Source organism: Oryza brachyantha, chromosome 1, assembly GCF_000231095.2.
Source record: "Oryza brachyantha chromosome 1, ObraRS2, whole genome shotgun sequence".
Classification (NCBI taxonomy): Eukaryota; Viridiplantae; Streptophyta; class Magnoliopsida; order Poales; family Poaceae; genus Oryza; species Oryza brachyantha.
In genome coordinates this window covers 29,501,219-29,623,114 of record NC_023163.2, presented here as the reverse complement: position 1 = coordinate 29,623,114, position 121,896 = coordinate 29,501,219, and the positions used below count along the sequence as shown (strand labels likewise).

The 121,896-nt window shown below is 41.8% G+C and overlaps 12 protein-coding genes and 1 non-coding gene across 17 annotated transcripts in view; 8 read left to right on the top strand and 5 right to left on the bottom strand.

Annotated features, from left to right (window-relative positions):
- The first annotated feature begins 4,183 nt into the window (after positions 1–4,183).
- On the top strand, positions 4,184–10,031 carry LOC102700478 (protein WVD2-like 7). 2 transcript variants are annotated; one of them, XM_006645075.3, is made up of 9 exons: positions 4,184–4,454; positions 6,030–6,153; positions 6,725–7,420; positions 7,696–8,181; positions 8,350–8,411; positions 8,503–8,598; positions 8,685–8,772; positions 9,200–9,280; positions 9,410–10,031. In XM_006645075.3, exons 2-9 carry the CDS (start codon positions 6,082–6,084, stop codon positions 9,530–9,532), a joined length of 1,704 nt encoding a protein of 567 aa, XP_006645138.1. In that variant the 5' UTR covers positions 4,184–4,454; positions 6,030–6,081; the 3' UTR covers positions 9,533–10,031. The 2 variants fall into 2 exon arrangements, with proteins under 2 accessions (XP_006645138.1, XP_006645139.1); XM_006645076.3 differs by lacking the exon at positions 4,184–4,454 and adding an exon at positions 5,402–5,614.
- Positions 10,032–13,655: 3,624 nt separating this feature from the next.
- On the top strand, positions 13,656–16,021 carry LOC102700194. The gene is made up of 2 exons (XM_015835880.2): positions 13,656–13,936; positions 14,454–16,021. The coding sequence occupies exon 2, from the start codon at positions 14,569–14,571 to the stop codon at positions 15,760–15,762; it is 1,194 nt and encodes a 397-aa protein (XP_015691366.1). The 5' UTR covers positions 13,656–13,936; positions 14,454–14,568; the 3' UTR covers positions 15,763–16,021.
- A 3,297-nt stretch (positions 16,022–19,318) lies between these two features.
- On the bottom strand, positions 19,319–22,290 carry LOC102699912 (cytochrome c-type cyt cy-like). Its single transcript, XM_006645073.3, has 4 exons — positions 21,803–22,290; positions 21,433–21,656; positions 20,672–20,805; positions 19,319–19,735 (listed from the first exon to the last, which is right to left on the bottom strand). Exons 1-4 carry the CDS (start codon positions 22,243–22,245, stop codon positions 19,646–19,648), a joined length of 891 nt encoding a protein of 296 aa, XP_006645136.2. The 5' UTR covers positions 22,246–22,290; the 3' UTR covers positions 19,319–19,645.
- A 2,937-nt stretch (positions 22,291–25,227) lies between these two features.
- Positions 25,228–28,514, top strand: LOC102711943 (TVP38/TMEM64 family membrane protein slr0305). Its single transcript, XM_006646479.2, has 7 exons — positions 25,228–25,846; positions 26,264–26,316; positions 26,657–26,749; positions 26,836–27,059; positions 27,343–27,409; positions 28,086–28,193; positions 28,367–28,514. Exons 1-7 carry the CDS (start codon positions 25,414–25,416, stop codon positions 28,391–28,393), a joined length of 1,005 nt encoding a protein of 334 aa, XP_006646542.2. The 5' UTR covers positions 25,228–25,413; the 3' UTR covers positions 28,394–28,514.
- A 52-nt stretch (positions 28,515–28,566) lies between these two features.
- On the bottom strand, positions 28,567–30,262 carry LOC102711670 (pentatricopeptide repeat-containing protein At2g03880, mitochondrial-like). The gene has a single exon (XM_040519947.1). It carries the CDS (start codon positions 30,174–30,176, stop codon positions 28,623–28,625), a length of 1,554 nt encoding a protein of 517 aa, XP_040375881.1. The 5' UTR covers positions 30,177–30,262; the 3' UTR covers positions 28,567–28,622.
- Positions 30,263–32,273: 2,011 nt separating this feature from the next.
- On the top strand, positions 32,274–34,703 carry LOC121055122. Its single transcript, XM_040526567.1, has 2 exons — positions 32,274–33,103; positions 34,266–34,703. The coding sequence occupies exons 1-2, from the start codon at positions 32,462–32,464 to the stop codon at positions 34,395–34,397; spliced, it is 774 nt and encodes a 257-aa protein (XP_040382501.1). The 5' UTR covers positions 32,274–32,461; the 3' UTR covers positions 34,398–34,703.
- Positions 34,704–35,144: 441 nt separating this feature from the next.
- TRNAS-AGA lies at positions 35,145–35,226 on the top strand. The gene has a single exon. It is a non-coding gene; the product is annotated as a tRNA-Ser (tRNA).
- Positions 35,227–39,011: 3,785 nt separating this feature from the next.
- On the top strand, positions 39,012–49,400 carry LOC102711125 (zinc finger CCCH domain-containing protein 44-like). 2 transcript variants are annotated; one of them, XM_015842564.2, is made up of 17 exons: positions 39,012–39,121; positions 39,488–39,567; positions 40,169–40,365; positions 40,660–41,500; positions 41,814–41,935; positions 42,384–42,443; positions 43,206–43,256; positions 43,812–43,882; positions 44,044–44,198; positions 46,547–46,603; positions 46,897–46,953; positions 47,130–47,186; positions 47,297–47,353; positions 47,458–47,514; positions 47,635–47,685; positions 48,317–48,388; positions 48,597–49,400. In XM_015842564.2, the coding sequence occupies exons 1-17, from the start codon at positions 39,027–39,029 to the stop codon at positions 49,136–49,138; spliced, it is 2,622 nt and encodes an 873-aa protein (XP_015698050.1). In that variant the 5' UTR covers positions 39,012–39,026; the 3' UTR covers positions 49,139–49,400. The 2 variants fall into 2 exon arrangements, with proteins under 2 accessions (XP_015698050.1, XP_015698055.1); XM_015842569.2 differs by lacking the exon at positions 47,458–47,514.
- A 79-nt stretch (positions 49,401–49,479) lies between these two features.
- On the bottom strand, positions 49,480–53,618 carry LOC102699354 (U-box domain-containing protein 4-like). Of its 3 annotated transcripts, none has more exons than XM_006645072.2 (5): positions 53,544–53,618; positions 52,554–52,830; positions 52,315–52,416; positions 50,272–52,227; positions 49,480–49,753 (listed from the first exon to the last, which is right to left on the bottom strand). In XM_006645072.2, the coding sequence occupies exons 2-5, from the start codon at positions 52,821–52,823 to the stop codon at positions 49,694–49,696; spliced, it is 2,388 nt and encodes a 795-aa protein (XP_006645135.1). In that variant the 5' UTR covers positions 52,824–52,830; positions 53,544–53,618; the 3' UTR covers positions 49,480–49,693. The 3 variants fall into 3 exon arrangements, 2 of the variants coding, with proteins under 2 accessions (XP_006645135.1, XP_040381024.1); XR_001551461.1 differs by having other exon boundaries at positions 49,685–49,753; positions 50,170–52,227; XM_040525090.1 differs by lacking the exon at positions 53,544–53,618 and having other exon boundaries at positions 52,513–52,612.
- Positions 53,619–61,469: 7,851 nt separating this feature from the next.
- LOC102699636 (NAC domain-containing protein 48) lies at positions 61,470–63,830 on the top strand. Its single transcript, XM_040525092.1, has 3 exons — positions 61,470–61,769; positions 61,878–62,152; positions 62,810–63,830. The coding sequence occupies exons 1-3, from the start codon at positions 61,604–61,606 to the stop codon at positions 63,275–63,277; spliced, it is 909 nt and encodes a 302-aa protein (XP_040381026.1). The 5' UTR covers positions 61,470–61,603; the 3' UTR covers positions 63,278–63,830.
- A 5,840-nt stretch (positions 63,831–69,670) lies between these two features.
- Positions 69,671–74,775, top strand: LOC102722908 (probable methyltransferase PMT26). Its single transcript, XM_006645071.3, has 9 exons — positions 69,671–69,916; positions 70,498–71,614; positions 71,717–71,866; positions 72,106–72,376; positions 72,467–72,577; positions 73,034–73,208; positions 73,297–73,569; positions 74,007–74,201; positions 74,382–74,775. Exons 2-9 carry the CDS (start codon positions 70,610–70,612, stop codon positions 74,596–74,598), a joined length of 2,397 nt encoding a protein of 798 aa, XP_006645134.1. The 5' UTR covers positions 69,671–69,916; positions 70,498–70,609; the 3' UTR covers positions 74,599–74,775.
- Positions 74,776–76,138: 1,363 nt separating this feature from the next.
- Positions 76,139–79,251, bottom strand: LOC102710842 (gibberellin 20 oxidase 2). Its single transcript, XM_040520491.1, has 3 exons — positions 78,654–79,251; positions 78,223–78,544; positions 76,139–76,741 (listed from the first exon to the last, which is right to left on the bottom strand). Exons 1-3 carry the CDS (start codon positions 79,229–79,231, stop codon positions 76,445–76,447), a joined length of 1,197 nt encoding a protein of 398 aa, XP_040376425.1. The 5' UTR covers positions 79,232–79,251; the 3' UTR covers positions 76,139–76,444.
- Positions 79,252–119,027: 39,776 nt separating this feature from the next.
- The window catches only part of LOC102710554 (ubinuclein-1-like), a 7,078-nt gene continuing 4,209 nt past the window's right edge, over positions 119,028–121,896 (bottom strand). Inside the window, exons 9-13 of the mRNA XM_015832720.2 lie at positions 121,309–121,431; positions 121,080–121,214; positions 120,798–120,845; positions 119,871–119,972; positions 119,028–119,667 (exon numbers count right to left, since the gene is read on the bottom strand). Coding sequence (XP_015688206.2) covers positions 119,260–119,667; positions 119,871–119,972; positions 120,798–120,845; positions 121,080–121,214; positions 121,309–121,431 — 816 coding nt within the window. The 3' untranslated portion in view covers positions 119,028–119,259. The remainder of the gene's footprint in view (positions 119,668–119,870; positions 119,973–120,797; positions 120,846–121,079; positions 121,215–121,308; positions 121,432–121,896) is intronic.

Sequence of the window (121,896 nt, the reverse complement as noted above, 5' to 3'; positions counted from 1 at the left end):
AAAAAATCAAAACATCCTATATAATATAAAACGAAGTATACACTCTTATGAGAGAAATCCTTCAGCAATTCTTCCTAGCAACATACCTTGATAACCTGATCAAAGCTAACCGGTGGGCGGTGGCAACAAGGAGAATCCTAGTTTGAGTGATTGGATTCCCAATCATGAACGGCCGGTGAGGAGGATGGTGCCTTGCCCTTGTCATGCTCTCATGTAGATGACCTCTGGACCAATGGAGAAAATGCATGCCATGGCAGGCAGATAGATGGTGAGAAGAGGGAAGGAAAGATGGGAGCAGTACACCAGTAGTACAGAGGACGGCCGGCATTGATGCCTTGGAGCCCTCAATGATCAGGCACTCGTGTGCCAAGGAAGGGAGTTGATGCAATGGCTCACACACGGTTCGTCCCATCCTGCTCCCTTTTTCCTTTCTCTCTCTCAGGGGTTGGGACATTGCATGATTTGATTCACATCTATTTCTATCACTTGGACCCAACTCATTGTACTGTCAAGATCATTACATTATTAAGCATTTGCTGATTAGTTAGGTGTTGAACAGTAGAAGTAGTACTGTTATTAATTAGCTTCCCCACTGATCAAGAACACAGCCTTGACTCTTGACCATGGTGAATTTCAGAAGCATCTTGTGCTCTGAAGCATGTTCAGGTTCCTTTGAGACATGCCTGGAACAATGATCAGATTAGTACTGACCCCCTCTGCTAAGGAAAGATTCCTACGCAATTAATTACATTACATAAGCCTCCCCTCTTGTGCCATTGCATGATATGTGAAGATGCATTTGCTTGCAGAGCCATGTGACCGTCATGTGGGGGATCCATTGATGTTTCTCTCAACTCACGTCGTCCTGCTTCCTGCAGGCTGCAGCTCATGCGTGCATTCCCCCTGCGCCTGTGGTGGTGTGGCTTCCAGGTGGGCCCCGGTCCGACATGGCGATCTGTGGTTGACCCCCAGTGAGAGGATCTGTCAGTCATGCTCCATCACACGTCAGGTCTGAAACCATCGATGGATCGATCCCAGCTGCCGATGCAGTTGCAGATCATCGTTCAGAATACGCACGTCACATGGCGACCAAAGCAACTACTTTTTTTTTTTGTCTATCTTTTTCCTAGGTTTATATTTATAAGCTAAAATTTAAAATTTTGATAGTAGATTTTAGAGTTATTTTGCCGTAGTTTATTTTTAGGCCTATTTTAGTTCCCAAATTTTTTCCCAAAAACATCACATCAAATTTTTGGACACCTAAATAAAGCATTAAACATAGATGAACCAAAAAACTAATTGCACAGTCATGAAAGAAATCTTGAGACGAATCTTTTGAGCCTAATTAGTCCATGATTAGCCATAAGTGCTACAGTAACCAACATGTGTTAATGACAGATTAATTAGACTCAAAAGATTCGTCTCGCGGTTTCTAGGCTAGCCGTGAAATTCATTTTTTCATTTGTGTCCGAAAACCTCTTCTGACATCTGGTCAAACGTTCGATGTGATGTTTTTGCCAAAAAAATTTATCAACTAAACACCACCTTAATCTTATTCTTATATAAAAATTTTATTTGCAATCTCCCTCTTTTTAAATCCTTTTCTTCTCTCTCGTTGGTACGATGATAGGAGGTTAGCTTTAGCTACGTACAGGACCAGTCGTTGTACCTGAATCATAAATAATAAAGATGCAGACGGAGATGCAAACGGCCTCGAAATAATTTTTACGGGCATGTCGGCAGAACATCCCCTGCAGTGCCAATCGGTTAAAAAGAAATACACCCGTGTCACCATTGTCGACGATGCAAGTCAGGGGACGTGAGCCGGCAAGGAGTAGTGGCCGGCACCGGCCTGCCCGGCGGGGCCGGGCCGGCTACCGCGGCGGCGGAGGCATGGGGACACGCGACGCCCTCGCCGTCGGCGGCCGCGCGCACAGTGCGTGCTGCGTCGGCGAACTGCAACCCTGTGCAGGATGATGATCGTCGATGGATTAAGGTAGAAGACGACGAGAGCGGATAACATGGGCGACACATGCGCCTCCATGCGTGCCGTCGCTACCGGCGCCTAGCTGGACAGATCCGCACATATCCAAGCGTCCATATGCCCACGTGGCAATGTCAACGTGCCAAATCTGAGATCCAAAAAAACCCATCTTTACACTAACCTATCCTTTTACCCAAAGTTTATATCTAACCAAATATATACATCTACTTTAAATCCAAAATTTAACCCGAACAATCTAATCTATAAAATTTACTCATACAGATATATTACTCAGATCACTGCAGCAACTAAACCGCATGCCGTTTCGCTAACCAACCTAACTAACCAGGAGCTTTCTTTGCTTTCTTTCTCGTCGCCGGCCGTCACGAGCGGTCGGCCAGCTCATCTCTCGTCGCGTGCATGCATGCTGCTCACGCGTGACCGATCTGGATCGCCATTGGCGTTGCACGAGAAAGCAGCTCAGCTCGCCGGCGATGTTTTTTTTTTTTTTTGCGTCACTTGCGTGTGCACGAGAAGTAGTAGGGGCTGCCCTTGCTTGTCACATGAAGCCACAACCGTATGTGTTTAATTGCCCTGGAGAATTAAGCTTGAAGCTAGCTGGACGCAAATGATTAAACACCTTAGTTAGCCTGACATTTCTGGTTAATTGCCCGAGAGAATTAAGCTTCAAGCTAGCTGAATGCAGATGATTAAACCCTTAATCGATCTGATGTTTGTGGCGAACGATGGGTTACCCGCAAGAAACGAAAGGACGGTCTCATCATGTCCGGTGTATTTTGAGGGGAATCAGTATGCAGCTCTACTTAAGACCAGGATTAGGGAGAAATATGGTGAAGGTTCCATCTCGGCAATGATTAATGAACGTTTCTTCAAGGGGAAATGATAAGGCAGGTGTTGTGCTGGGTTGGACAAGCAAGTGAAGTGCACTGGCCCCACGGGAAAGGATGGGGAATAGACAAGATAGAGGCAACATGGTGAGAGAAATTCTGGTTGATTAAGGCAACTATGTAGCCACTGGGGAGAGTAGGGTTGTTTAGATGACTAAACTTTTAACCCTAGGTATATCGGATGTTTAAACACTAATTTGAAGTATTAAATATAGACTAATAAAAAAACTAATTTTATAAATGAGAGCTAATCCGCGAGACGAATTTTTTGAGACTGATTAATTTATAATTAGTAAATATTTACCGTAGCATCACATGGCTAATTATGGATTAATTAGGGTCATTAGATTCGTCTCACGAATTAGTCTAAGATTATGGATGGGTTTTATTAATAGTCTACGTTTACTATTTATAATAAGTGTCCAAACATCCGATTTAACTAGGGACTAAATTTTAGTCTCTGCAAACAAACACCTCCTAAAGTTTTCTGTTTGGCATCATCTCCATTCCTGATATTCAATAACTGAAAGCTATTTGCAAATTTGCATATTTTGGCATATTGCTCCCCTGGCCTCCAGTCTTTATCATCTAGACTTCCAACAGAGCAATTTGACAGGAAAGGTTAAACCCACTACTTAGAATTGTCATGTACTAAGGCTCTTTTCATATAGTTATATGTTTTCAAATAAATATATCTTTTCATATAGTTATAAAATATGTGCATTAAAAACCATATCGTCATCCAAAGCAACCTTGTTTTGAGAATAGATGTAGTGTACTAATTTAACTACATCCTGTGAAAATCTAGACATTAGTATAAGTTATATAACATTGGTGGCTACATTGACTTGTTTGTTCAGCAACAGAATTGTCTAGATCCAATACCTTCTCCTTTACTCTATACTGTATTTTATGACATAATTATTTTTTAAATATGCTTAATCATTTATTTTATTAAAAAACTTACATAATTATTATTTATTTTGTTATGATTAAATTACTTGCTAAATGCATTGTAATTATAACTCACACTTTCGTAATTTTGTACAAATTTTTTAATAAAATAATGGTGAAACACGTGAAAAAAAAGTTTGCGACCTTTTCTATTAAAATAAGAAGTAAAAATGTAACTGTCAGGAGGCGGGCCCACAAGCAGTGACACACGCCAAGCATTAGTATATTAGCAGTATGCTTTACTCTCACTAATCACCCACCACCACCCCCACCCGCGTAGTTACGCAACGAATCAATCCGTCGCGGTGATTACTGCTGCAAGCACAAGAGCGCCGCCGTGGGAACCGGCATTAGAAGCGAGGAGGAGGAAGACGACTCATCAAGCCCAAAAATTTAAGAGCGCGCCCCCCCTTTGGCGCACTCACCCACCTACCTGCGCTCCTCCTGCGCACTGCTCCTCTGAGTTCTGCGAGTTCGTCCGTGCTGCACAGCGCGGTGGCAGTGGTGGTACCGGAGTTCAAGCGGGCGGTGCTCTGCTCTCGTGGGCTTGTCTGATCCGGCGGGATCCCATGCGGGGGCTGATGCTTCGCGGCGCATCGGGCCGTCAGGTAATGGAGAATTCGGCTCTGTTTATATTCGCTTGGTTCTCATGCGGTGGTGGTTCTTGGGCGAGTTCGCGTGGGGGGGGGGGGGGGGGGGGGGGGGTGATTTGTGATGAATTCCGCAATGCCGCCCGGGTTCTTGCTGGATTTGGTGATCTGGTGCTCCATGAGCATTTCTTGGTTCGTCTGGTGATTTCATTTTTTTTTTCGATTTTTTGTTTGATTGAGTTTTTTTTTCGCTTGGAGTCGTGAAATATGCGTGGAAAAGGGGTTTTGCAGCATATGTTCGATTATGCATTAGGCTTTTCTTCGACAGAAAAAAAACTTTTCGGCTCAGCGCATCATTGCTGCTCTTCAAAAGTGTTTCCTTTTTTTTTTTCCAGTTTCTGTCTTTCTGCGAATCTGCGATGTAACTGCTCGTCTGCCTCTCACTCTCTCCCGCTTTTTCTTGCTTTCCTGTGGCTATAAGTTCGGTTAGATTTTCCTTCGAATTTTCCTTTCGGATCGTCGGTTTTCTGACGCTTACTCGCCGGTTTACTACTGTTTTCGTCTTATTTCTATTTCTTGTTTTCTTGATTTTTTTTTCTCATGCCTTCATTTACTTTGCCTAGTGTTACTGATGCTGTGATGCTTGCTCGAGCACGTTCCGAATTCAGCGTCAGTAGACAATTCTCTGAAGACAACGCCAAGTGAAACTTTTTTTTTTTTTGAAAAAGATCTTTTCCTTGTCCGGAGAATCTCCCTCTTTCTTTCTATCTACCAAATGATACTTCTTGTAGATGCAATTATGGGAACTTTTGCTCTGTGAATTTAGGACTTCTTATTTTGGGGGGAACTTTTGTCAGGATTACAGTTCGGTTCTTGTTTTATTTGAGACTTTTAATCATGTTTTCTTCTTGGTTTTGATTTGGACTTGCATTTGGTGTTATTGTTTCTTTTTTTTTGTAACTAGTTCTATATCCTGCTACCATTTGGACTGCAACTGTTCTGGGTGGTTGGCATGTGAACGAATAATGCCACAATTTGGTTTGTTGAGACGAAGGCTGGCATTTCTGGCTGCATGTGGTTTGGGGTCGATGAATTCAACTGCAAATCGGGAGGTTGGAATTTCGTTTGCGTGGAATCTTGACCCAAAAGGAAAGGATAGGTGTTGAAAATGCTGTCAGGTCTGGTTGATTCAAGTAAATTTGACTAGACGAGTTTACAGTGAGGGTGTTCAAGTTTTTTCTTTAGAAAACTAGTAAAACTACTGTTGTAGAATATTTTGAGTAAACTACTTGTAACTCTGAGGTCTGGCTGATTAAGGAATTACCAGGTCACTTCCGGTCATTTGTAATTTAGTTTTGATGGCTTTCCGTTGCAGTTTATATTTGAACTTTTGTGTGTTTAGCGTGGTATAGTGAAATGTTTGGTCTGAATGAACTTATAATATGTTCTTCATCTTAAATTTCCAATATTTTCCTTGTGCTAAACAGCTAAACATCCACCAAACTGTATTAATATTATTTCAAACTTCCCTTTCGGTTGTTATCATGTCAGATCAAATTTCAAGTGTTGATTATAATGTATTTGACTTTGCAGTGTTTGCAAGAGGAATCTACTCAACTATGACAAATTAGTCACGGAACAAATAATGGCAGCCGAGGTCAATCAAACTTTTTTCGCGTGGTCACAAGGAGAACCAAATGAACGGGATGGTTCTCAAGTAAGTTTTCTAAGGCACTCTTCCTAGTAAATATATTTATCTATCTATTATATCATAAAGAAAACTTTGAAAGAAGCCACTACGTTCGCTTTGGAGGCTAGAAATTACTGTGTTAACTCGAGAAAAGATCTTAACTGTATCATAGTGGGTCCAAATTATAACGGTGTATATTCATCTTTGTAGTCGTATACAAAATACAACTGCATGTTAAAAGAAAATACTAGAAGCTAAGAGTTGTATACCAAATCCAAACCTATAAAAGTAGAATCTAAGAGGTTGGATATGAAATCTGAACCTTATAGAAGTAGAAGTTAAAGAGTTGTATATGAATCCAAATATACTCTTATATATGCAATGGTATTTATATAATAAAATTACAGAGTTGTATATCACACCAAACTCTATGGGAATTGTCTAGCTCCGCGCAAAACTGCGTGGGGCAATCCCCTAGTTTTGTTTCAAATGGAAGTGTCACTCTGAAGTTAAAAGCTATTGCAATTCTGTTCCTGTTAAGCATCACCAGCAGCTAATAGTCTCATTTCCTTTCTATTTCGTTGTTAACTATCCTCAGGGAGTATCTGTGTCCCAGAAAATTGATCATGGTTCCATATCCTTTGGAAGATTCGAATTGGAATCTCTATCATGGGAAAAGTGGTCAGTATTTACTGATGACAAGCGCCATGAAGAATTTGGAAAATTCAATGGTTTAGTTGCACAGAAGAAGGCATATTTTGAAGAATATTACAGGAAAATCAGAGAACTGAAGGCTGCACAGCAGCAAAACCAGCAAACTGAACTTATTTTGGAATACAGTGGTGATGGCAGTGATTCAAGTCAGACAGGAGAAGATATGCAGGCTGCAGAGCTTGAAACTCCTACTGGATCTGGAACTATTGTTGATGATTATGTGGAACAAGCTGAACATGAAACTACCTCTGACCAAGGATTGACATGCTATGATGACCATGAAGAAGAGAACTTCAATGCAGAATCTTCATCGTCCAATGTTTCTTCATCAGCTGTAGGTTTACAGCAAAGTAACCAGGATGCTAGAGAAGATGTGCACACTGATGATTCAACTGACAAAATAAATTCAGCTAAGCAGAATGCCATTTCTGGTCATGATCTTGGAACGACATTTGAAGATGTAAGGGTTCCTAAAAGAATTATCGAGAAAGACTCAAGGCTTAGATATGCTCCAAAGATAATACCAAAGTCTGTCAAAACCTCCGCAGATGGTCCTCTCAATCGCAAATCTGTTAGTAAGGTAATAGATAACATGATAAACATTGCTGCAGCTCTCTGATTGCTGCTGCTTTTGTCTTGTGAAAACTCTGTCCATAACTACTAGTACTACACCACTGTGACTAGCAATGATAGGTGCATTGGTGTTACTTTATCATAAATACTTTCTAGATATTTTGGAAGATTCTTTGCTATTCATTCAGTTATATTTAGCTAACTTAATTTCAAGATTTATACATTCAAGAGCATGAATCTTTCAGAAAAGTCTTGATGCCTTTTTTGCATTAACCATTGCAGAGGCCTGATTCTCTGAAGCCCGGCATGAGTATGAACCAGAAGGCTAAGCCTGACAATGATCGTTTATTGAGAAGGCCAAATGTAGCACCTCAAAAGATGTCTGATTCAGCAGAAAGGAACAGGATTACAGCAAAACGAACTCTTGGGGTTACAGGCGTCAGAAGACCTTCCTCAGCATCCTCACAACGAACCTCTGCTAGAGAGAGGCACCATATAGCCGGGGAGAGTGTAAAGAAGCCTGCTGATGTTTCCACCCCACGGCGGCCTTCCACTGCTGAAAGACACCCTGCCACCACAGAGCGTGGACGGAAACAAGCTGATGTAGCTACACCACGCCGACCTTCTACTTCTGAAAGACGTGCTGTCAACAGAGAGAGTGCGGAAAAGCATGCTGCTACCAGAGCGAGTGTTCTGAAAATGGATGTGAGAACACCTAGCAAGACTAGACCTACAGCGGCACAACCGAAGGGTGCAACAACCACAGTTGTATGTTCTAGCCATTCTCTTGTCTTGACAGTAACGGAAGCATTGGTCACTTTCTTTTCTAGTGAATAGAGTACTGTATTTATGCTGATTGATGCTTAAATTCCATGTTTTGTTTAAATCTGAAAACCATGATGCATCAGATTTCTTACAGATTTCATCTTCATGCAGGGTATCGTTAAAAAGGCAGGCACTCCAAATGCTTCTAAAAGAATCAATATGGGAACAAAAAGGTTACTCGAATGAACATATTGAATAGACTCCGGATGGTTCGGTTTGTTTACAAGATTTTAACTGCATTTTTATACCTGCTTCAATGAACAGCGATATCAGAGAACCAGAAGGACCTCCAAAAGTGGGCAGACACTCTGTTAGGTCAAAAAGTACGGACCTGCAAGTTGCTAGCAAACAGAAATCAAGGTGCTATTATTAATCAGTGTAGCTCTTTTACAAATTGGTAAATTAGGTTTTACCACATTTTCTTGACAAAACTTATCATTTTGTAGCTCTGTTAACCTTCCTCCAAGGAAATTGTTGAATTCCAGTATTGGAGAACCAGCACTCGAAACCTTTACAAGACCAAAAAAGAAAGATGTAAGTTGCTCAACATTTTTCAACCTTCATATAAATGGTGTAGAAATTTTTGCTTGCCTTGTTTACGCTTGTCGTTCTGGAAACCCATGTTTCCTGCTGATAATTGCCATTAATCCATAGTAAAACCACCTCCAGTCCCTCAGCAAAAACTTGCTCATATTGGTATGCTTCACTGACGGGTTTGTCAGCTGCACCTGCGGTTAGCTGAATTCTGAATTCTTCGTAGTCTACTGCTTTAGGACAACTTATAATATAATTCTAAGAATTTGTTATCAATATTGCGTTTTGTACTGCAATGTTGCACTGAAATCTTTAGAAATCATCGTACCGGAGAAAAGTAAAGCTGAAATAAGATAACGAAGGTACTGTCGTTAACAGTTAAAATTGAATTCTAATGATGACAACAAACCTTTGTGTGGGGATTCAGGTGGCACTGCAATCTCGAGCATCTACATCGAAGAGAGCACTGCCTTTGCACACTGGAAACGTAAAGGCGAGGAGTTCAAATGTAAAGACTTTCACAGCACAACATCATATTGGGGATTCCTCACCTGAATTCCTCTTTTCCACATTTGATGTAGCTTTTTATTTATACCATCAGATTTGATCTGACCTTTTGCCCACTCATTTTCTGCAGCCACCCCCACCACCACCTCCACCGCGTCGGCCCTCGCGGATGACGATGAACAGACCCAATGGCAATGGTAGCAACTCATCGATCGTTGGACAAAAGCCAAAATATGATACTTACTCATCATGAACACCGAAAAGGAATCTTATGATAACCTCACTGCACGTACTGAAACTCTGAATTGCACCCCCATCCAAATGTCCAATGCAGGGTTTCAGCACCAAAATGGCATTGATGCTGATGCAGAAGTGAGTCTTCATTCAATCTAGTTGCCTGCAGAATGAAAGTCTAGCTGAATCTTTCAAGACGTCGTGCTGCTGCACGAAGCACTCGCACTGCCGTCCACTTCACTTGAACTTGAATGATGTTTTTTTTTTTTTTGATGTTTCTGTATATCATCGGTTCCTCTGCTCTCTCGGTCTCTACTAGTGTATGTAGTTAACTGTACCATATCCACAAGTGCATTAGCTTTGTCGCCCAAGGAACTTAGAACAGTGCTGCTGTATATACCACCTCAAATAAAATGTTTCGTCAGTTAAAAGTACATGTGAAAAATTCTGGTGCTCTCTGAACATTGTACTGCAGTCTGCACATCATTAGCAGTAATGTAAATCGTTCATTCTTTTTACCTGCTCTTGTTAGTAATGGTTTCACTCTTTGGCAAACTCTGTTGCGTAATTGCGTTGCACGTTTTGTGCATCCGGAGAGAGTTGATGGTAGCTCCTGGATGCCGCGACCGCGATCTTCCTCGTCCCGCCGAAGTAAAGCGAAAGAAAGACATGGCAGCGGGCAGCGGCCTCGCCATGATTAAGATTAACCTCACCTTCCTTCGTCCACAAGGCTGTGCTGTAAAACAAAAGCGGATTCATATTACGGCATGCACGTCCTTTTTTTTTTGTCCGATTCATTAGGGATGACCGTGGACCGAAATACAGGTATTAGACTCCACTCTAGTTCAAGTAAATAAACTAAATTTTATTTTACAATAAAACTTAATTTATTTTATTAAATTAAAGCTGACCCTAAATTATTCCTGAGTCGCCCCATCTTCACGTTTCGTAAATTACTAAACGATATATTTTTATACATACACAGGAGTTTATAATGTTATATTTCTGAAGTATTAACTTTATAGTTGCTAATTTTATCATTTATATCATTAAATAACTATAAAAATCAAGATAATATTCATCCATGAAACAATACAACCGGGTCTTAGATCATGAGAATAGGAATTCTGCTGAAAATGTAAGCAGGAAACTGCATCCATTCCATTGCCTATATTACTAGGGTTGCGTTCGGTGCTGATTAACCGACACGAAAAACACGGTAATAGACTAGTACATGACTAATTATAAGAAATAGAAAAATATAATAAATTTGAATTTTTAAAGCAATTTTCCTATAGAAACTTTTTGTAACAAATACATCATTTATTAGTTAAGAAAGCGTACACGTGAAAAATAAGAGAATATTAGGATACTAACCAGGGAAACGAACAGGCCTTGATCGACATAGAAAAGCCATTGATGCGTTCATTCATCCTAGCAAAGCGAGTCGACGCTTTGTTCATTGGGTTCGTTGCTTGGCTCTTTCTTTAAAAAGAACAAAAATAAATAAATAAAATTTTATATACATGTTTTTAATAATCTAGAAGCTATGTATGAAAAATAAAATACGGAGTACATCTTTTATCTCTAGATTCAGCGAGATGCACGATACGTGAGCAACTCTACCTTGTCCCTTAGCATTTAGCAACTGGTCAATGCAAGAAAGCAAAACTACTACACTATCACGTCCCATTACCAGTTCCAAATCCATTGCTTATGAATTTTCCCACAAAACCTATCCCGTTTCGTCTCTTTCGTCTCAATTTTTTTCTTTTCTCACCTAATCTCGCACTTGGACGGAGCCGTGACGGCGATTCACGGCCTCCCGTCAGCGCCCGCGCTAGCCGTGGGAACGGGCGCCGCGCGCTTTCTCACCGGCCGAGCCCGACGCTACTCTCACTGTAAGGTGGGCCAGGGATGGCGCGCGGGGGGATGGGTCCCACGAGTCATTGGGGGTGTTTCGGTTTGGACCGGCTCGGGGGGAGGGTGAGGAGGAGAGCAGGCCCACCCGCCCCTGCGCCCGCACATGCCACGTCCGCGGAGGCGTGGGCCATGGGATGGTGGGCTCCGCGGCGTCAGTGAGAGCGGGGAGCGTTTTCGGTGGGCAGAAAAGCGTGGGAGAGGCGGTAAGCTTTGATGGGGCCCACGTTTCAGCCTCCAGCTGGATGGTGGGGCCAGCGAGAGCTGTCGGTATGTTTACAGCAGTTTTTTTCTTGTGGAAGCGCCGCGATGTGTTTCGCTAAGTGCACACCGTGTTTGTTACTCCAACATATTTACACAGAGAGAGGATATCCTTGACACGCTACTTACGAAGACTGATTAATTATCTTTTAACATCATGAAAATCACTATGCTCAAACATTATAAAATGAACTCTTAGACAGTTTTAATATCACGAGATCATTTTCTTTCAAAACCACTAGCTATGTCAACAGCACTAGATCATTTTCGTTCGAAACCATTTGCTATATCAACCTACAATCTAACATTAACATTAGGCCACATCTAAAAGTATTGTATTCTGACATCATGTGTCAATAAATATTTGAACCATTTTATAAATAGTATTTGACACAAAAACAACACTTGTTAGTATCTTTTTTAAAGATAGTTGAAGCTTAACACCCCTTCATACATACAAGTATAATTAACGAGTGTGTTGCTAAATCAACTTCCAGAGACTAGGATAAAATTGATAGTTGTGCTCGCTTTTACTTAAGAAGGGTCAAGTGAGCCCAAAACAATAGCCGGATGGATTAGGTAAAACATGCATTTCTTTTCTATCACTTGACTTACCTCCTAATTATACACCTTCTTTTCTAATTATACGCCTTCTTTTCGGTTAAGCTATTTGGTACATGCTATAAACATAAGTAATAAACACTTATCTACTTATCTTTTAGTTGAAAGTTTATGACTTCGAGTTGAAAGTTTTTGTGTCGGAGTTAAACATTTCAGCCCCACATATGTGGACCTACCTTTGATTGGATCCACGTGCCGCTCGCCCACTTGCTAGTCAACAACATGACCATCTCTCTTGCCATTCATGACCATCCCTTCCGTTGCTCTACCTATTTTTTTTCACAAACTCAGCAATATACAATTAATCTCAACCACATCTCAGTGTGACCTAACTACATCGTTAATATTTTTTTTTGTTGTCTATAAACTTCTAAACCTAGAAAACAAACGTCAGGGACGACATATGAAACAAAATATATTCGTCTGAATTTGTGCAGCGACGACTAAAAGCTATGCTATGGGGGCATGTGTCAAGTATTCGACAGAGAAGTGAAATGGTTGTCTGAGGCTAACATTTTACGTCGGTCAATTTGGCGTTGCCAAAATAACATAGTTTTTAACAATAAAATTTTGCCTAACATTATGCAGGTTATATACATGTGTTCCAATTAGTTTCACTCTTTGTGTATGGTGCTATCAGAGGCACAACATGATACTGTGTGCAATGAGCCACGGTGCAGTAGCTTCAGAATTACTATGATAGAGTTTATAAGTTTTTATAAACACTATTTAGGCCGCGTTCGCTGAAGTAGCTAAGTTAACTTAGTTCCCTTGTTTTTTGCGTGTACGTTTCTCAAACGGTTAAACGGTGTATTTTTTGCAAAAAAATTCTATATAAAAGTTGTTTTAAAAAATCATATTAATCTATTTTGTATTTTTAGTAATTAATAATTAATTAGTCATATACTAATCTATTGCTCCATTTTCCGCACTGGCTAAGTGAACTTACCTTCTCTCCTATCGAACGCGGCCTCAGTCTATTTTTTTACTAAAGGAGTTAGGTGTTTATCACGTCACCTCATTTATATTTTTAGTTCCGAGTCTTATTGCATCGCGACTAACGGGAATACGACGGAGATGTAATGCATTTTCACTAACTAAAAAAAAATGAGCAAGTGAGAGGAGCCATCATCGGCGAGCTGTGGCGTGGAATGGATAGTGGGGTGCACCCAGCGAATTACCCCCACACACCCCCCTCGTGCCACGTCGGCTCGGGAGTGGGGCCGGCCCAAGGCTGGAGGCTCGGGGCGCCCACCGAGCCGCAAGACAACTGGAGACAGCCTGTCTCCCACCCCTCTCCGGCTCTCCCCCTCTTCTTCGCTCTGTCTCTCTACTCTCTCTCTCTCTCCCTCTCTCTCCTCCCCCTCTCGCTCTCCCCTCCCTCTTCGTTCCCCACCCCGGCTTCGCCTCCGCCGCCAGCGCCTCCGCCCCCATTCCCGCATCGCCCCCGCCGCGGCCGGATCCCGCCGCGGCTCGCCGCGCGGCCCCACGCTCGAGCCCTGAACCGCCCGGATCCCGTCGCGGGTGGGCGTGTGTGTACCACCGCCGGCGGGTGCCCGTCGCCCGGGGGGAGCTCCCCACCAGGGCGCTCCCCGCGCTGTCTCCCCGTCCTTCCGCCGAGGTGAGCTTTCGGCCTTGCTCTAGATGCTTGGGGTGGGGAGGGGAGGGGAGGGAGCCGCTAGTGATCTTCTACTGCCTCGGTGGGTGCTTGCTTGATGGGTTTTGGTTTGAACAGTTGGGTTGGGCTGGGGGATGAGCAGATATGCTGCTTGTGGGCTATGGGAAGTGATGCGCTTGCTCGTTTCGAAGTGTTCGTGCTTAAAATTGCTGCTTTTGGGGTGCTGGAATGGTTAGCTCATGCAAGTAATGCGCGACCAACTGACACATCCTCGGTGGTGTGCATGCTAATTTAGCAGATTAAACTGGGTTTATGCGAACTATGAGTATAGCCAGTGGTACAATGGGAGCATCTTCTTTTGTGGGGATAAGGTTTATTGCGTAGCCGAATCGTACTAGCTTTGGAGGGTTCGGGCATGACGGGTAGTAAAGAGCAAATATTTCCTTAGTAACTTGTGGCCTTCTTTACCAAATTTGCGTTGGTGCTGCAACCACTCACGCGATTATTTTCATGATTGCAGCGCTGTAGAAGCTGGACACATTTGGAACTTAGACGGCAGCTGAGTCTATGGTATTTGAGGGCCATTGTGCTATCGATGCGAGTGGAGAGCATGCGTGGCAGCTGTGCTTCGGGTGATGCCCCTGACCAGAGAAGCTGCCGATGCATTCGGTGTGGCAACAATTACACTGTTTGCAATCTTCGCTCTTCTGGGCCTCTTCTGCATTTTCCAGTCAATCTATTTCCGGTTTCGGATTCGGAGAGGGGCCTTTATTCCACTTGGATACTTTAACGGCCCTTGGGTGACTCGCATTGTTTTGATTCTGGTCACCATTTGGTGGGGAGTAGGGGAGATTGTCAGATTGAGCTTCTTGAAGAGAAAGTTGTTCTCCAGCATACTATTGCAGAAGGGTGTATGTGACGCGTACATCCTTTCCAATCTAGGGTTTGCGGAGCCAAGCATCTTCTTTGCGTTTGCGTTCCTTCTTCATGGCTCATTACAGAAGAGGGAGTTGGGCACTTTGAACCAAAGATGGAATTGGAAGACCATAGGCTACATGTTGGTTTTCTGTGTTCCGGTATTCTTCGTGCAAGCTCTTCTCGTGTTTATTGGGCCTAAATTTGTTAAGGAGGAGAATGATACACATGGAAGGAGAAAGATCGCAAAATACTTCATTCGGACATCCATGCCGGTTGGGGATACAAATATTTGCACCTACCCATTGTTTGGCACCATTTTCCTGGGACTTATAGATGCCATCCTGATGAGCTATGTTTCCTATGTTGGATCTCGGGTTTTGTCCTTGGTCATCAACAAGGCACTGCGAAGGAGGGTTTCCTTGCTGATGTTATCGGTGCTTTTCTTCCTCCCTATCAGGGTGCTTCTGCTTGGGTTTTCTGTCCTGCCCCATCCAGGAGATGTAGCATTTGAAGTGATCATCTTCTTGTCATTCCTGATGATGATATCCTGCACAACCGTTGGGGTACTCTTGCTGGTGTACTATCCTGTGGCAGATTCATTGGCTCTCCGAGAGATAGGTCACAGGGAAATAGCAGAGATGGTTCCTTATGATGATTACTATTATGAAGGTGCATCGCTTGTAGCCAATCAGAGCTTCCGAGAAATTGAACGGAATTCAGATACTTCAACGAAACGTGGTTCTATATCCTTCCGCACTATGATCAGGGAAGACCAACTTCAACAGGATGGTGTTGATGAAATCGGACTCTCCTCTCGCAGTGGTGCTCATATTGGATCACCCTCACCTTCAGGTTCATCCCCAAGCGCTGCAATGCCCATGCTACCTCTCAAGGAAGTACCTAGATACTAAGAAATATTCACCTGTTCCTTTTGCCCTTCTACTATGTTTCCCCTTTTCTCTCTTCCTCTTTCTTCCTCTTACTACCTTAATGATAACAGTTTTGTGGCAATCAAAGGTTTTTGTAAAGTTTCCAAGTAGCTTGACTCATCATTAGTTTAGTACTCAAATCTCATTTATCAAAGTGGCATGTAGCTGGATGTTGCAAACGCTGAGGAGCTGTGCATCTGGCATTGGCTGGAAAGGCTGAGTTGGAATTCACTTTTGGTTGGTTTTGCTGCTCCACAATAATATCTTAGCTAATAAGTTCCACCATGGCATAGGCTGGAATGGGCCTCAGCCTTGTCCTCTATTCCTTAGCTGCTTCTCTCCATGACAGCTATGCAAGTATATATTATATTTGCTTCTTGGTGTTGAATTAAAGGTCTGCCAAGAAGCAGCTGTCAGTTATAAATAGCTTTGTGGGAAATACAGTGGTAGCATATGCTAAGCAAGGACCACCATCTACCAAGTCCTCTTGCCAGTCTGCCCTCCATCTCTATACACCCTTTTCTTCCAACTGAACAATGAAGATTAGGCAAATGTTTGACCAAACTAAGTCATACTAGGAATTCAGTTCAAATCAATTTTCCCCACTAGGATGTTTCACTTGAAATATACTCAAGTAGAGAGCTGGACGAGGCCTGAGACTTCATATATGGCTAAAAAATGGATCTTTACTTTATGTTTATCTCATTGGCTGCTCTTGTAGCCTGAGAAGTTTCATGGCTCACCTGCTCTACATGCTTTGACAAGGCATCGATGATAGATCTGGCCATCTGGGGATGTCTCCTTAAAAATGGGTCAGTGGGCAGTTGAGCTTGTTTACAATTTCCTCCCCCTGCATAGACTGCTTAGCATGATCCATCCAGATGCACACTGCCTGGTATCCAAAGCACCTGTTGCTGGACATGGTCAACTGGGACAAAATTGTCTCCTGTTTTTGTGATCGGCATTTGTCCTGTTTCTACAAGCTCTTTACCCTCTCTCTCCATTCTAAGGCAAAATTTCCCCTCTGCAGTTGATTTTCCTGTCATGTTTTTTTTGTGCTTGTTGTAGAAGTGTAGAACATAGGATTCCTTATGTTGGGGTAATATGGGTACTTGACCACTTGTGTTACTTGCCTGGTGCTACTAGTACCGCAATGCATGTGATCTGTGGCTTGGAGGGATCTGTCATTATGTAGTGGGCCTGCCGTCGTGTCACTTTTTTTTTTTCTCTTACAGCATGGTCTCTTGGGATCACATGTTCTCACCAACAGGAGCAAAGCAAAACTGAACGTCACTACTACTAGTAGCTAGCACTGGAAACAAATTAGGTCCTTCTAATGTCCTTTCCCTTATCCCAATTTGCTACTAATGAAATTCTTCAGGCACTTGCTGCAAGTCTGCCATTCACTCGACCTTGTGTTTCTTTCAAATTTGTTTTGTAAATTCAATCAGCGCTACCGGCTACGTTTATTTGAGCAAGTGTAGAACCTACCAATGCAACGGAACGGAAGATACATAGAGCAGCACATTGCTGTAATCTTCCTAGTTGCTTTCACACAAAATTGTTATAGCTTTGGCAGAATCTTCCTAGTTGGACGCACACACATGTGTAATCTCTGCATCGGAAACGTGCACAAGTGGAGATCATTCGTCTGTTAATGCAGGCTATAAACCAGCCATAAACATATTTTGCATATTTTATGAGATAAGAGAGGAGAGAAGCTAGCTGCTATAGATTTATAATCAGCTTTAGCACGGACTTTAACATATGATGTGTATGACTAGAACTGTATATAATATATATATATATATATGTTTTATAGTTAACTACTATATAAATTGGTTATTAAATTAAATTGACTATATATGATTTGGAGCTAGCAGTTGACTATAGGCTGCGTTCGATTTGGCAAGTTAGACTAAATTTCTTCTCGTTTTCCGTTAGCACGTTTTTCAAACTATTAAATGATATATTTCATTTAAAAATTTTCTATATAGAAATTGTTTAAAAAATCAAATAATTTTATTTTTTAATTTTTTAATAAGTAATACTTAATTAATCATATACTAATTATATTTATCGTTTCCCGTGCTGCTATTTAGCTTTTGCAGCCCTCCCGTTCGAACGCAGCCATAGTAATAAACTTGCTTTAAGCTTAGGCCAACTGGTCGACATACTCGAGCGATTTGCCTGCCTGGGTTGTGACAGCGGCATCGCCACTGTTCTTTTCGTGCCCCAGAGCAACGTCCCCCGCACGCTATGCGGGAAGGACTGCACATTCCCAAAGCTGTAGCGCACGTGACGTCCAACAGGAAGAACAGCTCGCATCGCGGCTCAGGCCAAGCGGATCGGAGAGCTGCACATCTCCTCGGAGTTGCTATTCTAACATCTTCGCAACGTGCATTCGCCCATATTTATATCCGCTAAAATATCATCTCAAACAATTCAACTTGTTAAATTAACATTTGCCCTTCTTGCTATAAATAAAAATAAAAATGTATACATACATATTTGCATCAATATTATGACCTAAATGCCTCTGGTTGAGCAGGGTTTACCGTCAAATTTGTTGGAATGGCGAATTAAATGGAACTAGCGTCGTCCCATACGTTGCGGGTAGCATTAAATATCTATAGTATATATTATATATTAAGTTTCTATATATTTTATAAGTATTAATATTTTTTGGGCAATTTTTAAAAATTTAGATATAACTTTTGGCAACATTTAATAACCAATATTTTTACATGATTTAAATTAAATAGTATATTAGCACGGGTTGACATTAAATATTCATTTTTAATAATAAAATTTCATGTTCTATTAATGACATATTCTATTGATATTGTAATCTCATACAGATTATATTAAAGTTGTAAGAACATAAATTGATAGTATTTCCTAAAATTAAGTTGGTAACATGATTAGTGAAGAACTAATTAATTAATATATTACTATTAGTGTACTAATTCCATCCATCTAATAGGAACCAAAAAAAGTAGCAACACCTTATATGTTTGTATTAACATGATCATAAACTTATTACCCCTGCGTTAAGCAGGTGACGATGTATTATCTTAGATTCTGACTTTTCTTTCCTGTGTCGGTCTATCCTATATACAGTAAAAATTATTCTATTCTACCGTCATTAGCAGAAATGCAAACGATTAATACATTCTATAGCTTAAAAGTGTATGTAGCTGAGGCTGGGGCGGCTCGGGGATGAGGCCGGGCGGCGGCGGGGACGAAACAGCGGCGGCGAGACCGAGCGGCGGAGGAGGCGGCCGGGACAAGCCCGCGTCGGCGTCAGCAGGGCCGAGCCCGCGGCGCCGTCGAGATCTGGTCGACGTGGCGGCGCGGGATCTGGCGATGGCACTATGGGGTGGCGAATGGAGGCGCCGGCGCCGGCGCTGATCTTGGGTGGAGAGCGCCAGCGTCCAAGCTGGGTGGAGACGACGGGAACTGGGAGTAGATGGAGTTGTGCTGTGACCTGTGAAGTAGGGAGAAGCAGTTTCGTCCGTATCCTATAGCTCCCCTAGTTTGAGAGTGGTATTTCAGCGAATACAAATTTTAAAATGTTATTTAAGCGAATACACGTATCGAGGATGGCATAATAACAATTTTCTCTCCTCCACAAGGCCACTGCTTATTATTGCAACAATTTACAACACAGTTTTGCAAAGTACTCCCTATGTTCCAAAAAAGAAAACTTCTAGGGATTTATCTCAATAACATACAGTTATCTAGATTTATTCCTAGAATTTTTTTTTTTACGGAGGGAATACACAAGTGGCTTTGATGTCTATTTGATTTTCTGCCAAACAAAAGGCTCTCTTCGTCTTGGGAAGATGGCAGCAAAGCACTCTCAAACTGTGGCTTTCTTCAGGTATGCAATGAGGTCAGCTCGATCCTGTGGCTGCTTCAGTCCATTGAACCCCATTTTGGCAGGAGTGTACTGCATAAGCAAACAAGAGCAATATCTTGAGATCATATAGAATGAGTGAATCTCACTATAATAGATGACAAATATGCCTAAAATATACAGCATTTGATATGCCCTGGGCATATGTGGTGCTACTGGGAAAAGATAATTGCATGGCATGCATTAGAGGTACTTAGCAAGACAAGGTGAAGTACATGTTATTTTTTTGAATACGAGAAAACCTAACTCTTGCTTTTCTTTAGAGATCAATTCTTTTGCTAGTAATGCCTATAATCTCTTCTGTGCAGCATCAGCTCTTGTGATGCAATGACCCTTCATGCGAATCCTGCTACTCTATAGGTTATGACTGGATAACAGAACCAAGAGTATCTGCAAAGACATGTATAGAACAAAGCAGCACAATGAGCTACTAGTAGTTATTGCCCAACATATACTAGCACTGTGTCCATGCGTTGCAATGGATCCCAACTCTCACTGAGTAACAAATGATTATCCCTCTAGAGAGAATAGATGCATATAACTGAATTGCTGTAAACAGAGTTGTTCAAATGCCACTTGAGTAGAAGCAAAAGCAACTAATTTACAATATGTAGAGACAGGAAAATGCACACAAGAACGAACATAGTCAGTATAAACATGAGAAACTAACACTTAACAGTTCCAGAGGGTCAATTATATTGGATTTAGGTCCACAGCGTGGTAGCTCAAAAGCACGCTGAAGTATATCATTAGCAACAGCAACAAAGTTCACAACCACTATCAATTCAACAGACAACAAAGCTTGCGAATTACTTTGGTCTCCAGACTTAATTATGAACTCTTCGACCGGCAAACTACAACATCGGCACAGGATAACATGGCTAATGGCATATCTGGTCAGAAATAAACAAATATCACGAAGATACAACAAAAAAAAAGGAAGTGATGGAAAATTAACACTGACCGCACCTTCTTAGGATTAAGCAGGTAATCGTACAGATTGTTCTCTTCCCAAACCACAGCCACTATCTTGTCACCAGATGGGTAAGAGAAACCAGGAGCTGTTCCAGCCTGCCTCCCAAACAAACCATTCAAATTTGGCCCTGCAAAGGATGGCATAGTTGACATTAGTAATTGCACATCAGCATCTGTTAGAAAAAAGGAGAATGACATCTACTTTGCTGAAAAAAGAGAGAATGTCATTTACTTTGCTCATAACTCCACATGAACAAATGAATTGAACTTCGAAAGATATTCAGCCACTGCACAGAACAGTACCTGATGATTGTCACTTAAGCTTTCACAAAGTGATAACCACCAAAGAAGACGCAACGAAGGATTCAGACAAACGCGATGCTTAAATCATTAGGATTAGCATTAAAACTAGCATATGCCCCACCAGGCCCTGAGCATACCACCATGAAACTGGTTCCAAAGAAGGGCTCAAACAGCCTAAGTGCATCGCACCAGCAAAACCAATAGTCCGATCAATGCATTTTCCCCATGAATTCATGGTGATTTCAAAATCCGTAACCATGAAACAAACATCAAAACAGAAACATGTAGTTGTAAGATGTAGCATATAATGTTAACTTGGGAAACCCTGCCATACTGCACATATCACCTCATCAGATCAGAGCAGCAAAACGACGCAGAAACCTCCAATCTCGCATTTCAACCGAAGCGCAGTGAGCTATAGCAGTTTAGTGCTAGGTGGATCGGTGGCTCACCATGCTTGTGGCCGGCGCCCTTGTCGACGCTGTGGCAGTACGCGCACTTGGTCCTGAAGATCTTCTCGCCGGCCGCCGCGTCCCCGGCGGGCGCCTCGGAGAACGTCGCCATTGCCGCCGCACAAAACGGGGGTTTGCTCCGTGGGGTTGACTTGCCTGAGCCTGAGGGCGAGACCGCGACCGCGAGAGAGTTATTTGCTATTATGCTCCTCGGTAGAATGGGCCTAGCCAAATAGTATCCCCGCTATAGGCTTCGTTAAAATAGTCCTTCTAAAAAAGGGGCTTCATCAAAATGATATTTTGACCGATTTTATCCCATTAGCTGTTGTTTTATCACAAACTAGGCGTGCGAAAGGACAAATATACTCACTCCTCGGCACGAGCGCCGCCTCGCCACGACGCGGTCCTCGCCAGCGAGCGCGGCGAGCCCCGTGGCGCCCCCTCCGCCGCCGCAGACGGCGAGCACCCGCGGCCTCCACAGCCCCGCAATCGACGCCAGCTGCACCACCGCCGTCCACACCCCAGCCGTCCAGGGGAGGGGGCCGGAGGCGGAGCGGCGCCGGAGAGGTGGGGGACAGGGCCGACGCCGAGAGAGACGCCGGAGAGAGGGGCGGAGGCGGAGTGGCGCCGGAGAGGTTGGGCCCCGAGGCGGCGCCGGGAGAGCCGCGTCGGAAAGGGCCAGAGCGGGGAGGCGGAGGCGGAGCGGTGCCGGAGAGGGGCAGAGGCGGAGGGGACGGGGCCGGCGCCGGAGAGAGGAGGGGGACGGCGTCGGCGTCGGCGTCGGCTTCTCAGACATCCGCACAGCTCATCCATGTTGAGCTCCAGCAGATATCTATGTCATTTATTTTTTATGTCATCCATTAGAAAAATGTTCTTTTTTTCAATTCTCTAGATATAGATGATCAAAAAAACTGTTGGGATCCTCTTAGTCTCGGTCGCTCTCACGGACGTGTTCAGCCTCGGTCTCCTCGAGTAAATAGAAAAGGGCAATTCGATCTGATTCTGATAAAGTGGGGGAGAAATCGTTTTAAAAATGCTAAAATATCTATCTATCTATCTATCATAATATAAATAAAGACAAACTTAAAAGGAGACTCACGTTTGCTCTGGAGGCTATAAATTTCCACGTTGTAGAAAAAGAAAAAAATATGTACCGTTAGAACATGATTATCTCATATTTTAATGGTCAAGATTAAAAAACATATATAGATAGAAAATTTTATGTTAAGAGTTCTAGAAGTAATCAAATAAACCAATATTTCCAATTAATATTGTTTTATGTTTTTTTGACTCTACGAATCGGAAGGCAGCGGATAAAAATAAGTGCCATCCATACGGGCCCACGCCATAGCAATGACACAATAAACATCACTTTGTAAATAGGAGTCAATCGGACAAAAAGAAGAATAGGATTAGAAATACAATTATAGAAAAAAATAAAGAAAAAATAAAAAGAATCTAAATTTTAGATTAAAACTTTTCAAAAAAGTATATTGAGGGAAGAATCCATCCATAAATATAGTTTCAAAATTATAAATAAAGAAAGATAATAAAAAAGATTCCACGTGTAAATACAATTTAGAACAATCTAAATATTGAATTAAAAATTTTAAAATAATTGATATTGAGAAGAGTCCACTATAAATTCCAGTTAAAAATAAGTAAAATTAAGAGAAAGAATTAACATATAAATACAATTTAGAAGTATCTAAAATTTGAATTACAAATTAAATATTATGCAGAAAAGAGTTTATGTATTAGAACACAGATAAATGAGATTCTATGTAAAAATATAATTTAGAAAAAATAAATTCTAATTAATAATTTAAAATAATTATTATCAAGATAATATACGTATATAATTATAATTTATAACTATGCTAGCCGTGATCTGTGCAATTCCATGGATAAAAAAGAAAGAACCAGCCATACATGCCATCTCGGACTCCACCAAGCGTAAGGCAATGGATAAAGAAAAAATTACCAGCCATAGCGGACTCTAAGATGAAACCTTTTAACTATTCAAAATCTGGCATGTTGCATGGCCATCGGTGCACTGCATACGGCAGAATTACTATTAGAAATCAAATAAAAACTGGAAACCTCATGCTGAACCGCTAGCATATTCCATGTTTACCACCGTGATCTTTTTTGAAAAGTAAACTAGCTCCAAATTATAAAATATTAGAAATCGTATTTGGCCATGTCATGGCAGCCAAAATATTTCCTAATATGAATTTATCTCGGTTTCATATTGTGAGTCACATTTAATATTTGTGAAGAAATACCGAGCACCAAAGAAGCAATCAGCTTATCGCTACAACAGAACTGCGGATAAATGAAGCAATCAACATCTAGCAACAATGAAATCAGTAAATAAGAAAAACAAGCACGGTTTGCACGTTGGAACTGGCAAAGCAACATGGCAATTCATTCTTTCCTTTCTTCTTTTTCGTTAATTGCTATGTCATCTTTTCTTTATACATGCATATGTTTAGACGAAGATTAGATTTCTTATTTAACAAACAACTTTCTCATTATTGCTCGATTCACTGGGAAATCCGACAAAATTTCTAAAATTTATTATAAATATATAATCTTGAAAGAAAACATAGTATTCGCTCTATTAGCATAGAAACTTATGTATTAATCGGAGAAAAGGAGAAATATTTTGAAAGTGAAATCATCTAGATTATAACGGTGTAAGATTATACCGGTGTATATTGATACAAGAATTATATAATAAAAATGTAATTTTCTTCCTACAAATCTATAAATAAAGGTCATGTGAAAAACATAGAAAAAATTGAATAAAAATATGAATATAATAGTCTTTAAAAATTGAAGAGTTTAAGGTAACCATTTAAAAGAAATAAAAATAATTTTACTTCATATTATAAATTTAGGTCGTAACCGCGCAATTGCACGGGCCATACCGCTAGTTACTTTAACGAAGCCCCACTTTTAGGAGTACTATTTTGACGAAGCCCTATAGTGAGGATACTATTTTGGCGAGGCCAACGTACTATAATACTCTCTCAATTTAGTCATATAAAAGAAAACTAAAAATCACAAATTGATCATCATATAAGAGAAAAGAGTCTATTATGCATTGATTATAGTGTGAAAATCACTTTGGTTAACACGCACATTAAATGCTTGCATGCATCTATCCAATCAGCTTTGATGTACATGCAGCTTGGGATTTATAACTCTAGTCTTCCAATGCTAATTAAATAGATTCTCGGTCTTTGTACTGGACCTTATATAATAATCAATTTGGGATGGAGGGAGTAGCAAATAACTCGCCGTGAGAGGCATGAAGGACATGCTTAATTCCAGCGAGGCTCAAGTCGGAGGCCCACGTGATAGCCAGGCACTCGAGCCCACAGAGAAGCCTCGTCGACCCGAAACCGGCAATTCGCCTCCTCCTCATACGTGGTCACCCGCCTCGGCCATGACAACCTCCGTGCAAGTCGTCGCCGGCGGTTGCGGTGGTGATAGACTTGATTAGATCTCACGTCTCCACATGCCGATAGTGTCGCCATTGTGGAGGTGGAAAGATGCAAAGCGTTTAAATTTAATTCATTTTATTGAAAAGGTAGTAAATTTTGGTGAATTTTGAAACCACATGCTAGGAATCGCGCCAGGTGCTCCGCTGCTACCCTAGAAGATACCAGGCGGCCGGGCCCACCTGTCAGCCTCGGTGCGCCACCATTGCCCCACGCGCTGCCACGTGCCCCGGTTCGTCTCCTCCCCCTCCTCTCCAGCGCTTTGCTTCCCCTTCCTCCTCCGTCCCGCTGCTCCCTCCCCGCCTTATCGCTTCCGAGCTCTCATGGCCGCACGCCCCGCCGCGTGCTAGAGCAAGCCCCCGCCGACGCCGACGCCGACGCCGCCGCCGCCGCCCCCCCCCCACCCCACCGCGCGCTGACAGGGTGAGACAGCCCGCGTCGCGCCGCGCCGTGCACGCGACGGCCCCTGATGAGGCAGCCGCACCTCCTCTCGCCGCAGCAGCTCTCCCCTTCCCCGGTCCTCTCCTCCCACTTCTCTCCGCCGGCGCCCGGGGGCTCGCCGGCGTGGCGGCGGAGCCACCGGAGGACGTTCCACCCGCCGCTCTCGTCGCTGCGGGACCCCGACAAGGCCACGCTCCGCAAGGCTTCGCCCAACGTCCCCTTCCGGCTCGGCGGCGGCGGTGGCGGCGGAAGCAGCAAGGACCGGCGCCCCGCCGCTGACCAGGAGGAGGAGGAGGAGGAGGATGCGGAGGGTGAGGAAGGCGATGGAGGTGCGGCTATCACCGGGACGCTCCTCGCCGGGGCTCTGCTGGTTGGGTTCGTAGGGGGGTTCGGGGCAGCGGGATACGTGTACAAGGACCAGATCAACACCTTCCTCACGCAGTTCTCCGGTTTCATTGATGGTAATGGCTAATCCAGCTGTGTTATCCAGTTCTGACTGTCTTGTGCCTATCTGGACTCTGGACTGAGCTGTGAAATAGTACTGGAGAAGTGGCTATTTGCTGATTCTGTGCTAAAGTAAACCGGAAACTGGATACTGATGCTTTAGAGGAAAACCAACGAACTAGTGGGGCATTAGTATGGTTTGCACAGTTTAAGTGTTGTGTTTCTCAAGAAGTATATATGTATTGATTGGATCAACATGCTATATTGGCTAGCTTACTTCAACATGCTAAGTGTGCTATGTGGCAAAATAAAGAGCACACAACTGGCCATTAACATATATGCACAATACCTATCTGAACAACATAGATTTTTTTTCAGCCAAATGTCCTTAGTTGAACTTCTGCCTGAAATGTGATCTTACTTTACATGGACAGGTTATGGCCCTGCTGGATATGCCTTATTTGTACTGGTGTATGCAGGATTGGAGGTATGTCCTTTAGTTTAACTTTAAAGTGATGTTGTAGTATCTTGGTTTCTATAAATTTCACCTAAAGTAGTTAGTCAATTACAGTGATAATGTAAGGCTGATATTTTTGCCTTTTCAGTTACACGCAAATTTTGTAGATTGTTGTGCCATAATGTTTGAATGTGACAATATGAGTGAGTAGGCATTCGGTACTTTACATCCATTTCTTTGTTCGCTTTGATATTAGATGTAAACATGGAGCATTTAATCCTGTCATGTGTACAGTCTTTTGTCATATATTCCTGGCACCTGGATTGGAACTTCAGCCTCATAATAATACTATGAATTTCATTGAATTCAGGTTCTTGCAATTCCAGCGATACCATTAACAATGTCAGCAGGTCTATTGTTTGGTAGTATTACTGGTACAATTATTGTCTCAATCAGCGGGACAGTAAGTAAATCCACATCAACAGCACATTTTTTTTGTTAATTCTGCCTTTAGCTGCATTTTCTTACTGAACTTTGCCAAATTTGCAGCTAGCTGCAGCAGTGGCCTTTCTTATTGCTAGATACTTTGCCAGAGAGCGAATTCTCAAATTGGTTGAAGGAAACAAGAAGTTTCTGGCAATTGATAAAGCAATAGGTGAAAATGGATTTAAGGTTGTTACTCTGCTTCGACTTAGTCCCCTATTACCTTTCTCCCTTGGGAACTACTTGTATGGCTTGACATCAGTGAAATTCTTGCCTTATGTCTTGGGAAGGTTAGTTTCTACCAACTCCTGCTATTCCATGATTCCATTATAGCATGTTCTGTCAATTAAACAGGAATGGCAACGTGACCTCAATATAATGCCTCTATTTGGTAGTGATGCAATTTATTATACCAAAAGAGGAGCAAAAATCATATAGTACGTACTTGTTAAGATACCAATAATCCATTGCAAATCTCATATCTTTTTAAAAGGCAAAAATTGAAGGATTGTCAATAGTGTACCTTTTTGTCAAAACCTTGTTAACATCTATCTTTCTACCATTGGCATGCAGTTGGTTGGGAATGCTTCCAGGAACATGGGCTTATGTCAGTGCTGGTGCATTTGGGCGAGCTATAATTGTAAGTTCTTAAACTCATTGAATTGTTTTAGTTCATTACCAGCACATTACTTCCAACGTCATTTTATCCATTCTGTTCTATGAAAACCAAATCTTTTGAACCACCAAACTCTTTCAGCTCCTAATAACTGATCAGTGGTATTTGTGTACTCTCTCTATTTTCTAGGAATGCATGTATTTACCATATGTGCTTTCTAATATAGTATTGCACTAATAACCTATAAGAGCTGGTCCATGCCAGAAATTTGGGAGTGTTTTGCAGTATGCTGACCACCGTTGCTTTGTAATGAAGTGTCCAAAGGGCAATTATTTTTAGATGTTTAAATAACCAGAATTGCAAATGTGTAATTCAAGTCAAGATGTTCTTTAGCCTTGCATTGTTCTGCCTGTAGAATTGATCCCATCGCTGATTTAGCAATTAACATCTTTGATATGTCATGATAATATTAGGGTGTAGTGTTTGGTTTGGTAATACTATGAAATAGTTACATGTCTGGGGTGAGGAGAGTTTTTCCATGTCATTGCCGAATGATCGTGTTGTCTTCCATTTATATTTGCATAAGAAAATCACATAATATTTTTTACAATGCTTATCAAGTGGCTTGAATATTGAAATACATGGTTCTTGCATATTTATTTATTTACGGTGAAACATGACATGGCTCCCATTTTGACAGCAAGATGAGTCAGAAATCGGTTTGGGAGGAAACAGCCAGCTACTGACACTGGGCATAGGGCTATTATTTACAGCCATTGCTGCTACATATGTAACACGACTTGCAAAGGTATTTGACTTATTGTGATGCATCACACGTACTGAACAAATGTGGATTCGGCAGTATTTGAATCTATATGTTTCATAAGGCAATTTTAACTGTTTTTAAATCAATCTAGGTTAATTAGATTTATGCCGCTACAAATTTGCTAGTTTTGAAATATATTTTTCTATGATTTGCAGGATGCTGTAAAGGAGATGGATGAATAGAATGGTAGGATTTTCTAGTAAAAGACTAAAGGCGGCCTTTCTGATAGCATACTAGCCCATTGTACATCATCATTGTCATCCTTGATGCAATCTGATCTACTAGAAATACGAGCAATTTTTCGAAGGAAACATGTCTCTCCAGATGCTCATTGGACTGAGTTCGCTAATAATTGCCTACACTAAATGAACCAAAAAATGGTCGAAGACAACACGATTCTACCAAGCTCAGTTACCAGTAGTCTCCACAAGAACAGGCCCCATCCTTCATGTGATGGAAGCAGTTGGAATCTCTCAGTATGATCTCCCTGCCGTACACCTCGGCGACCGTCTTGATCGCGGCGTGGCAGTCGCCGCACACCCGGAGGTTCTTGTACACGCGGATCGGCGCGCCGGCCGGCACGGCGAGGAGGCCGAACGCGACGGCGAGCCTCTCGCTGTGGTGAGCCAGCCCCTCCTCCCTCCCCTCCGGCGCCTCGTCCTGCAGCGCCCACTCGGTGTCCGGCACGTGCCCCCGCGCCCGGATCCTCGCCGTCATCTCCTCCACCTTCCGGTGGATCTCCGCCGCGCGCCGGTGATCCCCGTCGTCCGCGTGGAACACGTGCGTCACGCCGGCCACCAACACCCAGCTGCACCCGGGCTCCTTGCTGATGCCTCGCGACCTCATCAGGGCGCGCACCCTCGCCACGTCGCCCCACCGCCTCGCCCGCGAGTAGAGGTTGGACAGCATGACGTACGGCACGGCGTCCGCCGGGTCCAGCCTCCACACCATCGCCGCCGCCCGCTCGGCCAGCGCGGCGTTCCGGTGCGTCCTGCACGCGGCGAGGAGGGCTTTCCAGACCGTGGCGTCGAGCTCGGCCGCCGGGCTCCCGTCGAGCAGGTCGACGGCCTCGTCGAGGCGGCCGGCACGGCCTAGCAGGTCGACCATGCAGGCGTAGTGGTCCGGTCCGGGAGCGACGCCGTGCTCGGACTGCATGGACTGGAAGTGAGCCTTGCCGGCGTCGACCAGGCCGGCGTGGCTGCAGGCGAAGAGCAGGCCGACGAAGGTGACGTAGTCCGGCCTGCAGCCGGACCGGACCATGTCGGCGTAGACGGCGAGGGACTCCCTGCCCCGGCCGTTCTGCGCGTACCCGACGATCAGCGCCGTCCATGTGATGGCGCACCGGGTGAGCATCGCGTCGAACACCGTCCGCGCGTCGCGGAGCGAGCCGGTCTTGGCGTACATGGACACGAGCGAGTTGCCGACCGAGAGGAACGGCTCGTGCCCTGACCGGACCGCCGCGGCGTGCACCGACCTGCCAAGATCGAGCGCGGTCGAGCCGGCGCACGAGCTGAGCGCTGCCGCGACGGCGAACTCGTCGGGGGAAACACCGGAGGCGACCATGTCGCAGTATACGCGAACGGCCGAGCCATGGGAGCCGGCGCGGGCGAGCCCGGTCATGAGGGAGGTCCAGGTGACAACGTCCCGGCGCGGCATTTCGTCGAACACGGCCAGCGCGGCGCCGACGCGGGACAGCTTGGCGTAGGCGTCAACGAGGGCATTGGAGACGTGGAGGTGCAGCGCGAGGCCGTCGCGGAGGAGGAGCGCGTGGAGCGCGCCGGCCGGCGGGACGCGGAGCAGCGCGGCGGAGTTGAGGACCGGCGGCAGGGTGTACTCGTCGGCGCGGAGGCCGCGCGCGCGCATCTCGGCGAACAGCTCCAGCGCCCGCCGGTGCAGCCCCGCCCGTGCGCAGCGGGAGATGGCCGCGTTGTACGCGACCAATCCCTTGCCCACCGGCGACGCCATCGCCGGCGCCGGCGCGCCGCCGACGTGATTAGAGATCAACACCAAGCTCGGCGTAAGCGCGGTCCATTGCTACTACTCCAACACTCTTTCGTTTCGTTCCCAAAAATACAAAAAAAAAAAAAACGTTTTCACTGCATGCAGTTGGTACACTATCTTCCACGGCGCCGGCGACCCCATCGCCGGCGCCGCCGTTCAGTTGCAATACAAAGAATTGGTCGGGCCCCAGGTGAGATGCCCACCGAAACACTTCTCCGCCGTCAGATTCTCGTCTAGAAATCTCCAAGGTTTCCAACCACTGCTCCGAATCAAAATCAGCAACAGGTGACCCAGTTGCTGTGCCACTCCATCTCCATGCGCTAATGGATTCGCTAAACCAGGGACCAGTTTCCGTTAAATCTGCAGGCTAACAAACCTCATCACTCTAATGACGAAGATGATGTTTCGTCGAGACACTGGAAAAGCTCGTGTGCTTTTCTTATGGTTGTGAATTGGCACACGGGTGATATAAAACAGGCAGCACCTGCACCTGGTAATTTATTAAGCTGTATGCGCCAATCTGATGCTGGTGGCCTAACTTTGACGTTTGCTGACTTCACAGAAAAAAATATATAAACTTTGCAGAAGAAAAAAAATCTTCTCTTTTTATCTGCTGATTTTTTTTTCCCTCTGAGCTAACTTGTGCACCCGGAGCATATAACCTTTTCGGCAGAAAGCAGCTGAACTGGTAGTTTCGTATTCATGGTTGAAGTTACAGAAAGATCTAGAGGAGCGACGTGGACAGGGTCTTTACCTTTCAAAGTGCCAAACTCATCTGTTTCATGATCACTCAAAATGCGCTGACAGTTGTAATTTTGCGGACTCGTTGTTCAGCTGAAGTCGAGCACAAATAAAACGGCTTATTAATAATTAAAAATAATTTATAAATTATATGTGTTCATATTATTCTAAAGCATGTGATGAAAAATCCTAAAAATTAACTACAATGTTAAGTTCTAAATTTTAAGTTTAGCTGTATGCATAAGTATAAGCGAAAAATCTGCAAAAGGATTTATTCTTTCCTGCCAATGATGACGAAGGTGAATAGCTCCAGAATCTCGCTCTCACTCGACATTCTGTCACAGAAGGATCAGAGAAAACCGAGGGCGTTAGATCCACTTAAAAGGAACAGATATCTAAAATGTGGTTTCGACATGCCAAAGAAATCGACAAGAAATGCACTCTCTGTCGGCGAATGCTTCCAGAAGCGAGAGCAGATCCCGGGGCTCGTAGCCGCCACGAAACGCCGGTTCGACATGCAGGCCTCTAAAAATCTACTCCTGCATTTCACATTTCATCTCGTTTCTACCGTTCACGCATTTCTTTCGATACTCATATAGAAAATGAATATTCCTCGCCATCAATGGCGATGTTCAATTTATTAGGAGTTGGGTGTTGCTCTTATTCTAGTTCTAAAACTCATCGGTGGTACGTTTAACCGGAAAAGGTTGGAGATGTAATGCTTTTCCATTATTAAAAAGATATTTTCTAAATTATTGAACAAAACATTTTTTTCCAAAAGTTGTATATACAAAATTTCTTTTGAAATTAAATAAATTCATTTTTTCCAAATCTTGTTCTAATTATATTTTTTGTTTTGCATAGTCAACTCTCTCGCAAACAATAGAACATTACCTACATCTTGAAAAATCGGACTATATATGTTTCGTGAGGTAAGACTTTTAATTATTGTCTAGATTCATATCGATGATAATGAATATATAGATTAATCTAGACATTTTCAAAGTTTTAGCTTGTGAAAAAGGAGGGAGCAGTAATTAAGAGTTATATTATAATAATATTAATATATTTCACTAGGGATATATATATAGAAAGCCTCTATACATGTGTAACTACTCCCTTTACGTCTAAGGTATATATATATAAAATTAGTAAAACTGTACATTTTTTTAACCCAAGACAATTAGACATTTTTTTAAAATATTTAGAGGTAGACACAATTGTGCATTGAATACAACCATCATTCAGTGAATGGATGGATGGATGGTGCAAACAAAAACGAATCAGGTTCTTCTCCTCCTCCCCCCCTTCCACCCAAAACGCTAGAATCCAAAGTGTTTCCCCTGCAAAAATAACCACCTTTTCCTCGCAAACCCGCAAATCTTCCCTTCCCTTCCCCACCCAACACGGCACAACGCTCTCTCCTCTCTCCTCTCCAAATCCCACCGCCTCCGCCGCTCGGCTCCACCCACCCAGGTGACCCCTCGCCGTCGTCTGCTTCCTCCCCGATGGACGGGGAAGCGGCGGACCTGAACGACTGGGAGCTGCTCCTCGCCTCCCCCACGGCGGCCGTGGCCGAGCCGAGCGATGGCGGCGGGGAGGGCGGTGACGACGACGCTGGGGCGATCAAGTACGATTACTTCGACCTTGGCTCGGATGTGAAGTATCCTGAGAGGGTGTCCTTCTCGAAGGAGGATGGGGAGGTGGGGGAAGGGGAAGGGGAGGAGGAGGAGGAGGAGGGGGCGGCCTCCGGCAACGCGAGCTGGGTGGAGCCCGACCCCGACGACCTCCTCTTCCACGGCCCTGACCGCGCCGCGCTGTGGTCGGACTCGTCGGACGACGGGGAGAGGCGGGAGGAGGCCGAGGCGGCCGCCGAGCCGCTGCCGCTGGAGCTGGCGGCGGGAGAGGAGGCGGTCGGCGCGGCGGCGGGAGAGGGCGCGGTGACGAAGGGAGGAGCGGCGGGGGCGGTGCGGTGGTGGCACCTGCCGATGGGGGTGCTGCGGGCGTGGGCGCTGCGCGCGGCGAGGAGCGCGTGGTCGATGCCCGTCGCCGTCGCGCTGCTCGGCATCGCCGTTCTGGGGCGGCGCCTGTACCGCATGCGGCGGCAGAGCAAGGCCGTGGCGCGCGTCCGGCTCGTCCTCGACGAAAAGGTGAGGCCTTTCCCCTCTTTGCCGGCCATGCCGTTTGTTAGACACTCCAACCTTGCCGCTCCGTGCTTATTGTAAGCGCCTCAATTTGCCATCCTGCAGTATCATTCAGACGCTGCTTCCTCTATCCATTTACCTACCTTTGAATTTATAATGTGCTCCTGTTTTTTAAAGTCAACATTTGAAAATTTTTGACTGATAATTGAGCTACCGGTAGATGTGTTTTGTGTCAGGTATGTACTACCATAAGGCTTGTCTTAAAATTTTATAGTTGTTAATAATGTATTATAATATAAATTAATAGTCTTTGAAACTATGAGTAAGGTTAGAGACTGTATAAAAAGTTAATGCATCTTATATTTTCAAACGGATGGAGTACCTTGTTACGGTAACAATACCATAACTCACCAACCTCACTGTACATTGAAAAGAAAAGGAGGATCTCTCAAAAGTTAACCAAACAGAAAACCATTATTTTCAGAACTTAATACCAGCTAAGCAACAGGTAGCTCCTTTAGAGCATAGGTGATCAAGTTTTTCTTTAAGCAGATTACACGATGTACATTATGTGAGTAAAGTTTGAAGCAGATGAGAAATATGTAGCTCCTTGTAGTAAGTAATCTTGTCGACATCCTTTCGGCTGACCTGGCTAATAATCTTGTTGTCATCATCCACACACTTTTGCACAAAGAACTCTTTCTGTTTGTGATTTGTGTTGTCATCCTAGTGGCAGGACAATACATGAGTATGATAAAAAAATAATGCATACCTGTGTTTGCGTGTGCCCACGCGGCCACGCCTGTCAACAGGAAAAGTGCCCAAATGAATTTTGACTTGAAAAGATGATTAGGGTGACCTAGAGTAGATACTGATCACGAAAGAGAATCCTGCAGCATGCTTACCCGAAACAAATATTTAAGAGCAGAGGTTGCATTTTGCCACACAAACTACAGTCATGTAAATGCAAGTAATTCCATAGTTGTTCTATGTAATGCCATGTGATTTGTTGATAACAATTCTGCTAACCCTTAACGTTATTCCTGATATCAGCATGTAACTCATTGTTGCTTAGCTTACCTGTGTGATTTTCAATGTCATGTGTTCCTTAATAACATTTTAGCTCTGTGTAGATTTCAATGCCATAACATTGTAATGACTTATGCAGAAGGCATCCCAGTTCAAGACCCAGGCATCACGCCTGAATGAATCCATCCCGATGGTGCGCCGAGCTCCAATCATGAAGCCTCTGCTTCCTGCCAATGGAGTGACCCCGTGGCCTGTGCTAGGGCACATCTGAGCTTGAGATCGACGGCATAGATTTAGGAATACAATTGTCCAAAGTCACTTGGCTTGTGAGGATACCATATTGGTCGCTAAAGATCTAGCTGCTACCCGACTACTTGGGAGCATACACTTCTGGTTGTGTAAACACCTTATGTAGTTACATTCCCACTTTATGTGGGATGCCATTTAGGCCTTGCGCTACATATTTGTTTTGTGCCTGTGATTATAATTTTCTTCTGTAGTCTTGTGTTACCATATGCGCTTGAACGGTGTCTCTGTATATATGACAAAGTAACCATACAGATTGGGAGTTTGAAACTGCGCGCAGCTTCCTTTCACTACTGTTGATTTAGCTGTTTACTTGGTGAGTAATGGTGCTGATGTACTCTCTGCGTGTATGCTTGATTATGGAAAAGGTCACAGATTACTTGAACCGTTATGAGGGTTGAGCCTAAGTCAATCATTTTAGCATTGAATCAAGCATCCCTAAACTGCTTCCTTTCTATTTTCTTGTACCGCATGGTGTGGTCATAAGTTGTGGTCTTGAGATGCAGTGATCATTTACAAAGTTTAGCTTTCTGAAACCTGAGTTAGATGTATGGGGTTGTTGGGTTGCATCCTTTTCTTGTATGAGATGAAAGGATTGCTAGTTTAAATCTATTGATAGATATAGATGTGCAAGGGTAAATGGGTTATATAGAGATGAGATGACTGACCAGTGTGAGAGTGATAAGAGTCAATATTAAGAAAGCAGCACAAAGTGGTCGTGCCGGAGTGGTTATCGGGCATGACTAGAAATCATGTGGGCTTTGCCCGCGCAGGTTCGAATCCTGCCGACCACGTTTTTACTAGGTTACTTTTTGAACAAGTTGCTTTTTAATTTTAGAAAAAATCCTTCCATAGTTTTGTCACACAAATACAAATAGCATGAACAAATACTCTAGGCTTTGATATGATGCTTTATGTCGCCTATATGTTATGTTTGTGCAAAGCTATCGATGCCGACAAAATTTCTTCTACTTCTAGTATTTGAGTCGTAACCACAAGAACATTTACAACTTACCGATCCAATTCCAAAAATAGAAGAAGATGGTAAATTCAACCACACAACTTGCTCGAATAAACCACACAACTTGCTCGAATAATAATTCGTGCCAGTAATGTTCGTTTGCATGGTACAGTTGATGCAACATAGCCAGTTTGTACAATGATTTGTGTTGGCACTTTTGATTGGCTATGCTCCTTTATAAAAACTCGTAATATTGTTGTCGTTGACAAATGATTGTACATCTGGCTAGCCATAGAAAACACATCTGAACATGCTGAATAGGAAAAAAATATTAGTTAGAATTTATACGCCAATGGTTTATCTCTATATATGTAGCCTTTAGTTCATAGCCACATCAGACATTTACAACTTACGGATCAAATTCCAAAAGTAGAACAAATTGTTATATTCTGCAACAAATCCAGCACGTGTTACTTTTTGTTGGCCATATTCGCTTGCATGGTACAACTGTTGCATGTAGCCAGACTGTATAATGATTTGCGTTAACTCCCCTGATAGACTATGCTTCTCTGTAAACACTCGTATCGTCGTCGTTATCCATACAAATTATTATATAGGCCGTAACCTGCCAAAGAAAATATAACCAAAAAGTCAAATAGTAAAAGATATATTACTTTTAGCTAGAACAATTGTACCATGCTACTAAATTTTCTTCTACTTCTAGTATTTGAGTCGTAACCACAAGGGACATTTACAACTTACTAATCAAATTCCAAAAATAGAAGAAAATCGGTAAATTCAACCACACAACTAGCCCGCATAATAATTTGTGCCAGCAATGTTGGTTTGCATGGTACATAGCCAGTTTGTACAATGTTTTGTGTTGGCTCTTTTGATAGACTATGCTCCCTTATAAAAACCTGTAATATTGTTGTCATTGCTGTTGACACAAATGATTGTACATCCTCTGGCTAGCCATAGAAAACGCATCCGAACATGTAGTTGGAACTTCTACACCGATGGTTTATGTCTTTAGTTCATAGCCACGTCAGACATCTACAACTTACAAGTCAAATTCTAAAAGTAGAACAAATTGTTATATTCGGCAATAGATCCAGCATGCATATTACTTTTTGTTGGCCATATTCGCTTGCATGATACACTGTTTGGATGTAGCCATACTGTATAATGATTTGTATTAACTCCCCTGATAGACTACACTCCTCTATAGGGTGTAGCATGCCAAAGAAAATAGAGCCAAAAACATCAAATAGTAAAAGACATATTACTTTTAGCCAAGATTTTTATATTATCAATAATTCTATATACGACGGCTCAAATGACACGTGACAAAACAAATAGTTAGTTCGCCCATTGCTCTACCAAATCTACCAAACATTTTAGTAACAAACCAAACACTCCGTTAAAAATGTGTCATTTCACCGATACTTATCATACATTGATATCAAAAACTTCAAATTAAAATTAAACACATTTTTTAATCTATAGCACATCAAAACTTGAAACCAAATTTATACACACAGTACAAAAAAGAATCACACATTTGTATCAAAACAAACCAGCAACGGTGACGTTTACCCTAAAACCCAAGGACACCGGTAAGCTTATTCGATCCTCCCAAAGCATAGCACACAACACATGCCCCCTGTAGCAGCCAGTCGTCACACTCTCCTCCAGCATACTTGGCAAAAAAAGGAAGAGAGAGAACACGCGCGCGGCACGCGACGTTGACGCAAACTTCGCAGAAATATGAAAGCGACGGAGAGAAGAGAGGAGAGAGAGTGACCTCCTCGACGCGCGTCGAGGGAGGGAGACGAACCACATGCTTGATCCTCCTCCTCAGCTCCCATTCCCCCCACTAAAACCCTTGCCCTCCTCCTCGTCACCCACCGCTGTTGCTGTCCTTGATGGTCCCCCCAAGCCTGTGCGGGCCCCACCTTGCCGTGTGGTGGGGTTTCTCTGGAGCGGCCGGCGGGGAACAAGTTCCTCTGCGGGAGATTCCTCCGGGGGTGATGAGGAATCGGAATCTATCGATGAGTTTCTGGTTCTCTGGGGTGGGGGTTGGGATGGGGAGGCGAAGCAAGCAGAAGGCAGATGGTATCGCCAAGGAGCTCTGCTTCGTCTGCAAGGACAGTGGCGGCGACCTCCGCATTTAGCCACATCGGGCAACTAGCCTGTATAATAATTTGTGTTAGCAATATTCGTTTGCATTGTACAATCGATGCAACATAGCCAGCTAGTACAATGGTTCGTGCTAGCTCATTTGATAGGCTATGCTCCTCTGTAAACATCCGTAATGTTATTGTCATTGTTGTTGACACAAATGATTGTACATGCTCTGGCTAACCACAGAAAGCACATATGAACATGCTAAGTAGGAAAAAAATACATTAGTTGGAATTTCTACGCTGATGGTTTGTCTCTATATACGTAGTCTTTAGTTCATAGCCGCATCAGGCATTTATAACTTACATGTCAAATTCAAAAAGTAGAACAAATTGTTATATTTGGCAACAAATCCAGCCTGCAGTACATTTTGTTGGCCATATTCGTTTGCATGGTACAACCGTTGCATGCAGCCAGACTGTACAAATATTTACATTAACTCCCTTGATAGACTATGCTCCTTTGTAAACACTCGTCGTAGTTATCCATATAAATTATTGTACAGGCGGTAGCTTGCCAAAGAAAATACAACAAAAAATGTCGAATAGTAAAAAGGCATAGTACTTTTAGCTAGGATTTATATATTATCGATATTTCTATGTACAAAGGCTGACACGTAACAAAACAAAAGCTAGTTTGGCTGCTGCTTTACCAAATCTACCAAACATTTCAGTAGCAAACCAAATACTCCTTAAAAAACGTGTCACACACAAATTTCAATAATACTTATCAAAAAACGTGCCGCACACAAAATTTCAACAATACTTATCATACATTGATATCAAAAACTTCAAATTAAAATCAAACACATTTTTTTAATCTATAGCACATCAAAACTTAAAACCAAATTTGCACGTACAGTACAAAACATAATCACACATTTGTATGAAAACAAACGGTGGTGACGTTTACCCGGAAGAAACCCAAGGACACCACGGTTGTTTCATTCTCCCAAAGCGTAGGTAGCACACAACACATGCCCCTGTAGCAGCCAGCCCCAGCCGGCACGCTCTCCTCCAGCATACTTGGCAAGGAAAAAAAAAGGAAAGGAGAGAACACGCGCGCGGCACGCGACGCTGGCGCAGACTTCGCAGAAATACGAAAGCGACGGAGAGAAGAGAAGAGAGAGAGAGAGGAGAGAGAGACCTCCTCGACGCGCGTCGAGGGAGGGAGACGAACCGCCCGCTCGATCCTCCTCCTCACCTCCCATTCCCCCCCCCCCCCCACAAAACCCTCTCTCCTCCTCGTCGCCCGCCGCCGCCGCCCTCGCTGGTCCCTACCGAGCCCGGGCGGGGCCTACCCTTCCGTGCGGTGGGGTTTCTCCGGAGCGGCCGCCGGGGGACAGGTTCCTCGGCGGAGATTTCTCCGGGGGGGTGACGAGGAATCGGAATCTATCGAGGGGTTTCTGGTTTCTCCCCTGCGAGGTGGGTGGGGGTGGGGGTTGGGATGGGGAGGCGGTGCAAGCAGAAGGCGGATGATATCGCCGAGGAGCTCTGCTTCGTCTGCAAGGACCGCGGCAACCTCCGCGTCTGCGACTCCAAGTGATGCTCTCCCTCCTCTCCCTCTCTCTATCAGTTTTGTTTATTTTGGTCCCTGGTTTCGTGTCGCTCGCTATCTCCTCCTTCCGGTTTTGTATGCGGAGGTGTGGGTGCTATGTGGGTTTTGGTAGTGGGTGCTGTGGCTGCTACATGCCGAATTCAGTCTGTGCTGGTTTTGGAGCAATACTGTCGCCTTGTCGGGATCATTCCAATCATCAGGATCGTTTCCAATCGTTGGTGACATTGTAGCGAGCTAATTTTGCCAATATGCCTCGCCTTTCAGGAAATTCCTCAAAGCTTACCATCCGCACGTTTTCAATCGTTGGGTGACAGTGTAGCGTGCTAATTACTCCTAATCGTCACTTTCAGGAACTGCCTCAAAGCTTACCATCCGCGCTGCGTCGGAAAGGAAGATAACTTCCTTAATTCTGATGACCAGTTCATTTGCGGTGAGCATCTTTTGTGTGTTTTTTTAAAGTTTTTCAACCATGCTTAGCTGCTATCTGAATTAGCACGACATTGCTGCCCTCATTTTGCTGCTTGCCCATGTTTATTGCCTCATTTAATTGGTCAGGACTCAGGACAAGTATCCTAAATCATGCCTTCTGTTGTAAAACTGTCGATATCCCTTTCTTTTTCTAGAAAAAAAAACAAGCAGCTGCATGTTGCTTAGCTTTTCCTTAATTAGTAGAGAATGCGGTTCTATATATTGGACAGAAAATCTTAATTAGTAGAGAATATGGTTCTATATCTTGGACAGAATAACTTGGGAGAGTTAATTTCCTGGTAACTTTTATGTAGCATAGACATAACTAAAATGGTATTTAGCATATAGTCTATCAGAAATAAGCTGTATGGTTCGTTTTTGAGCTAGTTCAGTGTTGAACATGGCTCATATGATTGAAAACCTAACCCCAAATATAGCTCTACACTACTATGCATTTTCTGGATCTCATTTGTGTTTGTGGAGTGCCTCTTTTCACTTCTATCCTCTATTAAATTAATGCTATTGATTCCTGAGCCTAATTTTGAGCCTTCGGCTATTTGCAGAATTGCACAAATGTGCTAGCTGCAAAGGGAATTCAGACTATCATTGTTTGTGCTGTCCAATTTCCTCTGTATGCTGTGAATGCCTTGGAAAAGCTGAATTTGTACAATTGAGGAAGCAGAGCCAGAAAGGATTATGCACTATCTGTTTAAAATTGGTATTGTTTGTTGAGAAGAATTCTGAAGCTAATTCTGATGGGGTAACTGCTTGTGGATCCTTGTACAGTTTTTAAATTACAGTATTTATTAACCATTTTTTCTGGAAATGGTATTAATGTCCCACCAATCCCCCTTCCACTCATGCTATTCCATTAGTCAATCCTGCAAAAAATATTCAATGTTCTTTTACTTGTCATAAATCCATTAACCTTGTATTTGTTTCTTTATTATTTCCCTGGTATTATTTGTATGGGTAGGTTATGCAAAAATGTCAGTTGACATCCCCATATGCATTCTTCTGTGGCCTTTTTCTAACTGTTCATGTGCATCCTTAGGAAATGGTTGAATTTAAACATATGGAGGACTATCTTGTTTTGTTTAAAGACTACTGGGAGGCTATTAAAGTCAATGAAGGTTTGGCATTGATTGACTTGCAAGAAGCCAATGTTGGTCTTAGAAGAAGCCTAAACTGTAAACAAGGAAGGGATTCAGAGAAACCCCCAGAAGAAGGTTGTAGGGCAGATGAGAATCCATTGAGTGTTAATGATATCCTGGTTGGCGTAAAGTTCCAACCAAGCGAAGCAAAAGTGTCACTGAAGAGAAAGAGATCAAACAAGAAAACATATGTTGGTTGGGGTTCAAAAGAGCTAATGGAATTTTTGTCATGTATTGGAAAGGATACAACTAAACCTCTTGATCAATTTGTACTTACTGGAGTTGTTAAGGAGTACATCCAGCAGAGGAATCTATTCAATGACAGGAAAAGAAAATCTGTAACTTGTGATAATCAGCTGCATTCTTTGTTTAGGAAAAGAAAAGTGAAGTCAAATATGATCCATAGCTTGCTGGAATTACATCTTGCGGAAAATGCTGCTTCAGATGATGAATTTCTCGATTCTGAGAATGATGAAGGGCCAAGTATGAAAAAGAAGCCTCCTAATTGTTTGAAGGCAGAGACTTCTGAGAGGGATTCAAAGAGAAACAGGAACTGCTTTGCAGCTCTTAACCAAAATAACTTGAAATTAATTTATCTGAGAAGAACTTTAGTTATGGATCTTCTAGGTCAAGACATGTTTGAACAGAAAGTTGTTGGTAGTTTGGTTAGAGTCAAGAATGATTTCAAGAATTATAGTTATCGAATGTCTAAAAAACCATACCAGCTTGGCGTAGTAACAGGTAATTTTCAACTGCAGGCAGTCGTCCTAAGATTTGAACTTCAGTGGTTTCTGTAGTTCATTTGTCAAGCATGTATAGCATATCTGTAGCATTGCAGTGGAAGGCCAAATCACCTTTTTACATCATTTTATTTCTTCATTAACCAGCAAGCCGAAACATATTCTTTGTTCTTTTTTTAGAGATAAAACCCATTTTTGTTCTGTAAAGTACGTAGAATATTTAGTGCTACATTCATATTTCATGCATGGGCCTATCTGCTGTACTATCCTTCCTAGAAACAACTTCCTCACCTTGTTGAAAACATCCATGACAGGCATTAGGAAATCTTCACAAAAATACAAGATAAAGGACAAAGATACAGATATTCTTTTATGTGTTTCCAATATGTGGGATGAAATCAAGATCTCCATGCTGTCCGAAGAGGACATAGAGGAGGTATGGTTCTTTTCTTCCAGTAGCTGTGTAGCATTTGTGGTTGTATTACTGATTGAAAATGGAATGAGTGCTACCATTATGTTCAAGTAGACTGTTATTACTCCCATTTGACACTATAATCTGGCACATGTACCAAAAAATTTCAACATGGAAATACATGATTGCCCCTACTGTTAGGATTTATTCTTCCTTGTAAGGTGCTAGTACCTCTTGGTACTTCCCAAGGACCACACCAAAAAAACTGCCTATTTGATGTTGTGGTAGTATGTCCATCTAGCAAGGACAAGCAATCTAACCCTTATAAATATTATTTTTTGTGTCAGACTAGAACTGTGACACAGATGAAGTAGTTCCTTGCTTTCTTTCTTCATCATAGTTCTGCCCACTCAAAATATTTTCCTGAATAGATGATATTGTCAAACACTTCCTTTTGTGCTCTTGATGACAGGATGAGTGTAATGATCTCCTTATGTTGGCAAAGAAAGAAGTCTTCAAAAGACCTACAATTGTAAGCCCGCCTTTTTTTTGAGGTGTAAGCCCGCCTTATGAAAAGCTTCATTTTCCTAGTTACAGTCCCCAACATCATCAGCGATATATATTGTGTGCAGTCATTTACATACACAACGTTAGTGATGAAAGGATATTGTGTTTTCTGGGATTATTTTAAACAGTGGAGACATCCTTGTTGATGTTCATGCGCATACCATGTTGGGTTGATCTCTTTTTATACAGTAGTACTCCCTCCACATTTTTTATTTGACGCCGTTGACTTTTAGATATACGTTTGACTACTCGTTTTATTCAATAATGTACATATTTATTAATTATTTTGTTGTGATTTGATTTTATTACTAAAGACACTTTAAGCATGACTTTATAAATTTGCATATTTGCACAAAAAATTTGAATAATATGAAATGTAGATCCAAAAGTCAACAACGTCAAATAAAAAAACGGAGTTAGTAATATAGAGAACCTACTGCTACTTAACTTATGCATGTTGGTCTGACTGAGTCATGAAGGTGCCTGTTTATTGTGTAAAACATAATGTTGGAGTCTTTGTGTTGCCTGGAGTTATGCATTCACACCAACACGGGTAAAACATTCATGTTCTATATGAGTCAGCTTATTTACTTGAGTTTGCGCTTATTAGTTTCTATGAACTAAAAAAAAAACATAAGAGCAGCTTATTCAGTCTTTTGTTTTCTTGAGCACCTAAAGTGCATTTTTGAAGCTCCTCTTTACTGCTCTGGGTCTGGATTTTTGATAGGCCGATTTAGAAGAGAAAGCTGCAAGTATACATGTGGACATCGTAAATCATGTAAGTGAACTCTGAATTGATTTCGCTGCCCTTTTTATTCTGCTACATTTTTAGTATAGAAATGGAAAGCTAAATAAGAAATCATTTATGTTATATTTTAAAAGAGAGGAAGGGGCTTTAATCTTCTTGAATGCAATAGTGCATGATTAAGCAAGAGATCCTTAACTTCCTATCTTTAGTTCGTAACTACAAAACAAATCATCTATATTATTGATGTTAGTTTCTTTTCAAACTTGTACACAAATAGTTACATTTATTTTAAATGTTTTTTTACTTTTGATATAAAAATGTTTTGCACTTATCTTTTGGTTTGGTACTAGATTATTGTTCAGCTATATCCTAATTTTGTTTTGTAGTAATAGGTCAAGGCACAGTCTATATTCCCTTTTCTGGAGATATCTAGATTTTTGACTGTTTGTGCTACCTTCATTTCAAATTAAATTTCTTACATATGTAGATGCAGTTTGAAGCGTGAAAGCAAATTTGTTAGTTGTGCCAAATTGAATACTTCTGCGGGTGTTACAATGGTTGACAAGGTTTCCATTTTTCTTTCAGTGGATTGATAGAGAAATTATGAGACTGGAAAAGGAGATTGAAAGAGCACATGAGAAGGGTTGGCGCCAAGAATATCCTTCCATATTTACACTGTACAGTGACGATCATGTGGCCATAAACTTTTCATGTATATAGTTTTGTTTTATTTTCTTATTGTACTATTGACAGCATTTTTTTTCCTTGGAACATAGAAAGAATTTTATCACAGTTCTTCCTTGACTATATTTTTAACAATGCATGACCTTATTAATAAAAAACAACTCCTAAGCACACAAGCCGAAAGACAACGTCGTCTTGCAGAGGTCCCAGAAGCTATTCAAGAAATAGAAGAGAGAAAAGAGGATGAATTTGTTTTTGCAGCCAGCAAACATCTTGAAGAAACTAAAGGTGCAAAACCTTGAAATTTTGGTTCTTCTATATAGAACAAATTTCCCTTCCCATCTGTTTTATGTTCATAATAGTGCAAAGTGATACATCATGTAGGTGCAAGTTCACTATTCAAATCTATGTCCATCTAGAGCTTGAAATCAGTAATTCAGTTTAGAGCAAATTTCAACTTATGCAAAAATATCATAGAAGTATATAACTATATTTTGTGGTAGTGCAATGTAAAACTACATTTTAAGAATAACACATGTGTTGTAATTTTGTATAGGCAAAATTTGCTACAGGACATCGAAAAACGTGTAATTAGCTGGTGAACACCGTAAGATCACGAATTTGCTGCAGGGTACCAAAAAATGTGGTAATTAGCTGGTAGACACTCATGCCATTATTTTATTAATTTCGAAGTCAAAAATTTTAAAAATGACGAGATTTTCCTTGGTGGCTAACCCGTTATGCTGACTGGGTCCAGTCGAACCAGACCCAGTCGGTCTCAACGCCGCACCCTAGCCTACAAGACGACTGAGTAGGCGCGGTGGAGGCAACCCAGCTGCGGTGAGGGTGGCGACCCAGCCACCGAGGGCAATCTCGTCATTTTTAAAAATTTTAACTCCAAAATTAATAAAATAATGAACGGAGTGTCTACCAGCTAATTACCACATTTTTGTGGTGTCCTGCAGCAAATTCGTGATCTTACGGTGTCCACTGGCTAATTACATGTTTTTTCGATGCCCTGTAGCAAATTTTGTCTTTTGTATAACGGTATGCTACCAAAAGTGAAGTGTTTTGAAACTAATGTTAAAGTTATAGCTCTTCGAATATCCCATTGACTTAATTTTGTGCTGCACCTTTCCTTAGCAGTGTGTTTATTTGTATTCTAAACTGTCTATAAACCTTGAACTTTATTGCTTGAGTTGGTTGGTAGAATGATATATTTATGGTCATGGTTATTAAACTATTTTCTTATTTTTAGCTTCATAAATCAAGTGCATCATCCCTGCAGTGTCATTTCAGCAGAAAGATTGACTCCTGAGATCTTAACTGCATGAAGCCATTTATTTTGTTTGACCCATTTGAAATAACAATTTGTTTTGTTGGAAATGAATTGTTTCATCAGCTATTTTCCAGTTGTGGATACATAATGTGTACGTCCTGTTTGACATGTAATAAATTCAAATATTATGTTTCAAAGTTATAGTCAGTTAATTCTTTACAAACATTTGGGAGTATTCAATTTCTTAAACAAAAACTGGATTCGTTTGCAAAGCATTGTCGGGGTTGTTTGTTTGCGTTACTCTGCACATTGGCCACTACTTTGTTTACCTAGGTTACATAGAGCAGTAGCTAACTACCCACACTATACTGTTCTATATTGCAATGTACATTTTCTATATTTAAAAATGCATGTTACCTTTTGAAGCTAGCACTAAGCACGGATAAGGACAAATTTGAGCTCATTAGTTTCATATGCACTAAAGAAATTTTCCCTGCAAGTCTTCTTTAACACCCACACTTGAAACTGGTGGTTTGGAGGAGCATATAACACATAAGTAGCATGTTTCTGGTATGTCAAAATTGATATCCAATATGAAATTCAAGCACCATCAGGTTCTTTAGATTCTCAAATATCCCATAAAAATACAGAAAAAAATATATAAAATGGTAAATCCTACTATAATCTCTGCATGCTAATTTGCTGCAAGTTGATTGCAGCAACAAATGGTCATTGATGATGCCCTGCTAAGTTAAATGGTGATGCACTCTTAAAAGTTAGTGGGTTTAGCCAGTTTGGCATAATATGCTGCTAATGTTTCATGACGTGCAATATGCCCATATGGTCATGGGCAACTCCAATCCCATGCTTTGTATTATTGTGTAAATTGTCATAAAAAATACCATTTTTGCATGTAAAAACAACTATTAGATCCTATTTGTAAGCAAATGGGAATGTCACGGACAAAATTGATGCTATAATATTTTCTTGCATTTTCATGTTTGATAATGCTTTCCAGTTGTTTACTTGTTTATGTAGCTATTGTAGATCCCAAAGAATTCTTGAATTACCTAAACCACAATAATAACCATGTTGATCATTTAGAATATTTTCCTAGCTCATCAAGAGTGTATGTGAGTGAAAACCTTTTCTTGTTAGCTTTACTTTTCCATTCCATTTGGATATTTGCTGTTGTGCACTTGTTCCTTTCCCCTAAAATGGTTTGCTATTCACACCTCTGCCTTTGCCCCACAGACGAGTTGTTATCTTGAACAGTCATTGGTATTAGATCTGCTATTCACACCTATGGAGACTGTACTTTTTTAATGTGCTGAGATCTGCTTGCATTTGTCTCCAGGTTCAGCAGTGCAAGTAGCTGATTACTCCAAAATTGAAAGGGCTAAATCACAAGAAGGTTTGTTGTCAAATGTTAAGTACCCAGTAATGATATTTTGGGCAGTTAACGCTTTGAAGAAGATTTGTTCCTATAATCCTATATTCACTCTGTTTACTTCATGATTAGTCTTTTATTAGTTTTATCTAAGCCCTTTTAGTGTTGTTTTCTCCTCGGTGTTGCATCGTGTCTGATATTTTTCTTCTATGTTGTTTTGAACTTCAGTTGTTAGTTTTTAATATTAGATGGAATTAACTGCAGCCTTTTGTTCTCTCTCATTAAATTCTAAGTTCCCTCCTATCTTTTTATCGCAGGTGCAAAAGAGCAATTAACTGGATCTTTGGAACTTGCTACAGAGAAACCACCAGAAGGTTTTGTTTCAAATCAGTGTCATTGGTGCTTTGTTTTGATCATGTTTTCTCCCTTGTCTAATCTTTCAGAAAAATACCATGCTTGCCCCCTTTTATTCTGCACTGTGCCTTTTCTTCTCAAATATCTTAACTTCAGAAACTAATGGAAGGTTTTACCTTTGGTTTCTTGTCTCCAGATGCATCAATGCAAGTAGCTGATTCATTGGAGATTGTTAAAGAGGAAGCTTCAGAAGGTTATTCCGCTTCTCTGCCTTTTTCCCTCAATTACCTTTTCTTTCTGAACAGATTAACATTGATATAGATGTAATGGAAGGTTTTACCTCCTTTCCCTTTTTTGATCCAGATGCATCAGGGCAAGTATCTGATTTCTTGGAGGTTGTCAAAGAGGAAACTCCAGAAGGTTAGTCTGCCTTTTCTCCTCAAATACCTTTGCTTCTAAATAGATTGTTCTTGGTAAAGATGTAACTAATGAAAGGTTTTACCTCCTTCCTTTCTTGGCTCTAGATGCATCAGGGCAAGTAGCTGATCCCATGGAGGTTGTTACAGAGGAAACTCCAGAAGGTTTGTTTTCTCGTTAATCAATCATGATGTTTTGTTTGTCATTGCTTTACTGTTCTACATTCCCCTCTCCCCTTTCCTTCTGACTGACTGTGGTCAATGGGTTACTTGGATCGTCTCTAGGTCTAGGAGCATCTGAGCTGGTGGATACTACTTGTGAAGTTGCTTTGGAAGGTACTTTACAATGATTCTTTCAGCCCCATTTTCATCTTTTTGAAGTACTAGGCTACTAGCACAGTACTCTTGGGTCGAGACAGATCTCACCACATCATAGCCTCTGAACTTAAAAAAATGCAAGCAATTATTGAATCTAAAAACTAAACATAATAAAGGGAATAGAAGGATATAAATGCTACTGTTGAGTTTAGACTTGAAATATTCAAGATAGTTGATCATACTAAGAAAATACTTCTAGTATTTGGTTTTAGGATTTTTTTTTTCAAACTAATTTAGCGCTCAATTTAGAAGTCAACACCATAGCACTTAATAAGGGGTTAAGCACCAGATCAATCCCCTAAAGGTACATTTATTAAGGGCAAAGCAACAGACAAGCAAAAAGAGAAAAACATGCAGCAGTACACACCAGTATTACTCTGATCTAACATGCAGATATGCATGTGCATGTGAGTAGAATATGCATGTATAGTTTTTATACTTATGAACGAAAATCATCTCTGCTGTCCAGTGATTGTTTTCTTGGCATTGAATCCATTTCCCTGAAATATGGAATGTATGCACTTGGCTAATTGCTGTTGCTGGATTTTCATCCTTATGGTTTCCATATTTTTAATGGTTTTTCATGTAGCACCTGGTAAAGCCCTTTGTAACGGTGGTACTCCCGGTCCTGGACTGCGCAATCAAATCCCAAGTGCTCAAGGTTTTCTACTCACTCCTTTTGATTGGCCTAATGAATTTTGGAGGTTTCTCGTTGCTGCATGTTGAACTTCCATTTCTCATTCATCGTTTAGTTTACCATTGATTAGAGTTTCGGTTCTTTGCGTTTGGGAGCAAGCAGTGAATTTCTTTACCCTGTGATTGCTTTTGTATCCGTTTCCTCTTTTCTAACCAAGACTAATCTTTGCTAGATGGTGTCACGGCTCAACGCGTCGATGTGAGAAATGGCCATGGCGGAGATACCCCAAGGCATCTCAATGGCGGCAAGAGTGTTGTTGTCATCGATTTGGACAGCGATGATGAGGACGAGGATCTTCACCTGGTGCAACGTGAACCACGTGCTGCACGTTCTACTCCTGTAGCCGCTGCCATTGACGTGATCATGGCTCCCACTCTTGGTGCTCCGGGAGCCATGAATGGTGCTAGTGCTCCCACGCTTCTTCCTCATGCTACCACGAGACCCAGAAATGGTACCACAGCGCCTATAGGCCGTGCTCCTGCACTGGCTGCGCTTCACGCGCTGCAATGCATGAATCCACCAGGTGAGCATGAGCCCATGTGGAATTACATCGATCCACAGGGGGTAGCCCGTGGGCCATTCACGATGAAGCATTTGCGGCAATGGCACCGGGATCGCTTCTTCCCCCCGGACTTCAGGGTGTGGAGAATAGGCCAGACGCAGCTGGATTCCATCTTGCTAACTGAGGCCATGGGCCTGAGATTTTCTTCTTGACCTGAATAGGCACTAGCTTTTGTTTTTTTTACCTTGATTTCTTCAGCAGTAGCTGAGCCTGAAGCAGGCATCGCTGAGTTAAAGTTAACGTAAATGTTTAGTTTTGGTTGGAGGCGGTTTAGTGTTGTTCTTTTGTTCTTTGGTGATAATGAAACTTAGCTGATTCCAATGTCAGATCCATATTAAACCAACAGCATTGAGCATACAGAAGATTACAGTTTTGGTTCGTTTTATCGATTCATTTGGATCTGATTGCACTTACTTTTGACAATTTGTATCGCCAATGTAACATGCTGAGTACCCCTTTAAGGCTGACAAACAAGAAATTTCGGTCGGTGCAGAGAAGTGAACTACTTAATATCGTGAAAAAAACATCTATACACAATAGAGTATCTTCTTTACAGGAAGCTACTTGTGACCGCAATCACTATGAACCACTGCCAGAAAAAAAAATTGCTTTACGACTTCGATGGAATATAAATCTCTTGGCCGCCCAGAAAGGAGCATGAAACAATAGTACAAGACACCACGGCGTCGCTGCCTAACTCAGTAGATTTAGCCTCTCCCGACTTTGACGTGTCGCTGGTTCCGAAAATAGCTAAGAAGAACCTGTGCCTGCACAGAAATACCGGCCATGGTAAGGTAAGCTGTAATTATTAATAAGCTGTCTGTTCTAGCTAATAGCCTAATAATACAATAACACGTTTGGAGTTATAAGAATAAGAGCTTTTTTTTTCATCCTTGAGGAGGTACCATGAGATACCACTATTTTCTATACAAAATTTAGTATTTTCTAGTACCTAAGCTACCAAAAGGTACCAAAATCGAGTACCTAACGTACCAAAAGGTACCAAATTTTACATAAAAAACAGTACCAAATTTTACATAGAAAACAGTGGTACCTCAGGGTACTTCCTCAAGGATGAAAAAATTGCTCTAAAAATAAACATGCTAGTTCAAAGTGATTTTATAGTTCTTGAGTTAATACTGAGAGATACCGCCATTTATAATGTAGAATAGGCACCTTGTACCTCGTACAGGAAGTACCAAAATCCGCATCAAGGATATGGTCTCTCTCAAGGAACATAAATTTCTCGTCAGTTGAAGGCAAGATGGGTGAATTGTAATACTACCTTCTCTCTTGCACGTGCTGTGCCTGATTGCGACAATGCTACCAGAGGTGGCACGACGCCTTCCTGAAGCACCAGGGTGCAAAACCTGCTACTGTTTGTGCAGAGCTGTAGCAGGGCAGCAGCGGCATTTTCCTTTGAACGTGCAGAGCCCAGCTCGACAACCTCAACAAGTACCCGGATACCTCCTGCCTGAGCAATGGCATTCCTTCCTTCGTGCACGGTCGCGAGGTTTGCCAGGACAGCAACAGCTTTATCAACCATCCCAGCTGCTGGATCCATCAGCTCCACCAGGTGCTCTACAGCCCCAGCGTGAACAATGCGGGCCTTGTGTTCGTGAAATATCGACAGATTGTACAGTGCAGTAGCTGCATCCTTCTTCCCTTGAGGGGTACCTTCTCCCAGCAAATCTACTAGTGGTTCGATGGCACCGGAGCGCCCAATCTTGATCTTGTTCTCTTCGATGACTGAGAGGCTGAATAAAGTTGCTGCTGAGTTGGCTTTCGCTTCAGGGTTTCCCACCTGAAGAACGAAGATGAGAGGCTCAATGGCCTCGGCGCTTGCTATAGCAATTTTGTTATTATCATCTAATGACAAATTCAAGAGAATTGTCACGGCATTTTCTTGTGTACTGGGGTCTGCAGAATGAAGAAGACTCACCAAGAAGGGTATAGCTCCGCAATTTGATATGGCAATTCTATTATCCAAACTGTGTTTAGAAAGAACATGGAGCTCTTCTGTTGCTGACCTTTGGACATCAGCAGAATCACTTTTCAGTTCCTCAATAAGGTTACGCACCTTAGCATCAGTACCAGAAATTTCTGATTTTGAATCTGTCGAAGATGGCAATCCAATCCTAGAAACAGTTTTCTCAGACTGTCGCCACCAGATTGGCTGACTTCGAGGACGAACACCACCTAATCTAGGGAGGACATCTGGTTCTACCTTTGAATATGTGGTTACTGGATCATCTTGTGTTACTTCAGATGCATTGCTATCACCTGATGTATGTGCCATCACATTCTGGCAATCAAGTGGATGATGGTTGCTGCTATGACTTCTACCATTCCTTTCGAGATGGTGCTTCTCATTAGAAACTTGAAAACCATCCTCTGTCAATTGCTTAAGACCTTCAGAACTACCAGTTTTTTCATCAAGTAGGGATTTTTTTGCTGCAGTAGTTTGTGTTGATAATTTCAAAGAATCAGGTTCAGAATCATCCGTGTCTTCAAATGAGGAAACTCTATCATCTGAATCAGAGTTCTCATCTATCAAATTATCATGATGACCATCATCCAACTCACACTCTGCTTTTGGATGGGATGCAGATATCAACTGGCTGTGTTCTGGTGATCCAGACTTATTTGCACTTGTACTCACATCTGTGATGTTAAGGGAAACAGGGAAGGACAAACTCAAGAGTTTAATGGGATCTGGTAGCGTTATACCATGTATCTCGCACCAATTTTCAATCAGCTGTTTGACAGTGAAGTTAGGAATCAATTTGGTGTGTCCCAACGTTTGCCGTGTCTTTGGACAAATGTTGTAGCCCAGATCAAACCATTTCCTGATAAAAACATGTTCATATGTTTGACCAGATGCCACAATCACTGGATCTGACATTAATTCTAGAGAAAGAGGACAGCAAAAATCAGCAGGAATGGGCACTCCATCAATGCTGTGCGCTTGCTTTTCTTGCACAAGTATATCAAGCATATGGTTGACTAATTCAATAATATCATTGATATCATCCAGTTCTTTGCTACCTTCATGATTGCTTTTCGTTTTGACCTTAACAAGTGCGACAAATTCCATCAGCAGTTCCTGGTTTGTGGACAAGCTCAAACTGGTTTGAATCTTTCCTAATTCATCTGATTTTGGCATAACTTGCCCTACTAAAGCCCTGGAAGCCTCCATAATTACATCTGAAATTTTTTCACAGCTATCGCATTCAAGATTCTGCAAGTTGCAAGAAGCCCAGTGACAAGAAAATTAGATGGTGTCAAAACAATGCCACTCAAAAGAGGAGAAGAGTATTTTCATCACCTCCATATACGTTGACTCAATCGGCATGAGTGAATTGACAATTTGGCATAATTCAGACACACATATCTGCATCTTGGTAATAATTGACTCAACCTGAATAACCTGCATCCAATATATTACTCATTATATATGTTATTTTAAGGAAAACGATAGAGAGAGCCCTACTGGGAGTTAAAGCATTGTATATACAGTGACTACCGAATAGGGAGATTTATCAATAGAAAGGACAAGGTAGTTACGAAATAAATCTTGCTCATCATCTGGTTCCAGTCTCCAACTAGCTCAGACGCTTCATTGATGGTTGCGCCAAATTCTTCAAGCACCTTACTTAGTTCATCATCTGGAGTTATCTGAGGAAAAGTTCTGTTTAGGGCCATCTCCATGTGATCAAGGATGCCATCAATTGTTTGGCAATATTTCTTAACTAGCTCTGTTTTCGAGGCATTGCTTGAAGACAGCAACCGAAAATTTGAAATGCTATCGAGTAGTGACAATGACACTGAATCCATCACCTATCTGGAGAAAACAAAAACTAAGTTCACTTCATTGCAGAAACAAACAAACAAATAAACAAACAAACAGGGAAGTGATTAAACAAGCAAACAGGCACGTTTCCGCTGTCATTCAGGTAATCAGGTTCTGTGTGAGGAACAAGCTAACATGCAAAGTTATGTGAAAATGAGCTGCTAAATTGCAAGCATTGCTCACGATGTCTTGTCATCAATACACTGTATGTGACCTACGGTAGACAGGATACCATGTTAACACTGAGAAATCGAGAAATTTAGGAGCGATGGCAGTGAATCATCATCGATTCATCGTGAGTGTTGCGGAATTCCTTATTCCAAAGTGTACACTAGCTACGAAATCCAAACAAGCTCACCGAACAAACATTTTTCTCCCAACGCAAGCACTATCCCTCCTAATCACAAGCCCTAACCGCACAGGAAATTCGAAAACCTCACGCCAAAACCTGCAAACCGCACCACCACCCAACCACGCGCGTGCACGCTGCACAGGTACACCGTACACGCACCCGCCCGCAGCAACCTAAGCTCGAACCTGGCCCATGCATGCCACCATCCAAAGCACAAATGCAGCACGAACCACTCGGCTCGGGCTCCCCCCACCTCAAGGTTTAGTGACCAAGCCGAGCGCGATCACACGCCACCACCACCGCAGCACGCACGGCGTCGTACCGCACGCGGGCTAAGAGGAAACCTCGTTACCTCGGAGAGGCCTCCAACGGAGGGAGGCGGAGGCGGTGGCGTCGGGCGCAAGCTTTCCGCTCTCTTCGCCGGGAGGAAGGCGGAGGCGAAGACGAAGACGAGGAAGGCGTGCGAACGCGGAGACCCAGCAGGGAGTCGGGCCCGTTGCGGGGGGTAAGAGAGGGTGTGTATAGACCCGGTGCACAGTGGGCCGAGCGGTGCGGTGTCACCGACGGGTGGGGCCCATGACCGGGGCAGGCGAGCGCGTCCCGTGGACGCGGTGCACCGAAAGGACGGGTGCGGCTGCAGCCAACTGCTCCACCCTGAGACCGGCCCCGCCGCTTGCAGACTCGCAGCTCTGTTGTGCCGGCCTGCAGTGGATGACAGGTGGGCCCGGCGTTTTTTCATCAGGAGGTGGAGCCCACCACGGTCGCTTTTTGTGCATGCGTCGTGTCATCGCGTGAACTGCGGTGTACGGACCGAGGTTTGTGTGACTATCTGGCTGGTGGGCCCGAAGAATCGGGTTGAGTTCTGGCCCGCATTGCCATGGCAGAATCCAATTGTTTTTTATTTTTTCAAAACCATTTAAAAGTCTCTTCGCCTGAAAGAATTTTAGTCATGTAAAATACGTGTGTTGCGAAGAGGATGTAAACGTCTAAGACTAGATAATAAATCTTAAGACTGATGAAAATTATATATACATATATTCATTTCTGTTGAAAATTATATTTGTCTCTGAAACTTAACCTATATTAAGAGAACTGTCATAGATGTCTTATTATCATCGAGTGCTTACTTTTTCCTGTCTCAAACGCAAGAATTTGTATAGTTTGTTAGCCCAAAATTAATGTTGAGAATAAAAGATTATGATACCAACTACTACTAGATGAGAAATGTTTGAGGATGGGTAAAATAAGAATAATTTTGTATATGACGAATTAATGAGATTAGTGCTACAAATGATTATATTTTGGTACCATACTTAAATTCTTGGAATATTTATATTTTAAAATGGATAGGTTACATAAATAATTATAGTCACATCTAAAGCGGAACTCATAATTAGATGGAGTAGTACTCTTGGGTGGATTTACTAGGTCCTACCTCCGTCCCGTCCCGAAATAAGATCATTTTTCGTTTTTTTTCTAATGTTTGACCATTCGTCTTATTTAAAAAAATTTTACGATTAATATTTTTATTCTTACTAGATGATAAAACATGAATAATACTTTATACGTGATTTTTTTTAAGTTTTTATACAAATTTTTCAAATAAGACGAATGGTCAAACGTTGGACACGGAAAAACAAAAAATGATCTTATTTCGGGACGGAGGTAGTATACAATACCGGATCTTATCCGCAGCACGAGAATTTGAATTAAGTTCGTTTAGGTACAAATTTAAACTGTACAAAATTGTCTCATGGCCAAACATGCATGATGCATGAGAAACTATGAATCAATCTCTTTTTCTAGAATGTATACCCACAGATAACTTTGCAACCATGAGTTGCTGGTGAGAAACAACACATGGGGCTAATCAAATAATTAATTAAGCAGCTTAATTAGCTTAGTATTTCTGCAGCCCCAAAGACCACGCACGCAGAATGTTGAAACCTGTCCGTGTACTAGGAATCAGGACACGACTGCAGCTAAATTAACTATGTGGTCTCGATCGTGTCCTGTCTCACACACAGATCAGTACTAGCTACTACTAACAAGCCACTAATTAAAAGCAAACCGCTCTTATCTGATGTGCTGTTACCTGATCATCACCAAGGCAATTAGAGCAAGTGGCCATATATAAACAAAAACCATGGAATCATCCAGACCATTAATACAAGTAACACCCCAAGACTGAGATCATGGAGTGTTAGGTTCATGGATGCTTTCATCTCTGCAACCAATTGCTAATCAGGCACCATAGAATATGCACTTCCCTGTGCCCAGTGACCAAGAGACAGCCTGAAAGAATGATTAAACTAAGCTAATGCGAATGAGCTTTGATTGCTTTCACCTTTGGAAGCAACAGGAAACCATGAATTTAAAATTGACCCTGTAGCTTGCAGAGCAGCTTAATTTAGGTGAGATAGGTATTTATCCATTGATCAGGATAACAAAGTCATGGTGGTTAAATTAACTAAAGTTATTTGGATTTGCGTGGTAGTGGAGATGATGATGCCCCCCGCGCTTCATGCATACGTAAACCCGCTGCTTCTAGATATAATGCATGTTAAATATAATTATCTCCTCTGTGTATCTGACACGCTCTTACCGTAGTTGGTTAACGTATCTTTCTTATCAAATTAAACTACATAACCATATTGATCATGATGCAGGATTGACTTAATTAAGCCCTACACTAGTTAAAGGTTTGCTAACTGAATTGAGTAGTATATCTTTTCTAAAGCATAGTACTGGTCCATATGGATACATTGAACCCGTTAGCCCCTCTGTCTTTTTAAATTGATATCATTAACTTTTGCATCTATGTTCGATCGTTTGTCTTATTCAAAATTTTTATGTAGACATGCAAAATTGTGTATATCAAGCTTAAAGTTCTTTAGTAATACATCAATCCATAACAAAATAATTAATAACTATGCAAATTTTTTGAATAAGCCGAAATGTCAAATGTAGACATAAAATTCAATAGCGTCAAATAAAACCGTGGAGAAGTAGTTTTTTTTTCCATGAAAGTGTTCTATTTAGACCATTCCCATTGGAGAGTTTCGTTATGTGGTTTCCAAGAGTGATATGACATATGAAAATGTTTAGATTGATAAATAAAAACAAGTTATGACATGCATCATTTCATTTTGCTGTTTTATAGCCTAGTTATAGCGTTGAAAGTGCTTGTTTGGATGCATGAGAAATGAAACATTCTAGCCTCCAAGGCTAGTTTCAATCAGTTTGATAGTCGTGGAAACAATATGTATCCAGTTTCATCTTGATACAACTCGTTTCCTCTCTCTCCATGATCATATTGACACATTATCAAATTTACTTACATGATATCTTATTTATTAGGAATAAAACTACTATGAAACTTTTATTAAGATTAATCTTAGACCATATTTATTTCTACTCAGGATTATCGTAATCTATATTGCTAGAAATAATATGAAATAAATAAATAGATTGTATTATAATATAGAGTTCAAATTACTGTAATATGGTAAGCTCATCTAAAGGTACCTATTTCAGATTGTTGGGTGATTAAAGACCAACCACCCTTGGTACGTTAAAGTAATTACCAGCCCCATTAGGCCATTACCATGACCTACTTCAGCTTAACTTATAGTTATTTGGTTTAATAATCTAGATCACAATCAGAGTGGAGACAAACCTGCCTTATTCTCGGTGTTTGAAGAGGTTAATATCAATTAATTAATTGCTACCGAAACTCAGATGGTAGATAGAAAATGTGGAGAGAAATAGGCATTACGACTGAATTTTTGGATGTTGTATATATGCAGTACAAATCTGAGGGCGTTAATCGCAAAAAAAAAACAATAAATTTCTTGTACACGTAATTGTCTGATGATTTCTCGTCGCCTAGAAGTTAATTCTTACATATTACCCATACACCAGCTCCCACGTGTCAAAGAATAAAATTGAGCACAAATTAAATTTAATTCCTTAGCTCACAAGAACTGTTGTACTTGCGTTCCTTCGGTGCAAATTAACCCTTAGGTCAATTAATTAGTGGGGGCAATTGTTCGTGGTAGGTATGGCACGTAGAATAAGTTTGGAATTTTGGATGACACTACAGAGATGTTCCTTTCTTGGATTCCACATGCTTTTTCTTTAACTATAACTATATATAATTTAAATCGATACTATTACTTACAGTACCATATTATATAAATTAAATAAAATTTACTTGACTGTTGGCTAGCTGTGCCTGTGAGTGCGAGATGAGTACGAAGTCATGAATCGAACAACCCTAGCTAGCTGGCGACCCAATCTCTGGCGGCAACTAGCTAGGCTGGGCGTGTGTGTGTGTGTGCGCATACATGTCAGCATCAAGCGCAGCTAGCGATGGCACGCGGCAAAAGAATTCTTCAGAATGTTCGGTGTATGTTAAACCCGTCCAGATTAACCGAACGGCCATGCAGAGGAGAGGAGGAGATAAGCACGCTGTCCACATTACACAATGGACTATGATCGAAAACCTTTTTGACTGAGATCGGTCGATCGCTGAAGCTAGCTAGGTTACGATCGATGACACGTGCAAAGATGGCAACTTAATTCGAGCATTATGCCCTGGCATCTTGGGCTCTCGATCGCATGCATGTGTGTGCGCGCGCATGGCGTTTCGAGCACGTACGAAACAACTCACTCTTCTTTCTCGATCGCTTAGTAATTTTGTTCGTTAGAAACATGATCCATATTAGGTATCTTGATTGGTACGGTGGGCGGATATAGGAGTAGGGCAGCCAGGGCTGCTCTAGCCCTACTTCTGATCCTAAATATATATTAAAATTTTATTTTAAAATTTTAAAAACTAGAAGATAAAGACAAAATTATATAAATTCAATTAATTGAGCCCTATGTTTAAAAAATTCTGGCTCCGTCTCTACGGTCTCTGGTCAAAAGTATTTGTCGCTTAGAACTAGATTTGATATATTTCTGAAATTCTGATAAATAATTTTATGTTATAATAAATCTATAAATTCTAATAAGTTTATAATACTATGATGATATTCTTTGAGTAAACTCTATGTGTATCATTTGTACTGAATTTAAACCAACTGTTTAAAAAATTATTGATGGTCAAAATTTTAAAAATTTAAGCAGATCTTATTTCTTAACATAAATATTTTTTATCAATGAGAGTGCTAATGGTACGTGTAAGCTGGTCAGACCATCACCGAACGTCTCGATCAAGCGAGACCGAGAAAAAAGAAAAGACAAGAACGATGGACGCGTACTCTATATTCCCGTGCGCCCAAGCAATGGTACGTGGACACGGGCAGAGCAGAAAAAGGCAGGAACGGACACGCGCTGCGCGGCACAAAACTAATTAATTAGTTGAATTATTCGCTCGAACGAATCCCGTGCGGCTCGATCCAATGGTGACTGACAGATTGGTCAGAAAGCAACGTGGATAGGCGAGGAGATATGAAGAAGAAATAAAAGGTGGTGTTGACTAGCCGCGCGGCTCAACTAATCGGAATCTAATCCTAACCTAATCGCTCGATCGGTTGCTTTTGTTACTCTCCCGGAAGCCGATTGATCTGTTCGCTTTGAGCCGGTCCTTCTCACCAATTCGCCAGGATCATCGATCTTTGTTTGTTTTTTTAAAATATATAAGAGTTTATAGAAAATAGAAAATAAATACATTAGAATTTGATAAAAATAAAATATATATGTTGTGATTTGGTAAAATATGTAATATTTTTGTATCTTGTTTGTGTGGGATAAATTTTATATATTGTTCGTGTGGGATAAACGAAAAATAAAAGTGAAAGATAAAGTAAAAATAGAATTTTATATATTATTCAATATATTATATTAGAGTTTGTGAAAATAGAAAATAAATACATTATAAATAGATAAAGTGAAAGATAATTATATTATGATTTGGTAAAAGATATAATATTTTAGTGGGTACGAATCAGTTCTTATCGTGAAAAGTATATTCTTATTATAAAAATGCTTTTTAAAGGGATTGTATATGTCTAACTTTAATCTATACACGAGTATGTCTATGTACATCTTGCACATATTTCTACATCACGTGTCCTATAACACGAGTTCAACACACCACGCCCAACGGCCCAAGTGCTTCTCACCCGGCACCTTTTAATTTACCTTAGTGTGCGGCACCTAAACTCGTTGATCTTGTGTGGGCTACAGGATTGAGGCCTCCTGTGTGTTCGGTCTCAAAATATAATATTTTTTTGTTTAGCTTGTCATGCAATAAGTTTATTGAAGATTGTAGAAGTAAGTAATAAATATATTGAAAATATATAAAGTATGAAATAATTATATTGATATTTAATAAAGCTAAGGATATTATACCTTTGTAGTGACCTAAATAGTATCTAAGTTCCTATGTTAAAATCATCATAGTAGCATGAATTTTAGATTGGGTATATGAAAACTATTTGGGCTAAGTTCCTAAAGTTCTCAAAATAAAAAAATGGCTGCATATATCCGAGTGGATATAGAGGCTAGGTAAAAAACCATTTTCTAAAAAAGGATATTATACCTTGTATATGCGTGATGAGAGAAAAATGAAGTTATTTTCTGAGGGAGTAGCATGTAATCTCAATCTCTACATGGATACACATGGACCTCTCCTTTTATTTTTATTTTTCTCTTTCATGGTCTTGCAGTGTACAATATGTTATTACATCTACTACCAACGTGCTCATTTTAAAAGTTTGAAATTTAATTGGTCAAATATGCACCCTTTGAATGCTGATGGGTCAACGAGAATTATCGGAGCTAGATCACGGAAATTGCACAATTTTGAATTGTCGCAAGTTTGACGTTATTAATTTGCGACCTTATCCACATATGGAGTCTAAAAAAGCAGGCTGTCACGTTGCATAAACATAAATAATAGAAAATTGCCAAAATTAAAAGAACAACTTAATTATATAGTGATAAATGAGCAGACGATTTGGTGCAAATCTATAAGCAAAACTATTTTCAGAATTCAAACAAACGAATCCACACAAACAACATATAAAGAAATAAAGAAGTATTCCAGAAAAAAAATGAAAAAAAATGGAGAGACATTTTGGATTTTTTTGTATATGGTCTACCATTCGAGTTATTGAACCAAAAAAATAGAGTAGTAGCCAGTACCTTCAGGTGTGTTATAGTTGATCGACATTGTTATAGCACTACATATACAATATCTTTTCGTTACTTCTTGGTTGTTAATACTCTATTTATATTTATATCGTAAGATTTTATAGACTTATTTAAATTCATTAATTAATAAATGCATAATATATATATATGTCTAGATTAATTAGCATCTATATAAACCTATGTAAGGTAATAAGTATTATAAAACAGAGGTGGTATATTATAACGAAAGGAGTAGTGTATAACTGTACTTTAAAATAACTGTAGTATATATTAGTTTTCTATTCATCGATAATATCTTATATTTAATATAAGTGTCCATTAAACAGTACTACCTCCGTCTCTAAATATTTGATATTGTTGACTTTTTAATATACGTTTGACCATTCTCTTATTTAAAAAATTTACATAATTACTAATTATTTTTATATCATTTTACTTATTGATAAGTATACTTTTATGCATATATATAACTTACATATTTTAAAAAAATTAAATAAGATGAATGATTAAATATATATAAAAAATTAACGGCGTCAAATATTTATGGAACGGAGGGAATACAAAAGAAAGAGCTATTTCATTTTAAGCCTACTCTGAACGAGCCACAGCACAGTCTCTTCTCATACCCTTATCTTTCTCTCTCTTTTAATTAATACATTTTTAACCCCCAACTAGATACTACACCTAACACACACCACACAACTGATCGCCTCATCGTCGTCATCTTTCGTCCAAATCCGGCGCTCGGTTTGCATCCTTATCCCACCACGTCCCCCTCGCGCTCACGCACACACAGACAACGAACAAGATCACCGCCGTCCCCCCACCCCACGTGTCGCCGGCCCATCGGCGGCGCACCCGCACCCTGCGGCCCACGTCAGCAGCCGGCCCGCCCTCGCTGCGGGGTGGGCCCCCACCCCCGCGTCCGTCCAAGAAGCGTGACGTAAGCAGTGACAGAATCCGCGCCGCCGCCGGGGCCTTCCACGTGTCGCGGTCAAAGGGTCAGCTCGGAGGGGCGCATCTGCTCCACGTGTGCGCTATCGCGGCTGCGGCCGCGCGGGCCACACGTGTCGCGCCCCGCCCCCCGTCGCCGCCTATAAATCCCGGGCTCCTCACCCGGAACAAGTTTCAAGCCCTCCTCCTCCTCTCCTAGCACTTGTAGGAAGAAGAAGCAGTCGATCGACTCCGGGAGAAGAGGGTTGTTGGATTGATCGAGTAATCAGCGACGAGTAGTAGCCGGAGATCGAGATGAGCGGCGGCCAGGACCTGCAGCTGCCGCCGGGGTTCCGGTTCCACCCCACGGACGAGGAGCTGGTGATGCACTACCTCTGCCGACGCTGCGCCGGCCTCCCCATCGCCGTCCCCATCATCGCCGAGATCGACCTCTACAAGTTCGATCCATGGCAGCTGCCGAGTACGTCTCCTCTCCCCCCACACGGCCATCCACGCCGTCGTGATCAAATCGATCGAACACCACACCAACTGACGAAGTGATTGATTTTTGATTCTCGTGTGTGTGTAGGGATGGCGCTGTACGGCGAGAAGGAGTGGTACTTCTTCTCCCCGCGTGACCGCAAGTACCCGAACGGGTCACGGCCGAACCGCGCCGCCGGGTCGGGGTACTGGAAGGCGACCGGCGCCGACAAGCCGGTGGGCTCGCCGAAGCCGGTGGCCATCAAGAAGGCCCTCGTCTTCTACGCCGGCAAGGCCCCCAAGGGCGAGAAGACCAACTGGATCATGCACGAGTACCGCCTCGCCGACGTCGATCGCTCCGCCCGCAAGAAGAACAGCCTCAGGGTAAGCATCACCTCACCCACCCCCAACCCAAGATTCCATCACTAAAACTCTACCCAGTTCTGCTCATCCCGGTTATTAATTAGCCAGCTAATTCGTCCCAAAACCGCAGCTAGATCGTGCTGGTATTTCTAGAGTGAACGATACTATTCATATCTGATATTTTTTTTTATATTTGCAAGTTGTTTTTAGCTCATTTCGCTTTCGAAATGAATTGAGAGGATAAGCTTCGCGTGGCCCACGGCTTTGGGCCGCAGAAATTAATTGGAGACGTTGGCTCGCTCGGCTTAGCTTAGGGGGGCCGCACCCGGGTGCAACTTGCGCGCGCGCGACTACGACGACTCGGCGTCATCCGATCGATCGATCGTCTTCTCCAGCGTGAAAACTATTCGATCCCGTCACCTCGTCATCGCTTTCAGGGACCAATCGTTTTAGACCCTACGCGCCCCTGCGACGGCGACGCCCACGAAAGCTCATCCCCAAAAGTAGAGCAGTAATTGGATGGCGACTCGCCTGAGGATTAATTAAACAATGGCTTTGATTAGATGCTGAAATTTGGAGCTTTGTGTGATTAATTTAGGTGTAGTTGTACTTTGTTCGAGTAATTGTTTGTTTCTGGAATCTGTGTTGCTAATTTTTTTTTTGTGTGTGTTGGTGCAGCTGGATGACTGGGTGCTGTGCCGGATTTACAACAAAAAGGGCGGGCTGGAGAAGCCGCCGTCCGCGGCGGCGGCGATGGCGAGCGGCGCCATAGAGAGGAAGCCGATGGTGGGCGTTAGCTCGGCGGTGAGCTCCCCGCCGGAGCAGAAGCCGGTGGTCGGGGCGGGCGGCGGAGTGCCGGGCCCTGCCTTCCCGGACCTCGCGGCGTACTACGACCGGCCGTCGGACTCGATGCCGCGGCTTCACGCCGACTCGAGCTGCTCGGAGCAGGTGCTGTCGCCGGAGTTCGCGTGCGAGGTGCAGAGCCAGCCCAAGATCAGCGAGTGGGAGCGCACCTTCGCCACCGTCGGCCCCGTCAACCCGGCCGCATCCATCCTCGACCCCGCCGGCTCCGGCTTCGGCGGCATCGGCGGCGGCAGCGACCCGCTCCTCCAGGACATCCTCATGTACTGGGGCAAGCCATTCTAGACGGCGGCGACGACGACGACGACCCAGCCATCCACCAACAACCGCATTGGCAGCGATGGTGTCACTAAACCGTGCATGCAAAGCTTCATGGCCGGTGACTTGACTCAGGCGAGCCGCCGGAGTTGACTCAAAACCACAAAGATAATTAAGAAGTTTTTTTTTAAGTGGATTGGATTTAGACAAGGAGATGAGATACATAGTTAAGACGAGGCGGAGGACTCGAGAAAGGCGGCGATGAGACCGTGGCGGACCCGGCCTGAACTTCCCCGTACGTGGAGACGACGAGGACAAGACGGTGCAATGCATTTGGTGGCATGTCAGTCAGTGTGTATAGTGGCATGTACATAGGTACATGATGATGATTGCATATTCGGTGCAGGGCTTCCTGTTTCTGTTTCTTCATTGGTTAATTATTATAAGGTCTTCAGAGTTATCATTAGAGTTAATTGGATGATGCAGGGGTGCTAGCTTTAGCCCAGTGGTGGTTGTAGTGTAAGCCAATTCATCAAATGTCAAAATGGAATAATACAAATACAGTACTGTGATTTTCGTAGCCGCTGGTGTTGTTCTTCGGTGCGAAAAATATATATAAAAAAAATTAAAAAAAGGATAAAACTGATGTAACCATGCGAGGAAAAATGCGTGGAATTAATACACGGCTGCATTTATTTTTCCAACCGAGCTGTACATCACGACAGCTGGCGAGAGCGAGAAACGAAGATAGGGAGGCGTCACTAGCTTGGGCTCGAAGGAAACGTGCCGCTGTGCGGCGCTCGCGCTGCTCGAGCGGAGAGGAAAAAACGTGACGAATGCATGGAGAGACGGACGGGCGCGTACGTAGACGACATGGAGAGACGGACGGACGGATGGATATGCACGCAATGCATTGAACGAGGTGCAATGCGCACGTGTGGGGCGCGGCCGTATTTTGGTCGCGGCGGATCGCGGGGGGCGGCGCGGTTTTGACGCGAGGTGTGTACACGCCTCGTGCTTATCGCCTCCGGTCGATCGGTCAGCAGTTTGCGTTCCCATTAGTACAGTAAGGCTTCCATAGTTCGTTTTGTAGAGAAATAAGCTAAAACACGTTTTTTTAAAAAAAATAATTTGTAGATAAAATTTTTATATACATGTCCATAGCGATTTAAAAATGAAATACGTAAAATAAACTATGCTGAAAAAACTACAAAATCAAGTTTAATTTATAAAATTTAAATTTGGACTTATAAACCGTTACAACTGTGAAACGATGAGACCTTAAATCTTGTTCATTCTAGGCCGCGTTCGTTTATACCGGGGTAAGTTAACTTATCCCGTCATAGAAAACGTATTAATAGATTAGTATATAATTAATTAATTATTAATTATTAAAAATAGAAAATAGATTAATATGATTTTTTAAAATAATTTTCCTATAGAAAATTTTTATAAAAAATACATTGTTTAATAGTTTAGAAAACATGCATATAAAAAACGAGGGTTTAATTTAACTTACCGACGCGACGAACGCGGCCCTACTACTACTATTTGTGTGTCGGTCCAAACAATTTCTGTTCTTCAGGATATCAAAAGCAAACAGTAGTACTATTAACGGGGAGGCAATAATTAACTAAAAAAACCAATTTTTTTTTATCGTGTCAAGCGTTTGATCATTCATTATATTTAAAAAAATTAAAAAAATTAGTCACACTTAAATTATTATTCATGATTTATCATCTAATAAAAATAAATATATTAATTATAATTTTTTAAATAAAATAAAAAATCAAATATTACAGATAAAATATGAAAAATTAATTTATTTTGGGACGAAGGGAGTACGCAGAATTCAGGGGCGGTGAAGCTTTGGTGGTGTCTCGTCTCGGACATCGGATACCTGCCATCGCCGCTCCACTAGCTAGCTCCTGTACGGCCAAACGGACAAAACGGCTGACTGCTGCGGCCAAAGATAAGATCCCCCATTTATTATTCACTGCACGCATCGTTTTCAGCCGGGCTGTAACGCGCCCCACGCACAACAACATCCAGAGGAAAAGCAGCGTCACTTTCCTCCAACCTTTGTAGCGACGTTTTCGTCCGGTTCCGCGGCGAATTCAATAGGACGATTATTCGTCTTTTTCTGAAAACAACTTTATAAATAAAAAAATAAAATTATAAATAAAATCTTTATAGATATGTTCCTAGTAATTAAAAACAAATGCTAGAAAATAACTACGATAAAAAAAATCATCAAAACCAACTCTCGGTTTAAGATAAAATTTTTTAGTTTGGTTAATAAGCATGAGTAGGGCCGCATTCGTTTGACGTAGGTTCGAGGGTAAGTTATCCTACGTGAAAAACATATTAATATGTTAGTACATAATTAATTAGTTATTAAATTAAACAAAATAGAAATAGATTAATATGATATCTTAAAGCAACTTCTCTATAGAAAATTTAAACAAAACACCCACCATTTAGCAGTTTATTAAGTGTACCTAAAAAAAGAAGAGAGGAATCTGGACTATAGCTTCACTGCCGAACGTGGCCTACTAATGAAAAGATAATGGTGAATGACTCTCAGGCTCTCAGCCCAGCTCCACGAACCGTCATCCGTCTCGCATCGTGTCTTCTTCCTCTCCCCTCGATCGCGTTGCGCGCCACCGTTACCTACGTTCGAACGGAGGCGGCTAGCTGATCGTGTGACGTTACTGTTCACCGGTTTTCTAACCCGAACCTGCCATCGGCAGCGGAATATAATTTTTTGCCATTTTTACAAATGGTGATAACAGATATCCCGCTAAATCTATATGTATTAGACATATGAAAACCTACGAGTCATAAATAACGAGTGATAAACCTATTATTTTGTAATAGTGACAAAAAGTTAAATGCCGCTCGCAATGCACGGCGAATTGTTCCGTCTTCTGTGGGATGGGTAGTAGTAGGCTCTTGCGTCTTACTGGGCTGGAGAAAGCAAACAACCCTAGGCCCATCGCACAGCAACAGCTAGCGCGCGAAATCTGTCCATGGACTGGGAGTCAGTGGGCAGACTGCTGATGGGCCGGCCCAATGATATATACAATGGGCTCTATGGTTATGTTCTCCGATGGCCCAATATCAAGCCATCGCATGTATAGAGACCGTAAATTTGAACTAAATTTACGGCCCGCGGACATGGATGGGTTGAGATTTCAGCCCATCATCCAAACGAGGCATAAGTGGGCCAGATTAGCTGGATGTGTCGTTCTTCCATTAGGCCCGATTACCTGGAGCGATTTCCAGATAACGAGTCTAAAAAATTTGAATTTTAAAATTTAAACATGGAGTTAATCTTAGGATGTTTTTTATTTACTCGCAGACTTCATTTTAGATAGCTAAAGATACATAAATAAAAAATTACTAATAAATTATTTAATTATCAATAGGTAGTTTCGCGTACGAACTAATTTAATTACACTTCACTGGTACATGTGATACCCGTAGCAATCGTGGGAGTTCCAATGAGAGCAAACGTCTCGTCAGAGTTGGTGATTGATAGTGGGGTTGGTCAAGTTTTAGATTCAGAGTCTGAGACGGATCAGGCTTGGAGAATGAAGAGCCGGGCGGGATCTGGTCGCAGAATGACCGGCGGATTTCCTCTTCTGCGGTCGGATGGCCGCGCACCATGGCGGAAGAAAAGAAAAAATAAATGGTCAGCCACGAGTCAGCGCGTGTGCACATGTGGTTTGGCAGAATTGGCGTGGCGTTATGAGAAGAAAGAAAGAAAAAACAAGTAGCGCTCGGTTGTGGAGTGCCAACCTCGCTTCGCATGCAGTCGAGCATACTCGAGTAGTTGAGTGTGTTGCAGGCAATGGAAACCTCACGTCCTTTTTCTATTACTAGCCGTTCCATTTTGCAGGTAGTGTTCCTGGGGATAAATATTTTTACCTACTATCTCCGTTCAAGGAATAATGCAAGACGGGTAACGTTACTTAGATTTATATTTATACAAGCGATTTTACGGGTCTTTTCAAGGTACCAGAAGATATTAAAATTTTAGGGCCCCTTTAAATCAGAGGAATAAAAAAATAGGGGAATAGAAAAACAATGGATTCTGACAGGAATGTAGGTGTAAAACAGAGGATTGCAAAATACAGAAAAAACATAGGAATAACCGTTTGATTGGACCACAGAAAAAACACAGGAATTTGAAGAGAAATAGACTCAAATGATTTTTTCCATGAGGTTCAACCTCTTACTAAATTTTCTCCAAAACTTGTATAGGAAGATGCATTCCATAGGAATTTCAAAGGACTTCATAGGGTTCATTTTTTGATTTAAAGAGCTTTGTAGAAAAAATTCCTATAGGAATGAAATTCTATAAAATTCCTTTGAATCAAAAGGGGCCTTAGTGTAAAATTTGGTACTTTCCAATAGCTAAGATACCCAAATATAGCTCTCGATATATGCTCAAGAACTATAAAATTACTCTATTTATATATACTTTCTCTATCCCATAATATAATACAATGTATAAGGGTGAGCAATGTACAGAGACTAATTAGTCTATATGGATAGGATTCAAGATAGGTGTCATTAGTTACGATAAACTCTATAGAGTAGAAAACAAAGTGAGTTTCAAACGTGAAAAAATGAGGACATTTATTATCATGCGCAACCCATATAACTATGAAATACTTTAGTAATTAATATTACAGAGACCACACTCACAATGTATAAAGACAGTCCATATGAGAGTATTTATTGTATAGATAAATGTAGCTATAGCCAATACATTTTATAATATAAAATAGAGCGAGAAATTAATTGTTAGATTTATTACTAGTTTCCTTTACTAATTTTGGAGTGTTTTATCGACTCAAAATAATTTGTGCATAAAACCTAAAAGTTAATGCTATAAAATAAACTTCGATGAAGAAAACCTAAAATCAACTTTAAATTGAAGTTTAAAGATTTAAATTTACCTTATAGAAAAGACCGAGACACTAAGTACCCACTGTGGTCAAGTGATCGCTGATTAAGCAAGCTACAGCGAGAGCAATTAAAGGCTTTGCACTAGCTAGCAGATCAGATCGGCAAATCAGAAAAGGCTGAGCCTGAAACATGGGTCGATCCTAGTGAACGGGGAACATGATGACGTGGAAATATGTTGACATCTCGCCTGATGCCCCATCGGCGATCAGCTGGTCCCTCGTGCTGCCTGCAACCCCTGCTCGTAAAGCGGCTTTTCGTTTAACTTTGCTTTCGTTGCAGGTATGAGAAACTCATGCTCTAGATCCTAATCGCTCCATCGAACGCCGGTGACGCTGCATATCCTGCTTAAGCTAGCTCTGCTGCTCAATAGCAGGAGTATTCTTCGGATCGTTACGCTAGCATGTACTCCATGCATACTGCTCGTGAATCTATAAAAAAAAATATTAGGAGGGGCTGATATCTCCAACCCTTTCTTTTCTTCGATAATGATATGGAAATTTTTTTAAGATAGCCGAAGGAGTCTCCAATGACGTGAATATGGTAGGAGAGGATTTAGCCCACACAGCACGGGTGACGGATCCGCTACTGGCTACTGTACCGGTACCGCTACTGCTCGGTTGTCAACGGAGGCCATAACCTCAGAAAAGACGATTAAATGATTAATGGAGTAATATATTCAGGTCAAATTAAGAGTAGAATACGTAGTAGTGCTCGAGTTAGGAGCAGTTTGGCGCGTCTCAACAAAAAGACGACTACTTGTGCAGCAGCAGCAGCAGAACACAACACAAAGGCCAATCCGCGATGCCCGTCGCCGCGGGGCCGAGTGGGTGGTTAGGTAGGCCGCGCCGCATTAGTGACCAGTGACAGCGAGTTCCCCTCCGCGACGCCGCCGCCCTCACGGGCTGATCCATTCCGGTGGGCTTGCGCCCAACCTCGCCGGACGATTTTATTACTCGGCGGCGCGGTACACCCATTCCTTCCCCCACCGTGGATGCGGCACCGACACCGCCTCGCGCAGGCCGGGAGGACCGACGGGGCGGGGCGCGCCTTGTTCCCGTGGGCCTACCTGTCGGTGGGGTGGGACGGCGCAGTGGGCGAGGCCCGTGGGGGGTGGAAATGAATGCTCGGATGGGCCGTGGGCCCAGCGCCCCACCTTTGTTTAACTCTTTGCGTTTTGACCCCTCCACGAATGCGTATATTCCACGTCAAGTCACTGCCTAACCAGCTCAAAAAAATACACAAACTACCCGCTGACAATGGATCGCGGCAATAATTGAATATTTTAATAGGACATACCTGCAAAACCTGTAGCCCCTGGATCCAATTATTTTTAGTCAAGATTTGGCCACCGATCAATGACTAATTTAACGTACGGTGTCCGATTCCGCCCAACCATTCTCCTCCTTCGCTCACACGCACGGCACACTCCACTAGCAGTCCACAGTCCACTGCTGCGCTCGGTGCTCGACTGCTTCCCTCCCCTCCTTCCGACCTTCCCCCATTGCTCGCGAGGCGCTAGCTGTGCTGTGCGCCACCGCCTTTATAACGCGGCGCGGCCACCCAGCGCCAGCCCACAGCGGCGCCTCGTCTCGACGTCCGTCTCCTCCTCTTCCCACAGCGACGCGAGGGAGATCGATCCACCACCCGGCCACTGAGGGCCGGAGCCCAGCACCCCGCCGCGCCGAGGTACGGGTTCGTCCACACACCACCCCCCTGCATTGCCGTCGCTCTTGCTGAGTTGCTTCTTGTGTCGGCGCTGGCTGTGGGCGTGGATCTAGCTCACGCGTTGGCTGTTCTTTCGTTCCGCTGGGAGAGTAGCGAAAAGTGGGTTGGTGATTCCTTTTCATGGAGTCAGTCGACCGATCGATCGATGGGTTAGTTCGCGTTTGTGCGGCAGCATGGAGGCAACCAGCTCGAGGCGCAGATCCGGCTCGGCTTTGGTTCGTGCTAAGCGTGCGGGGGGTTTCCGTGTGTCGGGGGTGTTTTAATGCACACGGTGGGGGTGTTTTGTTTCCATGTTTGTTCAGACAGGGGGATTTCTTAGCTTCTTTGGAAAGAGTTGATTACTAGGAAAGGTGAAAGTAATTTAGTAGTAGGAAATAACTGATTTTTGGTCGCGATGGCATGTATCTAAATTTTTTATTTTGCATTGATCAATTGGTGTTGCTGTAGCGGATCTAGTGTTTCCTTGTTTAGATCCAGTGATGGTTGGATTAAATCTTTCTTCGCTGTGAGTTTCTGATGTGGTGTAGTTTGCTGTGCTCTAGGGGTTGGCGGCTTGTGGCCTGAAGCACGTAAAGCTGCAGCCTTTCGTGGTTCTTGGTCGGGTTGGGGGCAGGCAAGGGGGTTTGTTCTGCAGTTCATGCGAGATTGTGATTGATGGCATTTGGCCGAGGCTCAAAGATGGACGGCAGGCGGTCGTCGTCGTCGTCCTCGCTTTGCACAACGACCACAGTCGTCGTGTTTGTGGCGCTGTGCCTGGTTGGTGCCTGGATGATGACATCATCCACCATCTTCCCGCTGGAGATATCTTCGAATAAGAAGGCGGCGGTGAAGGAACAGCCGGCAAAAGCTAACTATGGTGCATCAGAGGAGGTGGCATCTGGCAACACTGCTGAAGGTTCGGAGAAATTTGGGGACACAGACAATAACGACAATGCGGTTTCCGAGGAGTCAAATAACACGGTACCTTCTGAAGAAGAGAGGTTCACCGACAACACGGTGGAGAAGTCAGTGGAAAAGACGCCTCCAAAAGAAAAGGAGGAGAGTAAGGATACATTTGACGATGCAAATGGAAAAACAGAACAGTCGAGCGCCAAGGAGGGTGGGGATGCTGAATCAGGATCTGGGCAGTCAGAGAGCGAGGAGAGGAAAGATGATGAGTCCACAACAGTAACTGACAGTGAGCAATCTGATGGCGAGAGGAAAGATGATCAAGAAGAGAAGGTTGATGGCAATGATTCGCAGGACACGACTGACCAGCCGCAAATAGAGGAGAAAGTGGATGAAAGTGGAGAGAAGGGTCAGGGTGCGAAGTCCAATGAGGTATTCCCTGATGGGGCTCAATCAGAGCTTCTGAAGGAGTCAAACACTGAGAATGGGTCATTTTCAACACAGGATGCAGAGTCGAAGAATGAGAAGGAAGCTCAGGCATCATCAGAATCTTCAGGTGATGAAACCACTTATAACTGGAAATTATGCAATACCAATGCTGGAACAGATTACATTCCTTGCCTTGACAACGAGAAGGCTATCAAGAAGCTTCGAACTACCAAACATTACGAGCATCGTGAGAGGCATTGCCCTGTGGAACCTCCTACCTGCGTTGTTCCACTTCCTGAAGGATATAAACGCCCAGTTGAGTGGCCCACAAGCAGGGACAAGGTATATTTGTACTTTTATGATGTTTTTGCAACATTGAGTATTTTTTAGTGTCAAGGATTATTTTTTCTCCTTAGGTCTTACAATTGACACATTTCTTTGTAGGTGTGGTACAGCAATGTTCCCCACACTAAGCTTGCTGAGTACAAGGGGCACCAAAACTGGGTTAAAGTTTCTGGGGATCATCTTTTATTTCCTGGGGGTGGGACTCAGTTCAAGAATGGCGCACTTCACTACATTGATACTATTCAGCAGGTTTATGATCACTATCCCAGTTGTGTTTATTATATTCTATACCTTCGTTAATCTATTATAATTGGAGGTAGTAGTGTTGTACCATCATAACATTAAGTATTTCTCGTCAAACATTAAGTATTTTTTACTGGAGGTAGTAGTGTTGTACCATCATAACAAATTTCCATGCTGTGTTTGTGAAGTGGATGTTTTCACTATATGCATTTTCACACCTGGCTCATATATACTGCTTTCTGCAGGCATTACCTAATATTGCATGGGGTCAACGGAGCCGTGTCATTCTAGATGTTGGTTGTGGAGTTGCAAGCTTTGGAGGGTACATGTTTGATAGAGATGTCCTAACAATGTCATTTGCCCCAAAAGATGAGCATGAAGCTCAAGTACAGTTTGCACTTGAGAGAGGAATTCCAGCAATATCAGCTGTCATGGGCACCAAAAGACTTCCATACCCCAGCAGGGTTTTTGATGTCATTCATTGTGCTCGCTGCAGAGTCCCTTGGCACATTGAAGGTTTGTCTTCTTGGTGACATTATTTTATTTTATTTCCCTCCCCCCCTAAAAAACTGATCTAAAGCTTGTTGATAACCACTTTACTGCCAGGTGGCATGCTATTGCTTGAACTGAACCGCCTATTACGCCCTGGTGGTTACTTCGTCTGGTCTGCTACTCCTGTTTACCAGAAGCTCTCCGAAGATGTTGAGATTTGGAATGGTATTAGACTGTTGTTTAATCTTTCAAACTGAATGAAGTTGCAATATGAATTTTAATATGGCATATTTAATCTTTCAAACTGAATGAAGTTGCAATATGAATGTTAATATGGCAAAAGGATGATTTTTTTTCCTTATTTTATGAGAATGCAAATCCACTAGTTTTAGATAATGCAAATCCCAGCGTTTTAGCTCAAGAGCTTCCAGCCAAAGTTTATTACAGCAATTCGGCCATAGTTTTCCATATCTGGTCACCTCCTCTTGTACAGGACATGAAGATAAAACTATCATACTGACTTTGGGATCAAATACATTATCCAAGATTTTTGCTGTTTTTTTTCTTTTTCTTAAATACATGATTGGTGTTTTTCTTTAAAACAATACATGCTATTAGCCAATTGTGAAGCATTTCATCTAGATATACCAGGTCTAACACAAAATTGTTCACTCTTTTCAGCCATGTCTGCTCTGACAAAGTCTATGTGCTGGAAGATGGTTAACAAGACTAAGGATAAGTTAAATCAAGTTGGTATGGCCATATATCAGAAGCCGATGGACAACAGTTGCTATGAGAAAAGACCAGAAAACAGCCCACCATTATGCAAGGAATCTGATGACGCTGATGCTGCATGGTATGTACAGTTATTAATGTTCTTCAGTGGATCATACTTTCATATCTGAAGTGCTTCTATGCTTTATTCTAAACAAACTTAAATGCAGGAATGTACCTTTACAAGCATGTATGCACAAATTACCTACTGGGCAATCAGTCCGGGGGTCCAAATGGCCAGAGACATGGCCACAGAGGCTTGAGAAGACCCCCTACTGGGTAGATGACTCCCATGTTGGAGTCTATGGAAAACCAGGAAACGAAGATTTTGAGGCTGATTATGCTCACTGGAAACGGGTCGTAAGCAAATCATATGTGAATGGCATGGGAATCGACTGGTCTAAAGTCAGAAATGTCATGGACATGAGAGCTGTATATGGAGGGTAAGTAAATGGTTTGCTTTCTCAATCCATTCGAATAAATAATTTTTTGAGTAGATTTGTTATTCGCTTCAATTTATTATCTAGCATGTATGTTAATGCACTGCCCCAGTGTTTGGTCTGCAAATTTGTGAAAAGAGTTGCTGAGTGGAAAGCGTGACATCTACAAAATGTGCTAGGTCATAGTTATTCAAGTTGCAGTTCAGCAAACATAAATGTATTTTATAGCCTCATTTATTTCCATTCTTAGCCCCCCAAATATTTGTGTTCAAAATTTGTTGTTTCAAGATGTAGAACTATCTTTATATTACCTGACAGTGCAGTTAGATTTCAAAACCCTCCCATTTCAGCATGTTTTGTTAAAGACCACTAACAGTAAGAATCTGTTATAGCACCTCATTTTATTTCCTCACCTAACATTCTACATTGTTGCATCGCAGTTTTGCTGCTGCTTTGAGGGACCAAAAAGTCTGGGTCATGAATATTGTACCGATTGATTCACCAGACACGCTGCCCATTGTTTATGAGCGTGGTTTGTTTGGTATGTACCATGACTGGTGTGAATCTTTCAGCACATACCCAAGAACATATGACCTTCTGCATGCGGACCATCTCTTCTCAAAGCTAAAAAAGAGGTCAGTTTTTTATTCTTTCCATGCTCGCAGTTGTTTAATTTCTAGTTAGTTCCTTAACCAAAATATAGCAAGTGACAGGCTTATGTGATGCTGGGTGAGCCTTTTCATGTAAATTTATGAGCATGTTTTCACATAATTGAATCTTCTTAATGCTTAAGCTATTGTATTGTCTGTTTTCAGATGCAAATTGTTGCCAGTGTTTGCGGAGGTTGACAGAATATTGAGGCCAGAAGGCAAACTAATTGTGAGGGATAATGCAGAGACAATAAATGAACTGCAAGGCATGGTGAAGTCCCTTCAGTGGGAGGTTCGCATGACCTACACAAAGGGTAACGAGGGTCTGCTATGTGTTCAAAAGTCCATGTGGCGACCCAAGGAGATTGAGGCAAGCATGTGAAATATAGGTTGAACAAGAAAAGTATTACTGGTTAGTGGCACATTAATTAGACTGAATTTTGGCTCTAGATATGCATACTATTCTTGTTGATGCTGAAAAGTCATAAGCTTTGATGTAATTGTAGAATCATGTTATTTTTTTTCCTTTTCATCAAATGAATGCACTCTATATTCTTTCTGTGCCCTCACTCCATTGCTGTAAGGTTGTATTGGAAGTGTCACAGGCAAATTGTGTTCAATCGGTACAATTGTACTTAGGAGATCCTTACAACAACAGCTACCGACTGTCATATCAGCCAAACTTTCTGGAACTCGTGGGAACTTTGGATTTTTTCATGACTTGTTGCTCATCACTCAACAGTGACATAATTTGCTGCAATTTGATATTCCTTGTGGGTTATTTTCTGCTCAGCATTGTGACAAGTTACTGCAGCTACAGACAATGAATTCAGTGGAGCAGCTGAAGATAGAGGTGATTGCAAGTTGCAAGTCATCAACTACTACTGTGAAAACGTGGCCGGTCACCAGCAAAGAAACAAAAACCATCCGGGATGTGGCATGGTTGGAAGTGGTTGAATGAGGATATTCAAATGCACTCAGATTTGCTTCCAGAAAAGAAATTGCAGTCTGATATTTCTGGAGAACACAAAGGCATGTAGATGCAATAACTGTTTTCGATCACTCAACCCAATTATTTTGCTTCTGTTTATACTTATAATTCAAAATTTAAATTTTTAACATTATATTTGGTGATGATTTTGGGGTTCTTTTTATCAAAATTTATTTTCTAGCCTTGACTTTTATATTGCTAAAAATACATATATAAAAGTTTTATTTATAAATTATTTTTCGTTGCAAATACGTCGTTTGGCTTTACCATCACCCTCACTTTGTGTTATGTTGTCAAAATCTTGAACAAATATAGTAGTAAAATCCAACCTACATCCCTGGACACTCTGCATTAACCCTGTATTGCCAACTTAAACAAGTACTACAATAACATGGCTGGTTCATTACAAGAAATAAAACCAGCCAGCCTAGCTATCAAGCCCATGCCCAAAAATGCTGCTTAATTTACGAGCGCTACTGCAATTTTAAATCCTGCCGAATCGGACAACACAATAGACAGTTTGTCGTGGTCTCTCAGCTCCCGTCCAAAACAGAGTAGCTCTGATGCAGATAACCCTAATCTCATAAAATTTCCCATATATGTCTTGGATTGCAAAGAAAAGGAAATTGCTGGGGACCATATACGATTTCGCCTACCAAGACAACAAGGAGAAGCGGATTCCCCTTCCCGGGCCCACCGCATTGTCTTGGGTCTGGGTGCACTGCAGCAGCGCTATCCGATAACGCAGATTTCGCAAGGCATCCCGTCCACATTAGGAAAAAACAAACAAAAATCCAGGAGCCAATTTGAATTCAATTCGATTCGATTTGATTTGATTTGAGTCGCGTACAAATAAGCATCCATTTGATTTGATCGGTGCGTGCGTTGCATTATATTTGTAGCTCTTATGAGGCAGATAGGAGAATAGATGGGAGACGGAGAGAAGAGCCCACATGTTGTTTGCATATATGAATATGTACATCAGCAACACACGTCGGGGCTACTAGACCGGTCGGGTAGGCTCCAAAATTGGAAGGCGGCGCGGGGCCCGCGGTCCACGTGGGTGCCACCTCGGCCCGGGCCCGTTCCACGTGGGGGGTGGGGGATTCCCTCGTGGGCCCCGGCAAAAATCGGGTTTTCTTTTCGTCCATGCGTGCGCGCCGTGCGCGGGCGCGATCGGAGAGGATCCTCTGATGACGTAGAGGCTTTCGTATCAGAGGATCTCGTTCCGACGTGATCAGCTGGCCGCCTCCAGCTGCGGCGTCACGGCGGCGGCGGCGTCGGGCGGCGGCGGGGCGAGCCAGCGCGTGAAGGCGTCGAGGGTGCGCGTGTCGGCGCGGTAGTGGCGCTGCGTGAAGCGCATGAGGTCGGCCCAGGTGAAGTCCGGGTAGTGGCGCGGCGTGGCGGCGCTCGGCGGCGGCCGCACCACTCGGTCCTCGCGCGGGCAGAGGAAGAACGCCAGCGACCGCCGCTCCTGCCGCCGGTTCACCACCGCCCTGTGCAGGCAGCTCTTATACCTCCCGTTCGACAGCGCCTGCACACAAACATACATACATACATCTCGTAAATACATCAACGCAAACGAGACGCAGCAAAAGAAAAAGAAAAAATACAAAAACGAGAGGCCGACACGTGCAGGGCTTCGTCCGTCCCACACTGACCCGTGCGCCCGTCGCCGGCTCAGCAACGCGACAACGGCGAGAGCTCCGGCACGTACGACGACGCGACGACAAAGCCCGTAAGTGGCGCCGAATCGATCGGCATGGAACATGCGCGCGCGCCCAAGCTACCGTCCGCCGCGGCGACGGCGACGTACGTGGAACCCTGCGCCGCGGCCCTGTGCGGCGCGCGCGCGCACGCCATCCCCCCGGAAAACGCCACCATCCGCCTCCGCCGCCACGAAACCCTCCAAATCACACGGCCAACGAGGAGGAGAAGCCAAGAAGAAGAGTTATCTACTATGGCTGTGTTGGCATGGCATGACGACCAAACCAAGTAGTCTCCAACTGCTAATCGGCCATGGATTGGATCCACGGATAGGGAGCTCAAAGAAGCTAGAAGTCTGGGACTCGCACGCCACTAGAATCGAAATGGAAGTGACTCGTGAAAATGGACGCGATGTGATCGTGTTGCAAGTTGGTAAGCTAACCCAAAGAGTAGACTAGTAGTAGTTTAACTCATGAAAACGCGGCGAGCTTAACTACTGTTTGGAGTGTTAGGGGTCCCAGGGTTTTGTTGGACGTGGCTGCTGGGCATCACTGGCCGCCGAGGCCCACCGAAGCCTACCTAGCGTCGTCGCGCCATCGGAAAATATTCTCACGTCGGGAGATCGATTTAATTAACACTTTTATTATTGATCAAACGTTTGATTTTTTGTTTTTTATCAAACACACTCGCAATGCATGCAGAGGGTTAAGGTAACACTTTTGCTATTGATCAAATACTTGAATTTTTGTTCTTCTGTTAAACACGCGTGCAATGCATGGGGGCCAGGGAAGAGGACGTGTGTAAGGTTTTTGACTTATGCATGTCTTTAGATTATCATTCAATGACAATGACTGAATTTGATTGATGGAATTAAAATTTACAAACATTTGATCACTATGCCGACCCTTAAGATAAGGGTGCATATGAGATTTTTGATTTGTATATATGTCTTTAAAATATCATCCAATAGAAGTAATCGGATTTGATTGATGAAATTAAGATCAATAGGCGGACCCTTTAATTAGCGGGTTAACTCGGTGCGTGATTATAGCGCTAAGGAGATAAAATCAACCCATGGGAGGGGAGTGACATTATTGTGGTGATTGGAACAGAGAAATCACGTCAGGTCGGTTTCTCCCCGCTTTCAGCTGAAAGCCCCGCCCCTACCACGATCTTTTAGTTAATTTTGCAACGAAAAGAAGGGCCTTTTCTTTTTTTTTTTCTTTTTTTTTTATCGTTGGATTACTAGTTCTGTTGCTACAAGTACGAAGAAGAAAGAGCAGAGCAGAGGAGAAGGGTGTCAATTACCATGAAGGTGTCGCCGATGTTGATGACCATGGCGCCGGGGACGGGGCTGACGGGTCGCCAGTCGCCGTCGACGAGGACCTCGAGGCCGCCGACGTCGTCCTGGAGGAGGATGGTGAGCGCGGTGGGGTCGCAGTGCGGGCCCGTGCCGAGCGTGCGCTCCGGCTCCGGGCATGGCGGGTAGTAGTTGCACCGCATGATGGAGCTGCTGTCCGCGAAGAACTCCCGGTAGTAGCCGCGTTCCACTCCAAGGCTCAGCTCCAGGAGCTCCATGATCGTCAGCGACAGCTCCTTCATCTCCTCGCAGTACTTCTGGTACACCCTCCTGCACGCGCAAAACCGTTCGTCCATCCACACGGTGAGATTCAGAGCCGGTGAGATTGGTAATGCAATGCCAGGATCGGTCGGTGGGATTGGTGAGGGTGGATGGGTACCCCATTGGCTCGAAGTCCGGGCCGAGCGTGCTGCTGAAGTAGTCGGCGACGACGGGGGTGTCGCCGCGGTCGTGGAAGCCGAAGGAGAGGGTCTCCTTCCAGGGGAGCTTCGAGGCGAAGCGGTCGGCGTGGGCGCTGGTGTACCCGGACACCGTGCCCGGGACGCGCCGCGCGCGCCGCTTCTCGGCCAGCGGCAGCCGGAAGAACTCGCTGGCGCCGTCCAGCGCCGCGCGCGCCAGGGCCGCGTCGACGCCGTGGCCGGACACCTGGAAGAACCCGTGCGTGGCGCACGCGGCGGCCACCTGCGCGGCGGCGCGGCGCAGCCCCGCGGCGTCGCCATTGCGGAGCACGCCCACGTCGACCACCGGCATGTCGAGCTCGCCCGCCGACGCCGGCCGCGCGTCGCCGTTGGGCCACACGAACGGCTCCGGGATCTTGGGCTCCTTCCTGAGGTCACACACGGCGCCGCCCCCCGCGCCTACGTCAATGCCGGTGGCGTCCATGGGCACCGCTGGTGGTGCTGGGCGGTGAGTCGGATGAGATGATGGTTGGTGCGGTGGTGCGGGCTTGGCCACCATGAGAGAGGAGTGAGGTGAGCGTGCAGTGCAGGCGAGCTGTCTGGGGCGCGCGGGGTGGGGTATTTGTAACAGGGGAGGGGAGGGTCGGGGGGCGGCGACGGACGGAAGGAAGGAAGAGAACGTTTGGAGCGAGGCGACCGCGGTGGGGCCCACCACAGGGGATAGAGGGAGGGGTTGCCACTGGAGCCGACTGGAGATGATCGAATCAATGCCCCCCCGGTGGCCCGTGCAATTTGCAAATAGCAGAAAGTATATGCAAATGGTCTGTTTTTAGGGCAGGTACAGTGGTTATTTATAGGAGACTCTTGGTCGGCTTAGGAATGATTCTTGGTGTCTATAATTTTTATAATATCTTATACAAGCTTGAGAGACATGTAAACGAAAGTCTAAAATCGAGAACGAGTAAAAGGACCAACGCAATTGTTTGTGCACCTATTAGATTTACTTTGCTTTGAGATTTCTGTGTACAACGCAAGCATACTGTATAACATCTCTGTCAAAAAAAATTATTATTAAGTTCAATCATGTATAATAATATGAAGCTAAAAAGCTATAATACTTTCGTTCTTATCAAACTCCAACCATATGTCTCCAACTTCATAAATTTTAATGCATTCATTTATCTTCTACCTTTATAAACACTAATTTGTTTATTTTCTACTTTCACAAACTTTAATACATTTGTTGCTTTAAACATGTAGTCTTTATGGGATAAATCAATAAAGAGATAAAATCAAAGTCTTTGATAAAAAAATTTTGTCCCAAAATAATTGATTACTTTGGAGTAAGAAGGAAAGAAAACATATTAAATAAAGGCATGAATAATTATTGTACATCTTTTTGTCGTCAAAAGCACCAAAAGAGTAAGCAGATATGTTCACAAAGGTCATTTACATGAATACTAATTTATTTGATATTTTTTAAAGTAGTCACTTATTTTACGATAGAGGACAGGGGGTGGATCCAGAGGGTGATCCCGAACCGAAAAAAACATTTTTATTATATATTATATGTGATAATTAAACAAATTATATAAGTTGGACTATACATAATAAAAATCGTGGATACCCCCACGAGGTATATTTTTGCTCAGTGCCGCGTGCATTTATTTTTCTTTGGATAACTGCCGCACAAATCTTCCTTAAAGTATCCAACCCAATGGCCCGTGCTCCTGTAGGTGCACATGTGTCGTCGCCAAACAGCGTCCAATTGGTTCGCGGTGGTTTCAGAGAGTTCGGAGCAGCCGCTGAATTGGTGCGCACAACACGCTATCGTAGCACCGATTCGCTGCGTGTTTATGCCCTGACCATGTTGGTGCAGGGGGATGATAGGGAAAACGGCTCCTCTTCCTTTTTCGTAAAGCACAGAGGTTGGAGCATTTAGCACAGGTTTCGGGTGTGCCACCACCCGTGCAACTTGTGAGGGAAAAGTTAATGAACTTTATTGCAGGAGCCAGCGCGCAGGGCTTTCTTCCCCTGCTTCTGTCCCACTTGTATACGGATCGTACGTCCGGGTTATACACAAAATATTTTGGTATACATAATTCTTTGTATGTTTCTAAATATTAAGCTCATCCATGTCATATTCTTGATTTCTTTTTTATAGTCCCTTTTATATCCTTAAGTTTCTATATCACCCGTATATATCCATATTGACCACATACATGTCTATTCCATTGGTTGGCCATTAACTTTTTTTCCCTAAAATGATCATATTGCCTCTAGTTATTACAAAATGATAAATTTTTTTTACTAAATAACAGTTTCCACTTATAAAAGAATTATAATAGTGGCCAATACATATTCACAAAAATTGAATATTTTGCACCGAATAAGAAAACTGAAATTTTAAATAGAAAACAAATTTTGCATGAAGTGACAATAGTGACCGAAATTCAATACAAGGTTATGACAAAGTTCACATTTTTCAAACTGCATATTTGTTCAAAAATCTACTTTTCAATTCCATGAAAACTTTGATTTGTTTTTAAATTTCAATAAAATTATGTTCCAAAATTTTGAAATTGAAAATGATATTTTCAATAAATTTTCCCTTACCTTTCTAACAACCCAAGTGATAATTCCTATACAGAACTAACTTTTAGTAATATGTCAAGGACAATAAAATTATTTAGAAATTCTATTGAAATTAGCATATAAAGGGTTCAAACAAAACTCAGGAGTATACAGTAGATCAAGCAAATCTGTCCCCACCCCCACCCCGATCCCATATTCCAGTTGGTTGATCTTGCGACCATTCCACGAGGAGATGCTTGTCTTTAGAAATGTTGGTACTTAAAAAGTTGCTTAGTCCATCTCTAACCAGATCTCGTTTTCCCCTCCCTAACTAGTAAAACAGGGAGACTTTCTCTCTCTTGGTTCTTTGTTTTGTTGTATCCTCTAGTGAACCCCTTAATTTTGGTTCCAATATGCTATTCAACTATATTTTATTAATACATTATACTCGTAATATAATCTAGCCAATAATATTACGTCACACATTAGAGAAGGATGAGATAATGAATTATTTTGGCTCTTCCTGTTTAGGGAGGGAGAAGTGATAGGCAAAAAGTGGGGTGAGGAGCTAGTTGGAGAGTGCTTTTAAGGTGTTTTTTTGGGTAAAAATTAAAAATATGATACTAAAATAAGGAGCTTGTCAAAGAAGTCCTTAGAGCAACTTTATCCTAACCCTTAAACTAAACCCCCAAACAGTTCTTACGGGTGAAGAGAGAAAAAGAGGTCTACCTTCCTATTTCTCCCTAAAATAGGAAGCATCCCAAATCTTCCCTCACAACCCTTGTTCCTAGGGGCCCTAGACCCAATTCCTATACTTTTTTTTTCTTGTGCGTGGATCACAATTTCTACAGTGTGTAATCCTCTCCTCCCTCCTGTTCCCTCGCTGTGGCGTTGCCACCCTTTCCTCTGCTGTGCATATCTCCACTGCAACCATCTCCTTCACCGATACATAGGACCCTATGCGACAATGCCAATCCAGCAGCAAGTGATTGGGCTTGTTGCCTGCATCAGCCTTCTCATGTGGCCGAGCTCTAGGCACTAACATCGTCCCATCTATCTGGCCAACCTGCTTGTTTGTTTGTACAATCCGATCTGAATGAATTCTAATTACGAGTCCTTGGTCTATAAATACTCCATGAAAGCAGATGAAGTAAATTCCATTTGGTTAGAGATTTTACATGGAAGCATGCTTTGAATTTAAATTTGAATTGTAGTATTTGAATATGCATTACAAATATTTATATTTAAATTATTTTGATGCTAAACTTTGAAATTGAAGAGAAAAAGGAATAGAGGATAAGAAGTAAATTTTATTGCTTGAGTTGGAGATATGTTTTGGGTTCTCAAAAAATGGGGACATCCCCCATTTAGCATTTGAGGGCACTAATATACTCCATCCGTCCCAACAAGATTTTATTTTAACCCACTGCAGATATACCTATACAAAGCTATAAAGACTAAAGTACCCTTTCCTTTTTTTTTCAAACACAATATATTTGTTTCCTACCTTTTCAAATCTCAAAGCATTTATCCTTATTTTATTAAACTCCAATACAATAGTTGCTTAAAAATAAAATCTGTGTGAGACAAGATGAGCTAAAAATAAGTCTTTTTGTGATGGAGATAATAGAAGATATAACTAGAGATGCTCTTGGTTACGTCATTGCCTCCATTAGTTCTTTGTTTAATGTTAAATTTACTATTACTACTTTTACATATTAAATTATAATAACTTTAATGCATGAAGGATTTAAGTTATAAGGTCTGACTGCACATATATTTTATAACGTGGCCTATTTGAGAACGGATGAAAATGTGAAAAACAAAAAAAGCAAATAATATGTTTAATGGTGGTATCAAGTAAAGACAAAAAGGAGAAAATTACCTATAGATCTACCGAAGACAGATACCTTACTAAAACAGCTTATATTTGAAATCCATATTATTATTATTATTATTATTATTATTATATATTTCTCTACTATATACTCTAAAAGGGAGTTTCATCCGTTTGCTCGACCCTTCCAGAAAACCAATCCACCAGAACAGCCAGGATATAAAGACAACTAAACCTCATAGATCTGCCGAGGGAACATTAGACCAAAGAAGTCCTACCAAGAAAACCATCACGGAAAAACTAAACTATTATGCACATGCTAAGATATAAGTATTTTTAAATTATTTAGCATATATTAAAATTGAAAAGAAAAGACAATGATGTGAAATGAGTGTTGATTGGAGGGTAGGTGATGATAAAATAAAAAAGAATTTTAAACAGAAAAATGATCGATAGAATAGACAATATCATGAATAGTGATAAAAATATTTATATTTTAGTATTGCATATACATAAGAACAGAGGAAATGTATTCCCCATTAAGGTAAATTGCTTGTTAAGTTATTAAATTTTGTTGCGAAGCACGAGCGGAATACAGAGGGCCTGCTGAGTCACTTTGTCTGTTTGTGCCAATGCCAAGGTTCCTATTTCTCTGTGTCTATGCTCTGATCTAGACTCTAGGGGCACTAATGCTAATGCTAACACGTCTCACCCATTATATTATGTTTACAGCCACTGTATATGATCTCAAAAATCACGAGTACCCACAGCGGAAACAGTTAGGTGACGTGGCAAGCATATCATTTGAACTATAGCTAGTGGATTTCTGTCATGAATGGCGAATGCGTCCAACAAGAACACCATTCTCGTGCAACATAATTAATGGCCATCGATCAAACGTCAGCTCCCACAAATCCGTGCTGGGGTAAGGTTTTTTTTTTGTTGTGAAAATGATCGATCTCTCACCGCGCACAAAATCGGAATCGTTTCACATTTCAAACGGTGAAATAGTAAGTTTTTTGGCCGTTTCTTGTTTTGTTTTTTCTCTCTAAAATCCAGGAGCTTGTGTAAACATAGCAATTAGCTCCAAGGATACCGTAATCTTGTGCGTACAATCTAGAGACACGAGAGCATCTCCAGCATCTTCAAATCATACTCTCCGTTTGCTCATTTGAATGGCGCGCTGGTCAAAAAATATACATATCTATTTTTTTTTCTTTTGTGTGCTTCAACCATCTCTCCATGACACCCCCTCCAATTTTTATGGGCCTACGTGACAGTGCAATTTATTAGCCTCCTGTATTGATATCTATGTCATCTCTTCTTTCTATCTATTCATCATCTTTCCTTATCGATAACCCACCAATCATCAACGAGCCCAATACAAACCCTTAAGCATCCAGTAAAGCTCAACTAGCGACGATGGTATACGAGGTAGGTGGAGCTCAATCGTCAGTGAAATCTCACAGCGGAAGAGAAGAGGTGAGGTAGAGGAGGGAAGGGGTAGAGCTTGGCACCGAAAGGAGGTCGTCGTCGTTGCTCCTCGGCCCTACCTCCAGTTCGTCATTGTTGCTACATCGGGCGTCGCTGATGCGAGCTCCACTTGAGCACACTAACTTAGCCGTGATAGCACGAACCTCAGGCTATCACTAAACCCGTGGCTACTCGATTCGATGAAGCCAACTTGTGATGTGTTTGCTCTAGCCAACGTTCATCGTGAGAATTAGCTTACTTGCATCGTCAGGGCGACATCGGCACTAGGACAGGATATGGCCGTTTGAGCTAGCAATCGTGGCAATGGCGACGGAGACGCCTTGCTGGTGGACGCTACTAATGGAAGGTTCATAAGGGAGGGGGGTGGGAGGAGAGATGGTGGTGGGGCCTACCATTTGGCAAGTGAAGCTGGCTGCCTAATTTTGGCCGGTGCGGGTGCGAGTTAGGCTAGCTGGATGGCTTGGATGACCAAGACTGTTGGAGTTGATTTTTTTTGCCCCGAAATACTAAATTTTGGTTTAAAGGGTGAGATGAAGAGTCTGTTGAAGATACACCGAGGCATAGATGCTATAACGACCACTCTCCATTATCATGTATATGGACGTGGTAGGCATGAATTTTTGGTAGAAATTTATATAAAAAGACAAATCATGATGTTAAGCTCTGTATACAATAAGAATGCTATTACTATGGTCTCTACATGTATGGCGTTACTTCTATAGTTAGGATCTGAATGTTTTACCCGTATGTAGTTTCTGTGTACCCACGAGAATTCTAGCTAGTAGGGCATCGTAAAGGAGTTGCCCCTAGTAGAACATCTTTGACACATTGTCTATGCGCAAAATCAATGAGATTATTGACGGTTCGAGATTCTAGAAGCGGCTAGCGAGAAGATAACTAGTGAGATTTTTTGTAAGAAAAACTGTTTTCATCTCCTAGTTTCGCTTTCTATATTCTACTACTATAAATTCTTAGTATTTAAATGAAAATATAGATTGCTGGGATATAGCTTGTTAGCCAGAGGTTTAGGAAGAAGCTGCAGTTACAGAAACCGTCCTAAACAAGATCTGTGTCACAGGGGGATTGTTTTGATTTTTTTTCATGGGAAAAGTCAAACGACACATTTACAAAAAAAAAATATGAATAAAATTTTTATATACGTATTATTAACGATCTAAAAGCTAAGGCTAGAAATAAACTTAAGTGAAAAAAATACTAAAATCAACTCTAAATTTTAGGTTAAAAATTAAAATTTTAACATATAAATATAAGTATAAGTGAAAAGATAGAGCGACAACCGAAAGAGAGCTGTTCTTGGTGGATTATTTTCTACTGACCAGCATCTTGCATGCATGGTTCATGGCTTCATGCGCGAGAGGGGAGCAGGTTAAGCACGTACATGCTGATCGACTGGAATCGCGAAGGCAGCCGACGCGTAAACGAGAGACACTGCACTGTTCATTCTGTTTATTACTTCATCCGTTTTATATTAGAGTTTGCCTAAATTTATTAATATATATATTTTATATATGTGTCTAGAATTATTAGCATATAAATAAATCTAGCCTAAGCCATAAAATCTTATAATATGGAACAGAACGAATAATTAATTACAAGGTAAACGATACTATGCTCGGCACTCACTCTGTTTTATATTATAAGATTTTTAAATTTTAGTTCGATTTATACCTGTATATATAAAATGCGCACATGGCATGGTATAACTAAAACACGCGCCTCACATATCAACCCCCACGATCCCATTGCAACAGGTGCCCTTGTCTTTTTACCATCATAATATGTTTATTGCAAATATATCCACCTATTTATATTCGATTACCCCGTCATAAACGTCATCTGCACTTTAATCCATCCTACTGATAAATAAATAAATAGATAGTAAATAAATTACTTGTAGAGACAGATGATAAATAAATTGCTTTGTAGAAACATCATTTGTAGTTAAATTACTCATAGAGAAAAATTCAATGACATGAGCTCTGACATGTACACCCACGTTGGCACATATTGTAAAAAAAATTTTGGGGAGCACCACATAATCTCAGTAATAAAATTACGCAAGGAGTAATTTTTTTTACTCTGAAAAAGAGTCGTTGGCAATTTTGCTATGTGATTCTCTACCTAAAAGTAATTTGATTATTCTGGATGTGATGAAGGAATCAAGTGAATGATTTTTTACTAACCGAATGGAACAGTGTTGCTTCGTTAACACCGCATGAGAGATCGAGTAATATTTTTTTACTTTGAATTTGTTGTGTGAGAAAAAAAACGAGAAAATAAGAGGTGAGCGCCCCAACACACGCTACATATATATTACCCGTGTTGCTTGAGAAAAGCACTATTATGGATATATATATGTTGTATCTAGTTTTAATAGCATTCATATCAATCTAAGATTAGAAATTCTTATAATATATAATGAAAGAGTGCTTACTTAGAGACCTATATGTCACTTCTGTTGGCTAGGTGAGAAGAAAACGAATGTGTACACTTTGGAGAGGTCGAAGAGAGGATGTTAGGAATATTCTTCGCCACTATCTAACTGCTGAGGGCCAAAAATGAGGCTGAAATCGAACAGACATGTTGTTTTGCTGCTTTAACTTTACCTCCGGCCAATAGCCACTCTCTCCACTGTTGGTGCCTCGAGGGAAGCCACACATCTCCACACAGATGTGTGATGCGTGATGTCAAATTTGGTTTCCTTACCAGGCAAAGGTTTTCTTTTTCTTGCTTCAGATCGGATCACTTTCTACCCAAAATCTTCGTGTCCTCTTCTTGTCATCATCCTTAGCTAGCTACCTTTCGCACTTTCCTTCTCTTAATCATTTAGACCACCTTTAAGGAAGAACCATATGAAAACCATATAAATTATGGAGGATTTGTTTCCCATAAGAAATAATTCTTTGAAGCCCTTTAAATCAAAGGATGTCTACCAATTCCTTTGCAATTTCTATGGAATAAGCTGTTCTAAAGGGATTTGGAGAAAAATAAGCACGAGGTCTCACCTCATGTTTTGGCATTCTTGTGCCTAGAATTCCTGCCTTTTATTATGACTACCAATCAAATGACAATTTTAAAGTTCTCCTGTGTTTTGAAATCTTATAGGAATGTGTGTGGCATTTTATTCCTATATTTTTCCTATTTATGTGATTTCACAATCATGCGTTTAAACTAGGTCCTTAGAGTGTGCACAATTAATGGTTAGACCCCCACTTGATTTATATTATTTAACCAACTATTGATTTGATCATAAGAGTAAATTAATCATTAAAAAATAAATTGAAGAAATACCTTAAAAATGTGGCTAATATTTGAAATTTTTTTAAAAAACTTATTTCTCGAAGCATATATCAAACAATTTGTTTTAATAAGCCGGTGGATGAGCTACAAAAGTACAGACCCTAAAGTGGCTGCTATCTATATACATCACCGTCTTTTTGTCTCCGTTTATGCTTATAAGCTAAATTTTGATTTTTAAACTTTGAGTTTGAGGTTTTTCATCGAAGCTTATTTTCTATCCTTAGCTTTTAGGTCACTGAAAATACACGTATAAAAATTTTATTCACAAATTATTTTTTGTTTGCAATATGTCATTTAGCTTTTTCTATGGAATAGGCTTTCTACATCATATGTGGATAAAATTCAAATAAATCATTCAGTATATATTATAAACACATTATAGCGTATATAATCAAGAGTAAATTCCAGAGAACCCCTTGTTTATGGTTAAGTTGTAATAAACTATAGGTATTATGATATGCAGTAAATAACCACAGGTTTTGTGGTTAAAGGTTTCATAAAACACTACCTTATTTAAACATCAAGTAAATTAGCATATTTAAAACAATAATATTCCAAATAAAGAAAAAAAAAGGTAGATCAAAGACATGTATTAAGAAACCAATAATTAAAATGGTGTAGATTCTTTATAAGATGAAAACTTTAAATAAAAATATACTTAACATGCATAGAGGTTTGGTTTTTTGTGAAACTTTAGGATCATAATATCTAATGTTATGTGCACAAGTCATATATGTGTGGTGTTTTCTGTAATTTTGACCATAAAAATAGTTTTTTTTCTAAAATTTACTTTATAATAAATAATTTGGTTGTACTACAATAGATGTCACCCTTTTATTCTCCTGCACATCTCCCTAAACCATGTGTAGCATCTCCCGAAAAACCAAAGGCACTTTAAAATGAGGATCAACAAAGGGTTTTTGGAGGATTCAATATCCAGAGGAAGTTTTGCTGTAGTCCTTTTTCGATTCATATGAAAAAGAGAGAAAACTTTATACAGGATTGCATTCCTATGATCAATTCCAAAGGAAAATACGGTTAGACTTCTTGGAAAGTTTTTTCTTTCAGATTTTCCCGTGGTGTAACCAAAGGACTCCTTTTCACGTTTTTTATGTTCTTAATTCATACAAAAACAAGCTATATTTTGATTTCTGTGGTTTTTTCTATCATGTGTTTCAAAGGAGACCCAGTAGTTGCTCATGCTTTTTAGGTTGAATCATAGCGATCCGAGCATATTTCCATTGGTTATGGTTGTAAGGTAGAATTTGCTCATCCGGATTAAAGGTACTCGCTCTGTTCCAAAATAAGGTCGATCTATCATTTGGTTTGTCCTAAAATAAGTATATCTTTAAGTAGTTATTGTTTTAAGGTTTATTAAAGTAGGGAATGAACACATTGGAATTATATAAAGTAAGAGATAATTACATGGTGATTTGATAAAATGAATGGTATGCTATTCCTTTTGCTTTTATATGGTATGTGTGGGATGAGGAAAAGAATAAAATTATTTTAGAATAGAGAAAATATGTACTAAGCATATGCCCCATGTTTTTATGGGATTTAATCTCATAAAGTAATATTTTTAGGAGTCACGACGAGGCCGTATGCACTGATGCACACATGGATGGTTCACAAGGAAAACAAATCCCCAAGTTGGGTGAAGCTAGGCCTTCAATCTCATTAGATATGGGGAAATATATGTGGTATTTCCTCCGTAACGCTGTTTTTTTTGTCATATTTTGACCATTTATTTTATTAAAATAATTATACAAATATATGAAAAATCTAAGCAATAATTAAAATATAGAATAAGACGAATAATTAAACATATTATAAAAGTTTAATGAACAATCTATTAAAAATACAGATGGAGTAGACAGCAATAACATGAATATGTTGGGGGCATCAGTGTGATGGGTATCTGCGTGCAGTACCTGAAAAATAAAACAGAAAAGACATGCTATTCACGCTACATACACTGTGAGTGCAGTAACAAAACTCTTGTTTGAAAAGTCAGCATACTTGCATGGTTAGGGACATGGTCACATGCATAGATAATATTGACAGGAGATAAAAGAGCTCTGAATTAGGTGCTTGGCACCTGTCAAACACCATTGACAATACATCCATCCTTCCCTGAAAATCAGCTCTGACCATTTCCGGCACCTGTGAGTGACAGCGTGCTATCAAAGACTCGAGATTATCTGAACTCTTTTCCACAGATGCCAGGTGACCAAGAGAAGAAGCAAATCAGAGCATGGACGCTATTGCTTGTTCAGGCGCTTTCTCCATCGGCCGCTACGTACCCACACCCACTCCAGGACGAGAGACAAACCGGTCAGGGGATAGCTCAGGAAAACCGGCCATGACCTTATCCCTTTGGTTTTTGGATGGGCTCTTTTGTTGCCGAAGGGTAAAAGATGAAATGTTATATAATTTTTTATAATAACTATTTAATTATATAAATGATAGAGTTTATTACTGAAAAGTTACGAGATCATAAATTTTGATATATAAACTTTTTTAAAAAAAACATAGCGTTTAGTGGTTTGGAAATAGAAGCAGAGAAAAATCTAGCGAAAATAAAAACGCAATCAAGCGTAGACACAATCCTGAACGATGTGATTTGCCGTTTCTGAGATTACGTTCACCACTAATTCTGTGCAAATGTGGCTTTCAATGTTCAAATCAGCAATGCTGCTACACTACAAGGACATATCTTCTATCTAATGGAATTGCCAGATATCTTTGAAACTTCTCAAGACAAGTCTATTAGGAGTTAATTGTGACGACACGTCAGTATCCCCTGATTTTGCAAATATGATCTTCAATAGTAGTGTTTCTGTTTTATATCGTAAAACATTTAGGTCTGGTCTAGATTATTTATCTATTAACAAATACATATTATTTATATATATTTAGATTGATTAGTATATGAGTATTTTTTTTCATCCTTGTCTATATAAAATTATTTAAGGTACTAAGAGGTATCAAATTTTACATAGAAAGCAGTGATATTTTATGGTACCTATTTAAGGATAAAAAAATACTCTTAGTATATACATGAATCTACATTTGACTAGAAAATCTATAAAATAGAGGAAGTAGTAGCTAGGTTGGTTGAGACCATGATCACTACTCGGACCAAACGGCTCCTAGCTTTAATTTGTTACATACATATCTATCTAGCTAGGAGTTTCCAGCACTTCGTCCAATTGAGCTGCCCGAAATTGTCATGGAGCATGACAATGGGCAGCAATGGATAGGGAGCATCTCGAGCACCAAGAGGGCACTATGCGATACTCCTGCCACTGACTTGGACGTTTGCAATGAGTTGCTCGCCACACACCAAAGTTTCACTGAAACTTTTACCTGCTCGCAGCCTGCTATCCCATACGTTTGCACTTGTACTTCTGTTTTTTTCCTTGTTTTGTCCTTCTCATTTTCATTTGTATTTGTATTTTTTACATTTTCTTTGCACTGAAACTACATATGCATAATATCCTGCAAGGTGCAGCTGATCTCTAAGGAAGTTTGTATACTCCTTTTCATTTGCATTAGAAAATATGGCAACTTTCGATATCATCTCATGGATCATAAAAATACTCTTTGCACATATATCAATATCTCATTTAAGGAGCTAGAGGTTTTGAGATGCATACAGTAGGACCCTATTTAGTTCATGAAAAGAAAATATTTGGGTGCCACGTTGGACGTTGATCGGATGACATAAGAGGTTTTCGGACATGAATGAAAAAACGAATTCCATAGCTCACCTGGAAACCGCGAGATGAATCTTTTGAGTCTAATTAATCCATCATTAGCATACGTGGGTTACTATAGTACTTATGACTAATCATAGACTAATTATGCTTAAAAGATCCGTCTCACAATTTTTCCCTTAACAGTGCAATTAGTTTTCTTTTTCATCTATGTTTAATGTCTATTTATGTATCCAAAGATTTGATGTGATGTTTTTGATAAAAAAAATTTAGGAATTAAACGTGCCCTAAGTATCTAGTTGGTGACAGGGTCATGGGATCCGATTCCAAATAATAAAAAGAAAATTATGCACCACCAAAATGGACAAATTTCAAAATTTCGGACAATTTGATCCAACTCTCATATATTTTACCAAACTGAACCAAATTAAGACGAATACAGGGTCTAAGAAATTGGGATGAAAATCTAGACTTATAATTTGTTACAGCCGGAGCCTCTTATCACTGGTTAGTTAGCTTCCGCTAAAATTTAAATTTTAAAACTAATTTTTAAAGTTGTTTTAGGTCTTTTTAAATCATAGTCTATTTTTAGTCTTTTTAAGAAACAAATGATATAGATATAAGCCTTTTAATCCCTAAGAATCTTAAACTCCGCAAACACGAGGGTCCTACGAGCTTACACAAGTATCAGAGATGTTTCTAGAATACATCGTCATTTCGCTCTCGATCTCTACATTTCTTCGAGGTTATCTCGATCGATGATAGCTAGATGCGAATTGTATGCATCAACTTTAGTCCTATATGCTCCATTCCCCCCCCCCCCCCCCCCCTCGGAGAAGATGATGAAGGTGACATAGCTTGCTAGGACCTTAGGCAGATGCATGCATGGCGGCAATTAATTCAGCACCCCGATGCAAGCTGAGGAGCCACATGACACGGCATATTTGCATATAGTACATGCCTTGTTGGCAACTTGGCATTGTCGCTGCCAGATCAGATCGATCAACTGCCCCCAAACCCTAAAACCGTGGACGCGCATGCACTCGGATGCTATTGAAATCTTGCAAGTGGGCAAGCACACAGGGCTGTAGAGAGAGACAACCGAGCTGCCTGCCTCCCCCGGTTGCCAAGTGAGATCGCCATCGACCGACTCTACTAAGGTTACGCCCAACAGAGCTAGCTCTCTCTTGAACCGTCTCCGTCCATAAATATTTGACGCTGTTGATTTTTTTATGCATATTTGACCATTCGTCTTATTCAAAAAATTTATATAATTATTGATTATTTTTATACCATTTTATTTATTGATAAGTATACTTTTATGCATATATATAGCTTTATATATTTTGTAAAAAAAATTAAATAAGATAAATGGTCAAATGTGTATAAAAAATCAACAGCGTCAAACATTTAGGGACAGAGAGAGTATATATTAACTAACTATATAAAACTGCATGTTGTTTCTTGTGTATTTATATGTATGTATGTGCATGACCACGTGTCTAATGTCCAAGATGCTACCACTGTTCTTAGATATAAGAGATACTGAAAATAAATTTGAACAAGGACATGTAGTAAATTTATATCAGCATAGTACTAAATAGCTGATAGCATGATATAGTAGTGAATTTCTATCAGCATAGCGGGTAACGGATAACAAATTATTGCAATAGAGGAATAAAAAATGCTCAAAATGTAAGTATTAACTGTATATATATTATCTATTTGTGTGAGACCAATTTACTTCCTAAAATCTATAAATTGCATAATTGTGCTTAATTTACTCAAAAATTACCATCTGGGCACCTCATATTAGTCATAGAGAGACAAGTCCCCTCAAAAAAAAAGATTTTTATGACGTACCAAATAACGGATATCTGCTCCATAATGCTCCCTTCATTATTTTAGCAGTGAAATGTGGGCGTGCTAGCAGTAACACCTTGCTACCACGAGGGTTCATGATATAGCCGATTACCATGGTGGTATCTACCCTTATTATAGCGGTGCGATAGTGGTAATCGGTTTCATTTGGATGAAATTTGTTCAAATTTAAAATTTTATCGGTTCAACAAGTGGTAGTTTTCACTTCAAACTACACAGTAACTGTGACACACCACACACGGTTAGCACAGTAAAACCACGATGAAACTTCCCTACTAGTGGATTTTAAAATTTTCACTTGGTTCAATAAAAACAAGTGTTTTCATACCTCAAACCACACGGTTACCATATAAAACAATACCTATCGTGAATTTTAAATTTAATTTTTTTAAGATTAGAATTCATCACGGTTTTCACGGTAACTGCAATTACTTCACGGTAATCTTGCTACCACTAGGCGATGGCATTGGCTCGGCCGGCAGACGGTTCCTATAAACCCTAGCTACCGCTATTGTAACCATAATAATAACCACTACCACCGCTATTTGAATTATTACCGTGGTATCGAAAGAAACGTAAATAGTTTTCATCATCAACAAAATATATGTGTTAAATCTGGATGTGCATGCCAACTGACCGAAATGCTGAAATCACGTAGAAAGATCGAAATGCATGGATACGCAGTAGCTAGAGTCAGAGCTGCCGCTGTGTAAAATGGCAGGCAGGAACTAGCTAGCTAGCTTGCAACTACTGGAGCGAAGTGAGAGCAAGCATGCATGCATGGTCCCGGATATGGCTCCGCTTTGCTTGGCTCCAAATTGGGTGGACATCAATCAACTGTGCACACCCGTGTCCGTTTGTACCTGCAAGAGGGAGATAATCAGAAAACAGCAGCTGGCCCTGCCCATCCATCGCACATCATCTGCAAACCGACAGGGTTATTTTTTGGCTTTTTAAATGACATATTTGAAAAAAAATAATTTATAAATAAAAATTTTATATACATATTCATAGTGATCTAAAAGTCAAAACTAAAAAGTAAACTATAATAAAAAATCTCTAAATTATCTCTAAATTTAAAGTTTGGCTTATAAGTATAAACATAAGGCAAAAGATAGGTTTAAAGACTTTTTGCCGCTCGTGGACCGCTCCTGTTCCTGCACGACAAAATTAAATGTTCCTAACTAAGACTTTCGATACAGGTAGCTGAAAATTCAGACATCTTACTTCTTAGCACTTGAGTTGTAAATTGACTTTTCCGTGTGACTGAAACCTAGCTATATATTCCTTTTAATTCAATCTCTAAGTTTCTACCAAAAAAAAGGAAAATTAAGCATGATCGACAAGCGAGATATTGCACCTCCCGTGTTTTAGGGTGACAAGGTAAGCATGCTATAAGAATTTACACATTAGATTTGTATTTAGGTGCTGGAGAGGTGAGAAAAGATAAAACAAAATCGGGCTATAGATATATACATAGTTATAACACAGACTCTCACAGATTCTGAGATACATTGTGTGAGTGAGATAGACCAGTTATTAATGATCCAATAACCTACCTGCAACTAACTATGGTAGGAATGAAAAAGCAACATTTAGGATACAATCGTTTCGCTAAATCTCTACCCATAATCAATAAATATTTAGATCACCATCACCATCGTCTCTAGTCTCTAGATTTCGGTATATCATCAATTGAATGATATCCATGTCCTCTTCCTATATTTACAACTGGGCCCAAAGTTAACTTATCATGGTTTCAACTAGCTACTACAAGAGGCTGTTTAGGATAGGATATCAGAGCCTATGATGTTGGTTCATCAGTACAGTCGGGGCATGCATGTACTCGATCGTCCATTCGTCTGTCAGATCAGCAAGCCGGATTGGAGGGATCTGGCTAAGAGCTAGGCCGGGATTAACGTACGATTGGATCTAACTCTCCAAGCACACGCTCCTTGGAGGCGCCTCCCGTCATTTGGCTTTTGTTTATGCTTATAAATTTAAATTCAAATTTTTAATCTTAAACTTGAAGGTGATTTTAAAGTTTTTTCATCGCGTTTTATTTTTCAGTTTTGACTTTTACATCCCAAACGAACTTAATTATATATAAAAATTTTATTTGCAAATATACTGTTCTGATTTTTTGCACCAACTAAGCGGGAGATAACCCCCGAGGCAGTGAGCGGATGCATGCACAAGCGCATTAACCTGCCGTGGGGCCTTCAAATCTCCAATCAACCATGGTGGGTCAAGGGCAGCTAAGCCACAACCTACGATCGCAATCTGGAGCTGCCTGCCCGGCCATCGCAGCCCCATCCGGATGTGCCCCCATACTTCGCTGCCTGCCCTCGACCACCCTCACACAAACATGAAACACCCGCTTGTTTCCGTGCGAATAATTAATTGCTCGTTATATAAGCGAAAAATGCACACGAACTGCCTGCCTGTTTATGCCCCTCGGTTTTGTCCACTTTGGTGACGCCCGGCCGGGTATGTGTGTGTGTGTGTTTTAGATCCCTGTGGCTTGAAGAAATGGTAACAGTGTTCTCTCCGATCCCCTTTGATACTGTCACGTATATATGTACGCTATTGTACATGATTAATTGGCGTGTTGCATGCCTGCAGATTAAGGTACATGGGCGAACTGTTGTATGCATTGCTTTGCTTGCATCCATCCAGACGAACAGCAGTACAAGATGCAGCAGCCGAGCAAGTTGCATGTACCGATGGCTGTATTCTCACTTGGCAGCATTGATAACGCACACGGGTCCATGTTTACATCGATCGACCGATCCAGGGAGGGAGGGCTGGAGGAGGGAAAACCGAAGAATGGTGGTACGTGGACTACAGCTGATCTTTTGGTTTTTTAAGGGAAAAATATAAATAAGATATTTACAAACGAAAAATAATTTATTAATAAAATTTATATATACATCTTCTCAGTAATCTAAAGGCTAGTGCTAAAAAATAACTAAATTAACTTTAAATTTAAAATTAAAATTTTAAAATTTGACTTCTAAACATAAGCATAAGAAAAAGAAAAAACAAGGGTGGTACACTAAGTGCAATAATGCCATGAGGCCCACAGCTACTCCTCCGGATTTTTTTATTTAAATTCATTAACTTTTGAATCTATTTTTTATGTCGTATTTAAAATATTTATGTAAATATATAAATAATTAATAATTATATATATATATATTAAGCCTATGGTTAACCATATACCCAAAAGTCAGAACGGTATTAAATAAAACAAAGCGGATGGAGTATTTTGTGTAATGATGTTCCAGTTGTCTCTTGCCTGTACCAGTATATTAATTGGACATGATAAGTAAGCTTATATGTGATTAACGTGCAACATATTGTTTTGAAACTATATAAATCGAACGAAATATTTATTTCTGAATTATAGTGGTTTGGAATAAAAATGTAACAACGTGCCAGGCGTACAATTTTAGGTGACCAAGAAATTAAATAAAAAGTTTTCTAGCGATCACAATCCAATAAACCTAGCTATACCTATAACTACACCAGTTGAACACTCCAACGAGGTTTCACGATATAATAACGAGACAACTTAACCTTTGGAAGTATCGTTGGACGATTCAATTAATTAGCACCTCGCATATATGTGAACCACCCACGCTGAGCATGAAGAGAAAATATGGTAGCACCTCGTATACCTCTCTTAATTAGCAACGATCCGAAACAGCTCCCAAACATATAAAGAACGATGTTTCCGCTTCTGTTTATGCTTATAAACCAAAATTTTAAATTTTAAATTTAAATATAGAGTAGATTTTAAGTTTCTTAATAATATTTTATTTTTCAGTCTTGGTTTAGAACGTTAAAAAAACACATATATAAAAATTTTATGAATAAATTATTTGTTATGTATTAATATATCGTTTGATTTTTTCATTTAAAAAACGTAAAACAATCGGCCCATAGTGTCAGGGGGCACTAGCACGTGGTCCATGTACCGATGGTATAATATCCATGGCGACAAAGGGGGCCGTACGTACTGTGCACACACGGACGCAGCCGCGACACGCACACATGAGCGAGGGAGCTCCCCGGGCCGGCGGTACGTGCATGTCCATGTCGGACGACGCACCACACCGTACCGCTACTACGCGCGCGGTGCGGCGCCATCGATAACGCCGAGCTCCGCAAACCGTCAAAGCCCACCGATCCGCCCGTATCCCCGGCCCCGGGCATGACGCCCCAGAGAATCCTAGCAGCCCAGCCTCTTGGTTCGCTTGCGCAGGCACTGACTGGTGGGCCCCTATTGGCAGTGGAAGAACACCCGCCTCCCTGCCTGCCTGTCGGTGTCTCCTCCTCTCGTCCCCTCGGCTCGCTTGAGACGAAGCAGTTTTTTTTTCCTTTTTACGGTGATTTGTGTATATATATGGGCTGCAAATTAATGCAATGCAATATCACCTCAATCTTGTTTTTTCCTTATAAACTAAAATTTAAATATTTAACCTTAAATTTAGATTTTATTTTAGGAATTTTTTAAAAAAGTTTGTTTTCCAGCTTTGACTTTTTGATCGTAATATATACATAAAATTTTTGTTCATAATTTTTTATTTACAAATATTTCATTCGCCCTCGGAGGCTGGCTCCGGCTAGTTGCATGTCAACGGGACAAAACGATCAACAGTGACATGGCGCCCTCCTGGAACTAGAGAACATCTAGCTAGGCAACATTGTTGTTGTCCTGGTTATTGTGCCAGCTTGCAACTTGTGCGCTCCAAGCCGACCAGCCACGGCTGTAGCGACAATGGCAGCGAAAACTCCATCTTGCACGCACCTTTAAGGGAACTCTGTTTATTCCTCTCTTCACTGTGAGAGTCTTGTCCTTGTTTTTCTTTAATATTTTAATATAAAAGGTTCTTATCCTTTGTATGTATAAGCTAGAGTTGGAGCATTTGTTTGAGTTGTGGCCTTTTACAAGCTAAGTTGCATGCAGTTTTAAAATATACAACTTAATTTTGGATTTACTGGTGTTAGAGATATGATCCAAATTATAATCTCTAATATATTTGAATTATATTATTAGTTTTCTAATATGACTCCTAAACTTTTTCCTTTAGGATTCCTAGAGTTTTCTCATAAGGCTTAGAATTGTTAGATTTTCTTTTTATATATCTCTCATAAGGTGCATAGGAAGTGTGTGACGGTCTATTGTATTCTCACGTGTTCTAATTATTTACTCATGGTGGTTATTGCTGGTTGGCACCCGTGATTTTTTCCAATAAGTGTTTTTCACGTTAAATCTATTTCTCCGTTGTGCATCTATATTCCTAACAACTAGGTTTTTCTTTTTGCCATTATCTGGTGTCACTTTTTTCCGCTAAGAGTGAAAAAATATATAAGTCATCCCTAATATTTTTCTTTTGTTTCTTCAGTCACATGTCTTGGACTTACACAAGCCACATTCGTGTAATGCCTTTCAAGTAGACCTATGCCATCTTCTAGTAACTTCTTCCTCCGGTTTTAAATAATTGACACTAGTTACTGTTCATTTGGTAACTTTGATCATTCGTCTTTATTGGAAAAATATTGTGTATATCAAAAAATATGTTATATTAATGTTGTATGATGTATACATATAAAATAATATAACTTTCATTAATCATCCATTGATCGCTTAAATATTATTAATGGTCAAAATTAAAATAGTAATAGTCAACAGCGACAAGTAAATGAAAACGGAGGAAATACTGAATTCACGATCACCTAGCTACTTGAGGTTCTTGTTTATGGCAGCATGAGTACTAGAGGGACTGTAAGAAGATATAGGGGAAAAAAATGTTCCTTTTTTTGGTTCTAGTTTATGGCAGCATGAGTACAACCGATAAGGGCATTCGGTTCATTGCTCACGTTGATTCTGGAACGAGAGAATTGCAAGGGTGTTTGATAACCGACATTAATTCATCCAGTCAGTTGTTCAGGGAGGTGCGGGATGAAATTGTGTTGTGGGTGTGGGCGCAGGTAGGCATCTTCAAAACGCCAGGGAATGGGCTAGGAACATAACGTAGAGTGTTGTGTTTAGGTGCTGGAACCATTTCCCCCGGCTTTGGCCAGAATCAACGGCCTACTGTTGATTAGGTTTGTAATCTGATGTAATAAGGTTTTGTCTTGTTTTTTCTTTCTTCGCTGTCTTAATGAAACTGGTTGGCCCTCTTCAGGCCAACCCGGCTAAGAAAAATATGAGTACTATGGCGGCAGTAGCAATGGCAACACCATTAGGGGAGATTGTTTGATTTTTTTTATGGGAAGACAAGCGTTATATTTATGAATACAACTTTCATATACATATATTTTTCGATCTAAAAATAATGCTGAAAAATAAGCAGAAAAAATAGAGATTGACATTACATATGAGATGTGCGGTGGATTATGGTGGAGCATGAGAAAAAAATTGTTAAGCATCTTTAATTAGTAGGCGATGACAGTAGCCATAAAAAAACAATGAGGAGACCAGTATGAGTAACCACAATAAAAACTCTAGGAAAAAATGAGGTCAACAGGCGTAGGCAAGGTGAGTAGAAACAGGGCATCGTTTGGAGGGTGCGTTTGAGGGTGGTGTGTATAGTATTTCCTCCTCTAAATTAGAAAAGTTAGTTTTCACAGAGACGGATCCTTTAGTTAGAGCAATGAAGGCAAACTAGTCAAATGAAACAAATTTGAAAACATATTTTTAAAAATATAAGCCGATATTTTATTAAAAATCACTGTTCACCGTTTAAGAAGTGCGTGGACAAAAGACGAGAAAAGAAATCTTTGTAAAAGAACACTGCCATGGTAGGTGAACAAGGTTTGGAGGCATCTCGTGAGGCAAGCGCGCGATCGAGCCCCGTACCGTGCTGATTACTGCGATCCACGGATCCAGGAGGAGGAGGAGGAGCACGCATTATAAACGAACCCCCACCACCAATCAAGGCGTCCCCCGCGCGCCGGTCGGTCCCCGGCTCGATCGATCGTGCTGCCGCGCCTGCCCGTCCGCGGCCAGGCCAACCCCTGCCTGCCTCCGGGTCCCTCACGGGAGCGAGATCTCGACGGGCATCGGTCTCTCGTGCGACACGGCACGCAGTACCAGCCGCGCCCGCGGACGCATCGGTCGATCGATCTTCGCGCAGCGCCGCAGTGGGGGGGTGTGGGGGGCACGTCGGTGTGATCCACACACACACACACAACGACACCGCGCGCGGCGCGCACGGCGACTGGGACGTGTTGTTGTTGGTGAGATCAGCGCGCGCCGCGCACTGACGGCGGCGTGTGTACTAGTAGCTACACACATCACAGGAGAGGGGGTGGTGGTCGATCCGACGCTGACAAGATGCGCGACAACATGGGCGCCGGGACACGCCTGACAGCTGCTGCTACGTACGTAACGTACGCACGTACGTTTTGGGTGCGAGAAGCGCCGTACCGTACCGTGCCGTGTGTTGCCTCCTGATAGGCCGCCTGCCCCCGGCTCACTGCACACCTTCCTCTAATTTTTTCCATTCTGCTTATATTTTAAACCATAATTTAATTTAGACTTTTAGATCATTAAAAATACATTTGTAAAAGTTTTATTTATAAATTATTTTATTTATTTTCCAAACAATCACACCCTCTTGTTGCCAATACGCTGGAAGCCAGATGTAGTACCACTGCTACATGATACGTGCTGAGACCTCAAGAACGCATCGTCTATGTAGATCGTCATCACCGTCTCTACGTCTACTTGTATTGCGGTACAAGCTACATGTTTGTGCTTTCCATTTAGGCATGTACATAAGAGAATTTTGATGGTCCTTAGAAAGATACTAGGAAACACTGTATTGTACGAGAAAATTGCTATTTTGCCATTGTCAAAACGAGGTTTCGCTAGAATACCACTTCTAGCTTTGGCTTCATTATAATATCATTATCAAACTAGTGCAAGACGTTGAATACCATTTTCATTCATTTCATACAAAAGAAAGTGTTTTTTGCTTTTTCCCCTAGTGAGTTTACCAAAATTCCCCCAAAAGTAGAGGTAATAAGCTAGCTCAATAAATCAAATGGTGGGAACTTAGAGATATATTTTTTAAAAAATAATGAAGCATATAATATTAAATAAGGGGGTGAGTCAAGCCATATATTTATTACAAACTAAAATAGATATTAAAAATATAATAAAATATGCACCAATACACACTCAAGCATATTACTAAGGACTCCAATAATATTATAGTTAACTTAATTAACATTCCAACAAAGCACTCACGATTATAAAGTTTAGGTTAGGGCTTCCTCCGTAGTTAAATTTGGAGGATGAATCAAGTATTTTGAAGTCAATGGGCTAGGGGCACAGATGTCATTTCACCCTAAGAAAACAGTGTCAAATTTAATTTTTTGAGAAGAAATGAGGCAAATGACATATTAGCGTATCATTGAACTACAGATTTAATATGCAGTATCACAGAACTACATACTCCCAGTTAGTAACAAAAACTATATGTTTAGGGCGAGTTTAATCAAAACTACAATCTCTTATAGCTCAAAATATATAGTTTTGTGATACTTAGCCTCAAATATGTACTAGTTGTATGGTAGGTTTAACATTAAATATGTAATTGTATGATGTATCGTCTCCAATTTATAATTTTACCATAGTTTGATCAGAGTAAGTATAGTTTGTGAAGTTTAATAATAATTTGTTTTACAAACACTCTGTTGCACATGACAGTTTCTTCAGCAAAAGCAATTAGTTAGTTTGAGAGCTCCATGAACAAATTGGGTCTTCAATTGGTTGGTACGAGTTGAACCTGAAAATGGTCAGATTTGGATTAGACTTGCTGAAAAGGAGAGGAAAAGAAAAAATAGACACCCAGCAAGTATATAGTAGTGGATCAAATCTCGTCGCGGGTACTACATGTATATGACTTTTCAAACCGCATCTTTCTCCTGATGCCAGGTGAGGTCGAGGAAAGATTACATCGCGGTAGTTTGGGCATCTTATCTGTCAATCAAGTCACCCTCGTGTGTTGCCCCTGCAGAGTGCGACGAGAGAGAAATGGAGGAGAGGCTGGCGGCTGTCACTGTCCGGGCAGACCAGAAGCCTAAGGTCTAATGAAAGCATATATTTCACCAAACCCATGAAACCTAAGGTCTAATGAACCAATCCTGGGATAGGTAGGATAAGAAACATTATACAATAATAGTAGACTTTCTTTGCACTGCCTTTGTATAAGAGTAGTAAACTTTCTATGTAAAAAAATTGATGTAGTAACTTTCTATGTGAGTATATCTCACGCTTTCTGCTGCTGTTTTTTTGTGAGTGTGAGGACTAAGTGCCTCTTTTATAATTACTTAATGTTTACTTTATTTGATCTACAATATTAATTTGTCATTTGTGTACGCTTGCCAATCGGTCCTGGGATGAGAAACTTTCTTTTTTTTTTGTTCTTAGAATTTCTTTTCTATCTGTTGCAATTTGAATTATGTGTAGTGCCTTTTGAGGGAAAAGGAATGCATATATTGTATTTCTAAAGCTTTTAAAGAAAACAAGAGAAGTACTTCACTATTACTTTCAAAATCATCATTTCCAAAAGAAAATCTTTCATTTTTATCTAGGTTGATAGCACACTTGCATACCATACTACATTTTTTGAGATATTGGATAGTATGCTAATGTGTAAAATATGTATTCTCTAAAAAAAATGCGTTTCACACATTCTTACTAGGATAGAATAAAACCGTGGTGTCCATTCTAAGATTCACCATGATAATAATGTGCTAAACATTTTCTCCTAGTACAAGACAAAGTTATATAAAGAGATTGCGAAAATGTGATAGAACAATGAAAAAGAGTAGCCTTCAAACTAAGTTCAACTAACACACAAACATTCAATGACATAGTGTGGTTGCTTGATTTAACTTTGAACAACAAAATATGCTTGTTGCATGAACACAAGCAGAGAATACAAAATAGAATAAATTACCAAAACAATACTAAACTAAGGTGTAAAGAAAATTCAACGAGGTTCCATATATCACTAGGCCACATCCTACTAGGACATAGGTGACACCACCATCTCTACATCAGTGTTTGAATTCTTCATTAGCATGAGCACATTAGCAGCTTCATGTTCAGCAAAACCACATGTCTCAAACATGGTAGCATCCTTCCTATGGAGCCTAAGTATCTTCAGCTCATACAGTCTCATCTTCGCCTCTATGCCCTGCACAGCGCAGGATGAACAGTGCCACTGCCCCTCAGGCACTGTTGTTAATGGTGGGGTCAGGCAGTAGAGGTGGTATCCCTCATCACAACCATCACAAAGGATGATATGTTCATCATCCCTGTCAAGTTTGCAAACACGAGAAAGGCAGGATGGGCAATACCAATTCTCATTGCCCAGTTGTTCATCGCTTACAATTTGTTTAGGCTTTAGGCACCAGATATGGTAGAACTTGTATGGGCAGAGAGAGTGGCCACATATCAAGAACCTCTTGTTAGGCATCTCAACTTCGTTGCACACCTTACAAAATCTCCCCGGAGTGGACTTTGACAACTCAATGAGTGCTCTAGTGCAATCATACATGGCTTCTGCTTCAACGGAAGCATCCTTATATAGCCTCTGAGAGTCGAACACCACAAGTTGCTGCAAAACACAAAACATTGAACAAGGTAAGCCATACTATAGTTTATGTATACAAAATGTTATAGACCTTAAAATATGCAAAATGTAAACCACATAATCAACAATGAAAAATATCTATGGTAGGTATAGAAAAAAGAACGTCATATTAGTCTAGCATTTACCTGATACATATGGAAATAGTTGTGTTATAGATGAAAAAAAAAGAAAATATAGTTGCATATAGTTATGTTTTCAACATTAATTTGTAAAATATTATGATATTCAATTGATAGATTAAAAGCATGAAAAAAGCTACAATTATAAGTGATAAAATATATATGTGTGTGTTTTTTTAGTTACACTAACATGTACTATATAACTATTAATGTCATGTTAGCTCCCTATTGTTTCCTGCTAAAAATAGTCATGTTGGCTCGAAACAACACCACCATGTTAACAACAGGCCATCTAGGTAGAGTGAGGGTGAAAGGCCAAGATATTATATATACATGTGTGACCTCTTGCTTGGTCCTAGTCATTAAATGGATTTTCTCCCTCTTGGTGTTAGAGATACCATATAAATTTGTTAGAACAAATATCAAACACTAAACCTATCATATGGAACAACTGCACAATAACTCTAGTGTAAGGAATTTTTTGTGCACACTACTAAAATTTTATAAATAACTGTTGTAAGGATTCAGTGGCACACCACAATATATTTTGTTTGTTACCAGTACTTATCGTTACTCTCTATAGGGAATCAAATACGGCATGATCAATTAACACTTTATAACTAAAATATTCATCTTGAATACTTTTGCTTTAACCTACCGATCCATTGACAGTCACTTACATGTAGACCAAACCATGGGTTTGACTAGGAAAACCTAGGTTTGTTTTTTCTTTCTATTGAAAGTAGCTATGCATGCCTGGTAAGGATTGTGGTTGGCTAGGCTACCACATTTTATTATTATTATAAAACAAAAAATAACGTATGTTTTGGGGCATGCTAGGATTATGCTTCATTTCTATAAGGTAGTGTGTTATTGCCCACGCCCAAAAAATGCGCGTGCTTGCTCAAAATTGCCTCATGCTTTCTTGGTAATGCATCTTACCGCTTGGTTGCTATCAGTTAAAACGATGATATCAAAAGAAACAAAGGGTAGAAGACTTCATGGATGACAATAAATAGCGTGGTTTCTATGCTAGATTTGTGTGTGCAGTAAAAAAAAATCCATGGACAGGTGATTCAAAACCAACGAATGGTGAGGATAGCAAGAAAGCTATTAGCAAGGTGGTGATGTTTGCATGTGTTGTTGCATCTTGGATTTACTTATGCATTCATGCAAACAACACACAATGTTGGGTGAGTAAATGACGTGTTATTAGCAATGATCAGGATTAAGTTCATCACGCTACATGTTACAAATTATTGTATGCTTAGATAAAGAGAATAATCTATGATGAATCATAAGTCTCTAAGACCTGTTTGTTGCTTGATAGGTGAGTAAGATAAATATCGAGCATATGGAGTTGCTAACAATATAATAATGGTAGTGTAATGAAGAAGTTTAGTAATAATAGGAGTGTTCAAGATTGGTGTAACTATATGAGGGCATAGATATACATGAGAAAAGGTTAATTTGTTTAATCCTTGTTTAATTTTCCTTTATACATAATCTTCTCATTCATGTCTAATAGTGACATCATAAATATAAGGAAATCCCTTACTAAACCATGATAAAAACAGTAAAAGCAGTAGGAGATGAATAAAGTAGCAAAGCATGACCTCAAGGCATATATGCTATGGTTTTGCTTGGAGAAGAGTGTATCAATCAATCAATTGAGAAAAATAAGTATTTTGTTTCGTACATACATGAGTCATGCATGGGAAAGACAGGATTGTTTGTTTGTTTTTCAATTTTTTGTTACCTCTAAATTTTATTGCCTACTATTTTTAGTATCTACATGACTTTATCATAGTATAAATATTTTCCTTCTGATCCAACTTTGTCATTAGATAGTTTGTCAAATGAACTATGGTAGATATTATTTTAGTTTGTCAGATGAACTACGGTAGATATTATTTTAGGGAAACAAAAGTGCCAGATAGTTAGCCATACAAATTAAGATATATTGACAAATAAGTCAGCTCAAATATTGTGTCACGCCCAGAAATTTACACCAATTTCTGAATAATAGCATGCATTAATCTCAGTCCAGGAATCAGCCCGAATACATACTATGACAAGTCAATACACAGTTCCACGATTTAAAAACAAATAAAAACAATTATCTATCGAAATACAGCAGAAAAAGAAAACAAACTAAAACCATCTAATCTTCAGCTTCAGCTGGCGATGACGGCTCCACACCACAGGCATTCTCGATGGCGGACTGAACCTCACTTCAACCTTGCGGACGACCTTCTGACTGAAACTCTGGCACTTGCTCTGGTGGGAAAAAAATAAGCAAGACTGAGTACAAACCAACGTACTCAACAAGTAACACCCAAGAGAGAGAATAATGAATGCAATAGGATATCAAGGATAGGCTAAGGTTAAATTGCACAAAGCAGCAGTAATTTAGCAAAACAGTAAATAAAATAGACTGAATAAAAAGTAAAGTACTCGAAAATAATCATTCACTGTTCAACGTTACACCACGTTGCAACAGGCCCAGACCGCTGTCAAACGTTACACCACGTAGCGACAGGGTTAACCCTCTGCCCAACGTTATACCATGTTGCGACAGACCCAAACCACTACCAACGTTACACCACGTTGCGCAGGGTCAAACCAGTCCCAAGATTAATCCAATTATAAAAGGTTCAACTAATCCCAGTGAATCTGTCAGTTCGTCCAATAACCGCGGGCACGGCTATTCGAATAGTTTTACTCTGCAGAGGTGTACAACTTTACCCACAAGACATGGCTCCCAAGCATGTTACCATGCCCTAACGTATCACCACGAAACCTCAGTACGGAAACCATGATAAGACCTTTCACCTAACCCTCTCTAGACAATCGCACCACACTTCAGGTTTCGCCCCCTCCTTTACATCAAGTCGGGCAGCCCCATCTTGTGCCTAGGTGAATCCGGAAGCAGCATAGGACCATCGTTACACCACGATTCCCATCCATACTCCATCACGCCCACTCTTGCCTGGGTACGTCGAATAGGGACAAGCTAGACTACAAGTCTCACCGTTGCCCACTCTGGCTTGTGGTTAGTACGTGTAAGACTTCCAGGGTTTCCTAAGAACCGGTCCTGAATTGCTATGGGCACGACTCTCAAAATCATGCACCCACAGCCCACCATAAGCAATATTTTAGTTATATTAATCCACATCGGGAGATTAATAATGATCACAACCATTAAAGGTCTATCAAAGTTTAATCAATAATTAAATAATAATTGGTGAGCTAGTTGAACTAAGCATGGCTAAGCATTGCCTAAGCCTATTTCTAGTCAAGTTAACCCTGGGATAACAATAATAAGTGGGAATCAACGGATATAAAGGTAATTGCCCAATAGATAAATACAATAAATAGATTTGCATAAAACAATGCACGTTTGAATGTAGAGCGGGGAATTTTATAATCATCGTGTCAATATGATCAAAGAAGGGTGCCACTTGCCTTGCTTGGACCCACGAGGAACTTCGGCGACGACTTCAAGAACGATCGGCACTTCGATGGGGTCAAAACCTACGACAAACAAAGCAAAATAAGCAAAACAGGCTATAAAACTACTAAACAAAGAAAGAAACTATTTTTAATGGATTCTTGGCATTTTTCTGGATTTAATGAAACTTGAATGGACCTAAACGGAGACTATATGAATTACTTATGAATTTTAGAAGATTAACTATGTTTTTAAACTAAATAGAAAACCTTAATTGATTTATTGCGCAATTAATTGGAGAGAATGACGTCAGCGGTGAGAGACACACTGACAGAGGGGACCCACATGGCAGCGGGGCAAAGGGAATGACAAATGGGGCCCACGGGGAGAGAGAGGTTGGCCGTGGGGCCCATGGGCAGAGAGAGAGAAAGGAGGGGGTGGCTGACGGGTGGACCCCGTTGGGAAGGGAGAGAGAGGAGGTGTCTGACTGGCAAGCGGGCCCCACTAGCCGGCCACACAGAACAGAGAAAAGGGGGAAATGGAGCGGCTGAGCGGTGCGGAGGGGGAAGGGAGTGCTCGGGCGGCGGCGGTCGGCGGCCGACGGCGTGGAGGCATGGCGCCCAGTACCGGCGAAGACAACGGCGATGGCGACGGCCAAGAGGCGGCGGAGCACCACCGTCGATGGTGATGGTGGCACGGAGCGGGCCTGAGGCGGCGTTGGCTCGGGTAGGCGGCGGCGCCGCATCGCGGTGACGGGCGGCGGCGACGATCGACGACCGGCGGCGGCGAAGGGAAGCGGCGCACGGCTAAGGCCGGCGGTGGGCCGAAAGTGGTGCACGGCGCCGACGGCCAAGCGACGCGTGCACAGAGGAAGAGGAGAGAGATGCAGCGGGACGGCGACGGGGGAAGGCGAGGGTAGCGAAATGACGGCGTCGCGGCGACGACGTCGGGCGGTGACCCAGCGGCGGCGGCGCGTGGCCCCTGACGCCTGCCGACGGCACGGGGAGCCCGGCAGCGGCGGCGAAGAGGAAAGAAGATGGGGAGAAAGAATTGGGGGCGCTCACCGGTGACGACGAAGGCGTGGACACGTCGGCGTGACGGCGGAACGCGTGACGACAACTAGCGAGGTGGGGGAGCGACCAAGGCGAGCCGCGGCGGCGAGGACAACCATCAACGCGGACGCGCCCAGGCGCGGCCGGCGGCGGCTCGGGGCGGCGTCGCGGAGGCGACGTCGATGGCGGGGAGTGGCGGCAGTGTCGGCACGACGACGGTGCGACGTCACGCGGCGCGGCGGCAACGACCGAGGGGGCCCGCTGCGGCGACGGCAAGGCGAGGGAGACGGCCGGAGCGCGCGAGGTAGATCGGCGGCGGAGATCGCTCGGCGGCGCTAGCACGACGGTGCGAGCGCGAGCCGAAGGGGAGCGAGCGGCGGCCGAGGGGAGGATTTTATAGGGAGGCGACGCGGCGGCGGCATGCTTAGGGCGGAGGGGCGGTTAGCATGGCCGGGGTGGACGCGGCGCGGTGAAAGCGGGAGGTGGTTGGCGGCGGCGTGGGACGCGGCTGGGAAAAGCGGCAGAGTGGCTGCGCGCCGCCGTTGCGGGACGCGAGCGGGGCAAGGTTGCACGGCGCAGATGTGGGCGAGGCAGAACGAGGCGAGACACGTCGGCGACGCGGCGCGACGGCGCCGAGAAGAGCAGCAGTGCGGGGCGAGGCGGCGAAGGCACGATACGGCACGGCCAGAATGGCGGGGCGGCGAGCAAATGCGGACTCGCCTCCACGGCACGGCAACGCGGGGGCAAAGCGAGTGCGACGAGTGCAAGGCGGCGGTGTGGTGCGACGATGCGGTGGAAAACGGCGGCGTGGCGGCGAGGGCGCGATAGAGTCGGCGAGCGTGGCAGAGCGGCGGCTCGGCGCAAACCGGCAGAGCGACGGCGCGGGCGCGCGATCGTCGTGCAGCGGCAAGGCCAAGCAGCGGGCGGATACGGAGGCGAGTATGCGGGCACGGAACGCGCCGAAGGCAGCGGCGCAAGCCGGCGTGTGGCGGGGCGAGCGGGCGGAGGCGACGACGTGGAGAGCAAACGCGTGGCGCATGCGGTGAGGCAGAGGCGTGGGCGCGAGGGCGTGGCGCAGCTAACGGCCAACGGTGGCGCGGCGAGGACGCGGGCGAGACGACGTGGCGACGCGGCGCGGAGGATAGCTGAGGTGACCGCGGCGCGAGGGTGAGGCACGACGAGCACGAACGCGAGCAAGCGGCAACGCGCGGGCACTGGCTAGAGGTTGGGGATGACCCTGACAGGCGGGCCCCACCTGTCGGCGGCCGAGAGAGAGGAGAGTTTGAGTGACGGGCCCCACCTATCGGCGCGACGAGTGGGTTGCGGCCTGGGCCGGCTTGCTAGGTTGCAAGGTGGAGAGGAGGCCGAAGGGAGTTGGGCTGGAGGAGAGGAAAAGGGAGGCGATGGAGATTTCGAGCACGAGTTGGGTCGCGGCTCGGGAAATCGCGAACAGTACGCACAGACGCAAAACGGAACTAAAACGTGCACGATCAGAGATTCGTACACGAATCAGATCCGAAACGCGAAACTGGGAACGGTTAGCGGAACAACGACAAGATTGAACGACCCGTTAAATTGAGGTTTAACGACTCGCTAACTGAAACTAAACGGCTTTAACGTAAAATAAATCTACATGTATGAAATTGAATTTCATACTGTAGATCAATCTCACGTTAGCTAATAGATTAGAAAATCTAAGCCATTACACAGTAGATAGAAAATAGATTGATTCGCATGAGCAAAGCGTATGCGAACCTGATATTTGGTGGAGAGATCAGCGACGGATTGCTGCTGTTTTTCGCTGTTCGGATAGGAAACCTAAACAATTAAATGGTAGATGGATTTAGATTGATTCGCAAGAATAAAATATATGCGAACCTGAGATTCGGTAGAGAAACCAGCCGGCGATGTGCTGTGAACAGGGAGCAGCAGGGTCGCAGGGGAGACGGCTGGTGGCTGCTTGCTGTTCGGCAGAACCGGCGACGGCTCGGCAGAGAGACAGCATGGGCACAACGCGGCTGAAAAAAAATGGGGAAAGTGGGGGCTTGGGGGTCTATTTATAGGAGAAAACTAGAGATAAATCTAGTTACCCATCTCTTATGAAAAGGGAATAGATAAAGCTTCAAAGGAATTAGCCTAATAGATTAGGAATTTGTTTTGAGAGAGGTGGAGATCAGCTCACGGCTGGAAGGAGTTGGGGTGTGGCACTGCAGAGAGAGGTGGGGGAGGCGTGCGACCAACATGGAGCAAAGGGAGAGATCGCACAGCGGAAGAGGCAGAGGAGAGGTTCGGCCAGGTTCGGCCAGGAGGGAAAAAAGAAAAGGGAAAAAGAAAAGGGAGAAAGAAAGAAGGGAAAAAAGAAAAGAAAAAGGAAGGAGGAAAAAAAGAAATTGCCTCTAATTTTGCCGATTTTTATTAAGTTTATTTAAGCAAATTTTATTGACTGCAATTCAAATTTAAATCCTGTTAATAATTTAAAATGCTTTCGGGACATTTTAGAACATCCAAAAAGCTTCCAATTAAATTAAATTAATTTACACTGCTTTTCTCCTGAACTTTAATTAACAAATTATTTTTAATGCATTATTTTATTGAGTTTTAGCTAGGGTAAAACTCAGGGCGTGACATATTGGCATGATTGTCGATAGATAATTCGATAAAATAATGTTGTATTGTCAATGGTACTTTATTAGTGAATCCAAATTTGTTAGGAAAATTTTATCTCTATCTACCATTTACTTCCATCCACTCCTCATTATTAAGAGGCATCGTATCATTTTTTTTTCTCAATCTTAATCTCCACTAAATAACATAAAAATACTTATATTTTTAGAACAAAAGTATTCAATGGTATGCATTGTTCTAACTTATTGTCTATTGACTCCCGCACTTAAACATGTCCATACCTTATTTTTTTAATTTGTCATCCACCACTGGGTATACGAGATAGTATTAGATGTTTAAAGTGTTCTTCAACGATTCTAGGTGTCACTCCGATAAAATATACTCATGATCAACATGGACTCTCATTCATTGAAGAGGCTAGGTCCATCCTTCAATAAATATAAAATATATTTATGTTCAAACCCTAGTACAAATGGTGTGTACATCATAGAGTTAGCTAACCATTCAATGCCAGCAACAATGTGTGCAATAATATATTAAGTATCCCATGTATATGTCCTCAACTTCATATGTAATTTATATTTGTATTAGTAATGACACGTGGGTTCCACTAGAGATGAATTTTGTATTGGAGTAAAAACTGGCTAGAAGAAAGCCCAAGCCAATCCAAACTAGATTGGATTAGCCTGATTGGACCTATCCCAAATAAAAATGATCATGTGTTGAGTTTAGGCATAAACATTTATTTAACAGCACGGAAAAATTATCATATGACTTGGCTTGAGCCCTACCTAGCCTAACCCAAAATCAACGGCTAGCCTTAAAAGAAGCCATGTGTTCTTCGGCCATGCTCAACCTAGCCTATGCTTAGGCTTACTCAAAGGATATCGAGTGAATTTCCAATTAAATGGCTACTTCAACCTCTCCATTGTGTGGTACACATTTCTTGTGTCGGTTATGCGAGACAAACAATACATAGGACAATTATCATCAACACATATATGGAAATATCCTAGATCCTTTAAATATTGTGCCATGGCAAACAAGGACAAATTTAGAGATGTCAATGTCTTGTTCAGTGATCAAGGCCTAACACTATAAGGCTACCATTCTCTCAAAGTTTGGTATTGACCTTACCCTTGGGACCTAAATTTGCATCGTATTATTCAACGTTAGGTTATCCATGCCCTAGGAAGTTTGTTTCACCTCTTGGCAACACTAATGAATGAGAAAAATCTACTGCATCCATACCATTGAGAAATTCAAATTGGTTTCAGTGATGGTGGCATTGAGGTCAAATGTTGATGCCACTATCATCCTTATTTCTTGCCCAAGCATCAATGATAAATTTATTAACTCGATCTCACACCCATGAATGGCTTGTCTGTTGCATGCCTATGTTTTCCTTACTTGACGTTGGGCACCTGGCTCACCACTAGTGTTGACTTATGTGATTATGAGACCTAGCCTAGTTGATTGGGTTGAAATTCCCATGTACCATCCCTCTTAGGGCCAATTGCCATTTGCAGCCCACAAGTGGGTTTAGTTGGACCGGGGAGAGAAAAGTACTCCACCAACCTACTCCAATCCATGGGAAGAAAGCAATCACCACCCAGACGATTTTTCTTTGCTTGCAGATGCAACATTGACATCTCGCCAGCTTCAACGACTTGCATAGTTTCCTCCTCTATCACAAGAGGGATATAGGGATGGAGATGACCATAGCCAGGAACACCCCTGGCAATAACCGAAGTCGTCAATAAAGCAGATGTGGTCGGTGGGCATGATGAAGCAATAGTGGACCTCACCCCTCTCATCATGATACATGTCATTGGAGCACATAAGGAAGAAGAACAACATGCATTCATTGATGAGGCAGGAGGTGAGCCTGTGGTTGGTGGTTGTGCAATTGCCGTTTACATGAGGGACAATGAGGACACTTTGAAGGCAAGCACTGTGTTGATTAGGAAGTGTTTTGTGAGGTCATGTGTGATGTATCATTGTATGTATTATCAAAGATGCCTCGCATTGGCGCCAGTTGTCGTGTCACCTGGCTATTATAACACAATTAGGAGTGTATTCATCATGAGTGACTCACCATTGTCGTCAATAGGCCAAGATGCCATGAAATAAGATTTGACTAGATAGGAGTCATCTTTGCTTTGGATTACTAGTTGCTTCAAATTCTTTGATCCAAACAAATTCCACTTGTTGATTGTGGGTCTGTGGGAGGGGACTAGGAGGGGATTGGGTGGGTGGGAGGGGATGACCAACCACCCCCTTGGGTGGATCTCCATAGAAAAATCTATCCCTTAACACTGAACAAGCCCTCATTGTAGTGATTCCCATCATCAAAATGGGGTGGACGTGAATGGAATGCATTAGGCCCTATCCCTAATAGGTGAATTCACCACTAGTATCGATGATTAGGACTCATTTCTATACCTACACATAGAGAGATAGATGTACAACTAGACGAGCAAAGTAAGAAAGCAACAAGGAAGGAGACTATAATGGAATTAAAAGTGATGTGCTACTAGGTGTTATGGAACACATAGTAGCATGTGTCTATTGGTTAAGCTCCATTAACTAGTAATGTCTTTAATGCATGTATACCTAAAATGAAACATACCAAGGAAAGCTACCAAATTTCATAAATTCCTTACCTATCCAAAATTGACTTAGTAATGTGGCATCAATATTTCCATCAAGACCCACCACATCATCAACACCACAAAGAGATGTTGCAAAATGTTACATATTTGGATTCAACAAGGTTGTTTCAATCACACAATGTACAGTGACTATGTACAACGTCGAAATGTTTTGATGGTGAAAAAGTTTTTTGTAAACCTCAAATTAGTTGTGTACAAGATTCACATTCTACAATATATTTCCATGAGGAGATTTTGTAATATATATATATATATATATATATACATATATATATACACACATATATATATATACATATATATATAGCAGTTAAATGTAGGAATAAGTTCACCTGCCATCCCTCAACTTCACATCGAGTTTGCGAGACAGCCCTAAACCCCAATACTAGAAATCTTCACCCCTAAACTATACAAAATTGTGCAATTTTAGTCCCATGGCAGTATGTATTCCTGGTTTCACTGATGTGGCATCCTAGTCAGCAAAAATACTTTTAAAAAGGTGTGTGGAGCCCACATGTCAGCCTCCCTCTTCTTCTCCTCTTTTCTTCCAACGTCGGTCGAGGGCTCGTTGTCGGGGGCACCGCTCGTGGGCTCGCCTTGTCCACGACCACATGGATTGTCCGGGGCCGATAGATGAGCCACGTGAGGAGGGAGACGATGTCACGATGATGCAGGTGGTGATGAAAGCCCTGACCAGGACATGGAACGCGCTAAGTGGTCGGCGCTGATCCCCGGTGACCAACCCGACGATGAAGCCGACCATACCTAGCTCGTCGGTCACCGCCCACCATCCATACCCCTAGTGTCGTGGCCCGTCGCCATCGCTGACCGTGCCCCAGTTCGCCACCCGACGATGGTGCTGGCCACCCCTAGCCTGCTGGCCGCCGCCCACCATCCACACACCTAGTGCCACTGCTCGCCGATGTCACCGACGACCGTGTCCCAGTCCGCCGTCGCCCATGCCCAGCCCACCGGCCCCCACCATCGCCCGCCTACTGCCATCTGCACCCCAACCCCCGCCGTCACCCACCGACCGCCGACCGCGCACATGCCCCCCCCCCCACCGCCGACCACCCTAGCCCCCACGGCCACTCGCCAACTACGCCCTAGCCCACCTGCCCCCTCCACCACTCGCCCACCGTCATTCGCCCCTGCCCTAGGACGGGAGAGAAGCAGAGAAGAGAGGAAGAAGGGAGAGGAGAGGAAGGAAGAGAAGGAAAGAGAAAAAAATAAAAAAACCTGACATGTGGGACTCACCGGACGTCGACTCAGTAAAACCAGTCAAAAATGAGTCAATAATGCCGAGGGACCTTTTTTGAAAGGATTATATGAGTTTAGGGGAACATATTTCTGGTATTCCAATTAAGGGACAAAAAACAGACTCATCTTTAAGTTCAGGGACCTTTGGTGGACTTTTTACTTAAATGTAAGAAAGAGATGGCATGATCATCATTAATGAATTCTTCTATTTTGTGATGGATTTCAGTATCAGCATCATTTTCTAATTATGGAGTGATGAAAATGTACTTCTTTTTCACAAATGATGGTTTTTATATATTTGGGAATAGAAACCACCTAGTGTGTTGTTATTAAACATAACCTCCTCATGATTATAACTTTTTAGTTAGTAAGACATTTTGGGTATAGGCTTTATAGGGTATAGTCCATATTCCGTAATCATCGGAATCAATGAGTTCAAGTCAAGTACTACATGACAAGTACTATTGCCATCTAGAAATAGATTTCGCCATGGTATCTATCCTATTATGTTCCCATAACTTTAATGTAGAAAAACATCATAGAATCATCAAACAAGACCAAGACATATTGTAAATGCGACAACAAAAAACTTTTTAGAGGTTTAAACAAGTTAGTAAAATAACTAATATCCCCTTAGACTAAACTAGACAAATACAAGATGGGTATTAATGTATTATACCAGTTGCTCCTGGTTGCGCCTCTCGTAGGTGATCATGGGCTTCTCACCTTCCATCGTCTTCTCTAGGTATTTTGTTAAGAAATCTGCAATAGCAAGACACTCAGAAGTTAAAATCAAAATAATAATCCAAAGAGTGAAAGAAATCAAAAGAAGCAATACACGCACCCAACAACTTCAATAACCTTCACAAAACAAGGGAGGAAAAAAGATTTGAATTGCAAGAGATAGAGCAACCAACACCGGTGATTGCTAAGGATGGGAGAATATCTTTAATCAACTTTTGAATCCACGGAGTGGAAATCGAGGAGCCAAAGGGGAGGAAGAAATATAAACCTACTAGGATGTTGGATGCAAAGAAAGTTACAAAAGAGGGATGGCAGCTAGCTACCAAAAAGATACTAGCAACTTAAAGCATTCCAGTTTTGGCACAACCTTAAACTTTGAGGCAAAACAGAAACACCTGGAATTTTGCATCGTTGAAATACAGAAGCAATAGTCTTTATGGCATTTATTACTTTCTTGGTTCATCTCAAAGGTATCTCTTCCTAGTAATCTCTCTAAATAAATGCCTACTAGAAAATACGATTTAGTAGCAATATCATCTGTATTCCCTATTCACACAACAATCATATGCATTTAATTATCTTCTACGGTTGTCATCCTTTGGATACACATGCCAGCAATATCTCAAAATGATATTAATTATTACTTTGGTTCTTACAGATTTAATTCTGAAAAAATCTAAGAGATTTTCTTATTAATGCATAAATGTCCATTAATCTCCATACATAAATGTCTACTATCTCAGGAGAGATGATTAGGATATATGATTTGTTTGACATATCTTTCCATTTCCTAATATTTTGAAATATTCTATTAGCATGCAAAAATTGCTTGTTTTGGAACCCTGCTTCTATCCTATGCATCTTTGATTACTCATAATCATAGAAATATGTGATTTAAATTAAAGTTCACTTTTTCCCTTTTTCATTTCAACTATGTTTTTTTCTTATTATTTATGTTGTGGCGGGATTGACAACTAGAGCCCAACAAAAATAATTAGCTAAGGCTGGAAACCAATTCTCCAGCTGTCCTTGACATAAAGATTTAGGCAATTACTAATATGGCCAAAATTGAAGGTGCTATATAGTTGAGCTAGAAATGACAAATTGTTGTTGGTTAAACGTAATTGGCATAAAAAAATCTACCATAAATCAGCACGATATCCTAAACCACACATTGTACTCATAATGAACGCCAATCAACTAATGAGAAATTGAAGCTACCCCAAAAAGGAAAAAGTATGTATTACCCATCCCAACTGTTGCGACGGTCCAAATTATCCCATTAAACAACAGAACGACCACATATTTCACACCCTGAACTCTTTAAACCGGAATACCCCCCTCCCCCCCCCCCCCCCCCCCCCCCCCATCCAAAGTTGGTTTTTGTCCTACGTAGTGTACTCATGGCAATCCAATCAGCCAATAAAATCATGGACCCCTTCTCTCTTTACCTCTATGTGGTGCATGAGACAGCTGACGTTGCGAGCGGGTAGCGTCGCTAAGAAAGAGGGAACTAGTGGCTGTGGCTAATGGTTGAACTCAAGAGCTTGCTCGGGAAAGGGTGTTGGAGGAGGTGGCTGGTAGTGGTAAGGGTGGGAATTTGGTAATTTTGGTACCGCTAGTTTGGTTACATGTCAAATTCGGTTATGAGAAAGTCGGGACTGAAATTAATTTGGATAAAAGCCAGGACCAAGCAATGGGGTTTCAGTCATAAACGAAATTTGATAGATTGAGGTTGCAACAAAAGTGACAAGAATTAAACAAAATTGATAGCATTTCTCTCTTTTATGTTTTTTTACAGCACAAGCAAATAAACATCACTAAACATGCCCTTCATTCATATCTATATTGTTGTATTATTTTTTATATTAGTTCGGTTTTTTTGGCTAGTAGATAACTATAACCAAATTAATCGCAATTGTTTTGGTTAGTCTCAACTAGTGACCAAACTGCAGACGGAGTAATTCGGTTTTGAATGGTTCGGTTCCGGTTATTCAGTTTGGTTAGTCCCAACTAGTGTTAGAGTTTGAGCATGCTCAAGGACCAAGATAGAGGCATTGAAGGCGATGATGGTAGTGTAGAGGTAGCGGTGATCAAGCTTGTCGAGACTCGTGCCTTCTCTGCTTGTGCCTTGCATGCCCATCATCACATATGCATTGCGGTGTCCTCCACAAGCTTGCTGGTTTCCAGCCTCTAGTGAGAGGAGAGATAGGAAGAAGGCGGTGATGGCGGGTTGGGATGACAATAGCTGGAGATGGGTTGTGGAGACTAGTGATAGAGCTTGCTTGGTGAGGGAGTTGAAGGTGGTGGTGCGAGAGCGCAGTTAGGGAGGGCGCCGTGGCAATGCTCGAGCCCGCCTCAAGGAGGCCAGAGGCAATGAAGCCCGAGCTCGTCATACGCTTGCAGCCCCAAGTCACCACTCGCCAAGATGCGTCCCCTTCCCTACTTAGTTGCCTTGCTTGCCTCCCTACTCCGGAGCTCAGCTACTCTGCGACTATGGTAGAATAGCAGGAGGCTCCCTCCTTTCTTGGCATATCACTTTGTTAATGTCGGTGGTTGCCGCTAGAACAGGCGGTGTTGTAGAATGGGGGATGTCATAGGAATAGGGGTGGGTGTGGGGTTTGTTAGCTAGCGCGGTAAGCAGGCGGCACTGATGTGTCGCCGCTTATATACTCCCCTTCCATGCCCCTGCTCCCTGGGCACCCTTGCTCCATGTTAGCCCTAGAGTTTAGGGTAGGCGGTGTTGTTCATTCGAGTTTAACAATACATGATGGGCCAGAATTCGGATGGTGGGCAAGCCGGTCCACGGCAGCGCACAGTCGACGGGAACTCAGCCCATTACCGGGCAGTAGGCACGGAGATGGATACATATTCGCTCACAGCATCCCTAGAAAACGGGCAAGAGATAAATCACCAGTAAGGTCAATTCCATCATTTTGCAAATAAAGTAAAGTTATTAATGATGAACATGGACCAGAAGAACAATCCCATTCTATACGGGGCAATATGGAGGCTGGAAAAGCAACTATATAGATCATAAGAATTACAAGGATCAATCGCATCCTCTCCACAAGGGTATGTATCTGTTACAGCATCCGACAAGCACCTAGGAGGATTGAGATTTTCTCGATGCATACACCAAAATAATCAGCTCGGCTGTTGGTCATAGAACGGGAGGCACAGCACCGGTCCACCTGCCTCATCAGCACGCTTGGGAGCCTTATGCTTCTCTACAGGAGGCTGAGGGGGGGCCTTCACGGCGTTAGCTTGTGTATCTACAAGGTCAGATTCAGGTTTTCTCTTTTTCTTCTTCATCATCTCGCCAGCGTTTCGGTTGGCGTCATCAGGATTTGCACTTATTTCACGAACCCTGTCAAAGCCTTTTGATCCCTGGTTTTGTCCATGGTCAGTCACAGGGTACGAGGTGACAGGTTTTGTCATGGGTGGTTGCGTGACTTGCTGGACCAGTGCGCTTTGCATTACAACAGGGTAGCCATCTCGCAGCTTAGCCGCCGCGGCCAGCCTTCTTCTCTTCAGTTTCTCCTCGCTGCGAACCTGGATTAATTGAAAAGAACAGAAAATCATCAGTGTGTTTTTGTAAGAAAAAAACATTCAAGGGGTTACGCATCCAACAAATGACTTTACAGCGAGAGTTGCATGAATTATTCAATTGCAATGTGACAATTGACAATGTCATGTTTCATACTATCAGAAAATAACTTCAATCTATAGACACAAGCAAAGGAAGAGAATTGAACCTTCTGTTGGTTGTATAATGCTTTCCTTCGCTCTTTCGATCTATAAATTGCATCTTTGATTCCAACATTATCCATGGAACCTTCTGGCCACAACTCCGCCAGCTGGCACAACCGATGACATTGTAATGCAGATGACAATAAGAAAAGGCCCAAAGATGAACAATATCACTAGACTATCTCCAGTAAAAGTTCAGTCCGCATAACTACTTAGTGTACAAAACTACATCCAAATAAACACGTACTTAAAATTACATCTACAAGTTAAAGAAAAACTGGAGAGCAAGTGGACGAAGCACAACAATCAATTTGTCAAGTTTATAAATTTTACAAAACTACAGATAGTTTGATCAAACTGTCACAAAACTACAGATTTAACACATTGTTTTCACAGAAGTACAGATTTAAGGCACTGTGTTACAAAACTACTGATTTAATATCAATTTTTTCACAGAACTACAACTTTTGTAACTTAAAAAAGACAATAGTGAAACTCTAAAACCTGCAGTACTTTGATAGCCTCACCATTAAATATGTAGTTTTGTGATACAAGGCTTTAAATCTGTAGTCCTTTGAGAAATTGGCTGCTAAATCTGTAGTTTTGCGACAATTTGGTCAAAGTACATGTAGTTTTGTGAAATTTACTTGTGATATTGAGGGGAGAAAAGAAATTTGGGCTCAATTTAAGCAAAAGCAAATTTTTACATGGAAAATTATACAGTCGTAGTAATGACAATGATCAAACATCAGCAGTTAAAACAAGTTTTGAATCAGTATGAGGAAGGGCAACTAAAAGCTGGTGCACAGGAATCTAGACAAGGTCTAGTAAAATTATCATGAATTCTTTTAACAGACATCACAACGGTCCCTTTAGTTGTCCAAAAATCTTCTAGAGAAATGGTAAGAAATATAAATGGCCAGGACTATTACCTCCACATATAACTTCCTGCTTTGAGGGCCCTTATCTTCATCCATACCCTAATAAGTATGCAGATAAATATACATTTATAGACAGTCAAATAAGTTAAAAGGAGGGCCAAAGCTGGTATATCGTTAAGTCAGCTTTGTCCTAAAGCATCTTTGCTGCTTGTTCATCTAATACAAACGATGAAGAAAAAAAAACTAGATATACTTGTATATTTATTTCCACCAACATAAAAATGATAAGACTAATAGAACCTTGAAAAACATAATATATCTACATGTTTATACCTCAACATACAGATCATACAGGTCACAGATCCTGTCCTCCAATGTAGAATCCATTACAGACTTTGCTTTTAAAGATCTTTTGTCATCATTCGCAATTTGAAAATCATCAGATGTTCCACCCTGGTGTTCGTTGACCTGGTGGCACGTATAAAACATGACATCTTAGAATCAGACATGATACATGAAGATGTGATCCTCATTAGCATGGAAACATCCTGCTTCCATTCACCTTAGCCTTGGCAGCCACACGTGATTTGATCATTTCATTGATCTCCATTTTTACACGTTGGAACTTATCAGCTTTCTCTTGTTTAGCAGACAGACCTGATTCTACCATTTCTTTCATGTTTCTCTATTAAAACAAAATAAAAGCATGGATCAGATGGACTAAACAAACACAAAGAATGCAATATCATGGACATGTTGTTTGAGTGAATGATCATTTGATCAACCAACAGGATCGGTAGACCACATAGCATACCAACACAAGCATGACATAGAAACTACAAACAAATTAACTGTAATAATAGAAACCACAAACAAGTATGTTTTTCCTTTTTACCACAAATGCATGAAAAAGGTGCATGTCTTGAGTAATATTACATCAAAATCATTATTGTTTGTGGTGGTGGTTGGAGTATTTGATAAGGCTCCATAACGGAGTTAATTGTTTCATGACAACAAAGGCATAAATCCTCACAGGGTTTATAAAACAAATACATAATGAGAAATATCAAATTAAATAAAGTACCAAATTAAGCGCTATGTTCTATAGCCATTAATAAGAAATTGGCACGGTGTTGAGTGTTTGAATTCG

Excerpts from the sequence above, each read along its gene's own strand:
- LOC102700478 (XM_006645075.3), top strand. The coding sequence starts at position 6,082 with ATGGCAGCCGAGGTCAATCAAACTTTTTTCGCGTGGTCACAAGGAGAA. Across the intron at positions 8,182-8,349 it reads AGGGTGCAACAACCACAGTT|GGTATCGTTAAAAAGGCAGG; the intron begins GTATGTTCTAGC and ends ATCTTCATGCAG. Across the intron at positions 8,599-8,684 it reads GCTAGCAAACAGAAATCAAG|CTCTGTTAACCTTCCTCCAA; the intron begins GTGCTATTATTA and ends ATCATTTTGTAG.
- LOC102700194 (XM_015835880.2), top strand. The coding sequence starts at position 14,569 with ATGCCCCTGACCAGAGAAGCTGCCGATGCATTCGGTGTGGCAACAATT.
- LOC102699912 (XM_006645073.3), bottom strand. The coding sequence starts at position 22,245 with ATGGATGAGCTGTGCGGATGTCTGAGAAGCCGACGCCGACGCCGACGC. Across the intron at positions 21,657-21,802 it reads GGCGGCGCTCGTGCCGAGGA|GCCCATTCTACCGAGGAGCA; the intron begins GTGAGTATATTT and ends CTATTTGGCTAG. Across the intron at positions 19,736-20,671 it reads ACCTGCTTAATCCTAAGAAG|TACACTCCTGCCAAAATGGG; the intron begins GTGCGGTCAGTG and ends TTGCTTATGCAG.
- LOC102711943 (XM_006646479.2), top strand. The coding sequence starts at position 25,414 with ATGAGGCAGCCGCACCTCCTCTCGCCGCAGCAGCTCTCCCCTTCCCCG. Across the intron at positions 26,317-26,656 it reads TGGTGTATGCAGGATTGGAG|GTTCTTGCAATTCCAGCGAT; the intron begins GTATGTCCTTTA and ends CATTGAATTCAG. Across the intron at positions 27,060-27,342 it reads TTGCCTTATGTCTTGGGAAG|TTGGTTGGGAATGCTTCCAG; the intron begins GTTAGTTTCTAC and ends ATTGGCATGCAG.
- LOC102711670 (XM_040519947.1), bottom strand. The coding sequence starts at position 30,176 with ATGGCGTCGCCGGTGGGCAAGGGATTGGTCGCGTACAACGCGGCCATC.
- LOC121055122 (XM_040526567.1), top strand. The coding sequence starts at position 32,462 with ATGGACGGGGAAGCGGCGGACCTGAACGACTGGGAGCTGCTCCTCGCC. Across the intron at positions 33,104-34,265 it reads GGCTCGTCCTCGACGAAAAG|AAGGCATCCCAGTTCAAGAC; the intron begins GTGAGGCCTTTC and ends TGACTTATGCAG.
- LOC102711125 (XM_015842564.2), top strand. The coding sequence starts at position 39,027 with ATGGGGAGGCGGTGCAAGCAGAAGGCGGATGATATCGCCGAGGAGCTC. Across the intron at positions 41,501-41,813 it reads CCAGCTTGGCGTAGTAACAG|GCATTAGGAAATCTTCACAA; the intron begins GTAATTTTCAAC and ends CATCCATGACAG. Across the intron at positions 43,257-43,811 it reads ATGTGGACATCGTAAATCAT|TGGATTGATAGAGAAATTAT; the intron begins GTAAGTGAACTC and ends TTTTTCTTTCAG.
- LOC102699354 (XM_006645072.2), bottom strand. The coding sequence starts at position 52,823 with ATGGATTCAGTGTCATTGTCACTACTCGATAGCATTTCAAATTTTCGG. Across the intron at positions 52,417-52,553 it reads TGATGAGCAAGATTTATTTC|GTTATTCAGGTTGAGTCAAT; the intron begins GTAACTACCTTG and ends TATTGGATGCAG. Across the intron at positions 49,754-50,271 it reads CAGCACGTGCAAGAGAGAAG|GCACAGGTTCTTCTTAGCTA; the intron begins GTAGTATTACAA and ends ATTTCTGTGCAG.
- LOC102699636 (XM_040525092.1), top strand. The coding sequence starts at position 61,604 with ATGAGCGGCGGCCAGGACCTGCAGCTGCCGCCGGGGTTCCGGTTCCAC. Across the intron at positions 61,770-61,877 it reads CGATCCATGGCAGCTGCCGA|GGATGGCGCTGTACGGCGAG; the intron begins GTACGTCTCCTC and ends GTGTGTGTGTAG. Across the intron at positions 62,153-62,809 it reads GCAAGAAGAACAGCCTCAGG|CTGGATGACTGGGTGCTGTG; the intron begins GTAAGCATCACC and ends GTGTTGGTGCAG.
- LOC102722908 (XM_006645071.3), top strand. The coding sequence starts at position 70,610 with ATGGCATTTGGCCGAGGCTCAAAGATGGACGGCAGGCGGTCGTCGTCG. Across the intron at positions 73,209-73,296 it reads GATGACGCTGATGCTGCATG|GAATGTACCTTTACAAGCAT; the intron begins GTATGTACAGTT and ends ACTTAAATGCAG. Across the intron at positions 74,202-74,381 it reads TTCTCAAAGCTAAAAAAGAG|ATGCAAATTGTTGCCAGTGT; the intron begins GTCAGTTTTTTA and ends GTCTGTTTTCAG.
- LOC102710842 (XM_040520491.1), bottom strand. The coding sequence starts at position 79,231 with ATGGTGGCCAAGCCCGCACCACCGCACCAACCATCATCTCATCCGACT. Across the intron at positions 78,545-78,653 it reads CCGGACTTCGAGCCAATGGG|GAGGGTGTACCAGAAGTACT; the intron begins GTACCCATCCAC and ends TTGCGCGTGCAG. Across the intron at positions 76,742-78,222 it reads ACATCGGCGACACCTTCATG|GCGCTGTCGAACGGGAGGTA; the intron begins GTAATTGACACC and ends GTTTGTGTGCAG.